Raw genomic sequence first — 142847 nt, 5'->3', positions numbered from 1 at the left:
TTTATTGGATTATTGTACATACATATTATAAAGAGAAGGCCATGCCTTACATATTGCAATATGGGAGGAACTGAATAGTGTAAGTGGTTAGATGTCTACATCGTTTTAAAGAGATCACACAGAGAGGACTTGTGATATGAGTCCCATGGACAGACAACAAAGCACAAAAATGAACTCAGTTACAGAGAGAAACAATAAAATTATAGAGAAATAATAAAGCTATAACTTGTAGCCTAAATAACTGTACACTCAGGCTCACCAGAGTTGTAACATGTATGACAGAGTCAGAAAGAATATATCTGCATTTATTGTGTTGTGCCCTTAATTTCATGTTCGCCTTAACATAGTGTTCTCATGGTCATAACTGCTGTTGAATCATATTTTTAATCTTTTGATAAACTGAATGTTTTTGATTTTAAAGGTTTGTGAAGGGGTAGATCATACAGTATATTTTTAATCTAGCAACTTGATTTTGAAATAAACATAATTCTGATTTATCCTCAGAGGTATTTTTTGTTTTTTTAAGGATATCATGACCGTTTTGACTAATAGATGCTTATTCATTCTATAACATCTGCAAGGGGTTTATCTCTGTCTGCAAAACTCCCTGGGTACCAAGAGGGGGCAGTATTTCACTGTTTTATCCCAGGGAGCCGACCAGTGGGGTCACCAGCAAGCAGTGTTTAAGCTGTTGTGTATAGGAATTTATCCTCAGTGGCCTGAGATAGACAGGTGCAACAGAGGTGAATGATTAAAATCTTTAGATTATACATTCTTGCAAACACTGGTCATCTTGTTTTTTTTTTATAAGCAAATTTCATTGGATTTGAAACAATAAATGTTTCAGCACATCAATTCATATTGATAACTTTGAAAGGTTTATTTGGAAAGATAAATATTCCCTGGTGGTAAGCATTATAGAGAGTTTTCATGTGACAGCAGGATCTCAGATATGTAAGAGTGACTAAACTATTGAGGTCATATTCAGGTAAAGACACACATAAGACCATTTTGTAGCTTTATAGCTGTAAGTGTCAGAGGAGGTTGTCTCTACTGCTCAAGACATTTTTAAAAACTTAAGGTTAAAAACACTAAAATAATTTGTGAAGAATGCAGGAGCACGAGAATGACAGTTTTGCAGTGTAGACTTTATTTCATAGCTGATGTTTCGGGAGCGATGACCCTTCAGAGCTAAGGCCTCTTGCAGAGTTTGTACTTGTTTTTGCATTTGCGTGTTTGTTAATGTGCACATGCGCACACATTAGCATGTGTTTGCATGCATGCATGCGTGCGTGTATTTGTGTGTGTGTGTGTGTGAATACGTTCTATGTGCATGTCTATGGGCCAAGTTAGTGATCTGTTGATGGATATAAAGAGGTCATGGCCTGCTCCCCATCAAAACCCCTCCCTTGAACCCCCACCCTTCTCACACACACACACACTGCTTTGTGCCGTGTGAGAGAATGTGACCTGGTTCCCATCCATGAGGAGGGGTGAACCCTAATGACGGCCTCCTCAGACACATTGCGCAGCCCTGAGCCTCCCTCTCCAGCTGGCCCCCTCAGCCCATCGGGCCGGGACCCCCTGGTCCACACAGGGAGAGGACTGTGGTTTGGCCTGGATAGCCTAGCCAGAGTTTGTCCTGTCTGCACACACCCTGTGCCATCCCATCCCACCCATCCCATCCCACCCTGCCATGCCCTACAGTGTCCAGACTGCTTTCACTCACCCAGTCCAACTGCATGGAGCTTATCATCAGTGGACAGTGCAACTGGTTGCAGACCTGTAGTTTTGGTGCAGTGTACAATGAGCACAGCTCCTCAGCTCTGTGTATGTGTCTTCATCAGAGGCGACAGCTCCGCACAATGGAACAAAGACGCTGTCAATCACAATCAAATGGGTGTGTGTGCAGGGGGTGGAGGGGAGGGGGGAGTAGGGGATCCAAGTTGGTTGGGGGAGGAGTCTGTGTGTCCTGAATGTTCAGGGGGATGCCAAGACCCAATGTGGGACGCTGAAGGCTAAGGGCAGCGGGTGGGGGGGGGGTATTGGGGCAGTGAGGGGTGGGGGTGTGTCGGATTTGGGAAAATGAGAATTGGGGTGCCCAGGCCTGAATGGAAGACCTGTTTACTAATTGAATGAACACAGGAGTTACAGAAAAGTCTCATTAAACAAGAGGTCTTATCAAACCATTGTTGTGTACCTTTGTTTCACAATCAAGAACGTAATTGCAGTATAATGAGGGCAGCGTGACATGGTTAGGTCTTCCCTTAATTGTAACCCTGTCACAATTACTGAGCCACTAAACATACATTCGCTTTGCCTGCGTGCAACCTTACTGTGTGCTAACAGACCACTTGCATTTTTGGATATGGAACATATGAGTAGAGAGAAGGAAAAAAGGGGGAACCCCAGTAGTTATCTTTGGCATGTTAGCAGGATACATTCTTCGCAAGCTGTCTACTTTCTCTGTTGCTGGGTTATTGCTGGCTCAGTCATTTTACTGCATCCTCAATTCACTGTTGTCATCACCAGACCACCACACCTAAGCCTGACTCCAAGAGTGATGAGATAGACTGGGGAGTCAGAGAACAAAAACAAAAGGGAGCTGCAGTGAGAAATGAGTTGTGAAAATGGGAGATAGAAAGTGTGAAAGGAACAGAGGAAGCAAAAGAAAGGGGGAGATGTCTGCATGCTTTGGGTTGCTGGCATTAAGTGGAGCTGGTGTCTAGACAGGGTGCTTCAGCCTGATCTCAGGTCAGGATGGATCAACACCAGGCTGCACTTATCTGTTTCAGTTGTTATATCCCTTGCTATCATGGATTCATTCTGAATAATTGTAAAGTGTCACAGAATGGCAAACAGAACAACCACATGGTGTCATGTGTGGATCCAAAATATATTCAAGGCGTAACAAGACAAAACTGAAAAAAGGTGCAGGTCAACCATCATTTAACATAGAGATGTGGTCACATAGGACATATAAGTATCCATAGGGCTGATCTGGGGTCTGAGGGGAGCTATCAATCTTTATAAAGTCAAAACAGGAGAAGCCCAAGTTGCCCTGTGACTGGCCTGTGGCGGCTGGGTCCATTAGGGCAGCAGAGGCCATGGGGAGAAACAAACACACAGCGTCTTTCTGTCCTTCTCCCTCCCTTTTCTGTTCATTCCTTTTCTCTTTCCTTCTCACTCACTCTCTGTCTGTCTGAGGCCCACTGTCTGTCTGCCCTCTCCTCCGTCCATCTCCATCTCCGCTGTGCAATGACCTCTCACAGACCCAACGTGGTCACTTGTTTATTCACACATGGAGAGGGGGTGGGTGGGGGGGGTCATCATCTCTGATTCTGAGTAGAGGTGCTTGTTTGCAAGCCCATTCAGGACGGTTTGGAGGTCGGAACATAAATCAAGAGAATGTTGGCTCTCACTGGCCAGTCATACACATTGTTTTACAGACACAGAACCGCCATTGTCACTATCATTACAACATTAGCATTGTCCCCTTTCCCTACTGCTCTACAAGAACATAAACAATCTGGCAGGAATTTCCAGACTAGGAATCAGTTTGCCCACTACTGTATCGTTTTGTTCCGCTCTGTTCACTCTCTCAAAACTACCAGTTCCAGTGACTGTGAAACTCTGTGATTAGAGGGTTCAGTCTGTGTACCAGCATTATAATTCTCAAACAAGGGGATGATGGGTGATTGTGCCGGGCTTAGAGACGATGTAATCTGAGCTGTGGTAACATGATCTTCTTGTTGTTATTATGGGCAATGAGGTAAGATTGGTGTAATATTCCACAATAGGAGTTTTACGGTAAAGTTGGTGGTGTCTATCCACAGATTTTGTGCAAAACCTGAAAGTCTTGTTTTTGGGCAAGACAAGCTGGGAGAGTCCAAAAAGAAAAAAGAAAAGAAAACAAACCCCCCCTCCTCCCCCCAGATATACAGATAAGGAAAAAAAAACAACACGATCATGTAATGTAAAGTGTGCTTTCACACAAACAAATCACACTTCCTTTCTCACCATTCTGTGCGCTCACTTTCTTCTAACATATCATCTTTCTTTGGGTTTCTAACCTCTTCCACCATGGATCAGATTTTCTCTCTTTCCATGTTGTAATTAGACGTCTGGGAATCCAGTGTGCATTTATATTTGTAATTTACAGAAAAATAACGATACGCTTTGCTTTCTGGTTTGACCAACACTAAGGAGGGAATATTTTCAACCAAGGGATGATTATACTTTTAATTTGCTTCCCAAGGATGCCTGTGTTTTCCTCTTATGCCTCCGCCAACATGCAAGTGAGCATAGTGAGTGTTTATGAGCCGGGGAGAGAGAGAGAGAGAGAGAGAGAGAGAGAGGGGGGAACTTAAAGACAGATACAGAGAACAGCAGATAGATAGATAGATAGATAGATAGATAGATAGATAGATAGATAGATAGATAGATAGATAGATAGATAGATAGATAGATAGATGGATAGATAAATAAATAGATAGATAGATAGATAGGTAGTATGCAAAGTGATAGAGACAGTTAGCCTTTGTGTAATAGACAGTGAGCTCATCAGAGAGTCTATCGGTATTGAAGTTTGTCCTTGCCTAGCAACCCTGGCTGTATCCCAGCCTCATCTCCCTGCCAGAGAGAAAACCTCACTCTGGACCCCATCAGCACTGCCATAGATCTGATCTATTCACTGTCGCCAACCGTAGAGATGAAAAACCGAACAGGGTGCGGGCACACCCATGCCAGAAAGCCTGTCGTAGCCCAAAGAGTCCACATCATTGTTTATTCAGCTTGAATGCATCACATCTTGGCAGCCAGGGTGAGAGTGAATAGACATTCAAAATGTCAGTTCATGAGAACATAATCATAACATCGCTTCAAGTAGCAGTTCACTTTAGCGTGAGGAGTATTAAAAATGGCTCTTGTGCGCACTTTCATGCCCTTAGACAACAAAATCAGTTGGCACATTTCCGTCATCTGCTTCATTCAAGAGCAGATGAACGGTAAACTTTGCGCTGTATTCATGCATCCACTAAGGCTGATTTTTTTTTTTTTTTTTTACTTCATCAAAACAAAAGAATGCCTCTGTCTATCGACCGTGAAAAGATGTTCGTAGATTTGTCCCCAGTGAAGAGATGTCTTTGTTGGTTATCTCCATTGGTGAGCCGCCTCCATTTGGCTCAGCCTAATCAGAACACAAACACTCCTCTGTCATTTGGCTGCTCTCCCTCTCACCCTGTATCTCTCCCTCTCTCAGTCAGTCTCTTATTATCTAACCCTGCATATTAAATTCTATTTTCTCCCTCCTTCATTCATTTTTACAATTTTTTTTTCCATCTCCTGTCCTCCTCCTGTTTGTTTATCTCTGTGTGTGCAACAGGAAGAAATCACACCATATTGTTGTCATCTCCACCACTAGTCTGCCCACCTCGGCCCCTGATTTTTTTTTTTTCTCCCTTTCATCTCCCTTCTATCTAATCTACTCATCTAGATAGTGTTTGTCTCTCCCTCAGGCACAGACTCTGAGGCATGGCATACATTAACTTTACTTGTCTGTGCACAGCCTGGTTTCGGTTGCCTGAGAGGAAATGTTGCAATGTAAAGAAGATCCCTGAGGGAGAAGACATCTGCTGAATTCTTGATGAATACGAGGTGGTCACATCCTAAAGATGTTCAGGATTACGGTTCTCTCACACAAAAAACACATATACACAATACTACTTGCCTCCGGATCTAAACTATTATAATGTGCAGCCAAACATAGATACAAAATCAAGATACGCTACAGAGACAAGAGGGAAAATGATTAAGTGAGCAGAGAAAACATGAGGGACAGGCAGCATATGGCAGTCTTTGAGGGTCCTTAACCATAGCAAATTTAGTTTGATCTCCAGTTCACCAAAAGCTTTTTATTAGAAGTTAAAGATTATATCCACTGATATTTTAAAGATTTTACAGTTACAAATGTTTACACGCTAAATTTAGAGAGCAAATCACTGAAACCCAAAACCCATGTACCACAAATTGTGCAAAACTTGCTTTGTTCTCAGTTTATCATTCTAAATGTTACTGTACACAGTAGAAGTAGTAGTTAAAAAAATAAATTTTTCTTTTTTTTATTTTTCATTTGGAAAGCAGTGTCTTTGAGAATACTATACTTACAGTACAATATGTGCCACTGGGTACACTTTATTTTAAGCAGTATACAGACATTTAACACATGGTTCAATATGTCTTAAAATGTCTTCATGGAGAAGCAATAATTGCTGACAAATACCTCAGAGTGATAAATACTTAAAATGTCACACATTATATTGTGTTAGAAACCAGGCAATGGAGTGATGTGGTCATATCGATGTGAATGCTATCCAGAGCTTGATGCCACTCCAGGTCCTGTGTGCTGATGCTGGATCTCATAGGGTGCAAGATTTTTTCTCTGTACAGTATACACAAACCTCAGCCTGTTCTCTATGAACTGTAACGTGCATGTGTCCCTTTGTTTTACACATTTTATCATAAAGTTTTACAATTGCTTTTGTTTCAGGATTGTGTTTGTGTGTTTAGTGTTTATTTTCAGCAGACTATAACAATCTTTTCCAACAGATAATCTTACCAAACAGTGTAGTTTAACACTACACATTTGAGTTGTAATAATACATATTTGAAGTTAGGCTACTGTCTCATATTACAAGAGATAGAGCATGTAATCTTTTACATTTTTATGTTTTGTGTGTTTTATTACTATAGAAGGTATTTTTAGGAAGAAGAAAGAAATAAATAAGAGATGGAAAGTTTATGATTGTCGTCACAAAATCAAACGCCCCTCCTGGAATCATTGAATGCCTGAAAATTTGCATAAGATTGGCAGGGAGGGATCAGCGTGGAAAAAGAATGTGTGTAAAAGAGGATTTGGGTGTAATGTGGAAGGGAACTTGTGGCCAAATGTGGAAGAGAGCACTGATTAGCCTTCCATATCTTGTAGTCTACTGTTCCTGTGTTCTCCCGGGTTTCTCGACGGGTGCTCACCCTAAAACACATACATATTAGGTAAAAGGAAAACCTTACATTGCCCTGAAATACCACTGGCCACAGAACTGGCAATGGTCCCCATGAACTTTACTGTGGCTGACCACTGCTCCTAAAATAAGTTAGATTTAATGCAGAGGACAAATTTGGCCACAGGTATTAATAAAGAACTTAATATACAGATTTGTTTTATTACAGCCTTTAATACTGCAATGTTGGAAACATACAAAATGATACTGTAGTATCATTTGTTTGTTTTGGAATGACTGTACAAAAATGGCAATAAAAAAGAGGCCAATTCAAATGTAGGAACAGACTCTAAGATAAGAAAACAGTCCAGGAACATATTTCCCTCTATATTGGTGTCAGAGAACAATATTATGTGCCTTAGATTTCTGTACAGATGTCGAACAATTTACTTTATTCTATTTAAAAACAGGATTTTAACATGATATAATGAACACCTTTCACTCGATTATGCCAATGCTGTTCTGAAATGTTTGGGTGAAACAAATGTGTAACAAATGCTAATTTACAGTACTTACATCCCTATCCATCAGATTTAAATTACAAGATTGTTTTAATAATAGAAGGTAAAACTAAAATCTTTACAGAGTAGTCATACGTCTGTCATTATTCAGAGTAACTTGCATTCTCACACCGCATGTAACTGTCACAAAACAGTGTGAGTACTTGAGGGAATCAGACCCAAATGTTTCTTTATTATATTAGAGAGACCAGACCTTTCTCTAAGATTCAGGCCCTCTTCATTTTTCCCCTGACCTGTGGAGAATGGCCTAACTGTGGCATGTGCTGGAGGTCAGGTCTGCCATGAGTACTGGGCAGGACCCCACTCATGTGATCACCCACTTTTGTGGATTTACGCCAGGAAAGAACAGAGTGATGTTTGGTCCATGGTGGGAAAAGCATCCCTTGGAATGTGACTTTGAGAGGACCGTGTGGGACCAGCAAGAGGGTCTTCCCTTTTCAGCAAAAAGGCCTCTCCTCCTGAGGCTGTGGGAAGGTCAGAGGTCAGATGTACCCAGTGCCCACTCTCTGCAGCACACAAAACCCACAGCTGATGTTGCAACTCTGTCCAAGAGCCCTCAGGGAAACAGTGGAAACAACTGGCTACACAGCTAGCTGCACAATTCTTCTTGTGCTCAGTCTGACAAAACACAAATTTTGAGACTGACACAAGGAGACTTATTAACAATGCTTGAGTCTTACACATTCATCTTGACTGGAAGTATGATGCAAATTATAGATGAGTAATGGCTTCTCAGTCATGTGAAACTAGGAGTTCAAATCTATAGCCAAAATGTGCTAGTATTCAAGGAGGACATGAGGTAAGCTGGGATATCCTTGCATGCCTATTATGCACAGTGTGAATGTACTTTTTTTTGGGCTTCTCTTTTATAACTTTGTTTTCTGTGTCTTGTTGCCTGGGGTTAGTGTCCCCAATGTTTTGTTCCTGGCATAAAGCAAAACAACTAGTGGAGCAGTTCGGGCACCTCACATGACCACTTGCCTCCAAATCCAAGCCAAGTAAACTAAAGGGTTTATTATTACATGAGTATTGCAGGATCTTAACCAAAATCTGCTACAGAGGACGTATGTTTCTCAGTTCCCTTCAGATATATTTACGACTCTGTTCAAAAACCTATCATTGTCAATGAAACATGGGAGAATATTCCCCCCTTCTTGACCTATCCCCTCCTTTCTCTTACAACACAAGCCCTCACAGGAAAATAATAAACAGATGAGTAGGATGGGAACGGCTCCCAGCAAGAGCAGCCAGGCACTTAGGAAAGCAGGCATCACTGCTCTGGTTCCCAGGCTGGAGGGAAGAGGGCAGGCCTCAGCTTGACTGTCCCAGTCATTGAGTAGAACCAGAAAAACCTGACAGAAATTACCGTTACCTGTCACTTCATTCACTCCATTTACCGGTTCTGCACACACCCTTGCACAAGTCTGGACATACAAATCGAGGAACTGAGAGTAAAACAACGTTTCTACATTGAAACCATCAGTGAAGATTATTTGTTTTATGTGTGTGTGTGTGTGTGTTCTTTTACAAGCAGCTCTCCATGATTGGGTAGTATAACTGTTTGTGATGTGTTGCACTCACAGTTGGGTAATCTTGAAGAGCAGTGTATTCTCACAAGCTTGTGGGCCCGTGCCCATGCCAGAGTAATCTGCAGACAAACACAGACTATTAACTACTCGGTTTCGCAGTAACTCCCCCTCTTTCCTGCACCGTCGCACACACCCACATATTGAAACATACAACCATTTGCACAACTCTTTCCACACCAGACACACAGAACCTCTAGAAGGATCAAAATGGCTCTCTCTGTCCCATACACATATCTCAGAAATGTCCAGCCCCAACCTTATCATGTACGGCAGAGTATAGATATGCATCCCCGCTCAGCACTCCAACACAGACAAAAGTACTGGCTTAATTTCCCCCACTCCCTCTCTCTCCTTCATTCTCTCTCTGTATTCTGGCAAAGTCCCCTTTTGCAAATTAAACACAGATCTCCCATAGATGCTGGGCTGACAGCTCCAGCTACGTGCCAACACTACTAAACGTCTGGAGGTCAGAGGGTCTAGGAACACAGGATTATGACTCTCTTGAGCCAGACAAGTATTTCTGTTGGCTCTAACTGTATGTGCTTTTGTATTGGATTTGTTTTTGGATCCATCTGCTGGGTAGTGATAAACACAGCAATCGATGATATTTGCAACAAGGATGATATCATAGAAATATTAAATGAATGACCCACACAATGCTGTATAGACATGCGCACGCGCAGACAAAAAGAAACTGTATGAACACAAAAACAAAGTGGTGAATAAAAGCCACAGAAGTGTGTAAAGAGACATAATGTAGAAAGGTGCAGTGACACCACAGCAAGATTAAAGTGACGAAAGTGAAGGTGTCTGGACTTGATCAGTGTGTGTTGTGTGTCTATGAGTCATTCTATTGTCTGAAAGGTCTTGACTGTGGGAGTCTCTGGCTACAAATGTTAAGTACTGTTTCACTTCTGCTTCTGCAGTGTCAAATGACTCAAATGACAGGTTACTTCTTAAAAATGTATTCCAGCTATAAAGAAACTGATGCCGTGTGGAACCTGCTGATATTTGTCTTTTTTTCCCCTAACTGTACCTCTCTCTATCTTTTTCTTTGTGAGTGTGTGTGTGAATGGATGTTTGTTCCACAGCGTGTGCATGTGTGAACAGGGACATACTTCATCACAATCAGCCTACCATGCAGGAGCCACTTCAGCCAGAGGACCATATGTACTGCATACAGACGCATACAAAAAACCCGTCCTCTCAAATGTGGCTGCGTGTGCATTTCAGTGTTTGCGTACTCAAATGTAAGAGAATGGTACAAAACAAAAGCAAAAAGAAAACGCGCGGAAGACCCAGCAGACTGGTCGGTGTGGTGGAGGGTTTCGGCAGGGAACTGGGTACAGAGAACAGGCCCTTGTATGGTGAAATGATGCAGACCCTCATTCCTTTCGCCTTACGAAAGACTATTTTGGGGCATTTTGAACTCTCCCACGCACGCACAACAATTTTGGGGTTAGTTCATTTATTTATCTTTTAAGTTTTTTAAATTATTGAAGCCCAAGAGAGGGACGTGTATAGTTGTTTTTGGCCTTTAAGTCAGGGAGAACAGGAGGAGGGGTATGAGTGTGTCTGCATGTCTGAGTGTGTGACTGCCTGAACAATCATTGCATTTGGCACTTTTTAGCCTTATCCCAAAGCACCACTGCTGCTATGACTCAACTTTCATATCTGTAGCCTATTGCAAAAGGTGTGTCTGTTCTGCAACACCACTGTGCCTTTCACACCCTATTAATGTAACAGAGTGAGTTTCTTGCTGTGTACTGGTTGAAGCTGGATGTGGCTGTGATTTATGGTGATTCTCATATACAGAGAGGGAGAAGGGGGAATGGGGGAGATGGCGTGGGAGAGTCCCGGGGGAAAGAAACTTCTCTCTCACAACCCCACTGCAGAGGGCCAAGAGTGGGGTTATAACCTGAATTTCAGTTTTTTTTTTTTTTCCCCTGATTGCGGGTTAACATAAAAACGTATACACACACACGCACACACATACAAGTATAGCATGAAAGGATAAAGAGCAGCTCATAGTCGTAGCAAAAGCTAACATTAACAGGATTCAAGGACATGGAAATGCTATGGGGTCCCACATTTTTGAGATGATGACTGTTTTTCTACCACTATTGTAGTGACAGCTATAAAGAGCGCTCTGTTATTCTTTCCAACAAGGTCATATAACTCTTCTTGGCATATTTATTTGCTGTCCTTAGATTCTTTGGTGATCATTGACGGTTTCAACAAGGCACTTGGGCATTAATTCTCTGCGCACCAATAAAAAAATATATCCTTAAAATATAAATCATAATAGATAAAAATAAAAAGAAAGGAAATGCTTTATAGCTCATCATCAGCTCTGTCATCCTGATGCTCTGTGTCAATGTAGCAGTGCATTTATGTCTTGAGGTAGATAGATGAAAGGGTCGGTCACTGTTTCTTATATATTTCTGTTGGACTAAGACCCTCATAAAGTTTTTTAAGCAGTCAGCCAGATGAGACAAGGGGCTTTCAGGAGCAGTAGTGTGTGACAGACTGTCACTGATGCTGGTGACAGTTCTGCTGTAGCTATGAGCCCTAACAAAATATTTCCAGTGGGACTATAGAAACATAAATGTCCATCAAAGCATTCACTTTCTCACCCCATAGAGTTGATGATTAAGTTTGTGAGTCCCAGAAGTAGCAACACTGTCGTAACTTTGTAATGCTTTTCAAGGGGAAATAAGGCTGGACTAATTGTGTTTGTTTATTTCAACCAGATATGTCAGCAACACTAGCAAACACCATTTAAAAGGAAACGTAATGTGAGACAGTTTTGTTAATCTGAAACTGTTTACCACCAGGGCTTATCCAGCTGCAGTTTGCGCTTGCTTTTGACCATGAAATCTTCCTCCTCCTCCTCTTCCTCCTCCGCTCTGTGTTGTCTACCAGGGATGTGTATTCGGCTTCCTCGTCTGACCCTGGCCCTTTTTTGCATGAAAACTTGTACACACCTTCATGAACCCTGATGTGGGCCTACTACATGGTACGAGAGATAAGATTGTGGTTATAGTGTAGTCTTTCTGATGTCAGCTTTATCAGAGAGGCCCCATGAATGAGCCAGCATAGTTTTGCCGAAAATGCAACAATAATACACCTATCACACTCCATTCCCTCTCTCTCTGCTGGGATGAGTGTGAAGGATAAACTGTCAGACTATCTCACAGAGATCAAGTTCCATACCGCACCAAGCCTAAAAAAAACTCCCGAGCAAGATAAAGCTTGCACTGTGGATATATTTACAGTGAACAAGAATATCACTCTATCTGTACAAAGTACATTTTCATAGTAAGAGTAATGTTTGTACACTAACAGGCAAACTTTGTCAAATGTTTATTCAAGCTCTGTATCACAACCCACACACATAAAGTCCAGTTTCTTCTCTCCTGCTGTGCCACACTGTTGCCCAAGTTCTTACCATCCTGTAAACACTGACAGGAAGTGATTTCACTAAGTGGATCAATTTCTAAGTGGAGGAGTCAAACTCAAATCCTTAGGGAACAGATCTATGACCCCTTTGTGAAGCCAGCCAGGAGGCTCCATGTCCATGCTCTCATTTTCTTTCTCTTTCCTCATCTCTCTCCAGTTCACTTGTTTTCTCACTGGAAGATCCAATTCAGTATGCATCCTATACAGTGACATAACTGGCTTTTCCCAGAACGTTCCTGTGTTGTTTATGGAGCGAATGATAAGTAAAATGTGAAATACAGCTACATTTTTCACTGGAGAATTGCATGTTCCCAGTGTTTAGGACCCCCATTAGGATGGTAAGAGTGTATGCGTGTGGGAGGAGGAAAAGAGAGACAACTTATGGTTGCAATTTGAAGATGCTTTTTTTAGGTACTCTTAAATGTGGGAAGTCAAAGTCATTGAGCCCGGGGCGTCTGTGGGAAGACAAGCTTGAGATCTGGGAGAGAGGGAAGTTTGGATCTCCTGGTGGAATTCTCTCACTTTCAACTAAGGGGGGCTTTTGGTTTTCAGGGGCCATAGGTTTGTTGAAAGTTAGGAATGCTTATTTACATTAGATTGATTCAGTCTGTCACAGTAAAGAGGGAGGCATACAGAGTTAATCTGCAGGAAACGGAACATGCAGCCCACACCACATGCAGTTCTCTGTAATGTGGGAATCCTGAACCACATGACGCTGTAAATGCTGGAAGAAGGCCTGGAACAGAACCACAGATTATAGTTTAACCAGGGGGTAAAAGTCAAAAACTTGGTCCAATTTGGTGTGATCTCGCTGTGTTTTTGTGTGTGTGAAAAAGAAATTGAGAGAGAGAAGACCGAGCGAGAAAGAACATAAGAGAGAGAGACAGGGACCATGCATAGGCTTGTAATGGTGTAAAGTGCATCTTAGCTTTTCTCACTGGTTCCCAGAGTCTGAGCCAGCTGGATGGTAACTGTCGAGTCTTTGCTACACAGCTGCCCTCCAAACTGATTAGAGGGAGCTGGCTCCCTTCACCAGCAACCATTGTGCCCTTCTATCCAATCTGAATCCTCAAGAAAATGTGAACACAAGAGACATTACTTTGGGGCAGTTTTTCACTGTCTGTACATTGAGGATATTCAATGTGGCCAGAAAAACCGTTCTTGACATACTTGAGTGATTTCTGTCTGTGAAGTTAGAGTACCATGAGCTTGTAAACAGAGGGGGTTAGTGTGAAATATGATGCAGAGAGATTAGGGCTTTTTGAACATACATATTGTTAAAATCCAACTTCAAAAGAATATAGTTGACAGATGTGACAGTTGACCAATGACATTGCTGAAATGTATCTGTTGTGCGCATGGCTTTTTAAAAAGTGGCTGAAATGCAATCTGCCCATCTGTACATGGTCTGGGCAGTCGGATCTCTCCGGAACACAGCACGACAAAAAAGAGCATCAAGTCAGCGTGTTAAATCACAGTAAATCCTCTTAAAAGACTCCGTTCCTTCCTGTCATTCACTCACATACAGGGGTCACAACCTCCAGAGTGTATGGCCACAGAAGTTTTAAAAACCAGAACGAAAACGTCACAGGTCCCAAGCCGCAGCATAAGAAATCAGATACCCACAAAATGGACCTGCTGCAGGAAAAAAAAGCACAAAGAGGGTTTCAAAGACACAGGCATACAGATGAAGGGTCAGAGAGGACTCATGTTGAGTAAGGAACGTGAGCTGGACTGATGTGGAGGTCACACAGGCTTCGTTGTAGAGAGCAAACCTAGGCACAACTGGGTGATAGCAGGTGGTGAGCAGATTTAGTTACCTGGAGCAGAAAGTGGTCATGATTTCATAGTGCAGTTGGGTGAAATTGTCATTGCTTAACCATACAATAAAAAGGAACTGGACTAGTTGGAAACCTTAGAATAAAAAAACAGAATATAATAAAATCCAATAAAATATAGACTATAAAATCTATAAGGCTTGTACTTTAATGATCTTTATGCGTGTTTGATTGATTTGGTAAACTATTATCCCCAAGTTCAAAGTTCAAAGTGGGCAAAATGCAAGTCAGAGACTACACATGATAAATACCTATATTGGAAATTTTCCTATCTTACTTTTCACATTGCCCACAGAGTAAACACAGATGCATTCACGACTATTCTGTTGGGAATCAAATTTTCCATGAGTCTGTCCAGCTCTGCCGCTATCAGCGAGCATGACTGGTTTCAAGTTGGCTAATCAGATTCAGTGTTGGTCAAGTTGTGTTATCTGGGCTGCCATGGTCCACCAGTCCGCCCATTCTGTGAGCTCCTAGTGGGAGTGCAGTTTCCATGCAGTCATGAACTATAAAGGAGAAGTCGTGTTGGCCTCCTACAGTACTGTGGGAAAGTGCGGCTCTTGCTTCCTATTATTTTGACCAATCTGGTTATAAATGGACATTCACAGGCAGGCAGCCCTGCAAGAACAGCCCAGAGCCCTCTAGTCACATTAGCCTCTTTAATATTCCGTATCTCAAGAGGCCAGAGTTTTGAGAGAGAGAGTTGCTGGGGGTCATGCATTTTTCCATTCAAGAGAGTAGAAAAAAATCTGCGGGTATGTTTTGAGTGGAGTGAAGTTTAACTCAAGATGTGTACAACAGTAATTTAGACTGATTGTCTGAGACATTAGTCCCCAGAGGCTTTATCAGATTTCAGATTTACTGTATGTTTTTTTGCAATTCTGCTCTCTGCTTTCTTTTTATTCTCCCATTTTTATTGTGTCTTTTTTTTTTGTCCAGTGTATATTGTAACAGAGATAAACAGAAAAAAAGGCTATGATAGAAAGATAACAAGCAAGAGAATCAGATACAGTTTATAGTTTAAATGTTTTGACACATGTTCTGACTGTTGCACACTTACACTGTCTCAAGCTGCAACCCCATAAGATTGTTTTGAAATCAAGCATTCTTGTGCAAGTTGCATTCCTGGACCCACTAGATCATCACAGACGTATTCCATATCATTAGATTACAGGCCTGCTGAGGTCAGAGCACCCACAGAGGAGCTTCATTGTTGTGTGTGGTGTCAGATCAGAGGCCAGTGGGAGGGGATAGAGTGGGTCCTGGCCTCTGTTCCTGGCCGAGGTTCAGATTGGACCCACAGCTGCACAGGCAAGGTCCTGCAGAATCCTGGGCCTGAGCTGAGCCCTGACAGGTGCTGCATTAAAACTGCCCTGAAACAGCTCCCTTTGGCTTAACATTGATCCCCTCTTGCAGACGCTTGTGGAATGGCACTTTCTTTGGCATGCCCTCAACTCAAAGTTGATCTGTGACCAAAGCACAGGCTAGCATAACATCAGGCCTACAGAAGGCCACTGAAGGAAAGAAGAACAAGATTTGGTAATGCTTTAGATTACAGCCAGCAAAGTACAGCGTAATTTCTCCAGAGTTAGGGTGTAATCTTTTGTACAAATGGTGTACCAGTAAAGTACGTACCAATACATATATGTAGGTACACGGGGACAAGATATGAAGTTATTGAATAAGGGGATAACAACTTGGGAACTTACAAAGAACTTTTACTGTAATTATTTTTTTTTTAACTATGGGCTATCTATTCTATTATTACAGGGTATGACCATAAAACTGAGCAAAAATCTGGACATTTCAGGGAAGATGGAGTGATGACTTCTGCAGCATTTAACCTGGTTCCTGTATAATTTTGGGATACTTAAAATATGGGGTACATCTGTGCGTTTACTTCAGAACAAAGGTCCAGGGGACAGTGTGTTGTCATGGATGCTGTTGGCCTCTGAAGACTGTCTCAGCTGTCGTTCACCTCACCAGCACACCTCATTTCTGGATGCTCATTTATGGCCTTGTGGCTCTGTCTGTCAGGATTTGCCCACCCTAGATATCATTCACTTGTGTTTCGGTGTAGACACAAGTTGACAATTTTGAAGTCATTGAAATGTTGAAAGTCTTCTCACTGGCAATTGTGTTCGACCAGCTCCTCACGGTGCAAGCTTACCTTCAGCTCTGTATGGCCTCCTTTCATCTCAGGAAATAAATACAAATATAGCAATATAGCACATAGCATATACCATATATGTGGTTAATATGCTCTTCTGACAGCAAACTGTGCTGTTAATTTAGTTTGTTCTTCCATGTTCTTACATTGTTCTCTGTAAGTAAGTTATATATATGCGGTGGTGGTTCCCCCCTTGTTACATGTAGTTACAGGGTAATTGCAGGATACGCCGGCTGTAATCTTAAGTGTATACTGCATGCCTTGTATCATATTAAAAACTAAATCTTACATCCTTAACTTAAAACCTTTATTTAACGTACTTCTTATTTCAAAATAAATGATAAACCTTCAAAGAACAAGTAGCTTTGAATTCTTTATTTCTTTGTTTTTCTTGCATTGTTTCCTCATTTTGTTTTTCTTTTTCATCTTCTTTTCCACTTCTGGTAAAGATGACAGGGTTGAGGTTGAGACGTGGGGAGAGAAGCTGGTGCAATTTGGCCATATGTTGACCTTATAGAGAAAAACTGTTAGTGTCAGTCTCTTGACCGTAATTTATAGTCTGAAATATCTGGATTTCCGACAGCTATGATGTCTCCCACTTGGTGAGAAGCCATAAGAATCAAACTGTTGGCCACACAGCCACAAAGCCATCATCACCGGCATTCTAGATTTGAATAAATACAATATTAAAGGTGCAGTGTGAAGGATCTAGTGGCTTGCAACCAACCAAGTGAATACCCTTTCCCCGCTCCACTCTGCCTTGTTTCTAGTATGTCAACAAACCATTACAAATATGTGGAACAATAATAATGGAAAAGTTGAGGGTAATTTCAAATTATCTGGTGGGACAAGCTTGCAACAACAGTAGTCATCTAGCAATAAGACATGAAGTCATAGGTGTGGGCGATTTTCCTTTTTATTTTATTTTACTGACAAAGCCTAGATGCAGCATAGGACATGTTTGATATGTTGCTAATTGCCAGCAAAGTAATCACAAGTTAATATAAATTCCAATGAGGATGTGTTGAAAGTTTAGCCAGTGCAGTAGCAGGTTAGCTTAGTGTAAGATTGCTATGTGAATAAAATCTCCTGAACATGTTTCAGCTTCTGTAAGACACAAACCCATGAACGTGATACTGTATTACATTGAATGTAATGACATAGTAAATTCTATTAGAGCAATCATTAGTGTTAGCTTGGAAAAACTGCAGAGTAATGCTTTGCTCTTTCAGCTGAGTGCACAACATTAGCTAGGAAGTGAATGTTCAGTAGCTAACAAATGATTATCAAGCTAACACTCCAACAGCAACTTTCATTTTATCAGTTGCAACAGTGCATACTTTGTTAGGGCAGCTGCAGTACATACTAAAAGTAATATGTAGAAGTATGCGATTTGGAATGCAGCATAGAGAAAACACTCCGTCACCCCCTGCTGTGATCTAATATGAATGAGGCATACCCATTCAATTCATGACAAACTTTGATGACGCTGATGTGAAAGGTTATAGGTCACAACTGTAATCATCATCACTGTGGCTGTTTCTGCTTGTACTATTCTTCCTTGCATTATTTCTGAATGGTCTGCTAATTCATTGAGGAACATGTTTCATTTCCTGTATATTCTTCACAATAAAAATCTCGCATTATTTAGCCATTCAAAAGCTTTTAATTTGAAGTAGTAAAGCAAGAAATTGGGGGTTTGCATCAGTGGTAACTTAACACGACTTTGATACGTGCTGCCCCTTGACAAGCTCCTGGAAAGCTGGCCAATCAGAACAGAGTGGGCTCATCGGTAGAGGGCCTTAAAGAGACAGGAGCTAAGACTGCCTGTTAGAGACAGAGGCTAAACTGAGGGGCTGCATAAAGGGTCAGTATAAGATAAATAAGGAGTTTTTGAACTGGGAATCATGTAAACCTACTCTAGTGGAGTCCAAAAATAAAAATATGCTGGAATTTAGCATATTTTAGGTGTAATAACTACAGTATATATCTCTTATGTTCCTCCCAAATGTCCAGATAATTGCTCAGTATGTCGTATATACCCTGTAATAATAGAATAGGTAACCAGTGGTTAAAAATAACTACAGTAAAAGTTCTTTGTAAGTTCTTGAATTGTCACCCCCTTATTGCATAACTTCACAGTTCCTCTGTACCTACATATATGTATTAGTACATACTGTACCGGTACACCAGTAGTACAAAAGATTACACTCTAACTCCACAGTAATTACGCTTTACATTGATGGTTGTAATCTGAAACGTTATCCAAGATTCCTCCGAGGGACAGAAGTGACAGAAATACTGAGAAGGAGACTGACCCTGAAGAGAAGACAGGGATAAATTTTCTTACTTATTCCTTTTTCCTGTTTCATTGTTTGACAGACTGGCAGTGCACACTTCCTCATATGATTTATTTTATACAAATATCAATGCCACACTCTTTTTTCTCTGTTCTCTCACATTTCACTATTAGATAGTGGTCTCACTGTTCACTATCTAATTTACTCTAACTCTGATCTGAAACAACAAAGCAACACTACAACTTTGAAAAAGAAAACAGCAAGTACAATTCTCCAGTCTTCTAGAGAAATTTTGAATGTGTTCCTAGAATCCCGCAGTTGGACGTAGTAGCAGCAGCTGTCACTGTCACTCTCTTTAGCCTGGTGCAGAACAGAACACTTATAATGGGTGATTAGTGTCAGATATCTGGCTGTTGCCACCTGGGTCCCAACTGTGGGAAATAGCCGTGTTGGTTGCACCTGATCCAGGGCTCAGTTTAGAGTTTCCTCCTGTCTAAAGAGGAACACAGGGATCTAGCACACACAAAACCCGACTTTAGAAGATTGACTCAACAAAATGGTATTTCATTAAGATAAGCACAGCTCTGCCACTCAACTGGAGCTTCTCCAACCATCACAGGGCCAAGAGGCATAGAACACAATTGTAACTGAGCATTTTTCAGCCTAAAAACCCCATTTTCAGAATACAATATGACAGTTTGGCTAGTTTCTGTGAAACTGTAGAGGCATGCTGACAGGCATGCAATAGGGTCAGGTGAGGTGAACTCCAAGGCCTGTTGGTATGAATTCATAGCTGATGTTCTTGCTGTAGAAAAAACATAGAACTCCAAAAAATAAAACTGAATACCCTCCTTTGTTAATAATAAGGAAATGGAAAGAAATATGGTGCACAGTCCCTCTTTGTCAGATTTTATTTTGTCTAATAAAACATCAGGAACATCAGGAAAACTATCATTACACTAACTAGCATTGTTAAAATTAGTCTGTTTCCTTTAAAAGTTTACACCCCATTGCAGATAAAACAATAGGATCATATTGTTTTTTAAAACATTCAATATTTTGAAGTGGATCTCTGTCTAAAAGAACAATGGCACAAATAGTCTGGTTCCACTTATCTACAATATCAAATTAAGTGTATTTGGCATTCTCCCTTTTCTTATTTCGCAAGGATTGGTAAACTCAGTCCTCCTGTGTCTCTTGAGCTGCAGTGGGCTGAGTCTACCATGGAGTGATGAGGACCATGTGGAGCAGCTCTGAAGAAGCATCACCACCTCATCACCTGCATCTTGCACAACAGCCTCACGCAGCTGTTTAGAGAACATGGGGTGATGGGAAACAAACTGAAATGCAGGCATTAACATTTGGTTGTGCAGTGAAGCAATGCACATGCAAATTGTTTTATGTGCTGCTTCATCTCTCCCCTTTTTCAAGCTATGTCTTTGTCTCTCTCTCTCTTTCTCTCTTTCTAACTCTACTGGCACGGCAGCATGTGAATGATTCCCCTCACCACAGCTAAGTGCAACGGGTAGACGGCAGTCTGTGTGACGGCTGTGGTGTCCTCTCTAAGACAAAGAGAACTTGGCAGGCTGCTGGGCTGCGGCTGGATCAAACAGGCCTTGTTTATTGGACCTCTCTCTCTTTGCTCTGTGCTCATCAGAGGCTGTGTGTGAGACTGCAGTCTGAAGTGTCTGAGAGATCTGCTCACTCCTCGAAGACGGGAACCACTCAGACCACACACAGGGCCGCTTCAACCACCACAAAGGAAGACCAGAGCAGAGGCTGACACACTAATTGTTCATACGCTCTTCAAGTCACTCAGTTTGTATGTGTATTGATTAACAGAAATTCAAGAAATAATTTCTCTCTCTCACTCATTCCCCCCCCCCCCCCCCCCCCCCCTTGTTACTCAGCTTCCGTCATCAAATCCCTTGCATTTATTTATTTCTGTCCTTATAATCACTCTGAGAGCAATGTCCTGCTCCTGCTCTGTTTCCCCATGGCGCTAGCTCTGGAATGTGTGCCTGTTAAAGGTGATATATATACGCTAACAGCAGAGAGAGAAAGCCTTCATTACTGCTTGATACAGATAGAAGGGAAAAGCCATGGTTGAATACCAGTTCCCAGAGGCATTATTCAACAGCTTTCACTCTGAGCCCATGGATGATATCTCAGATTTGTACAGTTAAGACTGCTGGTGGTAAATCTTATAACAACGTGACAACAGCAGGCAGTGGGTATGCGAGAAAGTGTGTAGGTACTTTTAAGAGAGGTGCGTGTGATAAGTGAGAGATTATGATCAGCTTGATACATCTGAGTGGAAGATGTGGATGGAAGATCACGTATGGACAGGTTGCTGTCTTATCCTTACATCTACCGTTGGGTTCCCAGAGACTCTTTGGCACTTACAGTACAGAAGATTTACAAAATTATGACTTCAGGCAAGAATAGAAGAGGATGTTAGGGTGTCTTCCCTTTCTGAGCCCCTTTCCTCTAAATGTTATGTGTTTGACTGACAGATAGCTCTTGTTCTCCCACATCCTCCTATCTATGCCCTTGATTCCCACGCTAAGCACCAGCGCTGATGGGAAAAATGCAAAAACACAGGGACAGTCTAAAATTTCAGGATTCTTGTGATGTGTACAAATCTGTCATACAGCTCAAATAAGGAAAATAAGAGGGAGAAATGGAACACTCTAAAAAAAATGTCAATTTTTACATGGAGAGTAAAAAAAAATACTTGAGTTTATTAAAAGGGAAAAATCTGACACATGACTCCCTATTTTTTCCTGATACTGTTTCCATTGTTTTAAGGAAGTACTTTGTGTTGATTTCGGCCAAACAATGAAATTGCAAATGAGCATATGAGCCTTAAAGGGCTGGAAATTGTGTCATGACTGTAAAGCAACACCTTTGTTTCAGCCTTGTCCAGAAAACAGAACAGGCTGATGAATGTAATCAGAAAAAATAAACCCCAAGTGTTTGTGGTAGGGACAACACAGTCAACCCATAAAACTATTTTCAAGAATCTTTCACTGACACGCGTTTCGCCATGCAATGAGCCAGAGGCTTAAATATGCACTGCTTGTGAAATGAACATGTTTTTAGAGTTTCAAGGAGGGTAAAAAAATGAGACTGTTCTGAAGCCAAGTGCTTGTATTTTGGAACAAATAAGTGCATCATATTTACTTTATCCTAGATTTTGCTTACTTTTCCAGAGTATTGGTTTAAAGCTGAAAACTTTCCTCCTTGGTTGAAGACCATGTAAAGGAATTGAGACTCTTCTACCAGAATGCTGTAACATAACTAGAACATTTTAAGAGTGGGGATATCCAAATGATTGATATCGGACTTGTATTGCACTTTTGGAACCACAGTACAAATGTTTGGCTTCAGAAGACCATGATTACACCACATGAGCTGTTTGTAGTAATTTTATGATATTTTTGGACCTCTGCTGACCACATCTATTGTTTGGGATAGGGCTGCAGTAGATTAAGCAATGTATGTTACAGTGACAAACTTCAGCACTGCTTTGATAAGAAGGTGTCTATCCAACAAGAGAATTGCAATTTGAATGTATCTGTTTCTTTAACCCTCAGTGTTGGCCTATTTTTGCAGCACAGAGAGCAGTTCTCAGGTTGACCTTGTTGCTGTTCATATTATGGAGAAAATGAGGGGGAAGTTCTCACACGAGAAAAGGATTTTCATTCATGCTCAACCAAGGCTACTGAGAACTCTTATCTCTCCCCCATCGATCTCAACCGTGGAGAGCAGCTTTTCCCACATAGTCACCTCATCCAGCAGCATAAACAAATACACACAGCCCTCCATCTGCATGTGGAGCAGCAGAGCTAAGATGGGACACACTGAGAGCTTATTCACTGAAAAAGTCAGAGCTTCTGAAACATAATGGCCTGTCCGTGATATGTGAGTGTCTGGTGAGGAAAGGAGAATTAAGAGAAAGTCTCATCAGGGTAAAAGAGGAGTAGAGAGAGGGGATGTGAAGGGCTGGATGTGACTGAACAGTGGAAAACGTTAGAATGTAGGATGCCAGGTTGAGTCACTTAGGGCCATAAAGCCAACCACTGGCCTGCACAGAGCATGTGTTTCTGTCATCAGGAGGATTGTATGCCCTGGTGCCTGTCACTTTAGGATTTCTTGTTGCTTTGAACAAGTCAGCGTTCAACACATACAGCCCATCAGGACAGAGAGATGAAACAGGTTTTAGGCTTGTTAAAGCAGGGGTATAGACTTGTTTAGGGGTATAGACTTGCCACACGTGTGTAGAGAAGACCAAACATCCAAATAACTCAAAATCCAGACTATGTAACAATGGGAACCCCACCTGTTCATAGGTTTCACTCAACTCATTCAATGTCAAACCTCTCCTTTGCAAATATCCCAGTAATTATAATCTAAAACCTAGATTTGGCATTATTTCAACCAGTTTTAACTTCAGGTTATATATTACAGTACCATTTCCCAAATGGAAAACATTATTTGTAATTAGTTACGCTTGTAGAACTACAAACACCAGGTCTGGTATTATTCATCCTGCACATTTACCATCACTCACTAACTTCAGCTATCCAGTCAACCCTCCTTTGTCCAAGACATGACACGATGGAAAATATATTTTGCGAGGGCTGTGCTGAAAAGGAAATCCAGGCATTAGTCACTCGGGCCCCTTCAGTGCTGTCAAATGAGGGACTTTCTGACTTTAAGTAAATGAAAGAATTCTTAAGGACTTGCCACATTTTGCTCTGCTTTGACGTCTTTTTCCTACGGAAGAGGATTAAGGCCACATGAAAAATGTATTTGAGTTCTGAGTTTAAAGTCAGAATTCTGACTTTAAACTCAGAACTCAATTACATTTTTTACATGTGGCCTTAATCCTCCTCCGTACTTTCCTGCGTGTCAGATCTGATCACTATTTAAACAGTGCCCTGCATTGATTCATTAAGCCTTGATTTCAGTAACCACAGGGGTGGCGATGCCTAATTGCGGTTTTCGTGAAATGTGGTTTCTTTTGTAAAGGAATTAAAAGTGATCTGGAAATTCAGTTTGGTGTTTCTCTACAATTTTTTTCATCGTCTTCTGTGTTTGAAAATTATTTCTCACTGCTTTATCCAGATCACTCCTACACACTGTTGCTGGATGCACACTACACATGGAAACATTAATGTTGAGGGTAGAACCAGCAAGCTCTGAGGAATGAGCTCTTAACCAAGGACTCACATTTCAGAAAAACTTCAAACAGTCTGGGACTGGAGGCCAGTTTGCGTAAAACCACAAAAAGAGTAGACCCCATGTGAAGGAGAGAAATTCCCTAATATATGAGGGCGTGGGCTACACACTTCCCTTATTTGCGACCCCCTCACTCTGGTGCCTCAAGTCCCACTGTGATTGCATTGACCCTCTTCCTCCTTCTGCCCCTGAGGCTGCTCTTATTGTAGCGATGTGGGGCTTCAGTGCTTCCTCTTCCCTGTTTGTCCTACAGGAGCTTGGAGAGACTGGGGAATTAGAACAAGCTGTTGAAACAGCACTTCCATGGGAGCGCAGGTCAAGGAGACCCCCAAGATGGCCTTTCTCATATATGTGGGAAATCCACATCCAAAGCCCACTACTAAGAAGAAAGCAGTCTCTGTGCCATATATTCACAAATATTATAAAAAAGACTTAAGCCACCACAGCTCAATGCAGACTAAGGGAGAATTCTAGGTTACTGCACTGACAACAGCAAAGAATTTGATGGTGTTGATTGTGAAATTTTGTGTTGTGTGAGTGACACAATCTGTGTTGTTTACTGTGTATTCAAAATGTTATCGCAGTAGCATGTTGTCTGAGTGCATGTGTGTGTGGGAGTACATGCATGTGCAGTGCAGACAGGAGAAGGAAAATAAATCAGTTGGCATCCACTAGTTTGAAATCACAGAACTAGTCCTAGTAATTATGTCCCATAATGGAGCCAATAGTGTAATTAGGGGTTAGTACAGAGCAGAGTGTGGACCACATCTGGGATCCTCCAGGGACTCCCTGTCTCAACATGTTCACCAGAGTGTGAGAACCTCAGCCCATAAGCACACCTAAACACACAGGGCTGCTCCAAATACAGCACTACATCATGATCTTACATGACAAGTTTTATGTCAAATGATGATTTTGGTTTTTGTTTTGTTTTTTTTTAAAAAAAGCTTAAATCTGTAATCCTATTTTCTCACATATTTACCAACAAAAATTTCATTGGCACCCCAGATGAACACTTTTATTTTCTCTCAAGTTTGATCATGTCGTGAGGAAGTGGCGGCACTGTGAGAAGCCTCCGAGATATTGGATCTCATGACACACAGTACAATCATCATACTTTGCTTTGCCTAAAGGAATATGAATGAATGAAGCAACAGGTGATTCCAGGCCTGTTTTTTCCCTCAAAGCAGCAGGTGCCTACCTCAGTCCAAACAACACAGCAGGGGCCTTTACTTTCCAGTGAGAACCACAAAGAAGGTCCAAGTATACAGGAAGAGCTGCGCCGCCACCTGAGGTTTCCAACACTCTGAACTTGATAAAGTTTGGCCATGTCTGCTATAATGTTGATAGATTTGGAAACATAGTTTTTCAAGTCAAAGGTTCCACATACAAATGCCGAAATAAACGAAAACAGCCTAGATTTCTATTTATGTTCTTTCCACCAATCATTCCCATAGTATTTTGTTGTTCCTACAGCAAGTCTGAACAACTGACTGCACCTGCACAAGATCTTGGATTATAAGACAATAGTTCAGCAATTTGGATACGTTTTTGTTCTTTCAAGTTATACACATTAGTGTGGACCAAGTCTTAGTGGTTGATGGCACCCAAAGTGTGCATTTCTCATGAGGACCATCAGTTACATGACTTCTGTTTTTACTGATGGGGCCTGTAGTGACTGTCACCTATCCTGTAATCTAGCCTCTGTCCTATCTGTCACAGCTGTTCTGTTGATGGTCAATGCCACAACCTAAGAAAGTGTGATAGGGGGCATCAGTGCTCCTCACACACCTTGCCCCCACCTCCTAACTCAGCTTTGATGGTTGAGGGTTTGCGGGGCCTGACAGCTGCTCTTAAATTAGAGAGTATGAGAGAACACAACAGGACCCAGGAATGTCTGGATTGTCTGGATTGCCTTTCTCTTCCGCAGAGTCCTGGGAAGATGGCTGCAGCTAAATCAAAGTTTTGTCAGGATGCTGGATAATCCAGTACATCGTATCCGCGCATAATGCATTCCTGGCCTCATATTCTAAACATTCCTTTGGAAATGCCAGCTGGCTTAGAAACATTGGAAGGGGGTGCACATATGCTGGAAATGAATATTGGGAGATTAATAACTGAACAGCAGGGACAGAGGAATTGAACATGTCAGTTATTTGTGACAGGCTGATGGTGTCTGCCCTGGGCCCAATAGTCAAGCCATCCTGAGGTGAGACCTCCTCTCCCATGCATTATCACACTTCCTTCATTAGTTGCTGGGGAGACAGTGACCAGGTCACTGAGGTCAGTGTGGCCAGAGGCATGGTTGTAAAATTACCCAGACAATAAAGTCAGCCTCAATAATGGTGTAGTGGCCATTCAGGAGAGATTAGCACTACATAGCCTTTATGGATCCACCCAGGAACACAAACTCTACCTAAAGCCAAAAGACACCACACAAAACACAGGACAAATTAGGCAGTGAGGGAGGAGCATCAAAGACTTTCCAGACAGCAAAATCTGTGGGCCATGCAGTTGTGAGGGGCTCACATGAGGTGGATGAACATACAGTAGATAGCAAAGCCATGAGAGAGGAAATGGAGGAACAAGAGATTGATAGAGTGGGGGTGAGAGGATGGGCGGGATAGAACAAACGGAGGAAGCAAGATTAAAGGAGTGGGATGAGTAGCGATGACTGGACAGCTGTCCGATCAACAGTAGATGGGGGAAGAGAGGGAATATGGGAAGAAAAATAAGAATGAACTGAGGGGAGAGGATGAAACATTCATGGAAGCTTAGAGACACAAACTTCTAGATAGTGAGAGGGAGGGTGGATCCAGCCGTCATGCTGATTTTCTCCTCCTGCTGCCATAGACCAGCTTGTTATTTTTCTTCAACGTGTTTTAATAAAAGTGGAATTACTGCAAGCCCTCCTCTCTCCTCGACCCCTGGGTGGTGTGGTGTGGAATGTCTGCTGCTGTCAGCCACCCCTTCCACCCCCTCTGCACCATGACCAAGCCTTTCTGCAGAGGACTACTACCTGCTTCAAACATACACTCAACTTATGTGACCCAGATCTGAAGAGCAAAATGATAACAGAGACAGGATAACAGTGAGCTGGACTTAAAATTCCTTCTGTCCATGTTTCATCTCAATATGTGAAAAAAACAAAAGCAATGAAATGAGAATTATCCACATATAAACATGAACTCAGTAGTCTTTCCCACTGTAAGAGAGTAAGGAGGCCCTGTCACAACAGATAATCTATCAGAGCGGTTTCTGCATGAGTGTGCACAGGTGATGTGATTGGAATAGAGCAAACTACAAAGAGTCGTCAACAATCCTTTAAGAGTTTTTCCTTTTCAAAGCAGGATAGTCAGCTCTCAGGCACAGAGCACTTAAAGCATATTGACCCTAAACACTTCCTCCTTGTCCCACCCTGTCTTACCCCATTACTGCTTTCCTTATCACTCAAGTGTGCCTCGAGGCCAACCACAGCTTGAGGGAGGAATGCGGCTTGCACCTTTCAAACCTACCATTTCCCAAATTCACCTCTTTTTCTTGATTTGATCTTTGCTTTCATTCCCTAAGTTGACCACAGAGCATCATCAACCACTTTCTAATGAAGTCCAACAGCTGCTGTGACGTGTCTGTGTGCGATAATATCTTTGACTGAATCAAGTTCTGCTCCTGCCTTCCACAACTGATCTACTCTACTCTGATGAACAGGAGGATGGTGGGGGTGATAACCACAAATGTAATCTCACACCGCTTCAGTGGGCTCGGACAAAAGGGCTGGTGCTTCCATGATGGATTTTGCGATCAGAGACTGCTTGGCCGACAAAGCAAGCAGGCCTGTTGATTTTGGCAGGGAGACAGTCACACATTGGACACTGTTGGCAAGATTCATGCCAGACATTCACAAATAGCCACAGTCCATCTACAAAACCAAAATATCATAGACGCGAACAACAAAAACCAGATGGGTCAACCTGGCAAAAAAAATAATAAAAAAGATATGCACATCGCATTACCAAATAGAATGGGTGCTGGAACAAAAAATACCTTGCAGAGTTGAAAAAGAGAGAGATCCAAACACCAAATAACTCCCATTTACAGGACTTTTATTTTCTGCTGACTGTTATTTTCTACTGCATGACATTTTGAGCTATTTGGTGTGTGGACCTCTCTTTTTTTCAACTCAACCTGACAAAAACACACCAATAACAAATATATCCATTGCTTGCCTTCTTTTGACCTTGAAAGACTGAGTTTGCTGTGTATGACATCCCACATGGAGGCTTCCTTATTTCAAACTCACCATGTGTACAGGTATGTGCGCATGGTGGTGGGTTTGGGGGGTAGAGAGGCACATGCTAATTATCCCATTCTTGGTTGCTTTAGTAGTAATTATACCTTAGTGGTGCACTAGCATTGTTACTCACTGGCTGTTGTTTTGATTGCGCACTGGTCTGGTTTAGTTTTTTTTTCCTGCTCCTTTCTTAAGGAGAATCGTGGCTCAGGAGGACTCTGCTGGGACACGTAGAGGCACAGGTGGGGCTGTGGGTGCAGCCTCTCTCACCTCAGTGTTTAAGTGTGGGAACCACTCTGCCGCCAGTAGCGCATGAGTAACAAGGACCCTGAGGGAGTGTGGCGTAATCTCCTCTAACGCTCTAGTCTCTTCTCTTTCTCTCATTTCGTGGAACACACACATTCACTCAGAAGACTGAGTACACTCATGCATTTATGTCAATCAGTGTGCATTTGCAAACACCAATCTTCAAATAAAAGCTCACTGTATAAATCACATTGACACAGATGTATTTGTAGTGTAAACATAGTCACAGCCAGGTAAATAATAGCTTGCGTTGGTTTGCTGAAGGAACTTGCATGAAAAATTACACCAAAAATGTTATCATTTGGAAAAATATGTGATGTAACGTTTGAGCTTAGTTTTTGTGGGGCATTTTTTTTTTTTTATCTCTGATGGATATAAAACTAACAGAGACTAATATGCATTTTACCAAGTTTAACATTTTTCAAAAGCAGCTGACAATACAAACAATACAAATCCACAAGGTCTCTGTAATATCAGATTAAATCACTTGATAATTGTGTAACAAATAAACAAATAAATGTGTGTTGTGCACAAATTATGAGCCAGTGATTTTTGTCATGATTCCCCCAACATGTCCTTTGGGATATAGCAAATATTTTTTTACAAAGTGCTGTGCTATAAAAGAATATTGTAATTTATATAAATTAGCAGGTCATTAGGCCTTGTTTTCATTTTGTGAGATTACACTGTCATCTAAAACTCTGGGAAGAGTACTGAATTATAGCATCAAAACAATTAAAACAGAGCCACCCACTGAGAGCAAAATTAATTGCTGGTGAAGTGCTCAGGCAAAAATGGATGCTTCCTTGTATGAATAACATTTGCAAAACCACGTGCCACAGAAAATTACATACACGTATTTTACACATATTCACAGTATACTGTGTTCAAGTGAAAAGAATTGATTATGATGTGTAATGTGGACATCTTTGTGAAGGAATGCAAAGGGATGACAATAAATTGCTGTTCTAATACAGATTTTATTGAGCTGTGTTGGTGGGGTTGTTGGGGGCAGTGGGCTGGCAGCTGTTGCTGCTGTGCGGGGGCCCTCGGGTCTCGGCCTACCCCTAATGGCCAGACCAGCTGTCGGAGTTCTGTCTGTAGGGGCGCGGGGCTTCAGGAGGCGGGGAGGGCATGAGAACTTCCACCCCCCTGTCCTGAGGGGCGGGTCCCCGCCTTGTCTGCCCTCCTCTGAAAGGGGGTGATTGATGGCGCAGGGTTGACACCATGCTTCCCCAACAATTGACTCAGGAGGGACAGAAGATGAACAGAGAGCTTGGGACCCCTCCACGTCTTTCTCCTCTGGTTTTCAGAGGCAAATGTGGGATCAGTCGCAGTTATAATTCAGTCATTTTTCTCAATATGTCTTTTATTTGACATTTTTAGTGGAGCATATGCCACTCGAAACACTTTTCAAGGCTGTCAGTGCAATATCTGCCGACAAACTCAAGTTATTTTCTGCTTTATTTGTCAGATTACATGGATTTAACATGGTTTTGTCAAATGACTTAAATGACCCCTCTGCCTTTCGTTAAGATAAGCCCTCTTGTTGCAGCAGGCCTTCAGTGCCCTCTTCCTTATACCAGTTCAATTAATCCAGACAACAGAGAGGAAATCCATGGTGCCTCCAGGGTGGACAGCGCCCTAGCCTCAAGCGTGTGTTGGGTCATCAGTGGGTATCAGTCCAGAGTCTCGGCACCAGGTCCTGCTAACACAGACCTGACCTTTTGCACTAAACCCCAGGATCCTCCCTGGATCCCTTTCAGCAAGTCGCCAGCACCTCCGTTCTCCTTCGAGATTTACAGCCCCACGGAGGGAGAGAGGAGGCAGAAGAGGGGGGGGGGGGACAGGGGGCACTGTCCGGCAGCTGTTCACAGTGGTCTTAAGTAGCTATTTCACACGGAAACAGAATCATGGCTTTCTGAATTCCTCCAGCTGGCCAGTCTCCAGCTCTGTCTGAAATACATTCCTGCACAGAGATGTCTATTGCACTCTCTGCCCTCCATTCTCACTGTTCTGGTAATGCAAATGCCTCCAGACCTTCCACTGAATTTCAGTCCACTGTCCACCCCTCTGTAGATTTATATCTCGAAGGGAAGGGACAAAAATCTCGACTAGTGACTGAGGATCCTGATACTGGAGAGAAGGATAACATTCCTGCAACTTCCACAAAATCTCTGTGTGCCCCACTGTCTTCTGGGACAACAATTTAGCAAAAAACACAGCACAGTGAGACGGGGCTCAGAAAACAAAAGATTCCCATAGATAAGAATTCTATTTCCTTCCTTTTCTCTGTGTACCTGTCCTCTGCAGAAACAAGACGTGTGTACACATAGAGGATTTAATAGCCGTTTAGAGAGCTTGTGTGAAAGTCAAACACTTTTTCCCACAATCCAACGAAAGATCCATCATTCACACGTGTTTACTTTAGGCAAAAAGCCCCAGTCTCTAAGTCACTGTGTGTGTGCATGTGTGTGTCAAAGAGAGTGGGTGGGAGGAAACGAAGAAAAGAAGCACGGTGAAAGAGGATACAGAAAGTATGAATACACACACAACTCCAGCAGCAACCTCTGTTCTTCATTGTGCAGGATGACAAATTCATTAATCAGGGACTGGGGAAGCACAATGTGAGAAAGCAAGATGTCCAATGTATGAGGCAAAGAGAACAAGAAAATTACATTGATGTAAAAGTAATTAAAATACTTTATATTATGAGAGAGATCATGTTAAAAAATTCTCGATTTTGACTTCTTCATTTGAAAACTCGATGACAATCAGGACAAAACAAAACTTGATATCACATGAATGTAATTACATAAATACACTTCCCACAATGGCATGAAAAATAGGCATAAATCTAAATATGCCCTCTCTACAACTACAGTAATGAGTAAGTAAAACTACATGAGCACAGACACCACAGGAAAGACTGTTGTTTCTTTGCTGTGTATTTTCCTGAAAAACTGACACAAGTATGGAAAGGGGGTTGAACAAACAAACATTCAGGATCCTGGGAAAATCAGAGGTGTTCCTTTCCTAATTGAAAATCCCAGCTTCCCATAACAGAGCAGAAACAAAGAGCAGTTATCTTATCACTGTGGGATACGGTTGAGTGTATGTTGTGTGTATATGTGCATGGGGGCTGCTTATGCCTTTGTCACATACAGAGACAAAATCAGGAGTGTGCCCTCTATCTCTTCAAATCTCAATATCCCTCTACACTTGAAGCTGAAGTACTTACCCGGAAACCCTGAACAATAAAGAGATAATATGAAGATCATATAAGATCATATGAAGCAGCAATAAAGAAGACACTCCAAATCATCAAACTAAATGCTGCGCTGCAATTGGCCCTGACGTCTGTCTGTAGGGGGTCTCAGCTGCTGATTGGCCGTGACCGGTTTTGTTGAGGGGCTTCTAATCCTCTCCACACTCTCGGTGGGTGCTCTTAGGGCTTTTCCCACATAAATCAGTCTGGCCTGGGTGGTAAAGTCATCACATCCACTGTGTCCACACACACTGCCTGTTAGCACCCCTATCACATGGAGCGTGCTAGTTCTGAAAGGCCACTGAGCATGAAAGGAGGGCACTGGCTGACCACACTATATGTAGGCTCCAACTGGTAACCCCCACTCGGCACTGTATTTCTGTTATGAAGGACATTCCATTGTTAAATGTGCACATCCACGGCTACAGTACCACAAACTCTTATGAATATGGTATGCAAACTCAAATTGTTAGAAAAATATTATATTATGTTGGTCTAAGTGACCCCTGCTGTGTATGAAACACACTCCCCTGCTGTGTGAGTGCAAAGCGAGGCTAGGTTAAGGACAGTGATAGCATAAATATACCATTTTGCCATTTACCCATGGGTGGTCTTCACTTAACTGCCTTTGGTCAGCTTTTATTTTTTACTCTTGACACTGCAAACGTACAGTTTCATTCACATGTAGTTCTGGATAAAAGCCTTTCTGTTTGCAATGTGCATCACAATAGAGCGTGTTATCCCAAGGTATCAAATGCTCAACAGGAGGAATTACAGAGAACTTTGTCCAGCTGGGTACATAAAAGCAGAAAGGTAGTGCTAGAAAGGCAGGCTCTACATTAAATATGTACACTAAAGTCACAATTACATGTAGGCCTGCTATTTCTTCAGATTTACTTCAATGAGCAATGGTGACAACTGTTCAGATTAGAGAGCTGCTGTCTTTCCAACACAGAAGAGAGTTATAAATCCTGACCTGTGACATCTTTGTTTGTGTGTTTGGAGATTACCCCTGAGTCCTGCGCGAGAACTTTGTCACCAGCTCTTCCACTCTCACACTTTCGCTCCAGTACAAACAAAACACTGATTTATTTCTTCTGTTTGTGTGTGTGTGTGTGTGTGTGTGTGTGTGTGTGTGTGTCGAGAGAGAGAAAGAGGGTGAGAGACAGAAGAGATAACGAGACAAATGATTAAGAATTCTCTGAAACGACAATTTGCAGACTACAGTAATGAAAATGTCCCAGAAAGAAACCAGAGGCTGTCCTACTGCTGTTGTTCACACAAGATTTAGTTCACAGTTCTCTTTCATTTCTGAAACAATCAAGGCGAGGTCATATTTCCAGAGGGAAGGACTGGAGCAGCCACTTCCACTAATGAGATCAGGGAGAAAGAAGACAAACTGGAATTTTCTGATTGGCTATTCTCTGGAGTCAAGCAGTGTAGATTATAATCCTCCCAAACAAAGCATTTTAGCTTGGGAGTGAAGAAAATTGGAAGTCATGTGGATAAAAGATAATACAGCAAAGTCTGGTTACACAGGAGGATTTGAGAATTCAGTGACAAGAAAATGCAGCTTTGCTGAAATACCTGGCACCACTCAAAGAAGAAAGAACAACATATTCAAATTACAGTCTGAAGAAAGTTTAAACATTCTATCTTATACTGGACGCATGTTTCCTTGGACTGTAATTGCATTTGTAAGGGACAATTATAATGATTATTCCCACAGTTTTGATCATTTTATAATATTTAGTACATTCTTCTTTGAGTAGTTTTGATACACTATCTTGATTGATAACAGCCTTGACTTGTACTGATATTTTTGTTGTAAAAACATTGTTAGACATGAAGAAGCTTTCATGGAATGATCAAGGCCTTACGTTTTTCAAAAGAATGACGCACATGAGGCATTTGTACACTTCGAGAGCCCAGATAGCAACATACTGTAAATGCATACTGTTTGTTCCTGAGAACATTGAAAAAATCTTTCCCTGGGACCTTCTCCAACTGGAAGCAAGTCAAAATATTGCCGGCACTTGCCAGAGTGAGCGTCAGAGTGTGTCTGCTGCATCTCTGGGAGGTGAAAGACATATTTCACACCCAGATGAAAACACAAAAACACATCTTATTACACCTACTTGTAATAAATATAAACTGTATTGCACCTTCTGACATGTCTCTGTCTAGTTTTCACTTGCAGCTGGAGACACACATGCGCACATATCTTCTTAGATACAAGCCTACGTTAAGATGGCATGACAGGGTGAGATTTTAAAGAGGATTTTCAATCAGTTGCAGTAATATCCAAGTGTTAATGAAGTATACAGAACTAAGTAATCATGTCATTGTGCACAAAAAGCTGAATCCAGCTATTGAAAACTTTGCATTGCCCAACTTTCATCACACGGTGGGTGCCAAATGAAGCAGGTGTCTGTGAGGCCTAACAAGCTCTTTTCACTGACCCCTATAGATGACGTCACAAGTACTAACGAACTTCACTCTAAACCAGCCTGCCACATTCATGGCCCTACCCATGCTTGTAATTTATTCAAGGCCAGGACCAGGAATAGTGTGATGGAAAGGGGGAGATGGTGGTGTAGGGGCAGTGTGCTTGAATATTAGTGTGCTGCCCTCCCCTGCAGAGAGAAACTGTGTCATAATGCCGGACTCCTTTTATGATTCAAATCAAGGCTTTTGTCTCTGTAAGCGACCGGCTCCGCTCTGTGCCGCAGAACAACCGAGGCACTATACGCCGGCTGCAGAAAATGAGTCCACTGCCATAGACTGAGGAGGTGCAGTCTGAGAGAGCAGGACAGCAACTCAGTACATGAGCTGTGGGGATGACAGGAATGCCTGAACTCTCCGCTACCATGTAAACACAATTCACTCTCTTATCTGCAACTCATAAACTGTAAACACGCAAACAAACAAGTAAGCTCGCACAGAATTGGATACCTTCCGGTCTATCTGCAATTCAGAAACTACGTCTTTGTAGACATGTTATTTTTTCTCAGATCAAGATAACTCTCAGTCTTTTTTTTACTCATAGATTAAAAACTAACACACATATTTGATTTGAAGTCATTATGTTTATCTCAATGTTATTTCACAGTGCAAGATAAGATTTAAATGTCTTACACCACAATAATTAACATCAACATCATCAACATAGTTAATGAGTGAGGACATAGAATAAGCTACAGATTCCTCCAGAATCCTTGTTTTCATATTAAAACAAGTAAACTGTGGTTCATGATTTGCAGAAAAATCACCAAATCATGAGATACCAGTGGTTTTCCTGTTTTTCCGAGCTGTTGTAGGGGATTCCTGAAATTTTGGCCCTTTGTAAGATTGTAGCCAGTTTGCAGTTGTGCAAGGTATATAGGTATTTCAAATCACAGTAACTTTCTTTTTTTAATCAGCAAATACTTTTCACACTGCCAACATTCACTTTTCTAAAGTGTGTAATTTGTAGCTCTATGGCTCCAGAATAACTCAGATAAATCAGCTGTTGCTTCAGGGCAGATTCTTCTCTACCAACTGTTTTTACAGACTGAATTTTAGCCTTACTAGGCTTTCCATTTTGGTTTAATACTGGTGAAGAGAGAAAGAGAGAGACTGTCAAATCTGCTATGGCAGTTGTGTTATGGTAAAGGCATTTTTTCGATTACTATATCAGCAAAGTGTCCAATTTTAGTGTTAGATTTGACTTGACTGCTTCTACTGTTGTGGAAACTCTCATCAATATAATGTCCTACCTCCATTCTCTCAAATTAAACTATTCCGTTGTTTGTGTGTGTGTGTGGGTGGGTGTGGGGGGCTAGTGGTGGCGGTGCGTTAAAGTCCCTGAAGGGGATGTTGGGAGGCTCTGCGCACGTACTATCTAGTGTAGGAGTGTGTGTGTGTGTGTGTGTGTGTGTGTGTGTGTGTGTGTGTGTGTGTGTGTGTCTGTGTGTGAGACAGAGACAGAGACAGAAACAGAGATAGAGGGGGGGGGGGGGGGGGGGGGGGCAAGAGGGAGAGAGAGCGAGAGAGAGATAGAGACAGGGAGAGAGAGAGAGAGAGAGAGAGAGAGAGAGAGGAGGCGGAGTAATACCAGACGCTGGGACAGATCGGGAAAAGAAAAGTTTTTCAAAAGTTTCAGGAGGTTAACCGAGAATCACAGCAGCCGTGGCCGAGCTGCGGAGGATAATACGCGTATTGGGGCCTAACGCAACTCTTTCCGGCTGACTTTATGAAAAATCCCCCATCGACTTTGGAGCCTTTATTTTTAATCGACTTTGGAACCTTTATTTTTATGTGAACTTATCAAAGGATGTATTTCTACTAAAAGCCCAACTTGAAGTGCTGGAAACTTTTCCACCGAAATGGAAGGGAATATTCCATGGATTATTTTGTCATTTTTATTGTTTATGCATATTTGTGAAGGTAAGTCTAATTGTTTAATTAACTTTAGTGGTGCACAAGTTTCTTATACATCCATATGTATGTGGGTGATACACCGTATCACCCATTCTGTGACCTGTGGTGTTGGTTAGGTTTAGACATGAGGACTGAGATGGTCAGGGTAAGAATATCAGGGCAGGTCACAGAATGGGTCACCAAATACGGTGTAACACCGGACTTGTCTGGACAGACACTGCCCCGTTTTCAAAGAAAATTGGGTCTATCTTTGACCATATGATCACTGGCATCTTTATGTATAAAACAGATTTTTAAAATGTACTTTTTATTTGTTAGAAGTTTGTATTACAGATAACAGCGGGTAATCTGCAAAGTTTTCTAAACTCATTAAAATAGCCTAATTGAACCGCAACCGATACTGAAGACGTTTAACGTAGCAAAAATAAAACAGAATTGTTGTGAAGAAATAGCTGTTTTACGGATTACATTAGATTTTAATGCAAAGGATGGTTTTCATCTTTGGGAAAACTTGATGACACCGTGAGCGCTGCTGATCCACCGAGTTAACCAAACCCGAAATGTTGAAATTACTTTTGTATCAGCAACACTTAAAAAGTTTGGCTATTGCACAATCATGGGCTTGTGTAATGATGTTTAACCTAAAAATTTTCCAAAAAAATTTAACTATTGCATATAAATGGCAGGGTGAGCATTTGTTTAAAGCAGAGTGATGAGCTTAAGTTTCCCCCCTCCCCTTCTGAACAAAGACCTTTTAAACAACTGAATATTTTACCCTCGGAGCGGATGAGCAGTGATTGTTGGATAGTCTGTGCCAAAGTAATGTCTCCAAGACTAACTCGTTTCCATACAAAAACAATCTCATTATGCACATATCAGCATGTATCTCTATCAAGGAAATATGACAAAGTAAACAACAAACATGCGGGTGTGTCTGCAAGATGCCACAAGTGGCAAAGGCTTGCCATCCAGTAAAGACATAGGCTACTTGAAATATCAATTAGTTTAGAGAGGTCACATCAATTTGAGTCTCCATATGATATTTTACAGAGTTCATTAAGATCTCCTGTACTATTCCAATGAGACATCGTTTATAGTTTTGCTTTGAATTATTGTCTGTAGGATTGAATGTTCCGGTAAAGGTTAAAGTGGATGACATCAAGTAATTTATCAGTTGTGTGGTTCTCTCTAACTGCTTTCTCAAATTTCCGCAGGGTTCCGATGCACGGATAAATACAGACCTTGTGAAAATGGAGGGACATGCTTAGATACACCCTCTCGATGCATGTAAGTGGAACATATAAGATATATCAGTAGTATCAGTAGATACCAGTTTACAGATTTGTGGGCCTTCCTTGCAGCGAAGCCTCCATTCTGAGTTTTCTCCTGCCTCAATTCTTCATAAACTCAGCCTTTGAATTGAAAGGCATTCAAACCTCAAAGTGTAGGCCTTGTGTGTAAATTGATTTACACAGGCTATTTGTTGTCACTTGTTTCTTCAAAGGTTCAGAGGAAAGGTTGATTTTCATAGTGATACTTCAACAATAAAAGGAAACATGCTTTCTTTATATCCTATTGGCTTTTAATTTACAACATTCACATACAAAGTGAAAGATATGACCAGTTGATAAGGCCTACGCAGATGAGCATCATCAAGCCTCAACATGTTTGACTGCCACACTCATCTCTTGCACCTGTTAAAGAGCTTTGTCAGACATTAATCACAGCATTGTGCTGCACATTGCATGATTACATTATTCCTTCTGTTTCTTCACAGTTTTTAATCTCATTGTTATTTTTAATGTGTGATATTTTTCTTTGTTGTATAGTTTACTTTTTACAAGGAAAAACAGTTCATTTAAAAAAAAAAAAAAAAAAAAAAAAAACCTTAAACAAAATCTTTTTGGATGAATTGTCCCCATTTCCCGCCTGCTTTGGGCATTTTCAAGCTCTCTCATCTTTTGACAGTGATAAGGCTTTTGTTTTTCAAATTGGTGAGGGGGGTTGTGTGGGAACCTATTACAATAGTCAAGTTAAATAGCCTACAGTGTCTTGCCTGGGGGTCATTTGTCCTTTTTAAAAACCCTGTAGCTTAGGGAACATGCCTAAGTGTTTCAGATGGAGGAGATACAGTCATTGATAGAACAAAAACTCCTTGATTGCCAGCTGCTTCCCTCCAAAATAGTAAATTAATTATTTTTTTGGAGTGAGATTGCAGTTTCATCTACTTCAGTGGTGAAAGTTGAGCCAATACTACAAAGGCGTTCTTCACAGACAATTAATAAAGAAAATATTTTTCAAATATATATATATATTTGTTAAATCTAAAAGTAATTATGTTGTGTTAAGTCTCAGTGGTTATACTGGCAACACTAGACACTAGACACTAGACCCTAGCCAATGTGTAACTTGACTGCATGTGGAACAAGGAACTACCACCCACATTTTTTCAATCATTTGCTGGAGCCAGTATGGATGAGTGTTATTAAGTGAGTAAATGTATAATTTTATGCAGACAGATCTTTTTTTCAGCATACCTAACAGCATTTTTCTCAGCAAACCTCCAGATTCATCACATTATGAGGAAAGTGGTTTCTTTTGGAAGAGACCGCTCATTTATCCTTTGTGTTCCCCTGGTCCTTTGTGCTGTGTGCATGTATGTGTACATATATTAAAGGTGTAGGAGCTGGACATGTGCATTCACTATGCTGGTTCAGTGCCAAGAAAAACGAAGCACTTAAATTGCAAAGGAAAAGGATTTCTATTGCAAGGGGACATCAAATGTCATACATTGTAGAAAGAGTCCCATAGCAGGGCAGAGCAGTGGAGCGAAGCATGGCCACATCAGAGTGGTCAGACCAGTCCTAGACAGAGGTGAGTGCTGGAGCCACCCCACCCCTACCCCTGGGAGCTTACAGAAACAGGAGATCCAAAACAGCAGAAAAGATCCTTTCTTCCACCAGATACCTGGCTGTAACCTGGCACCATCAGAACAGGGTGTAGAGAGGGGGAGAAGAAAGGCCACAGCAAAGTTAAGCCAATACGGAGTAGAAAAACAATATGCAGATACAGATGCATGTTTTGGCATTTGAAAGGAATTTGGAGAAATAGTACCTAAAACTTTGCTCAAAATCCCAACTGGCATTGTTCTGTGTAGAGAATGTTGATCTTTTCCTGCTTTAAAGTTGTCCAGCTACTGTGTTATTTAATTTTTCTTGTGGCAACTAGCCTCTCAAGTGACAGTAATACTGTGTATGGTAGCTGCCATTGTTACTGTCCCAGATACCAATGTATCCCCTGTCGTGTTGGAAAATGCAACTATGATACCAAACTATAGCTTTAACATACAAGAAATTACAAAGTTCTCCCTTGTTCACAAATCTTGTTTCTTTATGTGTCTCTGAGTGTGCTTCCTCCTCAGGTGACTTGGGAAAGGTCGCAGGCTAGACTTGCTGATAGGGGATTACAGGAGTAATCCTTAATAACCTGTTGAAGTGAACAAACTTTCTGATGTCACCCGTTTCAATGACCCTGTCAAAGTCTGTGTATACCTTTTAGTCTGAATGGGTTTACCATTCCAATCTGGCTCCATGACCCTGCTCTCAACCTATACTGTAGGTATTAAATTATGATAGATATTGGATGCAATTTATTGCTCCATCAGCCGTGTATTTCTCTCTCCATGATTGCAAATATGGTTGCTGAATATGATATGATGTAGAACAAGTGGTTGCATCCAATATTCCTAAAGTGATCAAATAAAAAAAAAAAAGCTGAAGCTTGAATCTCCAGTGTACAAACACTGCAGTGACCATTTTCAATGACATTAAAGTGTGACATAAGTGAATCTACATTTGTAAACCAAGATCTTGTGTGGATAGGGAAATCCAGTATTTACCTGTTGTCAGCTATAACTCAACCTGCGTTGACCTCAGAATCCATGTCATACATTGGATTTGTGTGAGAAGCTGTAAAATTAAGGCAGATCCAAAAACTTTGATGAGGATGATTCCCATTGACATTAAAACACTTAATAACCATTTGGCATCTGCACTGAAACATGCATCTCTGTCTGAATCTGCAAATGGTGTGTTGACACATGCACTGATGGGAGTGTGGCTTTTTACCAAACCAGAATTTAAAAGATGCATATAATAAAAGTCAGACAACACTAAAGGCCAATTCATACTTTCTGCATCTGTGTGGCCACGAGGGTCTATGTTGGTCTGTGTCACGTACATGTTGTTATCTGTCCATGTCCGCGAGGGTCAGCGTGGACCCTCTGCGGACATCCGCGTGCAGCCCAAAATTTGTGACCACGCGCACTATACGCATAGCAAGCGTGTCAACTGCGAATGTGCTAGAAAAGCAAATAGGAATGCCTATCAGGTCTACTCTATGTATGCATGTACTGTATTCCTATTCTCATTAAGTTGTTGATTTTCTTTTTTCAACTTTTTCTTGCTGTTCATCAACATACAGGAACTCTTCAGCTGCATTCAGAGTGAAAACAGTCCCTATGTAAAACAATACATGGGCCTGTGTTGGTGTGGGCGTGTTGTTTAAAGTGCTGGTGAAACAATGAAATACAATCCAGCAAGTCCAGTTAGAGTAACAGATTATTGCATTTAAAGGCTGATCAGAGAAACACTGTACAGCAGTTTGTAATACTCACACAGTGGATTTTACTACTCTGGAAAGTTATCATGCTGCAACCCTGTTTACTAGTGGGCACATGTGGAACGTGTCTGTCCGCGGACCTCTGAAAAAAGTATGAATGGAACCACATGAGCGTCTGCAAGACCACAGCTGTCTGCGGACGCGGGACGTGGAAAACATGAATTGGCCATAACAGTTTTAGAGATTTTGGAGTTCTGCATGTCTGCTCCAGAGCTAAAGTTACTCTTAAACACCAGCTCTGCAAATCTAAGGGTTACTGTGATGATAAAGATTTTACAAGCAAGTTCTAAATATCACTACTCAACATGGCATAGATTTACAATATAAACCTAATGCAAGGTTCAGTCTACATTTTCAGACCCACCCTTGACACACAGTGAATGTTTTTGAAGTTTTGTTTCCATGATCTTACTGTGGCCCAGAGTTTTGAACTTGAACTGAAGGGCTGATAGTGTCACAGAGAGTGTGGCCTTCTAGGTGAGCAGTCAGGAAGTCCAGTTGAAGAGCCATTGGCCCCTTGGCTTCGCCTGCCAGCAGAATGTGCTGCCTAGAGAGGGCCACAGCGGCATGGCCAGAGGAGAGATAATTAGGCAGATTGAGAGGGTGTCATTCAGAGAGGATCCAGCTGGAGGAATTGGAATGGGGGTAGGGTAGGGGTAGAGGGAGACTGGGTAGGAGGGAGGGAGTAGGGGGCTGCATAGAGGACAGCTGGTGGATGTTGTGATGGTAATCCAGTGAAGTCAGATCTTGACAAAGGGGAAGCATAGGGCCAGGTGCTGCCATTGAGCAGTCTGCCGCCCCCATACTGTGAGAGACAAGCTCGTGGAGGAATGAAGCCAGTAGCTTGCAGTCCCTCTAACACATGTTGCCTCTCTCACAGTGCAGCAGCAACCACGTCCACTCTTTCTCTCTCTGCGTGTTGTCCCGGCTCCGGCGGCTCATCCTCTCCCTCTGTCTCTCAACACAGTGGCAGATCGCAGATTACGAGCAACTCTTCCTCCCAGATCCTCTGAGATGAATGGAAATAAATGTTGGTCTTCTCCGCTGTGTGAGGCCCTTGGATGGATACAGTGGTCCTCTGTATGTTATTAATGCTTTGCCCTTGGCCTCAGTAGCAGAGTTAGCATATAAATTGTGAGTCTGGTGTTATGACCCTATGGTAACTCCCAGCCCCTTAGGACATGATGAAAGACTATATCTATATCTAGGGAGCAAACTGTGCAAACAATATGGAGTGTTTTTTGTCTAGTAGAAAGTTTGTAACTGCCTACTTTGTTTCACTTTTGGAAAATAAGAGATGTAAGTGTATTTCAGTGGAAAGAAAACAATCTCCTTTTTTCAATAAGGAAGAATCAAAATTTCTCAGGGGAGGGCACAACCTTTCCAAATGGGAAATGTGGCACCTCAGAGTGAATTTACTCTTTTATCAAAGACAGAAGAAAAATGCCTTTTTTGAGGAACATAATTCACTAAGAAGTGGAAATATATACACATGCCAAGGCACATATTTACTGACAGACCGTAGCAAAGAGACAGATTATATTGTTGGCTTAGTTCAGAGCACCTCAGGGCTAGTGTTTTCTTTGGCATCTTTATGGTGGATTAGAAAGGAATGCTTAGTAAGATTCCTCCTGTCCCTCTGGTGCTTTCAGGTTATTGTCCATACCTCCCATCCATTCACCCTGGTAGCCTCTTCAGGAATGCCTTTAACAATACCATCAGCCTAGTCTCATTGAAAATTGGATGTTTGGAGTGACTTGTTTGATTTAGTTACTTTTTGTGTGTGTGTGAGGCAACATATAGCTCATATCACTCATGCTGTCCTAACAGGCAGATGGAGCCATTGTCATGTCATGATACATTACAGACCCAGTAGTTTCAACTGACTTAATAGGAGGACTGTTGTCATATCCGTAAGGAGATGTGTACTATCTGACCAAGAGGTTACACCGTCATAAGTAGGAAGATTCGGGTTTGTTGTCCCTTCTTCTCTCTGGGTCATGACTAAAGACTAGGAGCTGTGGTTCCCAGGCCCTGTCACAGGAAGTGGTGCCTTCTGACCTCCCTGCTACACACATCCTGTCTTATCAGAGCAGCTTAAGCAGCTTACTTCATATGCCCGGGGCTCCATGCTCCTCAACTTTCTCATCTTTTCCTTATTTTATTTCATCCTCTCTTTCACACCACATGGCTACAATGTGCTAAAATTGCTTAATCATGTATCACTTAGAACATATTCCCATGTATTTGGAAATGAAAAATTGTGTGTTTACTTGCATGTTACACATATCCAGAAAACTAACCCTGTGTGCTAATTAATGTCAGTTTTAGCATTATTGTGGGCTGGCACAGGAACTAACATCAAGTCAGGATTTGTGTATTATTATTATTATTGTTCTTTCTGCAGTCGATATATGTCTGAACCACATACTTATGTAGGGATAAGCCTGCCTCTGAAGTCTCATCCCCTGGCTGTTTGTACTTATCCAGGAGACAACGACTTCTGAAGAGACATTCAGGCAGGGCTGATTGGAATAGCTGAGGTCTGCCAGCAGAATGTGCCCCCCTCTCCCTCGCTTTTAGAAAAGGAAGGGATGGGTCCATCATTAAATGATTCAGGAAAGGCATTCACTTTTCCACTAAGAACAATTTCCACAGACATCTTAATTTTAACCAAGCAACATTTTGCCAATGTTTACCTTTTTCTAATTTAAGATTTATCAGATGTTTTGAGATTGAAGTGCCTTGCCACATGGAAATTTAAAAAAATACCACATTATTGGCAATCATCTGGGCCACAACCTTCTTAAAACATCTTAAGTACTTCTTCGGGTGACAGCAGTTGAGATAATAGACATTCTCTGGCTGTTTTCTGAGCGTTCTCCTGCGCTTATCACTAAGGAACTTTGCCAGTGCCCTAAAAACAAATCTCATTCTTTCACAAATATAGCTGCGTGAGAGTCAGTGCTGGTCTCAGTCAATCAGTGCGACAGTTTATGTCAACATTATTAAACTGGAGTGTGGTTTATCAGATGTTGGTGTAGTTCTATTTAATCCACATTCATTGTGCAGCAGATGTTTGCTGTGAAATGAGTTGCAATACAGGCCATTAGAAGGTCTAAGATATCTTTTGTCACATTATTTTTTTATTGAAAGACAAAATTCTGGACAAGGCATTGTAGTTGATCTTTCATACTAGGTTGCAGATGGGGTCTTTTAGACTCTAATTTCACAGTTTTACAGAAATCTGGTTCAGTTTAGGTGGCTGGGTGGGGTTTTGTGGTTGAGTCCAGTGGAGAATGCTTTGAAAGACTTCAACCCTGGGATTCATGCAATGTGGTTATGGGCAAATGCGCTACTATTTGAAAAATGTCAGGGAGTATTCTTCCAAAAATCTGTTGACACTTGAGGCAGATTTGTTCAGATAGCATACGAACTGAAATTGTAAAACTGCCCGGCATCTTTCATAGCAGCACTACCGAACACTTAGCAAGAGGAGTCCATTTTTTTCTCTTGGTGCAACAGATTTATACAGTCACCACTGCCAAGGCAATGCCAACATTTACATTCTGGATTTATTTTGTACATGTTGATCCAAATGTTAGTGGCTATCAGAGGTGAGAATGGTGTACTGACAGCCTTTTCTGGCTTTTTAGCCAGATTCATTACTGTTTTTTCCCCAAGAGAAAGTTAATTGTCTTTATATTCACATGTTTAATATTCATGCTCTGGGGGTGCTCTGGAAACCTCCTTCTAGAGATTTCAATACCTCCATTGTGTGTCTAAGCACAATTGTTGAAACAAACTTTGCACTTTAAACTGTGAAACACGCATCCTTTTTAGACATGATCGTACTTAATTACCAGACTGAATTGGTCCCGCACGGCACTCAGCGCTACCTGCATATGTTGGGGATCTGTCCTCTGAAGTGCTCCAACTGTCCTTATGAAACCTTGTCTCCCAACACCCCCTTTTTCTCACTCTGGCTCCCTCTCACCATGGGTTACTGTTGCCAGGTTACAGCACAGGCCTGTTGGTCCGTGTAAGCCCAGGCCTGAAAGACTAGCTGTTTGGGTCACTGCTCCCCCCCAACACTTTCATACAAAGGAGTTCTGACTACTTTAGCTCTTTTATTTGGGCCACAAAACACTCCCCAACCCCCAATCTGGCTCTTTGCTGAGAAAGGGAGAGCCAAGCTGAGGAGAGCAGAGCAGAGCAGAAGAGGCTGTTGGAAGGAGGGGGGATGTGGATGGTCTCCTGTTGGCAGTGTGGTGTCAGTATGGACTCTCATAAAGGAGTAGAGCTGGTTCTTGCTTGCTTGTGGAAGGAGGGGGTGAGGGACAGAGGGCTGTATTGAGATAAAGAGTCACTGTTGGAAGAGTTTTCCCAAAGATTTTCTTTCTAGCAACCATGGGTTTAAAAGAGTATGTAAAACTTTAGTTATTTTCTTGCAATATAGAAGTTTAAATCTTGTCCCGAACCAAACGATGGTAGTTCCATTGTTGTTGCTCTTCCTCTTCATGTGTCTTAGGAAATGCCCTCAGAGACAGGAAGAGTCCTTTATACTTGTTGCTTTGTGGAGCATGACTGCGTGTATGAACCATGTCAGAGATTACAGCCTCTTTGTTCACAGGTGAGCCACCCTCTGACCTCTAGCAGAGTAGCTGCTATTGTATAGAAGAGGATGAGCTCAGGTTACCCTGCTTCAGTGACCCAGAGAGCAGGAAAACTGGCATTGTGTTGCACAAGTATAGGTGACAGAACTTACTCACATAAATCAAATTTTAGTCAGCAAATCCTTGTACTTGATGCAGAACTACTGAGAAATCACAGTACACTACTGGAATCTCCTATTTCAAAACAAAAAGTTTTATAAGATCATTTTCTCTTTAAACACCTTCTTCATTTAATGTTTGACAAATTACCATATCTTTCTTCCTTCTTTTGTAATTTCCTCAGTGGATCTTCTCTTTTATGGGTTCACTATACTACCTTTCCTCAGAGGATGAGGCTGGTTGTAAGTTTCTTTTCTTTGTGTTTGGGTGTGTAGTGATTATTGCATGTGTTTGCTCTGTTGCAGTGGCGCCTTTGCATAATAGTTTTGAAAGTATGTTAAGCAGACCTATTAATGCATGTGTTTTTGAAGGATAACCACATATCTTGAATGGTGTGATACGGTTTATGTGTCTTAGTGTGTTTTGGTTACTGGACCAGCCCCATGAACAAAACAGCACAGTTGTGTTGGCTTAAAGTCTGGTAGGAGAGTTAAATGCCAGACACCCAGAGGTGCACTGACAGATGTGGACAGATGCATGGTGCCGGGGCTGCAGCTGGCAAAAGCCCTCATATGTTGACACGGAGAGATTACCCACTCTGGCCATGCCTCCACTGCACTTGAAGACCTCCTCCTCATCTGCTGCACTCTCTTCCTCAAAGGTCAGAAGTCGACACTAACTAAATGTGACCCAGGGGCCTATTGCACAACAGCACCCTGCACCTGCCCTTCACATCCGCCACAAATAAGGCTGGGCCCAGGCAAAGGCACAGTTCCTGGCCTTGTGTTCCCAGAGGCTGTGTAATCCACAAGGTTGTAAAGGGCCTGATAAGGAGACTCTCAGGTGCACCAGGACAATATTGCGCGTCTCTCACAGTCTCTCAACTGATAGCGCTCAGATTTGTGTGTTATGGGAGTAGCATGTTGGCAATGAGTCAGGTCTAGACAAAAGAATGTGTGTTTGGGCTAGTCAGCTCAGTGTTAATTTCTAACGGAGGACAAATAATTTATCAGGAATTACTACTATCGGCATTCTTACACATCCACCTACACATGGACATTCACACGCGTACACACAAACATAAGGAAAGACCAATGCACTTCATTCTCATAGCTGAACACGCCTTTATTCCAAATACTTGTATAGTCTCTGTAGTGTTAAATCAACATGCACTCAGACAAACAATACTTCCTGGAATGAAGTAAGTTAAGTTATTCTCTGTCCATAGAGAGTCACGATGGTCTTCGGAGAACAACAGTCTTTTAAGACTGTAGATCTTTGGCTTTCCTCAGCAGTCAAATGCCCAAAGTACAGAGCAGCCCCAGAAGAATTTGACTGTCAGTCTGCATTGTATTTTTCAGCTTTATAAGCAACATTCTTCCTCAGTTCCCCCAAAGCCCTCTTTGTGCTACATTTGTGTTTCATTTTTAGTGACACCCTAGATTCCAGACATAGTTAATTTGCCTCTAAATAAACCCAGCCAAGCCATGACAAATAGCCATGGGGTACCGAGGGAGGGTGGGGGGCGGGTGGGTGATTGGTTGAGTGTCGGGCTTGCTTGTTCGTCTGTGAGGTTGCTAGGGCAACAGGGATCGTGCATTCGGAGTGAGTGCTGTGTTTTCAGAGCAGTGGACGAGGGATTACAGGAAATATGACATGGCATTCTCGCTGGACCAGACCACTCCCTCCTCCTCCTCTTCGTTGTCCTCTCCACCAGTTCCACCTTCCAAAGACATTCTCTCCTACAGAGTAACCCCACCCCACTCCCTGCAGCCTGAGTGACATTATCATCACAATCAGACGGGGGACCTCTGACATCTGACCTTTCAGCGTGTGAGAGGAGGGGGTTGTTGGGGGGAAAGCCAAGCTGGCGTTCAGGGGGGCTTTAGGAGATGGAAGAGTAGCTGTAGTAACAGCCAACTCTCATGGGTGCCCCAGTGCTGTTTTAACTTCCAGACCAAGTCTCAGGGCCTTAGTGCTCAGCTTTTACTGCAGACTTTGTCATGGGAAAATCTTCATTTCTTATGGGATTGTTACACTTAGATACCTGATTCATTTTTAAATACCCACAAACTATTACTTTGGACACATTTTACTTCTCTGCACTGTTTCTTTGTATGTGCACATTCTTGTGGATACGTCTGTGTGCCTGGCTGCTTCATGCTGAGGACTGTGGCTCCTCAATTTCACTATTGTCTTTGTAAAGCTGGAAAAAAAGCCAAACAAAACTGAAGAGTCTTCAGTTTTTTTCTGAACCAGAGCAGAACATTTAAAAAGCAGACTGGCTGGCCCACCCCCAGCTAGTGGCAGCACCTACAAAACCATTTTAGTTTGGGGATTTTTCATTTGTTTGTTTTGTTATTTTTAGAGGAGGAGGGCACATGCAAAAATGTAAAAGATGAACTAACAGCAGTGTAATGGTGATGCTCGTGTAAAAGAGAACAGAGGAAAATCCATTGTTGATTCTGCCCAGGGGTTCCTCTCCAATGAAAGAGAAGACAGAGCCTGAGGGCGGGCCAAAACCCAGCCATCACTACCCTGTCATCAGCATCAAACAGCCTGTTTGAAGAGGGGGCTTGTCCCTAGCCAGGGGCTCCACTGTGGGTGTAGAGTTACCAGCTCATACTAGCCTCCTTAGTGAGTCCAAACCTTGTCTGAACTCTCATAGGACCTCTGGAGAGATCTATAGGAAACGTGGTTTATATATGTGTCTCTTAGAGGAACAGGTTTAGGTCAGGCTTAGTGTTTCATCATAACTGTTCTATCAGGATACAGTCACAGAGAGGAGGATGTGTTGTCTCTTTCAAATACCACAGTTGCCTCTCCTTTTTGGTTAATGTGTGCTGTGTGTAGTCCTATGTCAATTTTTCCCATGTCAGTATTTGTTGGTAATTTCTAACTTTCCAGGCTGCTGTTTCTGGGTGTGTTCTTTTTCATATATGAGAACAGAAATGAGAGCTGAGGTGCGGAAAAACTGTAAGAGTGGAGGAATGTTAACTGACATGGAGAAATTAAGCTCTCCAGCTGGAAATGACACAAAGTGTGTGCCTTATGAATTCTGAAAGACAAAGAGAGGTGGCCTCCATCTTTGTATTTTAAAATTACTTTGAGTGTGTGCATGCCTCATTCCATAAACAATGTATTGCATTATTAGTGCTTATGGGGGAACTTATATTAATTTAAATTAATTCCAGGGCCTAGAAACGTTACTCATGCCAGAGTATGACTCAGGAGTCAGCAAGCTTTGCCATGGTGCCATGGGACCCAGATTTCCAAACCAAGTACATTGATGAACATGATGGCAATTGTTCTACACTGGATTTGGAATGTCACAGCTCTGTCTTAAATGCCTTAGCTTGTCAACTTGCAATCTGTTTTGACCTGCAAGCTAAAGACATACTAATGCTTTCTGTGTGAATTATTTTGTCCAGATGTCGTCCGGGATTCATTGGTCCTCTCTGTCAGCACCTGGATCCCTGTCATCGATCGCCATGTCTGAATGGAGCAGCTTGCAAGAGCCAGGTGGTCAATAGTATCCCACAATACACTTGTGTGTGCCAGAGAGGGTTCAGAGGTACAGCTATTAGAATTTGTCTTCATTTGAAAGATCAGTTTTGACAAGGGAGGTTGAAAGTTCCTATTTTAACTGAATACAATTCATCTTTAATCTTCAGGCCAAGACTGCTCCCTCATTGATGCCTGTGCCACAAGTCCCTGTGCCAATGGGGCCCGCTGTGCCAATTGGAATAACCACTACAACTGCTCCTGCCCACCTGGCTACCAGGGAAAGAACTGCCGCAATGACATTGATGAGTGCCGCAAGCCTGGCGTGTGCCTCAATGGTGGCCTCTGCATCAACACCCATGGGTCCTTCCGCTGCCAGTGCCAACCTGGATACAGTGGGCGCACATGTGAAGTGTCCACCCTGCCCTGCGCTCCATCTCAGTGCCTTAATGGGGGCACCTGTCGTCAGACCAGCGACCATTCCTACGAGTGTGCTTGCTTACCAGGTAGAGTAGTTCTCTGTCAGCGTAATAGAGCACATGCACACACACACACAAACACAAACATGAGTCAGTGTCAGGACCCTGCTGTTTTCCCAGTTCCTCAGCACAGTACTACAGATTTTTCCCAGGCCGATGACGTAGTTGTTACTGCTGTTGCTGGGATTTACTCCTGTGGCCCAGGTCAGCTTCCTGTCTGCTATTAATAGCTACTGATGGGAGATGGGATGGTGGGAGAGTTGAAGAGGCAGCCCGCCTGCACTCTACACCGCTCTGCTCTGTTCACAACAGAAGGAATTTACTTTATGGGCCTTCTGGTTTCCCACTGGGGAGCTGACAGGAAATGTCTCTTGCCAGAGAGGAAGTCATTGAAACTGTGAGAGATTATAAAACAAGCAAACACTGCAGGGAGTGCAGATCTCTGAAGCAGACAGGAGTCACGGCTGTTGATGGCATCGTGTGGGAACCGTCATGAGAAGATGTAAACAATCAGACACCTTTTGAACCTTTTTACTGCCCACATTGCCCCAGACCTCCTGTAGTGTGGGAAGTATGACTTTAGGTTATGAGAGAGTGTTAGAAATGCTTTGTGTATGGAACAGGGTTCACTGAATATTTAATACACTCTAGGTGTGTGTTAGTGTGTCTGTGTATCATAACTCTTTTCTCTCTTCATCTGTCTCAGGGTTTGAGGGACACAACTGTGAGAATAATGTGGATGACTGTCCAGGCCACAAATGTATGAATGGAGGGATATGTGTGGATGGAGTCAACACTTACAATTGCCAGTGCCCACCAGAATGGACAGGTACAGCACTATTTATATCATATTTGAAATAAACTTATATATATGTATCACTGTGAATATATGTGAGCCAATGTGTCACCTAACCTCACAGGGCAATACTGTGCTGAGGATGTCAACGAGTGTCTCATGCAACCAAACGCCTGCCATAATGGAGGCACTTGCTTCAACACCATCGGGGGTCATACCTGTGTCTGTGTAAATGGTTGGACGGGAGACGACTGCAGTGAGAACATCGATGACTGCGCCATAGCCGTTTGCTTCAATGGTGCCACCTGCCATGACCGAGTAGCATCCTTCTTCTGCGAGTGCCCGGTTGGAAAGACAGGTAAGTGGGTTTGTCAGATGGCCTTTGTGCCTCTTTTGTACTCCCATGTGGCTGCTAAATTGTTGATAACTGGCATGTGTTCTGCATCTCCATAGGTTTGCTGTGCCACCTTGAAGATGCCTGTGTGAGTAACCCCTGCAATGAAGGGGCAGTGTGTGACACCAACCCTCTTAACGGCCGTGCCATTTGCACCTGTCCTGCTGGCTTTGTAGGAGGTGCCTGTAACCAGGATATGGATGAATGTTCAATTGGTAAGGCTGCTGTTTTTGTAACATTTGTCAATGCTGGGTTCATATGTCTTCTACGTTCTCTTTTCTTTGAGTGTGTTTCATATACTGATCCCCTTTCCTCTACCTGCAGGGGCCAACCCATGTGAGCATTTTGGGAAATGTGTGAACACAGAGGGTTCCTTCCAATGTCAGTGCGGTCGGGGATATGCTGGCCCACGTTGTGAGATTGACATCAATGAATGCGTTTCCATGCCCTGCCAGAATGATGCCACTTGCCTGGACCGCATCGGAGAGTTCACCTGCATCTGCATGCCAGGTATTCAGACCTATTAAGTTGTATTTCAGCACTGCCAATAAAATACAGAACACTTCAATTCAGCCTGATGTCATGAGGGACAGCCCAAAACCAAGAGCAGAGTGGAACAACTAATTATTCAAACTTGACCTTCTAAAGAAGCATTATCTACAATGCTGCCATACTGACTGCCAGGGTAGCCTGTTATGTAATACATTCCCATTCATGTTGGGGGTATGGAGGCACTTCTCTGCTCTCAGCCCACTGTACAGCCAGACAGGGTATTAGTGTGGACTAAGTGATGGTTTGGACACTCAGTGACAAAAACACAGTGAAACTCTCACGCACAGTCCTACATGCATCCTGGGGTTTTGGGAACTATACAAATTAGAGCTGGGAGTCGGGTCTATAGGACTGGATGTGAGAGAGGGCGAGCAGTTAGGGGGAGGAGTGTGCTGTGAATACTAATGAGTTATAGAGTGGTGGGAATGGAGCGGAACAATAGGGCCCCTCTGTGCTCCACTTTGCACCCCTCATACACACAGAGAGGGAAAGAGGCCTTTTCCCAGAGCCTCTCCCCCTCCCCCTTCCTCTTCACCCTCCTCATCATCAGCCAGCCTGGCAAAGCTCATGTGGAGCTGCTGATTATTTCTGATTCCACGCTAGCCTCTCCCCAGGGGCAGCACTCTGCTCCACACTCTGTTTCCCCTCAATGGAGGAGCCCTTCATAGTTTGCTAACGCAGAATGTATAACATGCATCTGGTGAATGGGACACTGACCCAGAGAATGGTAATGCTCCATGGACAGTAGGGTGTGGGGATTTCAGGTCAGTAGAGTGGGAACACTGCGGATGCTCTAGGGATTTTTTTTTTCATCCTGTGGTTCAGTACAGACCAGTGTCAAAAAATGAGGCCTCCCATGAGAGAAACTCAGAAACTCTTTCCCCATTGCAAAGAGTAGCTTGAACTGACAAACCTATACATAAAAACTAAACGTAGTGAATCTGCTTCAGCTGCAAAATCGTTTGTGAATTCACTTTGAATTTCTGTCTTCCAGGCTTCATGGGGACTTACTGTGAGATTGACGTAGATGACTGTGAGAGCAACCCATGTGTGAATGATGGCATCTGTCGGGATGTGGTCAATGGCTTCACATGCACCTGCCAGCCAGGTAAGACTCTTTTCTGAATGGCCTTTCATTGTATTCCCTGTGTTTATTTCTATCTCTATAAACAACTTCAACTCAGTGACAGTAGCAGTAAGAACAGACAGCCAAAGTTTAAATGTCCCCAGAATCAGAGGATTGAGGGCCGGCTGTCCTACACAGTGTTTAGAGCCACCACTCATATAAAGAGACAGGCCCAAAAGGCTGCCTATCCTCTTGCCAGAACAAAGACACCATTGTGACCCCCGCTCCCCTCCTCTGTGGAATGTGGAAGGGACAGCAGTCTATAGCCCCTATTACACAGCCTGTTCAAGGCGGGAATGTTGCGCCGATATTCCGTCTTGCCATTCTGTATAAAAGGTATGAACATGGAATGGGGGGGGGCATTGTTGTTCCACTATTAAGCTAGCAGCAGAGGTAGTCACATTGCTAGGTAGACGTCTGTGTAAAAGGGCCAGCCGGCATGGTGGGACTACATACACTAAATGCCAATGCTGTTGTGTTACACGTCATGCCTCTGATTACGGAACACTGGCATGCTATCTAAAATCACATACAGGGGCAGCATTAGGCTGGCTTTGTTTGGTTTAGTGTAAAAAAGCAAAGCTGGTATAATGACAGGTCTTCTTTACGGCAATGTTGCGGGATCTCTGTATAAAACGGGCTTCCCTCATCCTGCCCTGGTTGTGGGGGGGGAACAGCAGCCCTGCTAATGAGATTCTTTTCCAGGTCCGCAATTTACATCTGGGACAGACGTCCCCCCTTCACCCCCCATCTAGCTATTGAGCCGGTGGAGCTGATGCAGGAAGGGGAGGGGGGGTTCCCCAAAAGAGAAAACAATCCCACCGTCTCCTCTAACCCCCCCCCCCTCTAGCAGCCCATGCACCACCACACAGCCCATCCTCACACTGTTAATCAAATGAGCAGTGTGCTACCAATGCACTAATTCACCCAATCTGGGCACTTTGCCCACTGATGTCAAGCCTGCTCAGTTTCTCAAGCTTTGCAAGCTAAAATATATTATTGTTATTATTATTATTATCAGTGTTGTTGCTGTTGTCGTTACAAAAGAGCTGTTTCTCCGCACATTTCCACAAATTCCAGTCTTGACATTCCAGTGCAGAGAGTAGTGCAGACAATCTAAAATGTAGTGAGCTGAAGCTGCATAAAATGAATCGTGCTGCCTAGATATTCCATACCACCTGATAGCAACATTAATTAAACTTAGATCCACCTTGCTCACACGAGATTGTAAGACCCTCCTCAAAACATCAAGTTCACAGGCTTTCCATTGCATTTTGTACTGCACATGTCCTTAACCAGTCCAGACACTCTCAAACCCAGTCTTAGCCAGACGTCACTAACCTAGCCAGAGACCTCTGCCCTTCCTAGAAGAGACAGAATTGCCCTCTGACCTGAGCATGGACCCTTCCACTGGACCCTCCTTCTGACCCCTCACCTCTGTGTTTGTATGTCCCAGGGTTTACTGGCACCATGTGTCAGATCGACATAGATGAGTGCGCCAGCACACCCTGCCAGAACGGAGCAAAATGCTACGACAGGCCCAATGGGTTCGAGTGCCGCTGTGCTGAAGGTAAGGGCTTCTGCATCTAATAGTTGTCAGTGGATAGTTGTTAGACTGTACACAGCTCAAGATAGCTTCCCAGGCAGAAGAGCAGATGAGCCTTAACCACTTGTTGGGGTGTGTTTGGTCTCTGTGTTTTTGGGGGTCAGCTATTTCTCTGGATGTCTGCTGGCCAAGCAGACTGACTTGAGGCCCCTAATCCCCCTCTTTCCCTCATCGGCTCTCAGGATCATGGGGTCACTGAGGACCAGCAGTTGCCAAGAAAAGACCTTGGTCATCACCCCGACATCTGTTCATCTGTTCAACCCCCACACACCACCTTATGCTGCATCTTAACTTTCATTCCTTCACATTCAGTACCCTCCACTTTTGAAAACGGGCCCAGATACAGTGAGCTACAGTAAAGTTTGCTGTAAAGGTTGCATGTTTGAACTAACTGTGTATTGATATTTAACATGTTTGTTTGGACCGATGCCTATGGAGGAGCCTGCTTCATTGTTTCAGTTGCCAGCTGCTTGGTATTCCCTGTGTTTGTGGGCCCCTTCTGTTGAGTGAAGTGGCCCTGTTTGACGTGGTGCAGTCTATTGTTCCCTCCGCCACAGAGAACAAAAGCAGGACTGGGAGGCCTGTGTAGGGACGTTCTTTACTGCTTTGCCCAACTCAGCACTGCACTACACACATACCACACAAACCAACACTTACTTGCCTAACACACAGACACCGTTGGCATGGAAACCACAGTGATCAGAACCCAAAACTATAGAAGCTTTTATAAAGAAAAAGTGGGAAACAGAGGAAGTTTAACATAGTTACAAATTAACTGGGAAAAAGAGGAAAACTAGATTGAAATGGCCATTTAAGGAGAAACTGAAACTGAGAACCTTAACTAGATAAGAATGAAAACACAAAGCAATTTGTTTCTACCAGACAATTTGTTCCTACAAGATGTTTTATGATGGAAAAGGGCAGGCCAACATCAAAGGTTGTCATGCTCCAAAAGATTGAAGCTTTGTTGCATTAAATGATCATCCTTATAAATGGTATAACATCAATCTCCATTTATGCTCTATAGGTTATGAAGGCACACTCTGTGAGAGTAATATCAACAACTGTCAGCCTGACCCATGCCACCATGGTACCTGCATAGATGGCATTGCCAGCTACACCTGTAACTGTGATGCTGGCTACACAGGCTATCGCTGTGAGAACCAGCTCAATGAGTGCCACAGCAACCCTTGCCAAAATGGAGGCAAGTGTGTGGACCTGGTCAACAAGTACATCTGCCAGTGCCAACATGGAACCTCAGGTAAGAGAAAAAACTCCATGAACACATAATCCTTCAACTAAATTTTATTTAATTATTTATACAGCAATATTACTGCAACTTTAGGCTAAATGTATGCTCATATGTCTGCAAATGTTGTTTCTTAATTGTTTATTAAGATACTTTTACCTATATATACACACACACACACACACACACACACACACACACACATATATATATATATAATGTGTGTGTGTGTGTGTGTGTATATATATATGTATATTGATAAGTACAGGGGGTGATAACACTAATATATAAACACTATCATGTAATACCATATAATTTTCACTTACATTTTCTTTACTGAAGCATGTTTTCTGCTATTGTTAAAATGTTTGGAATATAATGTGAAAACTATTAACTCCTCTTTGTCGACACAGGCACAAATTGTGAGATAAACTTCGATGATTGTGCCAGTAACCCATGTGACTATGGCATCTGCAAAGATGGCATCAACCGCTATGACTGTGTTTGCAAACCTGGCTTCACTGGTAAGGCCTCCTGAAAGTGAAAACACACATATTTCCATTTTGGTGGAAATATTAGCAGACACACTAATTATGTACATCTCTCCTGCCAGGTCCCAAGTGTAATGTGGAGATAGATGAGTGTGCATCTAGCCCCTGTCGGAATGGCGGGACATGTGTGGATGAAGAGAATGGATTTCACTGCCAATGTCCTGAAGGCTTTAAGCCACCTTACTGTTACTCTCAGGTGGATGAGTGCGGCAGCAGCCCTTGTGTCCATGGCTCATGCAGGGATGACATCAATGGGTATGAACTGATACCGTTTTAAATGACTCACATGGTAATGCAATATCAAGGAGAAACTTGGCATGACCACCTTGCAAGCTTGTTTCTTATCCTACAGGTTTCAACTTGTACATCAGTTCATTGTTATTTCAACTTGATGTCTTTTGGATGATTGACTGTACTCCTGTCTTTTCAGCTACCGCTGTGACTGTGAGCCTGGTTGGGTGGGAAAGAACTGTGACCTGGACAGGAACGACTGTTTGCCGAGTCCCTGCCAGAATGCTGGCACATGCATCGACCAACTCAATGGCTTCACCTGCAAGTGTCGCCAGGGCTTCAGAGGTGAGAGGGTGGTATAGTACCTCAACACACATCAATATCAAAAATTACAGTATGAGGAGAGGAATACACATTAATTGAAGTCATAACTGAATATCTTATAGCCTTTTTTTTTTAGAAATATTTTAGTCTTGGACGATTCCTTCTACATCTTCCATCATTTTCCTCCTTGTGAATTGCGTTCTTCTACCTCCCCCTAGTGGTGTATAAAAAATGTGCAGATACATTCTCTAGTGTCATGCCAGGCCTCAGGTTCATCAAAGTTGGCTTCTGAAAAAATGTTTCAGTGTCTCTTCTATCTTTTCTGACAGGTAACCTCTGCCAGGTCAACATCAACGAGTGTGCATCCAGTCCCTGTCTGAACAAGGGCAATTGTGTGGACGGTGTGGCAAGTTTCACCTGTCTGTGTGAGCTTCCGTACAGTGGACCCACTTGTGCTGAAGTCCTCACCCCTTGTTCCCCTAATCCCTGTGCCAATCAGGCCATCTGCACACACACACCAGACTACTTGGGCTATCAATGTAACTGCCAGCAAGGGTGGCATGGTTAGTAAATTTCTTACTTATCATCTCTATGTCAGCTCATCTAATGTAAGATAATCTGTCTGAAAGCTCACAGAAAGTCTTATGATGTTGAGTTATACCTTACTGTATCTTCTTTTTCATTCTTCAGGTCAATTGTGTAACATAGATGTGAATGAATGCATCTCCAACCCCTGCAAGAACCGTGGGACCTGCACTAACACTCTTGGAGGCTTTGAGTGCTCCTGCAGAGCTGGATATAGTGGGCCGACCTGTGAAACAGACATCAATGACTGTGCTCCTAGTGAGTGGCCACATGAACTTGGCATGCTGAATTACTATGATTGTCTGTTACTGTCAAACACAATACCTGGTCCATATACATTTACTGTATTTGACTAAGGTTGTCCTTTCCTTTTGTGTCATCAGATCCGTGCCTAAGCGGAGGTTCCTGTACAGATGATGTGAACTCCTTCCACTGTACTTGCCTGCCAGGCTTCACTGGTCCACGCTGTGCTTTAGAGATCAATGAATGCCAGAGTTCACCCTGCAAAAATGGAGGCACATGCACAGATTACGTTAACTCCTACACCTGCACCTGTAGGCCTGGCTTTACTGGCATTCACTGTGAAACCAACATCCCCGATTGCACTGAAAGGTGTGTGTGTGTGTGTGTGTTTGAGTCATGTCTCATGTTGTACTCTATCAACCTGCTTATACGCACATGTCTATAACAACTGTATATGACAATAAAACTTAAGAATTTAAATTTTATGTATGCCCACAGCTCTTGCTTCAATGGAGGGACATGCACAGATAAAATCAATGGCTATTCCTGCACCTGCCGTTCAGGCTTCACTGGCTCCCACTGCCAATATGAGGTCAACGAGTGTGACTCCCAGCCCTGCCTCAATGGAGGCATCTGTCAAGACGCCCTGGAGTCCTTCCGTTGCTCCTGCCCCAAGGGCTACACTGGCCTCCGCTGCCAGGTACAAACACACACACACTCTTAGAAGTTCTTGTTAAAGCCTTGACTCTTCATACCTTATATTTTTAGACTAATAAATGCTGACAATTTTTCCATCTGTCTCTTGCCTACCCAGACACCAGTCGACTGGTGCAGACGTTCCTCCCCCTGCCAAAATGGAGGGCGCTGTCGTCAAAAGGATGCTTCCTTCATTTGTGAATGTACTAATGGCTGGTCTGGACGTTACTGTGACATCCCTAGGGTGTCCTGTGAGACAGCTGCTCGCCAGAGAGGTATTTTTATATTCTTGACATGATGACATTTGAAATCTCAGTCTGTGTTTGTGTTGTAACTGAGTAATTAAGGCTAAATCTCCTCCCAAATCTTTCTAACCAGGGCTCCAGACAGATGAGCTATGCCACCACGGTGGTCACTGTGTCAACACCGGGAATACCCACTATTGTAAATGTCCTGCTGACTACACTGGCAGCTATTGTGAAAGTCAAGTGGATCATTGTGAAGACAAGCCCTGCCGCAATGGCGCCACCTGCAGGGGATATGTGGGAGGGTACCAGTGTGATGTGAGTCCATTGTCAATATTATGTGCTTCTCTGTCAGATTTCAGCGAAGTCACTGTTTGCACAGTGTTTCGTCACAATTGTGGAGATTAACTAATTGACATCTGCATGTCATTACAGTGTATGCCAGGTTATACTGGACCCAACTGCGAGATAGAGATTAACGAGTGCCAGTCTCATCCTTGCCAAAATGGAGGCTCCTGCATTGATCTGGTGGGACATTACATCTGCTCATGCCCCCCTGGCACACTGGGTATGCAAGCACATATTCAACTGAAAGCTATTTTTATTATTAAAGAGATTACACTATGATATAGTAATGTTCAATAATCATCTCCCTTAAAGGTGTTCTCTGTGAGATCAATGAAGATGACTGTGCTCAACCACTGAGGCTGCGCAGTTCTCCTCCCAAGTGCCTCAACAATGGTACCTGTGTGGACAGAGTGGGTGGATACCGCTGCAATTGTCCCCCTGGATTCACAGGAGAGAGATGTGAGGGAGACATAAACGAATGTCTCTCTAACCCCTGCAATCCCTCCAACAGTCTCGACTGCATCCAGTTGCCCAATGACTACCAATGTGTCTGCAAGCCAGGCTTCACAGGTCAGACAACTGGAGATTCCCTTTGGCCTCTCAATGTGCATTTTTTTTGTGAAAAAACACTGACTTCAGATTGTATATCTTTACCATGAATGATTTTGTTTCTAGGTCGGAGGTGTCAGAGCAGGTTTAGTGTGTGTGAGTCTCAGCCTTGTCAGAATGGAGGAGCCTGTTCTGTGTCCAGCTCTCCACTGGGATACACCTGCACATGTCAGCTTGTAAGTGCACATTTACATTAAGGGTTTTAACACTTATTCATTTTTATAATTTGTGCATTACAGATATTCTTGTTTTTCTTATTGAATGTTCACAACATAAATACATAAATTATGTCCATCATCAGGGTTATACTGGGCCCAACTGTGAAAGAAGCATGTCCTGTCGGGAGCTGTCCTGCTACAATGGAGGTAGCTGTGCACTTACCACACGGGGGGCACGTTGCTCCTGCCTACCAGGTTATGGTGGGACCCAGTGTCAGCATCGCAGTAATGAAGGCTGCTCCTCCCAGCCCTGCCGAAATGGAGGGTTGTGCACTGAAGAGACCAGTTTCCCGTTCTTCCACTGCCAGTGTCCCGGTGGCTGGAAAGGTAAACGCTGCGAGCAGAGCAGCAGTCTCACCGAGCTCCCATTACCTTCATGTCCTTTAGCAGACTGTCATGGCAAAGCCAATGATGGTTTTTGTGACAAGGAATGCAACACATTCCCTTGCCGCTGGGACGGCGGCGACTGCTCTCTGGCAGTCAACCCATGGGCTGGTTGCACAGACCCTCACTGCTGGCGTGTCTTCAACAACAGTCAGTGTGATGAGTCCTGCAACAATGCTGACTGTCTGTATGACAACTTTGACTGCAAAAACAAAGAGAAAGTTTGCAAGTGAGTTTACTTTTACTGTTCACAGAATTCCCCTTAGTTTTATTTCTGTACTGGTCTGAGAATTTGAACTGATCTTGAACCTCTGTTTGTGTCTTTTTTAGTCCAATATATGAAACCTACTGTATCGACCACTATGCTGATGAAAAGTGTGACCAGGGCTGCAACACAGAGGAGTGTGGCTGGGATGGCTTGGACTGCGCAAAGAAGGTTCCAGAAGCCCTTGCTGATGGTGTCTTGGTTCTTGTAGTCCTACTGCCTCCAGAGGAGCTTCTCCGCACTAGCACGGCTTTTTTGCAGAAGTTAAGTGCAATCCTACACACTACGCTGCGCTTCCGGCTGGACGACAATGGAGAAGCCATGATACATCCCTACACACGCCGTGAGGCACGACTGAAGCGGGAGCTGCAGCCTCAACACGAAGTCATCGGGTCAGTCAGACATACTGTTAACATAAAAGCCGAGGTTTTGTCATGTAGATTAGGCATTACACTATAAACACTTGCTTCTCCTCTATTCCTGTAGCTCCAAAGTGTACCTGGAAATAGACAACCGTCTGTGCTCTGAGGACTGTTTCCCTACAGCAGACAGTGCTGCAGAGTACCTGGGAGCCCTGTCAGCTGTAGAAATGCTTCGCTTCCCATACCCCATCAAAGAAGTCCGTGGTGAGTAGAGATACTTAAAGAACACAAAAAGGACTGGCAAGACTAATGAGGCACAAATGAGTAATCACTTCTTTGTCTTCTCACCACAGGTGAAAAGATTACAGTTCCTGAAACTATACCTCAATGGGCCAAACTGATGCTGGTGGGGATAGCTTCTCTTTTCCTTTTGGTCATCCTTGTGATAGGCATGTTGATTGCCCGTAGAAAGAGAGAACACAGCACTCTTTGGTTCCCTGAGGGCTTCTTCCTCAAGAAGGAACCTAGTAGCAACAAAAATCGCAGGGAACCCGTGGGCCAGGATGCTCTGGGAATGAAGTAAGTTTTTTTTGTTCAAATTTTAACGCTAATGTTGTTAAGACTGGATTGTTGTAGCAATATGCTCAGGAATTTAAAGTTGAATTTGATTTCTTGTGCTTACATTGTTTATTGTGTTCATCTGTAAACAGACACATGCCAAAAACTGTGGAGGAATCTCTCCTTGGCGATCACAGTGACCAGTGGATGGACTCAGACTGCCCAGAAGCAAAAAGGCTCAAGGTCAGTTGCACTACTTCTTCATGTTTACAATTTTTTTTACAACAGCATTTTAGCCTGCATTTGAAGTAAGCAATGAAATTGACCTTTCTTGTTCTGTGAGTTCAGGTTGAGGAACCAAGTATGCTCTCAGACAGTGAAGATGCAGTGGACAGCAGGCAGTGGACACAGCATCACCTGGCAGCAGCAGACATTCGTGTGCCTCCCACCATGGCCCTCACCCCACCTCAAGGAGAGTTTGAAAGCGACTGCATGGATGTTAATGTCCGAGGCCCAGGTTAGGAGTGAGATCATCTAAGTTTTAAGATTGAAACTGTGATTTGTACATTTGTACTTCTTAATTATTTTTTTGTGTGATCTATAATGTTGTGAACTTGAATAGACATAAACTCACCCATGTCTGATTTCATCTCCTACCAGATGGTTTTACACCTCTGATGCTGGCATCATTCTGTGGAGGTGGCTTAGAGCCTGAAATCGCAGAGGAGGAGGAGAGTGAGGAATGTTCGGCCAACATCATCTCTGACCTCATCTACCAGGGCGCATCTCTTGCTGCCCAAACAGACCGCACTGGTGAGACAGCACTCCACCTGGCAGCTCGCTACGCCCGTGCTGATGCTGCTAAGAGGCTTCTGGATGCTGGGGCAGATGCCAACGCTCAGGACAACACAGGACGTACCCCGCTACATGCTGCGGTGGCTGCAGATGCACAGGGTGTCTTCCAGGTAAACAAACATCAGCATATACTGTTTGTTGGCCACCAGAGGCATCAGTAGTAGAAGTTTCTATAACTTATTTTAGCACATAGATTGTATAAATTGCAATGTTTAACCCAATCTTTCCATCCTCCTAGATTCTGATCCGAAACCGGGCTACGGATCTTGACTCCCGTATGTATGATGGCTCCACTGCACTGATCCTGGCTGCACGGCTGGCAGTAGAGGGAATGGTAGAGGAACTCATCACTTGTCATGCTGATGTCAATGCAGTGGATGAATTGGGTAAGTGTGTGTAATTTTTCAGTAAAGTGTGTATCCTGATGTAGATGTCCATGTTTTGTGGTAATATAAACTGAAACCATAGATGTGTAATCTCAGTGTTTGTAATCTCTTTCAGGTAAATCTGCACTGCACTGGGCTGCTGCCGTTAACAATGTGGATGCCACTGTTGCCCTGCTGAAGAATGGTGCAAACAAAGATATGCAAGATCTCAAGGTATGGCATCCACTTATCCTGTTTTAACCACACTTTTGCATCATCATGGCTTACATAGAGATATATTTGTATCTAACAAAGCCTATGTTTCTTTTTGTTGCCCTGTTTTTCTTTTCAGGAGGAGACCCCTCTGTTTCTTGCAGCCCGTGAGGGTAGCTGTGAAGCTGTGAAGGTGCTGCTGGCTCACTTTGCAAACCGAGAGATTACAGACCATATGGACAGATTGCCAAGGGACATTGCTCAGGAGCGTATGCACCATGACATTGTGCAGCTTCTTGATGAGTACAACACAGTAAGGAGTCCCCAGGGCCATGGAGGGGCTGGACTTCACCTCACTGGGGGACACACTCCGTCTCCTCTTATGTGCCCTCCCAGCGCTTTCCTGCCTAGTCTGAAGAACACCCCACAGGGCAAGAAGAACCGTCGGCCTGGGGTCAAGGGTTCTAGTCTGGGAGGCCAACATGCTACGAGTCTGAAGGAGTCAGTCAAGGCCCGCAATAAGAAGCTGACCTTGGACATGCAGAGTGCCTTACTGGAGAGCTCAGTTACCCTGTCCCCAGTCGACTCACTGGACTCACCCCATGGAGGAGCAAGCAATGCTGGCTATATCACCAACCCCACTTCTCCTGTGACAATGCAGTCACCAGGGCTCTTCCACTCCTCCATGTCGGTTCCAAACACCCCGATGGTACATAGTAGCATGTTGGAGGGAGGTGGCCCATTTGCTGTATCTCTAGCCCAGCTCAATGACCTGGGAGCTGGAGGAATGTCCTTGCAAGGACGTGTCTCCATGGCTTCAGATGTCAACCACGGCTATGTGCTGAGTCCAGGCCAGATGGGGCTCAACATGGGCCTGGTCAGTCCTGTCAGTGTGCCCTTTGACTGGCACAGCCGGATGCCCCCCTCCTCCCAGTGTGGTCAACAGGTGGTGAATCTGGTGCAGAGTAGCCAGGCAGGCATGCACCCCCAGAGCCCAGCCATGCAGCAGCAGCAGAACATGCTGATGCACCAACAGCAGCTCTACCGTAATCCCATGCTGCAGCCCACACCTGTTACCTCCACACCCACTATCAGCCCAGTCAAGCTGCCCTCCATTGCTGAGCAGCAGCAGCAGCAACAACATCAACAGCAGCAGCAGCAGCAGCTCATCAACCACACCATCACCAGCCAGCAGAGCATGGCCCGCATGGGCACCTCCACCCCACCAACACCCCAGACCTCACAGCCACCACCATCATTCTTCCAGCAGCAGCAGATGCCTCAGCAACCCTCACAGTCCCAGCCTCCAACTCAGCCCCCACAGGCAGCCACGCCAGCAGCCCAGCCCACTCAGGCTCTTCCCTCCCAGCCTAGTGGCAGCACTACAGGAACGGAGGATTATCCTACACCTCCCTCCCAGCACAGCTACTCATCCGCACTAGATGCCACACCCAAACATTACCTCCATTTGCCCAGTGAGCACCCCTACCTGACCCCCTCCCCAGAGTCACCTGAGCCGTGGTCCAGCCCCTCTCCTCACTGTGTCTCTGATTGGTCAGATTCCACACCCAGCCCAGCAGTTGCTGGCTCTGCCCAGACCCAAATTACTCAAATCCCAGAGGCCAATGGCAAGATGCAGGTGTTTGCGTGAAGATCCCATGGCCCCTGCTTGAAAAGGGACCTGGGGTAAAAGAATTTGTGGACTGGCTCTTGGGCCTGTCTGCGTTTATGTGTCAGCCTGTTTCCAAGATTTTCATTGGATTTGGATTGACTATGTTTATCACGAGGACCGTCTGCTAGTGATTTTTGCAGAGAAAAAAAGTAAAGGGAAATGTGTGTTGTCTGAAAAAACAGCAGACAATTTAATGAAGTAATTCTGTCACAGATGGACTTGTTTTTTATTATAAAAAAAAGTATATGAAGAAAACCAAGTCTTTCATTTCAAAGACTTTGGGATGCTCTCCTGAAAACTAACAAACATTTAAAAGTAGATAAGAGAAAAAGTAAAATGTTGAAGGGAATTCATTTATTTTTATTTATTGTTTTTGTCTCTCTGAATTGCTTTTTTTTAGGTGTTTTCACCCTCTTTCTGTCCTAGTTTCTTTGCCAACCCCTCCCATTTTATACGGACCACCTATATTTCTATTTAGCCAGTGTGGCAAGTGATGGTAAAGTAATATAATTTATCATTCAGACCAGTTAGCAGACAGAAAGAGGAATTTTCACCTCTCTTGACTGATATTTATTTAGGCCAACAACAGCTGGTAAAGAATTTGTTACTTTCCATATGAGTATTATGAATAAGAATGTAGATGAGTGTCTCTGAAGCACTTCAAGTGACTAGCGTCATAGGGCAAGTATGGGTCAAATACAACAATTAACTACAATGGTTATTTATAAAAAAAAAAAATGAGTGGCATTTAATCCATGGTAATTTTCCTTATTGCCTTTCAAAAAAAATGAGCAAAGTTTTAGGTGTAATGCTCACAATTCAACTGTAGCTTCTCATTGTCTCTACAGCCCTGATGACTTCAGTCTTGTAGCTTGTTTTCATTCACTTTAAGGAACAGATTTAAACAGAGAATTGTTTTGCCTATAAAATCAGCCTGTCACTGCCCTTTTTAGTCTATGTTTAATTTTTTGTTTTTTTGTTTGTTCCATTGTTTGTTTTATACTCTGTATATTTTTGGAAAACATTGATACTTTTTTTAACATCACTTCAGATGTACTAAGCTATGCTTATCAGCTGCTATTTTATATCACTCTTCCCTACAAACATTCCTCCATTTTGCCTGTCTTCTTTTTAGCCTGGACGCTGTGCTTTTCAGCAGCATCCAGCACAGAGTAGAACCACATTACAGACAGGTAGAAGTTTAATTTGTTGTGCCCGTGTCATGTCCTTGACTGGACTAAATGGAAACATTCCTGTACTATCCATGGCAGTTGAGGTTGATGCTCTCACTTCATCTCTGGTAGTGTCTGTGGTGGAGTAGTGGTCAGTGTGAAGGTGTGGCTGCTGGGCTGTAACTGCTTGTGCCCTGTCACTCCTCAGGGAGGTGTTTAATGGCATGCAGTGGGACAGATCCCCTGCATATACAGTAGCTTTCAGTCCAGGAGCCGCGGGGTTGCATCTTAAGATGATTGTTAGACCGAAGGAAAGAACACTACTATGTAGTGCTGCACCCTTTAACTTTTTACAAAAGTCTGAGATGACACTCCCAGGGATTCAGCCAACACCTTGTATAATGTTTGACAAACCTTTATCCCCACAGGACCTGAGACTGTAGGATAGAGATCATCTTCCCCTTAACGTACTATGGACATTTCAGCATAAAGTAAATTGGTAATAGTAGAATTTTGAGAAAGTAACCTTTGCATTTTCATCTTGTCATGAACAGAAAAGAGTAGGCCATCACTCCTAGCTACTACTTTTGTGGTGACCCAACACTGCCCGTAGTTGTATCATAGACTGAGTCTTTCATTCATTGTTTTATCCTGATCACTATAGAATCAGCTACTGTTCTGTCAGACCTGGGAAACATGTTGTTTTTCACAACCCAGTTAAGATTATACTCACAAGGAAAACTGCTTTTTGTTTGTTTTTTGTTTTTTTTATATATATATACTGTATATGTAACTGGTCTTTCAATTTCCTTACCAGGTCGCACTAAGTGTTTTGTACATTTCAACCTCCCAACTTTTGTTTGTAAATATGTTTGTTCTGGGTAGATCTTTGCTTGAGAAGTCTTATGTTTCTAAAATGATTGTTATGTACTAAAAAGGACAAAAATAAAATGTACTTCATTTAGCATTATTTGAAGCCGAGGCTGTGACTGGTATTTTATTGGTCTTGTGTTATTAGGGCAGTCATAGGTATTTTCTATCATTATTAATTTCTATACTTGTTTAAAAGTAGTTCAAAATCAATGAACATAAAACTTTTCCACAGTTTTCTTTCTACAGTCAAAAGTTGTAAAATAAGTTACTTTTAATAAAAACAGAAGGGAACAACATTTTTGTGTCCTCATGTTTAGTGGTTGTTTTATATTTTAAAGGAGGATTTTAAGTCCTCATATTCATAAACATGTATACTGAAAACAAAGTTATTCGAGATTAATAACTCAATAGTTTTCTAATTTAAAATGTTAATTTATGTGACTCTAATTTTTAATAATTGTTTTTTGAAGTCAGAGTTTGTGGAAATATTGTATTGAAAAGTATTATATTCAAGGTTGCCTATTACTTTGCAATAGTAAACATTTCACACTAGTAAACATAAGCTCAAAAAGGAGATTGTTAAAATAGCCTACTCCTCATTCTAGTACACACCCCTCCCTCAGAGTAAGGACACACTGAAATCTCTCATCTTATTTTTAGCTGCATCCAGCAGCTGCCATAAGCCACTACACAGTCCCAAGAAAATCAACAAGTTGCTCTGTAAATTTGCCACACAGGAGATCAAACCTAGTCAGTCTCAGTCAATTATTGCTAGCAGATATACCTATAAAGATTTACTTCAATAGAGCTACGTCACCAGAGCAACAATGGTGAGTGTGGTGTGACTGATGCAAGTATTTTTAATTAAAATAATATTATAATAAAATATTTCAAATGCTCAGAGTAGTTTTTGTGGTTTGATTACAGGGTTTTATTGTTTTTCTCCTGCTGATCCCAGTGGCAGTCTGCTCCCATGTGTTTCTTCCAGTTGATTGCAATGATTTGTATAACAGAGGTTTTGGTCATAGTGGAGTGTACAGCATTTACCCAGCAGGACCAGTCTCCCCAGTCCAGGTCTACTGTGACATGGGCTGTGAGGATGAACCTGATGGTGGTAAATGGACGGTATGTATATTTAAATATTATCTATCAAATATTTGAATGCACTAAAACTCAGTTTTATCACACAGCCATTGCCACTGAATGTTCTGTAGACTACTAATATATCCCATTGCCTTGTGTTGGATCTTCAAAATGTTTTATAATTCTATTCTCAGTGCCAAAAACTGAGAAAAAAAGCTGTTTAAAAAAAAAGGAATGAAATGTCCATTAACCAAACATGCATCCGAAGGAAAAACAGAGCAGCATTAGAAGTAAAGAATATAGATGTTAAGGCTAATGAACCCACGAGCAGGACACCAAGGCAGAAGGCAGCAAGTAGAGTTGGAAAAGGATTTTATTTGCAAGGCAGTAAACTGGGAGGCTGGGGCCAAGGTCTGGGCTGGTAGCTGGGGAACCTGGGGGCTTGGGCTGGGCGTGAGACTGGGTATAGGGGATGGAGCGGGGAGCCAGGTAGAGGGATAGGCTGGGCAGAGGGAATGGAGCGGGGAGCCAGGCAGAGGGATGGGCTGTGCAGGTGAGGCAGGAGGACTGGAGACAGGGCCGGGGTCAGGCTGAGGTCTTCTACAGGCACAGAGAGACAAGAGTTAGGCAAATGCTGGATACTGACAGAACAGTAACAAGTTAGGCTGGAAGCGTGACTGACTGTATGAACAGAGTCTACGATCTGGCAGTGAGTAGGAGGTTGCACCCAATATTTAAGCAGACCTCCTGATGGATGGCAGCTGTTCGCCCGACTCCCACACACCTGTCTCCACTCCTGCAATTTAGACACAGACACGAGAGAGAGAGAGACACACACACCCACACCCACACACACACTCGGAGGAGGCAGAAGTGGAGGGCATGACAATAGAACCATTAATAAGGTAAACAATGAACCGGTGTTTGGCCACAAGACATTTTCATCATGATGATTAAGCAAAGTGGGAAAATTTTGGAGCTAAAGATCGCTCATTAAACATTTAATGAAGTATTTCTTTGAAGCTGGTTGTTTGGAATACCAATATAAGAAAACACAGCTGCTGACTGACTTTATTTGAGCAATGGCCCTAATAATAGATTCCACTCCAGGTCATTCAGAGAAGAAAAGATGGCAACATTAACTTTTACCGTGGATGGGACCAGTACAGGACTGGTTTTGGACAGGCATCTGGAGAATACTGGTTGGGTAAGACTTCATTCAGATTGGTGAATTAGATTTTCTTATGTGATTCCATCAATCCACAGGTCTGAAGCATGTTGTAGAGACATTGTGTTAGTTTTTGCTCCACAGCACTGCTGAAGGCAAACCCATTGATGCTGAAGATAAACTTGGAATCACCTTTTTTGTCTATACCACTTTCCTCAAAAGTGCCTTTTCCATCCTTGTATATATGTTGTCTCTGCAAGGTCTGGAGAATATTCATCTCCTCACTCAAAGGAAAAGCTATGAACTGAGGATAGAAATGGAAGACTTTGAGGGGGCAAAGGCGTACGTTCACTACTCTTCATTTTCTGTTGGTCCGGAGCAGGACGGCTACAAGCTTAGTTTTAGCGGCTTCAAAGATGGAGGAGCCGGTGAGTCTAAGAAATTGTGAAATGGTAGCTTCAATGCTTGTGTCATCAGAAATGCAAGTGTAATTCATGAGCGCAAGGCTCTATTGCCATTACAACATCCCAAGACATTAGAACAATTGATTTTCTGTTGTTTTCAGGAAATTCACTAAGTGAACATAACGGTCAGAAGTTCTCGACATTTGACAAAGACCAGGACACTCATTCCTCAAACTGTGCTAAAACCTACCTGGGAGGATGGTGGTATGGTGAATGCCACAGTGTCAACGCCAACGGGATGTACTTATGGGGCAGCTCAACCTATGGGATTGGAATTAACTGGGTGTCTTGGAAAGGATATGATTATTCCTTGAAAGCTATTACAATGAAAATAAGACCCAAAAGTTAATGAGTTTATTATGGTTAAATATTGTATGTATTATTTATTTTGGTTTTTTTAATTTTATTTCATTATATAGTTGTCTTTATCATCTTTATAGTATTTATTTCTTTGTGCTAGTCTGTCTGACAATAGGGTAAATCATATACAGAGTGGTACTTACTATGCAAATGACATCAAAAGTGTAATGAAGTATATGACTTTTGTATTCTTTTTATTGCTTTACTCTTGTATTCCTTAAAATTGTAAAACATAATATCCTTGACACTTAATGAGGACAGTACATGGAAGAGTGCTTGGATGTAACATTTGTGTTATTATACAGTATTAATACATACAAATCTATAGTTAGAAAAATTGATTGCACGGCAAGAAATATTACATAAATATAAAGTACAAGTATTTATCATTATGTTTACAGTTACTATACGGATAATATCCTATGGCCTGTGCTGTGTTCATTGCTGCTCAGGAAAAAAACTTGTCACCTTCCTGTTGGATATTATACTTAAAAAACACAGTGACAACACATTGTAACAACTTCATTCAATCACTATCTGTTGTACCTTCTCCGTAAGATTAAAATGTATAGTCTGTGTGACTTGTCAGTCAAATCTTTATTTCTTCCCTACCCTCTTCTGCAGCATTCGCAGCACCCCAAGAGTAGCATTGAACACATTGTCATGCTTAAAGATCATCTTATAGAAAGTGTCCAGAGGGAGACGCCCCGTTGGATCTGCATGCTTCAGTGCAGTCATGGGCATGTACAGACGGTTGGTCTGGTGGCGCAGAGGGGGCTCCGTGGCTGTGATCACTTTAAGTGTTTGCTGAATAATAAAAACAACAATATTTCAACCCTGGATGGTGCTTCCTCATTATGCATTTTCACTGTCAAAACAAATATTTTTGGTGATCTGTTAAACCTGAATAAAATCATAGTAGTTATCACTTGCCTCTGCCACTTCCTCTGGTGTCTGTCCTAATGAGGCGAAGACCTTTCTAGAGTACGGCAGATAAATTTCACGGAAGATTCTGGCAGTCTCCTCGTCTGCCCCTGATAGATCCATGTTCTCAGCATCCTCGTACACTTTCCTTTCAAACTCTGTTATCACTGGGCCAGGTTCCACTAGAGTTGTCCTTGTGACAGAAACATAAAAGAGATAACATATAGGTTGTACTGTTCCATTACAATCAACAAGTTTTAAACATCTTACCATTATGGGCTTACTGATAACTCAAGATTTAGTTTGATCATGGGCACTTGTGGGGTGGCTGCATTAAGTTGTTTAAGTTGATGTATTTTTCAGGACATGTAATCACTTGATGTTAAACTTCAGTGCTTGCACTGCCAGACTTTCACAAAATCCTTCCACAGCAAATTTGGAGGCAGAGTAGACATCATTGAACAGAAGCCCTGTGAAGAAATATGAGGAACCCTTTTAGCAACCTCTTAACTCTTTTAATTAACTTCTTCTTTAATTTCACAGAGACAAACATACACACCCTGTATTCCCATAACGCTGCTCATCACCACAATATGGCCGCTCTGCCGCCGCTTCATGTCAGGCAACACCTCTTTCACCAGCCGTGCCAGGCCAAAGACATTTGTGTCAAAGAGCTCCTTCATGGCAGCGATACTTTGGCACTCCAGCGGCCCAATCATGCCGATCCCTGCATTGTTCACTGCAACAGCAGAGCATTCTACGTCATTATATGTTTGTGGAGAAATCCAAAATTAACTTCAGATGTGTTCATGGAAGAATGTAAAAGAGAGATGCCAGACCAAGAACATCCACCCGTCTGTCTGGCAGGCTGTTGACACACTCTCTGATGGAGGCTTCACAGCAGGCATCTAATTGTTTGATTTCCAGGGTTTTGTTTAAGGAGTCACCAGCTGCTTTCTCCAATGGTCCCCGTTTCCCAAGATCCCTCATTGTGGCAACCACTGCCCCAAATAAAAAATGAATACACTGGCTGTCAGTGGTTATTTCTGTGTGTCATATGATGATTGAGGAGAGTGAATGGCTGACCTTTGAACCGTTTGAGCTCATCTTTGGCCAGCCGTGCAGCCACAGCCAAGCCGATGCCAGAGGAGCACCCGGTCACCAGCACCCTCCTGGTCCCCATGGCTCTCTGACCTTTGACCTCAGGGCTTAGGGAGATCCAGGCTGATCAAACAACACTGTAAACAGGGAAATTGAACTAAAGGAATATTCCTCTAACATTATGTCTTCATCATCACCAATCTGCAAAGTTCAGGTTATTCTGTGATGAACAACTTTTTGTTGAACCCATTTTTCTTAAACATGATGTGTGTACATCTATTTGGGTCACTGATTTCTCACTTTGCCTTGAATGCTATTTGAATATCCCAAGAAAACATCCATGAAAACTGTTGCATGGTCAAAATGGAACGTCTTGCAGCTGCATTGGATTATGGTTTATTGACACAACTGTAAGTGAAGGAATTAGTGTCTCTGCTTTTTTATTTAAGGGTTTCAATCTGAATGATCACTGAATGCAAATTAGTGAGTCCTCTAAAATGCCTGGATTATATGTGCTCTAATCTGATTTACGTATCCTGGAATGTTTATCTGCCTACAACAGCAAGCTTAGTGCTTCGTATGAGAGCTCCATTATTCACACTTGAACTCTGTCATAGGTATAATTATGTATGTGAGATATTTATTTCTCAAGACACACAACATGATAGCATATGGATGCCTCAGAGTAGCTAATGGATAACTGCTGTTTGACATTAACACTGAAAAAAAGTACTTTGTCATCTCTACAACACAAGAGACAGAAGAAAAAGAAAAAGCTATTACAGCATATGATTTAGAGCTTCTGCCTTAAGACTCTTGAGGTGAATTTAAGTTACATCCTTGAGTTATAGTCCACGACACGTCAAACTATCAATGTTACAGATGCAAAAGCTTAAATGTAGTGTGAATTGTTCAATGATACTATGAATACTATGAAAAAAAAGTATAAATACCATGCAAAGAGGAAAAAACTCAAATTAAAGTCCTGCATTCAAAAGCGCTCATCAGACTGAATGGCCCCTTCACATTGTTATATCAATGTGTATTAAAATCATGTCTTGTTATTAGGGATGACTTAGAGTAAGCAGCTTGGTCGAGGTAGGTAATTAAATCCAGTGGTGGAAAGTATCTAAGTACATTTACTCAAGTACTGTACTGTACTTCCACTCCACTATATTTCAGAGGGAGATATTCTTCTCCACTACATTGATTTGACATCTTTAGTCACTTTTCAGATGTAGATTTGACACAATGGATCATATAACAAGCTTTTAAAATACAACACATTATTTAAGATGAAACCAGTGGTTTCCTAACTTTTTGGCTTTTGACGTCTTACAAAAAGCAGTGTGTAGTTGGGGTCACATTTCAGATGTCTCTGAGTTGTTAACAGCTCCACCAAATGGTGACTTTTCCCTCTAAACATCTCACATGGTTTCATTTCAATAGCCTAAATGTTAAAATGATCAAATATTTCACAAAAAATCAAAGATTAGAGAAAAAGTCCAAAAACTGAAAACAGATTTGTGTATCAGAACTTTGGTTTTTCCTCTTTTCTCTCCCATTAATCGTCTCATGACCCCTCAGGTTTATCTGGTGACCCTTTGCAGGGACCCGACCCCTAGGTTGGGAACCACTGGAATAAACCAGTTTAATGTATATAAAGTAGTTCAAACTAGCTCCACCTCCAGCAGCTACAAAAGTAACATGCTGCTTACACACTGATGCTTTAGTATTAATAATCGAATGATGTCATATATGATAATATATCAGTCAGAGTGACCAAGCCACTACTTTTACTGCAATACTTTAACTGCATTTTTCATTTTTCATGCAGGACTTTTACTTGTAATGGAGTATTTCTACATTGCTGTACTAGAACGTGTAATTAAGTAAAGAATCTGAATACTTCTTCCACCATCAGAGTGAAAAGTAAAATATTTCCATCTCAAATGTAGTGGCATAGAAGTATAGAGTAGCATGGTTACTCTCAATATAGTATGAGTACCTCAAAATTATAGTTAGGTACAGTACTTGATTGATGTAATGTCCTGTATATCACCCAAAGTGTGACACCGCAGGGGATAAAATGCAGTCGACTCTGAATAATACAGGCACTAAATCCCTCCTGGACTAGTTAACCACATCAAAGTCCAGACTTGGGTTTCTGTAGGTCTAGTTGTAGGTGGTGTTGTGGTTTACCAACCTGCAGAGCGAGCAGCGCGTCTTCCACAGAGGCAGATGTGGGAAGCAGAGACTGTGAACTATGAAGTACTCATGGAGCAGGACACGACCTAGTCACAGCGTGACAGGCGGCTACATAAGCCTAGCGATTACCTAAAATGGGTCACATAAACAGACTCAGTATGTGGGAGTTGTAGTTCCTATGCTGACCACAAGAACTCCCTTAACTACAAAACCAATAATCATAAAGTGCATTTTGAGGAGACGTCGGAACATTTGCAGCCGTTTTTTCTGGCTACAAAACCGGGTATTTTAACCCAAACCATGATCTTTTCCTAACCCTAACCAAATGTTAAACCGTTAAATGACACGAGAAAAGCTTAAAATGCGACCAATATTGAAACGTGGTCCGTGGTTTGGAGAAACGTTCAATGACGTTCAACGTTTTATGCTGGCGATTTGGTTGGGAAAAGGCTATTTCATCAGGCCATTACTATCACAAATAATTTCCCTTTGAAAAATACATGTTAATAAAGTAATCGTCTATCGGGTGAAATTCTGAACAGTCTTATGATCTCAATTATTTGCAAAAATATTTTAAAATTGCTTCACCCATCCATATCCATATCCCAAAACTGTAAATCATCCTCACACCTAGTGATGCTATAATGTCTGCTTTGACGTTAATTAGAACATTTTTAGCAGGTAGAGACAGTTGTTACCAATACATTTATTACTGCTGTTATTTCTAATAATCACAGTAATAATGAGTAGCCTAGTACATAATATGATCAACAATATTACACTGTTGCAGTCACTTTTTTGTAATACTGCATTTCCTCTCTGTGACCACTGAAGGGCAGTAAACACTCATGATTGTAAATACTCTCAGGTCAGTTCCACCCAGCTTCAACCCAGATAGACTATGGCAAAATAAAATGGAAAAGACAGTTTTTTTGTGTGTTTCTAATATTCTGTCCACCAGCGAGTATGTTAATGAAGGTGGAAAAGACATTCACAAAGCTGGTCATTATGGTTGTTTATTGGGTTGCATTACATTGTGCAGGGCTTCATATTTTATGATATGTGTACATAAGCAATACAGATACCATTAACCATAATCAGTACTAACATGATTATGAATAACTGATAGCCTAGACAGATGTTGCAAAGTCACCTTAAAAAAGAAAGAATATTATAAGATTTTAAATAACTAAGCTATCATTTATAAGCATACAGAGCAATAGTTTGTTTGTTTAAAAAATATAGAAAGGACATTACACTACATTGTCAGTTACTATTTTAAACATGTGACACAGAAACACATAATACGATACATGTAAAGCAATGAAAAGGGAATATTTCTGTTAATAGAATAAGACAGCACTGCGCTGCAGTTATTTTACTGCGCTATCATGTCTGCACTGACGCTGATTTGAAGAATTTACTGGTTGCAGTTCCTCGCTGTCACCACTAGAGGTCAGAAATCACTCCTGACTCTAAATACAAGCAGCGCAATAGACTAATAAAAAATAATGGACTTAGTCACCGTGACGTCACCCATTGGTTTGTATTGGTTTTTATTGATAAAGTAGTGCGAACATGTGTCTTTTTTTTTAAAGTATGTTACTGTTGTTATTTGTAATAATAATACTAACACTGAGCTGATTGATATTAATACATCCATGATGTATACTGATGAATTTACATACATTCAGGTCCGCAGTCACCTCCACTTATCATCAAGGCAGACACAATACCATAATAAAACAATCAAAGCTATTTGTAAGTATCACAGTAATAAGCTGACCATGTAGTTGCCGTTAGTGGACAAGACTGATCTCATTTTAATTTCTTTCATTCAGTCCAGGATGTAACAATTAAGGTCTTAATTAATTTTTAATTGTTGACAGAACTGATACCATAATTACAAACATTATTCAGCACGTTGCTGTTAACCATTAGTTTATCAAAAGAAGATGCATTATTTTTTTGTTAATTGAGTGTTGTTCCCCTATTGTAACAAGACTCATAACAACAATATGGTGATATAACTAATACAATATATGTTTCTGAATAATTTTATAAGCAAGTTTATTTACAGACAACATTATTATGAAAGGAGTTGAAAGACATGTTTATGTCATAACACTTGAGAATGTGTGAGAGCTGGACAAAGACCTGAGGGAGTGTTTCCTTTGTCCCAGACAAAAAGAGGAAAAGCTGCTGCTCCACTCCAATTGCATTACGAGTACTCAGTGTTTATTCACAAAAGTGATAATAAAAGCCTTTATTGGGCTTGAAGAGATGAAGGAAGCAGGGAGGTTCTTTCCATTGTTACATTATGTGCAGTGGTTAAGACTGGCATTATAATCAAGGTGCAGAAATTACATACTGGTGATGTAGTAGAATTTCAAGCACAATATCTGAAACAATAAAAGGCTTATATAAGACTGTACAGAAAGTTTTATAGAAATTCACACCAAATGTCTAGACCTTTCCTTCTGTTACATGCCATATGTTACAACTTGTAATCTAACTATCACAAATTAGAAAGCTGGAGTGTGTTTTAATTATACTTTGTGCATATTAATATTTACTGTCTAAAAACTAAAAATGAAATATAAATCAAAACAATTTATCTTGAGAGGCTAACCCAAAGTTGTGTAGTGAGCAGGATGTCTGCAGGTCTTAAAATGCCTTAAATTCCGATTTTAAATTTATTTGGACCATGAGTCATTACTGTGAATCTTAAATTTAACATAAGAATTTAATCTGATTTAAGTTTAGAAAGAAAGATAGTCTGCACACTCGCTCATGCATTTAAAACAATCATCAATTTCAAAATTCTTTTTCAAACACCAGAGCACAAATACTTAGATTACTTATCTTCATTAAAGAGATGGAGTTTTGTTTTTCATTGATAAGCAGAACTGAAATGTGCCAAAATATCTATGGGCACACAAAGAAAATGAGCACCTAATATTTTGTAATTTTATAAGTTTGTTTAAGAGTGTTTCATATTTTTTAACATCTTTGTTTACAATGTTTCAGTTATGGTGATCAGTTCAAATTAAATTCATACTGACTCACCGTCTTCAACAAAACCAATTATAACATGTCTGGATTTTATAACATACACATGAACAAATCACATGAATTTTCCATGGAGCCTGATTGTGCACCAAAGCTCTCCTGTCTATTGTACATATGGGTGTGATCGTTGGACCTTTTGTTCTACGGTTGAATATCAGGGACACAACTGTGATTAGAATGGGATGAAACTCCAGGGATTTGGTGTTATGCAGGTACAAAAGAGGTATCATGTGGACTGTGCTAACAAAAGGTACAATATAAGTAATTCTCTTGTGACATAAATGTTAACATACTAAGTCCATCATTTCTGTCTGAGCTTCTTGTTTATCTCGGTTTGACTGTGTATACCCAAGCCAGGGTAGTCATTTAGGACATTCAATACAATGTGGTGGTAAATAATATTGCCTGGGAACTAGGCGTTTCACTCTGAGAGTAATAACATGAACCACCGCCTCACGTGATGTTCTGCAACAGCACAAACTAAGCTGTTTATTTATTATTTAACTTAAAAATATATGAATCCTAATTTGTTGTTCTTGTAATTATTAGAATAGGGGGCCAGAGAGGGTTATCAGGTTATCATAGTTGCAAGTAAACCCTGGCCAGGAATTGAGAGCGGGAGAGAGAAGTAACAATCAAAAGGTACTCTTTTTTTTCTTTCATATGTATTTGTCTGTTGGTATGACACATGACAGACTGTGAAAATGAGCAACATCTAATATAGTGGTCAACATCAACAAATAGGTCAGAAAGTGTATTTATGCATTTCGCTTAAGGTTTAAGGATTTCACTTTAAGGATTACCATGATTCAAAATAAACAATTTTCCAGAGGAAGTTTGGCACACAGTAGCAAAATACAAAAATAGCATGTGCTCCCAGTATTTAGGAAAGTCCCAGAAAGATGCCAGAGGACATTTTTTTTGTCAATGAAAATAATTCTTGTTCTACATTTTCTCATAGTGATTTCAGATATATGCATAAATAGAGAACCCGCAGTACAATGCAGCCTGCCAGAGAGGATTACCTGGCTCAACACTCACCTGTATGTTTCTTCTTACATGCACACAAAATAGCACTGGTAGTTTATAGCAGAATGCAATATACATCAACACTACTCTGGCAGTCTCAATCAAAACTTAACATTTAACATTGCTTCATATGGTTAACATTTGTTGCAGTAGATTGTGTTAAACTGTCGAGGTGTTCCTGACATTGCATCAGCTCCCGGCACAGAGTAGTCCAAACCAGATCTTCCTTGATTTCCTTGCGATCATTTTAATGACAGGCTGTGGTTGCAGAGGTTATAAAACATGTTATTGACACATACACTTAAACGTGTCTTTCCGGTTTTTGTTATAATTCTGCCCAGTTTCCCTTGCTTTTGCTTTGGGTTCCCATTGGTCATGACAGTGTATTGTCTGGTTTGTGTTATGGGCTCAGGGAGTGGCCAGCTTTTCTTTCATAACTTGAGTTGGCATAAATAGTTGCTTTGCACCAGACTGTGCAGATCCAAATTTCAAAAACACGGAACCCAACACTCTCTCAGGATGTAAGTACATTTTTACTTTCCAGATTGTCTTAGATGAAACACACTGAATTGAAATCTTTATAATTTTCTTGGTGCCTATATGTTGTATGAAAACCACCCTCTTTTCACTGGATGAACAAAAATGGCTATGTAATGCTGAGTGAAAACATAATACATGTGTGTTTCTCAGGATTTATATTTCAGGGCTTGTTGGCTTTCTGCTGTTGCTAACAGCTGAGGCCAGAGTTGGGTAAGAAACCTTAATTTAATTCCCCCTTATAGTATATTGCTGTATTTGACCAAAATTACAGAGTAAAAATGTGTTGAAGAAAATGAAAATCACTAGTCAGTTCATGAAGTAGATCGATGCATATATGAATAAATAAAGATATTAACACAATATACAATGCATATACCTCTTAATTCATGTATCTGTGTCTTTTTTAATAGCCTCCTCTCTAATTTCACAGAAACTCCTCTCAGTTGCAGTTCTGTACTGAGACACAACAGTGTTTGTTGTTTGATCTCGTTTGTGAGACTGCAGACTATGAGGTGAGTGTGTCTGAACAAGAGAGAAACCTTATCACATTTCAGGTGCAAGAAACTTTTTCTAAAACCCCACTCTACCATCTTTGTTCAGGTCCGTCACTATGACTCCGTGAAATGGGTTTCAACTGACGAGACATCCTTCTTCATGGAGATAGCAGCAATGAGAGCCTTCAAAAGACTGTATCGTTACATCACTGGTGCCAACGACAATGGTGTGTGTGTGTTTATATTCACTTAATATCCTATACTTACGTTTTCTTATGCTTTTTATATGGATTTAATGTTTGTTATGTACTTTCTACTTGCTGACATTATCTGGGAATTTTGTGACATTTTTAAACAAAAATATTTTCTATCTCTTTTGTTTACCTTCAGCAAAAACGATTGAAATGACAGCTCCTGTTGTTGTGAAAATGACTGACAAGAAATTCTGGGAAATGGGTGTCTACACGATGAGTTTCTTGTTGCCAGTTGAACATCAGATGAATCCCCCCCAACCTACTGATGATAAGGCAAGCTTCCCTGACAAAAAATGTCAGAAAAAGAATGCATCAAGCTTCATTTAGTTAGTATGATTTTTTTTTCTGTGATGTCCACCTTAAAGTCTGGCTGATAATGAAAATTTGCTAACTTACAGGTGTATATCCAGAAGACGCCAGATGTGAAGATGTATGTGCGGAGCTACGGAGGATGGATGACATCCATGGCTGACAGTAAAAAAGCTAGTAGTCTCTCCTCTGCCCTCAACTCAGTTGGTGCAGAATACAAAAGAGGCTTCCACTATGCTGTTGGATATAACAGGTGTTTTTCTTAGTGATAATCAGATTGTATCCCAAAAAACAACTTCAGTGTTTGCTGATGATTTTATATTTTGCAATAACTTATTGAGTGTTTGTGTTTGTGTGTGTGTGCATTTATTTCTTGCAGTCCAATGACGATGTTCAACAGGCATAATGAGGTCTGGTTTGTCGCAGAGGATGACCCAGTGTGTTACAGCAGCGAGGAATTGGAGTCTTCTATTTTCTCTTGAATACTGTGAGCCCTGTGGATTGACAGCTCACAGCTGACAATATATATGAAGAGCTGTATATGTTGTAGTTGGACATTGCTTCAAGTCATAATTTGGTATATATATAACCGGCCAGTGAGGGCACCAATTTTAAAAATGTATATTTGAATTGAAAACACAATGTACTAGCTACTTGTAAAGATGTGCCTACTGGCTTGTCTGATGGTTTGATTTTTTTTTTTTTTTTGTTAATATTCAATAAAGTTTCCTATTTGCAGTGATTTCTTTTCGTTGTTCTTAACCAATCAAAGACCTCTTTGGACCTACCCTAAAAATGTGTCTAAAGCTGGTTTAACATTAGATGTAACCTGCAAAGGGTGATCCAGTCCCACTTCAGTTTTATTCTGTGGCACCACCAGATGGCATTACAAAGCTCAGCAAGCGCATTACTTCCAGGACTACACAACTGTACATCTACATCCCAGCACCCACAGCTTTTTAGTGACGTGCATTAAGATTTATTGAATATTTTTCACTTCATGAACATTCACCTTCTGAAAGTAGGAGAGTATAGAGACTGTGTCAAGTGTCAGATACTAAACAGACTGGTGAATAGTAGGTAGATTGTTTTATTGATGAATGCCATAATCCATTTACAAGCTAATGTGCAGGTGTCATAACCATCCACCCTTGAACTGCCCTATCACTTTGACGTCACCGTGAGCTTCATCAAAGCAACCTGTGCCATTCGGAACTGCTGAATGGCACCTTATCATATCAAGCACAGGCTGGCAATGTGGAACAATATAATCACAGTCTCTAACTTCTCTGATTGACTAATTTTGCATTACACTGAATAAAGAAAAAATTTCAAATTTCTTTTCCTTTTCCTTGGATTATTAAGGTAAATAAATTATGTTTTACTAAAGAAGAACAACTGATGTTTACCTGAAGAGACTACACATGAATTATTTGGTTGAAAGTAACTAAATACATTTACATATGCACTGTACTTAAGTACAATATTAAAGTATTTGTACTTTACTTGAGTACTTCCATTTTCTGCTTTATTATACTTCTACTACACCACATTTGAGAGGGAAATACTTTTTACTCCACTAGATTTATTTGACAGCTACAGTTACTAATTACTTTGCGGGTTAAGATTTTACCAAAAAAAATGATGATCTGTTATATCTGTTATAAAACACAATATATTACTAAAGATGAACTGTTTGGCCTGTGATTCTGATTGGAGCCTTTGGTCATGAGTTGTTAGTTACTTCTCAGATGGTTTCATTTAAATAAGGCCCAAAGAGATTATCCAATATTTCACAAAAAACAAAGATTATATAAAAGTTTTTTTCAAATGACTACACATCTGTAGAGCAGATTTTTTTTCTTTTATGCTCTATTAATCACATCACAACCCCTCAGAGGGGTCTGACCAATAGGTATGATTGTTAAAATGAGCTCCACTTCAACCAGCTACAACAAGAAAATGCTACTTACACATTGATGCATAAGTATTAACAATCTAATCTAATAATCACTCACAGGTATCACTTTTCTGCAGCACAAGAACTTTTACTTTTGATACTTAAAGTAAATTTTGCTGATAATGCTGTGCCTTCACTTAAATAGGATTTTGAATAAAGGGCCATTATTCGTGATTAAATATTTCTACATCATTGTACTGGTATCTATGTACTTCTTCCACCACTGCATACATTGCAATGCTACAATACAGAATACTAATGAAGAAACTAATTTATTAAATCTGAATGGCTGCAGTTCAACGGCACTCTTTAGTAGAGTCTTATCTTATCAGCTGAGTACCAGGATGGCTCAATAATACTCGAGCGATTTCACTACAGTAACATTCCAGCAGGTGGCTATCTGACTGTCTACCATGGAGGGGTTGCTGACTGACTGACTGACTTACTGACTGACTGGGTAGGAGTGCCAGTCAGGAGAGGTTTTATGACACTCACTACAGATCGAAGTCCATTTGTGGGCCTTAAACAACCATCAGTCCACCGGGGCTTTCGGGGCTGCCTGTTGGCCTTTCTCTGGCTCTCCTGCGGTGTCCGTCTGGTCTCCTGATCTCTGTGACAATGAAGATCAGATTGGACTAACTGTGGAGTTCATGTCCCACCAGCCAGAATGGACCAACCCGATTATCACCCACAGCAGCCCCAGGCTCTTGCCCACCAACCGGGCAACTACCCTGAGGATCTATTAACTTGGGAAGGATCATCAACATGTGAGTACAAGCTGGAAGTGCACCGTGGGTAGATAATAACCTTGTAGGCAGGTTACAGAAAATATTGTACAGTTTTATAAAAGTGTAAAAAGTCATGTTCTGAAAGTTGGAGTGTGAGGAAATGTGTAGGCTATGATTCAATATTAATGGCATTCATTAGCTTGATTATTTGATTGATAATCCACATTTACAGAAGAATAAGGTATAAAAGTGGTTCACCGTTATGTTTGGGTTTTTCATTTGGGAGACTGGTTTCCATAGAAGTAACCAGTCATCTCTGGGAATTATGTAAGGGTCATATCTGTGATCAAGCGAATCAAGCCGAGTGATAAGGTAGTGTCTGCAACAGAGGGATGGTCCTGTACTGATCGCTGCTCTCTCAACAGCTGACCAATAAACCTCAGTGTGACACACTTACAGCATAGTACTCCAGTTTTTCCAACCACTGAAATATGACATTATGTTGCCGGAGATATTATCAATTCAAGTCTATTTTCTGGCTGACTCAAGATATGACCTGGATTGGTGCAAAACTGGAATATTATGACATAGTATTATTGTTTGTATTAACACTCAACAATCATTCCCAACAAAACAAATACAACAGAGGGGGACATCTGCTTACCTTTGGCATCTCTGTATTTTATTCTAGAGGAGAAAAATGGAGGACAGAAAATGGGAACAGGAAAGAGTGCTGGAGCGTGATTTGCTCCTAAGCCAGTAGGAGCGTGTACTGTAGGCTATATGCTTTGAGCAGCTTGGCACATCACCATGACAATCTCCATTTAACAAACAGCACTTGTTTTCTCGCCTTGTGCCACATAGGTCAACTTCATCAGCTCAAGTTTGTGTCATACTGTGCATTTCACTTAACTTTAAATGTTGTGTCGTTCCTCAGCTCAGGAGCTAAAGACAGAGCCGGACACTAGACTGGAGTCAGATGAGAGCTGCCCAGTGTGTGGAGACAAAGTGTCAGGATACCACTATGGGCTGCTCACCTGTGAGAGCTGCAAGGTAAACTTGGTGAAGCAGGACAGGGTTTGGAAAGTCAATGTCATAAAAACTATTCTCTCATGGCACTGTGGTGCTATGGTTTTATAGTACACACCATAAAGCCATAGTTATGACCTACTATAGAACTAAGGTATATATTTATTTTCATTTAATTTGCAGAGAAGGAAAGCAAGGCTCATGGTCTTTTTATCTTGCTCTCTTCTCTGCAGGGCTTCTTTAAACGCTCAGTGCAGAATAACAAGCATTACACCTGTGCAGAACAACAGAGCTGCCCTGTGAACCTTTCTCAGAGGAAACGTTGTCCTTCCTGTCGCTTCCAGAAGTGTTTGGCAGTGGGCATGAAGAGAGAAGGTACAGTAAAAAGTCCCCATTCCCCACATAGAAAAATACATGCCAATGGACACTTATTCTGCTCCATTGCAACATGCATTGTGTTCCACTGACATGCATGTTCTTTTCTTCCATATGACTCATCTAAGAAGTCATAAACCAGTACAAGTAATGCCTGTAATGACCCAGTTTATGTATGATGACTTTGTATAGCAGAGTTCATCTGAGCTCTAAAAGTGTGGTGGGCACATTTTCAGTTTTCTAACAATAACCTCTAGCAATAACCAAAACCATTAACATTTGTTTCATGTTCTATCAACAGCGGTTAGAGCAGATCGTATGAGAGGTGGCAGGAATAAATTTGGCCCTCTGTACCGACGGGACAGGCAGATGAAACAGCAAAAGGTGTATCACCAGGCAAATACTGCTCCCCACAGGATTAAGATGGAAACTACACAAACACACCGGCCCACAGCTCCAAATGACCCTCACCTTATGGACAGTCACTCAAGTGCTCCATCGTCTTCTGATGCTTTTCATCAGTCCCACATGTATCCCTTTGGCATGGGGCAGTCGTGTGCGCCCATGCCTCTGGATTGCACAGTGAACGCAGACAGGGTGATCACTCCTCCGCCCCTACCCTACCCTGGACTGTACCACCACCCTGTCCCTGTATACCTCCAGGAGAAAGGAGAAATGCCGTTTAGCTACAGCCCGGCTCCCGCAGACTATTCAGTGCATCCAACCCCTAACAATTCATTCAGACCAAGAAGCACACCAGCATCATCCCCCTGCTCAACACCAAGCTCAACCACCCCTCTCACCCAGGCTCCTGCCCAAACCCTCATCACCCCCTCATCAGCCATGCTAACACCCAACTTCCTTAGCCAACTCTTGGCAGGAGAGCAGGATGAGAGCCAGTTATGTGCCAAGGTTGTGGCCAGCCTGCAGAGAGAACAGGCCAACCGAGGCAAACATGACCGCTTAAATACTTTCAGCATCATGTGTAAAATGGCTGATCAGACTCTGTTTGGGCTTGTGGAGTGGGCCAGGAACAGTGCACTCTTCAAAGAGCTCAAGGTGATGAATCATGAAATCATGGGACATAATGTTAAATAAAACTTTTCACAGCAAGTGAAATCTCTAATTAGCTGTGTAAGCAGGTGTATGGCATTTACACTACATTTACACTATGCAATGGGTGCTGACTGAGGTTCATAGGCCACCATCTTTAATTAGCCACTACATTTAGATCATACTTTTTATGTTCCACAGGTGGAGGACCAGATGGTGCTGCTGCAGAGCTGTTGGAGTGAGCTGCTGGTCCTGGACCACCTCTGTAGACAGGTGACCTACGGCAAAGAGGGCTGCATATATCTGGTCACAGGACAACAGGTGAAGTTTACCACTAACTGCACCAAATGCTGAATTGTTATGGTCATCAAAAATGTGTTTGTATTGGACGTGTACAGTATTTAATTTGGTTGCACATATACATTAATTTTAGTTCTCTCATTCTCATGCAGATTGAGGTGTCGACTGTTATCTCTCAGGCAGGAGTGACATTGAGTAGCCTGGTATCAAGGACCCAGGACCTGGTGTCCAAACTAAAGGCACTCCAGTTTGACAGACATGAGTTTGTCTGTCTCAAATACTTGGTGCTATTCAACCCTGGTGAGCTTTTCCTTTTAAAAGTCTCATGATTAGACCCTTTATATATATAAATCAGATATAGCATTTTAGTCAACTTTGTGACTTTGTGGTTGTGCATTTTTCTTATGTTACATTTTACTTATGTATTGTGTGTTGATGATGAATGTCCATGCATCTTCTCTGTAGATGTGAAATCAGTGCAGAGTCGCAGGCAGGTGGAGCACACTCAAGAGAGGGTGAACAGAGCCCTGATGGAGCACACTCAGCGGAGTCATCCAGGACATTCAGACAAGTTTGGCCAGCTGCTGCTCAGGCTGCCTGAAGTGCGTAGCATTAGCTTGCAAGTTGAGGAGTATTTGTACCAGCGCCATCTTCTGGGAGATTTGCCCTGCAACTCTTTACTCACCGAGATGCTGCACACCAAGCACAGCTGAAACGACAATGCTGTATCTTCAAGCGCTAGTGGAACAAGAGTTTGTTGCTGTGAATTTTTGTACCTCTTTTTCACCCTTTCAGATGCAACTGTCCTCTTTACTTTTGATTGTAAACATGTGTACCCTCTTTTAACAGCCCCTAAGGCTTCAATCACAGAAGTGAGGGTGACAATTTGTGATCCCAGATCAACATTGAAGGGGGATAAGTACTTAACCTGTGCCAAGCTTTGCCCAAATGCCTATTATTAACAGTATTACCACAACCATACAGCTCATAGAAGCAGTAGGAGCTGAACTGTTTAAAGAAATGCATCATTGAATAAAGAAATGTTTTTTGGATATGCCCATGTGTACTCAAAACCCATAAATGCATTTAACTAAGAGTGTCTCAACATTATAACATAATAATTTTACCTTTTCACTGTTTACCAGAAGAGCTCTTTTCTGTAGATTCACTGTTTCTGCAGGAAGATTTTGCCTACACTGACAGGCTAATGGCATGAACTCATATCAACTTCACCCATTCAAAATTCAAAAAACAAACAAACAAACAAACAAAACAAAACCAAATGTAAATGGGAAAAAATAACATGGGAATGAAAAAAAACCATAGATGACAATGATTTAAAAAGGATTTTTATTTGTCTGGTCCAGTTGCCAAGGATAGTCAATTTATGAAATGAACATACATAATGTGCTGGCACAGATTTGATGACAGAAGAAAAAGAAAAACATAAATGTTATGACAACTTCTATGAAATGAATGAGCGACTTACCACCTTAACCAAAATGACATAAGTAGAACCTGAAACTAAACATCAAATGCACAATCTAATGCAAACCAAATAAATACACCTCTGGGTGAGACAGGGATTTCTAGGGGAGAATTGCACAGAATCAAAATATAGTGTTCAACTACCACATACTACTCTTGACAAACACATAAATACAAACATTCACTAATTCCATATGCACTCCTCCACACACACACACACACACACACACACACACACACACACACACACACACACTCAATCAATCATCTTAACATTTTTTTTTCTGAATGCTCCTCATTTTTTTCACATCTGTATTTGAATCTCATTCAATCAACACATTTGTTGGAGGCAGTCAGTGAATCGAAAGAAGACATCTGCACTGTGGCAGCTGCTGTAGTGCTTAAGACTGCAAAGGAAGATAAGAGGGCCAATTTCCCACAGATTTTGTGGCAACATTGACCTAATCACTAGCAACTGCAGGGTCAAGTGTTTTTTCCTAATAGCATGGACACACAGGCAAAAAACAGTTTGGCGATTTACATTCCCCCAGTTTTACACAAAGGAGTCTAGAGACTGTGTGGGGTAGGTGAGGGCTGTTACAGTCCGGAATGATCCTTCATCAAGAAACCTACTGTGTATATGTCTGGACACACAACAGGGAATCATATAATAGGAAACAGACTCCTTGTGACTTCAAGGATTTTTTAATCCCTAGACAAAAGGTTTCAGTACTTTTCAGCTGTTTGACAGTTTCTATTCATTCTCATTCACTCGTTCTCATCTCAAACATACATCTCACTAATGCTTAAGCAGCAGGCTAGCTTATTCGTAGCTTACAAAGGTCAACTTACTTTTTACAAATCATTGTCAAAAAATCAAAGTAATCAGCATTCAGTATATATTAAATCAGCATTGATTATCTTTTTCACACAGAGCTGTATCCAAGTAATGATGAATATGATAAAGCCCTCCTTCATGTTTCCAGTACTGTTTTTCAAGATAAGCTCAGATAACATTTCAATTCATCACATATTGAAAATGAAAAAGCAAGTTAAGAGGAACAAGTCACATGAATTTCATTCTTCTTTTAGCTCTCAAAGGCTGAAGCGATTTGTCCAGCAAAAAAATGTCAAAATAGTATAAAAAAACATCCAGATGTCTACAGCTGAAGGAGAGTTGGAGCTGAGCGGAGTGCACTAACTGTGGGGACACAGGCAGTTTCTAGGTGTGCAAGTTCACTGACAACCACAGTAGACACTACCAGTTCAGCCCACAGAGGAACCACCCACTACTGTGTTTTCTGGTCCTGACAAACCAGAGAAAACACCCCTGAATGGGATGAGTGGTTAGTGTGCCCTACATTCATATGAGAGCAGAGCTACCTGCAATTAATTTTCAGCTGAGATATCCTATCTGAACTGAGAGCTGAGCCACTCGTCTCAGCAGACTGGAGAGAGAGAGCCCTGGAAGAAGAAGAAAAGGCAGCAAAGGAAAAGTAAGCAGAATTGAGAGGGGTGGGAACTACTCTGGCCCACAATACTGTTGTGCGGACAAAGGCAGTGTGGTTGTCCCCTCTTTTTCTTACCTAAGAGTCAGTGAAAATGACTCCAGGGGCAGGGTAAGGCAAGGCAGGAGGAGGCAGGGTGCAAGGGAAAGAGAATTCTTCATCCCGACAGAATCAGTTCACATCACATTTTACAATCTAGGTAGACCTGGCGGAGCCAATCAGAAGCTCTCAAGAGAGAAACTATTGTAACTACGTCAGTTGAAGGAGAGAGTGGTTGGCCCTTTCTCTTGGTATGTAGAGTTGACTGGATTGTTCTCATGGTCCAGGTTGATAGCTGGTCAAAAATCTCATCAGTCATGCTGTCCACTGCTAGTCTAAGTTGGTAATGAACAATCTGAAGTGCCACATTGGCCAAAACAGAAGACGATAGGAGTCAAGCTGGGAGTTGGTTCCCTGAAATTGCAACATCTCTACCCATCTGGAGTAGAGATGTTTATTTGTTTATTTGGGGGTGCCAAGCTTCTTGGGAGTTCCTGGGCGCTTTTGCCAAAAGTGACCGGGGATGGTGAAGGCGTCAACACTCATGGACATGGTTTTGGACGGGATGACAGTGAACTGCTTGCGGTCAGAGGTGTACTTGTAAATGGACTCAACCATCTCAGGTGTGATGATGCGGGGGCCGATGCCTGTGAGCCGTACCATCTCCTCAGTTTCAGGGTTCATGGTGTAAACTGCTCTGAACTGACAACTGGTATCTCTGAAGAGGATGAGGAAGTGGTTGGCCGAGCTCTTCTCCATTTCCTGAAGAGGAAAGAAACGAGAAAGACAAAATAATTCAAGGTAAGTGCAGCTGACAACAGAAATCACAGTCACTTATAGCCTAGTTAGGGTGGAACTATCTGTTGGACTCTGACACAGCAGGATGGCTCACCTCTACAATCTTGTTTTTCTGTGGTTCATTGACCTTGCCAGCTAGGCAGCAGCGAGTGATAGCATTATGGATGATGAACTTGTTGGACTTAAAGCTAGGCTCCTTGTACAGCTTTGGTCCTGGAAGACACAACATTTCCAAATGTCATATACCCAACAAAATCATGCTTATTGGATTAGTTTTTTTAAACTCTTAGTTTGGAACATATCACTGACCTGTGTATTCTGGGATTGAGGCAGGGGAGGAAACAGTGGAGCCATTCTCCCAGTCCTTCTCTCCATTCTGAGCACTCCTTCGTCCTGGTGACACTAGCCGGGAGGGGGAGTGTGAGCGGCTGGAGGGAAGCAAAGAGGAGTTTAGTGACGAAAGTCAGTCATAGACCCTGAAGTTGTGTGTACATGTTGTATGTTACATGCACCTTTGCCCCTGGTAACACTGATAACAGCTACCACAGGTTGTAGCAGTGACTCAATGAAAACATGTAGTTTGTATAACATTACACATAAACACACTCACATGTGTAATACCTTAACATCAGTATTCTGGCAATATTTTGGGTAAGGCATTTGGTGTTGGGAGAAAATATGTAAACACAAGAAATAATTAAAAAAAAAAAGATCAACAATAATGAACATTAATTCTTCATTGTACTCTACTAAATCACTCAGATAAATCTTTAAGTAACACCACACATAATTTAGTACCATATGGTGATATCAACATTATCATGATATATTGCCCAGCTCTATTTGATTATAGAAGATTGACTAAAATTATTGTGTAAAATAAATGTTTATTTCTCTGGGACTTAAAACAATCATTACTCTGTTTCAAGCTTAAGAATTTTGTGCCTCTCCAACATTCATTGAAGCATTTATAAAGAAAATACCAGCCAAAGTCACTGTGCAGGTTACCTGGGAGACTTCCTGACAGTCAAGCCTCCAGAGTCATTAGCCATGGAAGACAGGTTCATGGTGGAGTGAGAGTACACCTTGTTCAGCCTGGTACCTAGTACGAGGAAGAAATATGGAAAAAGAAATTAAATTGAGAAAACAAATGCATGTGTGTGTATGAAGGGAGCATATAAAGACAAAAACCAGTGTCTGAAACATAATAGAACTATTTACCCATGAAACCTTTGACAGGGCTATGAGAGAGGGCTGAGTCATCTCTGAACACAGTCTTGGGTCTCTGTTTCTTGACACCACGAACTGTGGTGGGTTTCTGTCTCAGCACCTTGTCCAAATCTTCCATGATCTTCAGTTGCTGTCTGCGTTCATACTCCTGCCTAGTGAAGTCTCCTCTGCGCTGGGGTGTCCCCTCTACTGGTGGGGTGCGTGATGCTGGAGGACTGCCTGGGGTCTGGGGTCTGTCCTCACTCTTGTTCCCCCAGCCCTCGATGATCATCCACTGGGGCTTGCTAAAGATATAAAGAAAAGCAAAAGCAGTGATGAAAACCTTGATGTATCAGCTAAGTAATGGCAACCTTTTTTTTTGTATTCAATTACAATCAGCAATAAATGAATAAATCTAAATCATCATCAGTTACTTAAAAAAACCTGACTGCAGTAATATACAAGCTTTACAAATCTGACTGGTTTTAAAGTAAGTAATCCAATTTCAAAGTCTCCATTAAATGCAGGTAATTGAATTTAAAAAAGGGTCTCACTTGGATTCTTTTTCTTTTTCCTGCTCAAGTTTGCGTCTTTTCATCTCTTCTGCTCTCTTCTGTTGTTTCTCCAGCAAGGCTGCTCTTCGCTGAGCCATCTCATCCTCTGTTCGCTCCTTGTCATCCTAATAATAAAGACAGATTTTAATAAGGCAAGACTTAATTGACCTTTCTAAATACTAACATTTTTTTAGAATAGCACACAATAATAATCAGTCACCTACCTTGAAAAAGAAACCAACCCCTCCTTTCATCTCTGGCTCTGTCTTGTCACTCATTGAGTCAGAGAAAGCATCAGCTACTTGGTCATCCTCCTCTACGTCTCCTTGCAGAGAGGACAGTGAGATCTCTATCAAGCTACTGCGTTTGCCATTCATCACCACTGCAGGAGCATCACTCTCAAAGGAGCACTCTGATGGGGCACCAGAGCTGCAGCCTCCACCTGTAGGCCCTTCCTTCTTAGCCAGAGGACCTTGCGAGGGCCCTGGTTCCAGGTCCATGCTAAATATACTTTGATAGTCATTGGAGCCTACCTCTGACAGGGTGTCATCTGCTGCAGGACGGGGAGTTTGGGTAGGAGTTGGTATTGGGGTCAGTGTAGGTGTGGGGATAGGAGTTGGTCCAGATGAGCGCAGTTCGTCAAAACGATCAGAGTCACCAATGGAGAATGAAGATGAAGTCTGGACCTGGGATTGCCAAGGATTTACACGACGAAGGTGGGGAATGCGGTCAACATTTTGTGGTGGGTTGAGAACCCTTGACAGGGTTGGTACCTTAACGTCCATGGGACGACTGTGTTGGTGGTGTTTGGGGCTTTTAGGGGGCACAGATTGGGCTCTACGATGGACCAAAGGAGATTTTGGAGGAGTGGTGTGGTTTGAGAATTTGCGGGATGGAGACGGAGAGGACGAGGCTGAATTTAAATCTCTGGTGGATTCTCGTGACAGGCGTGCAGAAGGAGCAGTCGGGGTGGAGGTTTTAGGGCTGGCTGGAATAACCCAAGATTTGTTGCTGGAAGCTACACCTTTCTTCGTAATTAGTTGGTTCTGCTGCTCAGTGAGTCGCTGCATGTCACTTTGCAGGGAGCTAAGAGCTGCAGTCAGTTTGGACACAGCATTATTATAGTCCCCTAGTGGAGCTACCATTTTCTCACCAGGTGTCCCAGAGCCCTTCTCTCCTGGTGTACCTGCCTTCTCTTTGGGTTGACTGACCTGTTTGTTGAGCTTAAGTCCTCCTTTGATATTACCCTCATCCTCCACAGAGGGGCGCTGTTCATCTTGCTCCTGCTGCTCTTCCTCCTCCATTCGAGCTAGCCTTTCTTCTAGTGTCAAACGAGAGAGGTCTTCTTCTGTGGATGAGGTGCTGAACTGGCCATCTGCTCGGTCCCCCTCGCCTTCCTCCTCACGCTGCTCCCTCTTCAACTGCAGAAAGGCACTCTTGCCCAGTCTTTGCCGGTGCTTTGCAAAAATGGCCTCAATGCGTTTTTTCTGAGCTTCGATAGCTCTGCGCTTTTCTTCAAGCCGAACCCCTAGCTCAGACATTTCATTGTTTAGTTGTGGGCTCTTGCTTGGGCTTTCTTCAGACTTCTGTGCCCACGTGGTCATCTGAGGAGCAGAGGGGTCAATGGCTTTGGGAGAATCCATATTCTGTTTCTTTTTGCGTTCAGCAAAGCTGGTCATCTTCACACCACTGTCAGACACCTCTTTACCATGGTCTCTAACAGAGTGCGCACCAGAAGCAGGTGTGGTTGGAGTTGACTGGGCCTTAGGCATGTCTTCTGATGCATCCGAGTCCACACTGCCATCTCTCAAGACAGAGTCATCATCTCGTGAACATTCAGAAGCGTTTCTGGTGCGAGTGGGCTCCTTGGACTCTCCTGTGGGCCGGTACATCATTCCTGAGCGTGGTGGGGCAGAGCAGCTGATGGGTGCTAAGTTGCTGTTATGTCTAGAACTAGCAGGATCATCAGGAGAGTGGAGGTAGAAGCCATCAGGAGCACCGTCAGGGTGTAAACGTGGCTCCATCTTGCTCTCATTGTGGATGATTTGAAGGGCCTCTTCAATGGTTGGCAACTCTCCTGTTTCATTCACCCCAAGGCCATTCTCCTCTGCCAACCTTGGAATACTGGGAGTCTGGGTGGCCCAGGAAGCTCTCTGGGGACCGTTGGGCCCGGAGGGTTTGCCAAGCAAATGGCTGAGGTCTTCAGGAGGGGTATAGTGCACCCGAGTCATATTTTGGCCTGTTGGGTTGAGTTGGTCTGAGCTCACAGAGCGGGTTATCACAGGGTTGCCCATCACAATGTCCACATCACTGTCCAGGCCAAAAGGAATGCTGAAGGATACTGCCGACAAGGGGCGGCTAAGTAGAAAAGAAAGAGCGTAAGTACAAAAAATATCCAAAGATATACACATTGTTTAAATGGTAGTTAATATTTGGGCCATACCTGAGAGGTTTCTTGCTCCATGTCTTTCCAACTCCTTCTATATGAGACATTGAGGTAGACTGAGTCAAAGATCCTGAGTACAATGGGACACACACAGACATTTAAAAGGCATGCACACCACACAGGGATGCACATATCAACCACAACAGTAAATGGAAAAGTATGAACAAAAAGTTTACAAGTATCCATTAAAATAACAAAACCACACCGCAATACAACACAATACACAACTAAAAGGCAAACAAGAACTGAGGGAAATAGGTGAACCACATTGTGAAATGATAGAAACACACCATCTTCAGCTTACCTGACGCAGGGGAGGAGATGGGGAGAAAGGGCTTTTTGAAGATAGAAGGAGAGGTACTGTAAAGCAAAGAAACAATCTTTCAGTTCAAACAACTGCTTTATCTGAAGAATGTGCCAGACTACAAAAGTAAAATCATATTCAGATGTCCTGTACCTGTTACCACTCAAGCTACTTGGTGTTGCAGGTGTGGATCCATCTAATGAAAAAGAAAACAACCAATAAGACTTTGTAACAAACATTGAATTCATATTCTTACTGGTGGGATTGTATTTACACACAACCACAAAATTGGTGGCACTTACCTAACGTATCTATTGGCTGAACAAAATCTGGCCTTCGTACTTCAAACCAGCAAAGCAATTCTGCTAGGAAGCTCAGCAAATTGAGCTAAACAAATCACACAGAATAAATCAGGCATTAAGAAGACAATACAGTAAGTAAGTATTTTTGTTAATGTGCCCATCAGTCGACTAATGATTGGGAGTGTGAATGTCAGTACCTGAAGCTCCTGAGATGTGTATAGCATGTCCTCCAGTGCCAAGTTACAGCAACTCTTCAGACAGCTGTCACAGAATTCACGGATGAACTGCAGGTTGTACAAGCTGTCAGCTACAGACATGGACTCCTTCATACAAACATCTTACAGAGACAGGAGAACAAGGTGTTAAACTGACATAAACATATTGAGTACTAAAAGCCTGTGGGTATCCTTCTTACAGGACATTGCTACAATATTGGTTGGTACCTTCAAGTCTTAGCAGGCCAGGGCAATAATAATGTATGACAGCAGCAACAGCACAACCGTTGGACAGGTCTTTGACTTCATTGACTGCCGGAAAGATGGGCTTTTGTTTGGACTGAATTTTATCCTTTCTATAGCGGAGCTAAAACAAACAAACAAAAAAGACAATCAAATACTGCAGAGTAAGCTCAAGGGTATGCTGTTAATGTTGACATTAAAATATTTGACATATTATTTAATGCTAAAACCACCATCAAAGCCAGGATTTTCCAAACAAGTTTATATGCACAATGATACACAACAAAACCCGTTAAGAAAGAATTACAATATGAATGTTAGAAGGAGGACAAATAAAGGTCATGCTAATGTGTTGGGAGAGAGCACAGGTGAACAAAAGGCAGATGCAAAGGGAGAGATTTAATCAGAGCAGAAAGAAGGAAGGTTTTGTCAGGAGAAAGTGGGACAAGTGAGGGTCTCAGGAGGCATAGAAAATGAGAGAGAGAGTAACAGAAAATGAATAAAATGTTTCAGGTTAAAACACAGTATATAGACAAACAGCCCACTGTGAACAGGGACACGCTGTCAAGAAGCCTGTCTCTGTTAACCCCCATAGCCACTCACAATAAACATACATAAACAAACACCTCTGTCTCACAGAGGACCAGAGGAACAGGTTGTACTTGGCAGTTTCAAGGCTTGCCTGAGTACAGATTGTGATGCATGCACCACTCATGTGTCAATGTGTTTCGCGTCTCTGTCCTACCCCACCCTATGACATTGATACTGACGTGCTATTTAATACAGGGATATAAAGATGTAATGCACACTAGCATTCTCACACCAGCATGGAGGAAAAAAAAACACACCTGACCATCAGATATTTGCTGATAAAACTGATGAAGACACTGGAAGGATGGAGGGACAGGGGGAAGGAGCAGAGGAAAGGAGAGAACTTACAGGAACAAGTTTCCAGTACCAGCGAGTAGGACACTGTCAGAAAGGAAGAAGTACAGGAAATAGAGAAAGACAGGGAAATGGAGAACAGGAGCACAAGGAGAGATATTAAGCCAACAGTGAAAGAACTAGACAAACAAGAGAAAGGGTTGTGGTGATGGTACGCTCTTGGAAAGACAGGACAACCTTGTTGACAAAGCAATGACACCTTTTTTCTTTTTTTATTGTGTGTCAACAAATACCTGTTGTGCTTGTACAGTAAGAATGAGTAGGGGCTTGCAAGTGCAGCAGAACAACAATGAGCTTAATACACTGAACTTCATGTGCTTTTTTAGTTTTTAGTGCATAATCCCAGACAGATTATCATCTGTGTTTGGATATAATGATATGTGGAACGAAACAGAAATACACTGGACATTTAATGCAATACTCACAGAGGGCTGAACAGGTTGGGGCTCTGTGATGGCCTGAGATGTGTCACTATGGGCTCCTTCAGTAAGTTCCCTCAGCTTCTGGTTTAACTGAGAGCATGCCATGAAGACAAAATAGTTAAAAAAACAAAACACATTGATAACAGATCTGAAAGTATAAATGTATGTTGTCACCTCTTGAAGACATAGTGGATTAAAGAATTACAGCATTCTGTTTTGTAGCTAAACAGACACTGGTTCATCTAAAACAGCTACAAAAGCTAAAAATCTGAACAGAACACACTGAGTCATTTCTAACAGGATATAATACAAAAGTCTGCTTTATAGACAATGTTTCTCTCTGGCTTGCTACTTACCCCATTAACCCAATGAAGCAGAGCATCCTCCCAGCTAGACGCTCCGCCCAGTAGGTCAGCAGAACCACATGTCTTCACCGCAGTCACTGTCTCCATGGCTCCCACAGCCATCAGAGCATCTATCACTGCCAGGTGAGCACTCTGCACCAATCACATGGAAGAAAAAAGAGGAACTGTCAGAGGTGGGACCATTCACAGCAAGAGCCCAGACAGCATCAATCAATTACAGCTAACACAATAATACTGGACATTGACATTTCCACTGCTCTGAATGGGCACTGCTTACTGCAGAACAGATCACCACTCACTGCTGCAGTAAAAGCATTATTTACCAGCAGCATCCTCTAGGGGTCACCAGAAGCCAGCTGTGAGTCAGCAGAAACACTGACAGCAGTTCTCAGCAAGCAAACACCCACACCAGTAGAAATGGGTGAACTTTGGACTCTTGTTTGTACAATCATTAAATCATTAAATAGGCAATGGACCTGTAATATGATAACACTTGTGTCCCAGGACTGTCATTCCTCAGCTGCTTTCCCTTTATTTGCCTTCTCTTCAGTGTACTTCCCTTTTGCACAGTGAAATATTCCTTTATGACTCATGTGCACCAGACTGCAGGATAAATGAGGGAATGTAACTAGATCTCCAGGGAGCACAACAAAAACAGCATTCTCTGGAAGAAACAGGTGTTCTGCATCTTTTCTGCAGTTTTGGTGTACGGATGTGTCTTTCTCAGATAACATAATGGATATAAAACCTACTTCAAATATTGTTTTTTTTCCCCATACAAATATAACAATCCAACACTCTTGATCACACATATTTAACATTCCCAAGCATTTGTATCCAACATGCATAAGAGCATTTCCTCATACTTGAGACCCCATTACAGAGGCCTTTCTAACGGCCAGAGCCCATTAAAATGCACCACCAACATTATCAGCTCAGTCAGAGAGAGCGCCTTAACTCTATAAACCTGTTAGCTCATTAGAAGTTGTGCTCCATTCGTGCCATGGGGCTGAAACTAAGAGTCCTTTATATGTCTAACCTCCATATTTCTGTGAATGATTCAGATATTCAAACAAATACGAGTGCATTTGATTTTGTTTTTTTCACAAAGAATCAAGCACTTCTGTCCTTTGTCCAGTTTTCCATCCGGTTTTGTTTCTTTTTGAAATTCTTAAGATCATTATAATAGCAGCCAAATAAAGTACTTTCAGGTTTTATCCGCCTATACTGGGTCATACTCATTAACAAAGTCAGTACTGCAGGGCTAAAAAACAACTTAGAAGAAAAAAAAAAAGAGACTGGAAAAGGAAATGATTAGCCTGTGGGGTTGTTCTATAAACAACTCTTCCTCCTTACCTAGTAAATGTATGATCCTTCTGTCTTTGTCTCCTCTATATGTATCACTTTTACCTGCAATCCAACAAAAGTACTCTTAACTACTGACTAACTGCAACAATCTTGTTGTTATAATTCATTTTGGCCAACAGAGAGGACGGGCAGGTCACAAACAACACATTCCTGTCATGGGGCCATTCCTTCAATCTACCAATCTTCAGTTTTGAGCCTAATCCGTGAAAATCAGTGCCTGCTCCCTTTTACTACTTACTAATTCAACTTTAGAGGCCAGACATTCCTACTCTAACCTCTTACGTTGCCCCAGATGGGGGCTGGTGGCAGTCCAGCTGCGTGCATGAGCCCTGTCTGCATGTCTGCCTACTCAACCCTGATGTAAAGTGCTGACCTGAGCAGGCCCTGTGCTGGGGCGGGCAGGGCGGGCTATGCCAGCAAAGGCTTGTCGGATAGCATTGGGACAAACTCTCTGGATGTGCTGCAGTCGGTCACTGGGAGCTGTGTAGCCCTGGCTGGCCTGCCCTCCTAACATTGTTGCCAAGAGTAGGGCTGCTACTTATATGTCTATGAGAAATGACGTTTCCGTTCAGGGGAAATGTCTGCAATACAGACTGATGAGACAAATGGCGTGACACAGGGACTGAGGCCAAGGCACCTGATGAAAAATAATCCTCTCAGAGCACTATTACATGGGAGTAATAATCAAAACATGAACTTGGCGCAAATTCAATTAAATAGCATATCTACTTTCATACTGTGATTATATTAACATATTATCGCATTATCATTTTACAAAACACTGTAGTCTAAAATAATGATCCTGAGCATTTTTTAAATTTTAAACTAGGCACAACATCATCATATTTTCACATCGTATTCTCATCATATACAATCACATATTTTATATGTGATTCTACATACATTTGTCATATTGTGATATAACAATATTGAAAAAAAACTAAGTTGTGATGTTGATTTGAATCCATTTCTTCTGAGGTCACTTTGAAAAAGAGATCTTGATCTCAATTAGACTGCCTGATTAAAATAAAACATATTGCCCAGCCCTGCAACACAGGCTGATGCTGAGCTAAATTCTGTCGGTAGATGTATTTCAAACACTGTCTCAAAACAAAGTGATTTAAGGTGGGAACGTATTTTTGCATTTACCCACAAAGTGTAATCATAGGATGCAGCTATGGTCACAGTGTGAAAGAAGACAGGATGACGGAGGGAAAAAGAGGAAATGAACAAAAGAGAATGACAGACGTTCAGTGAGAGTGGCCAACCCTGTTGTCATGCTGTACAGTAATTATTCAGAGGAGAGAGTAGAGGGTAATTCATGACAAAAAGTGGAGAATGAAAGGAGAGGAAGGGGGGGGTTGCTGGTGGATTTCCCGTTGCCGACCCAGGAGAGCTCGCTAAGCTAAATCACAAGTCTCCCTAATGAGAGGGGAGAGAGGAGCAACTCTAGAGCACACAGCAAAGAGCCTGCCAGATCACCATAACAACCAACCAGCTGACCCACAATGCATCTCAACACAAGCCTGACCGCAGCACTGCTCTGTGCTCCTGGCTTAGCACCGGCTCTCCACTCTGAAACATTCACCCAAACAGTTAGCATCCCTCAAACCGATGTGACATAGAGAGGAAAAATTAATACCTCATCAATTAACCCCATCGACATGAAGCTCTATTTGGCAAATCTGCTTGCATACTTGTGTCAACAACAGAGCTAAACAAAGAATGCTAAGGCATTTTGTGGATCATTAAGTGAGATTATGATGTGGGAAAAAATCTGATTATGTCTGAAATATGACTTAACCCCATCCCCCTACCCTGCTTACTGCCGACTGTGGGGGAGACAAACAGGGATCAAGCAGGTCTGGGGCCCAGCAGGGGATTTCGGGCAGAAGGCTCTCTTAAAGGACATAGCTATATGAACACTGATATGTACGCTCATCGAGCACTTTATTAGGAACACGTGCAATCAAATGCAATCCAATACAACAGCTCTGCCATAAATTCGACTTTTACAAAGTTTATTCATTTTCAGTTTTTGTTGACACTGTCAGGATGGTGATAATTCTACTTTGTTTATTATTGAGGTCGTGGTACTGTGATGCATTATATTGAAAAGTGTTTGTAATATTTTGCCCCCTTCATGTATGTTAATGAGGTAGACAAAATATTAGGAACACTTTTCAATGTATTGCACTCCAGTAAACCACCACCACCCACTACAACCTCAATAATAAACAAAGTAGAATTGTCAACAAAAACTGAAGATGTATAAGCTTTGTTACAATTTATGGCAAAGCTGTTGTAATGAATTGCATAAGATTGCACAGGTGTTCCAAACAAAGTGCTCGGTGAGCGTATATAAACTACACATTATATATATACATACACACATACATACATACATACATACATACATACATACATACATACATATATATATAATTTATTTTTTTTTTTTTTATACACAGAACCTGTTTAACATGTGGGAGATAAGTTTAATTATTAGCCCACATTAGTTTCCCATCAGCGAAGGCCTGAAGCAGAACAAATGGTGTAAGATGATGGTTAGCGTTTCTGATAGACTGCCACTTCTATTTTCAACTAAGCTCCTGACTGATGCTCACTTGACCAGAAACCTGCCAACACAGCAGTATGATTTAAGTTTCAGTGCCAATCCAAAACCAACAGGGGCTCGGGGAGGGTTAGCTGCATTATGGCTATATGACTTACTTTGTCACTGTGGGAACAAATGCTTAACCTCATCTCTAGTGCAATCAATATCACATATGTATGTTTGAAATGGATAATTATGGTCATATATTACTGTCTCAGCCAGCAATAAATGTAACAAATCAGTCTGATGTTGGTGGGTAGGTGCATGGTGAGTCAGTGGTCATCTCTGGCGTGTCAACCAATCATGGACGATGACGTTCAGTCTGCATGGCAGATTATCTCTAATCTTCACAGATCTTTATCCTCAATCTGAGGAGTTATGGGGGCTGGGCCACCACTAGAAGGACAGTTACCGGTAGAGGACACACACACACACACAGTGCAAGTAGCAGACAGAGGCAGCTGGAGCCTCCATTGCTTAGCCCCACTAGAACGAGGTCTAAGGACTTCCAGTCTACAACGCTCTCCTTTCAGGAGCTTGGGTTGCAGGAGAGTTGCCACTGACTTGGTGTTTTAAAAACTGCACCTCTTGTCATAGGATCAAAACAGGGAAAAACCATCAATACTCACCAAACATATGTCAAACTTGTCCCTATACCATGTATACAAATATGTCCAGCCTGTACGGGTTTACAAGACACCGCAACTTAATATAATCTAGATCCAGAATAGCAAATTTCACATAAATTCTAAAGTTAGACTTTCAGACCTTCCTGTTTCCAGTTAAATTAATTTACTACAACTAAAGCATTTATATAAACACACAAAAAACAAGATGAATATATGGCAAACAGACAAAAATGGGAATCCCTTTTCACTTCTAGATCACACAACACATGCCATCCATTTTACTCTTAAATATTTTTGAATCTCACTACTAACTAAGGAATTTCAAGGTCAAGAGACAGGAACAAACAACAAATAGCTCTTCATTCTGTAGCTTCATCTTACAATTTAATGAAGAGAATGATTACTGTGGTACAGTTTTGTATGTTTTAAGTGAGCAACGGTGTGTCTGTTTTTGCCCTACTTTGTCCATAGCACCAAGTGTGTAGTTTTATAGACAGGAAGTCACTGGTGCTCCGTACTGGCACTGGTGCAACATCCCAAGCCAGTACCAGAATATTTATGGGCTAGGATAAACCTACATCCTTGCTTTTTTACATGAGCCAGACAATGCCACAATGATCAGCAGTGATGTAAAATGTGTGAGGTATCAATAACAAAGCAGAAAGTCACTTAGCAGTTTACCTGACAGTCATGTTTACCTGTCAGCAACAAGCACAACTCTACATACTTTTATGTACATGCACTTAATGTTATCCCCTTGTTTGACATAGATACGTAAAGCATTAATATACAGCAGTGCTGCAGCAGATTGCTGCTGCTCCAAAGCCGTTTACTGGCCAAGACCCACATTGATGCTCCATCCTTTATGCTGCTGCAGCATGACCCACTTTCCTTGCTTGCCACACTGTAGCTACAGTGCCAGTCAGTAGCAGACAAGCTCAGAGAGCAGCCTGGGACCAAGCAGCTCATATACCAAAGCAGTGAACAGCAAATGCAGCATTACAGCCAAATTAAGAGTCACAGCCAAAATAAGAGTTTAGTGATCAGGATTTATAGCTGAGAATCATCACACAGAGATGAGATGCACGCAAGCTGACAAATTTATGCACACACAAGTGACAGCAGCACCATGCATAATAGAGACCTACTGTGTCATTAGGCCGTTATTTCTGGTGCTGTAGTGCTGATGATGATGAAATTGTGGTCATTATCCCTATGAATACAACTTTAACCCTTTTTGCTTGTGTTCTTAAATATTTTTGCCACTGAATGTCTCATTGGTGCCTTGTGGTGTAAGATCTGTCTGTGCAGGTGGTAATTGTCAGAAGTCCTACTGCAGACCTCTGGTACTATACTGAGTACTATACTGAATCAACACACCAAGAGTGATGTAGTGGCACTTAAAGTACCAAAATAGATGGCAGTACTGATGGCAGAATATTGAAATAGACACGGATACCTACATTGTTAGAGTACTGCATATTACTTGTGGAGACAGAAGTAGTACAGAATTAGGCAATAACACCAGGCAATAATAACAGTAACAAAGCAATAACAATTTAAAAAAAAATCATGATTAAAAGGAACCCTCTCCATTCTGTCTTTACCAACTTTCTGTCCTGTGTTATATCCTTCATTTAAATCCGTACAAAAAACAACAACAACAATCTGTCCAAATCCAAATCCAAGTAAAACCTCCTCAGTATTTACATTATTGTGTCATATTAGAAATATAAATAATACCATACATTAACAAAAGATCTAAAATCTCACATCAATCAACTCTACTGTGAATGGTCACACAACATCTAGCCTATGCTATTTGACTTAGAAAATGTCACAGATGCATGCACATCTTTTCAAGCATACAATTAAGCTCATCATCACTATAGCACTAGCAGTGCTGCACCTGCTGCAGTGGCCAGTAGACAGCAGCACTGGAGCAAACAGCTTTCAACTAACAACAACAACACCATCTCTAAAGATCCCTGGAGACGCTCTACTTAGCTTAAAAACACAAAGCCTGCATAAACCACTTGTATGCAGTTGTAATGCAGTTTGTATGTCATTTCGTAAAGAAGACAATAGTCTGTATAAAGGGAGGCATTAGGTACTTTAAAATTCAATTACAGCAAATTGTTGTTGTGCCAGCTGAAACAGAGGAGCAGTAGATGTTCCATCAGACCTAAAATCACCTCTTCACTTGCAGACTATTGTGATTCCTCATTTGGAAACAAACAATCATCTGTAGGTTTTCAGGCTGAAAACCTATACAGACTACATTATGTGTGTGCTGAAGAGAGACAGAGAGACATAGAGAGAGAGGCATAGAGAGAGAGAGAGTGAGAGAGTGAGAGAGAGAGTCAAGGGCTAAGAGGACAAACCAGTTTCTCTTGATTTAACTCACTGAGCCAGCCCAGAGTATTCTCTCAACACAGTATCTTAAGTTTCAACGAGAACTGTTTAACCATTGTCCTGCTACTGATCTGGAGCATCTATTGTATCCAGCCTCTCCCTCCCTCTCACACCCTGGAATTAAAGTAGTTGTCCCTTGTGTCACAATGACTGTCCTAGTCCTAGCAGCTGGATCCACTCATTCTCTGGGATCAGCTGGGGGCAGTATAGAGGGGTGGGGGTGGTGTTGGATGAGTGGGGGTCTTTTTGATATCCTTTAATCCCTTGAATCAAAGCATAAACAAGCCCCTATATCGACAGCCGAGCCCACTCGACCCCTTCTGCCTGAATAGCGGAGTCTCTGCTTCTGCAGGAGGAGACATTCACTCCGTATAGTGATTGTCAAACATGAAGTCATTTCTAGCCCAGCAACAGTTATGACTTCTCCTTGGATCAATTCATGTGGGCCACTGGCCACAAAATGGTCTAGCAGACAGGTGTGGTGTCATCAGTTATGTGTTTACTGTTCCCATAACCATTAAAAACTGTTTCTATATAAACACAATAACTTTACCATTTTGATGGGCTTATGTCGGAGGTCTGTATCAGTCACTGGTGTGTCCTTGTCTTTGGAGACTATGCCTCTTTCAGCGAGAAGCTGCAGCAGGGCAACGTTGTCTTTGGGCTGTGCCTCGACTCCGCTGCCCCCCATTAATAGGGTGTAGGTGCGGCAGTAAAGCTCTGAGGACTGCAGGAGGCGCGTGACTGGTGGTTTAAGGTGCTCCTGTTCATACTGGTCACAGTAGAAGGGGTCACGCAGCTCCACAGGGACATTCTCTAAAAAAAAAAAAAAAAGAGTCAAAACATACAAACACAGTTAGATAAGGTCCTGGAACAGTGGTGCTACTATATAGCTGGGTGCAAAATGAACAAACAGTATGTCCAGGGTAATGTATAGATAGGAAGACATTCTGAATGCCCTGGAAATAAGAGAAAGTTCTTTCAAAAGATCATCATGAGCTGTTCTGTTGTTGCTAGCACTGAAACCTGCTTTCTGCCAGGTTCGGTAGCAGATTAATACAACTGGTGTATACCCTAGAGTGAGTAAAGCAGAGCAAGTATCAAGGTCAGTGGGGCATGATGAGCTCAGAGGTTGGCATCTGGAGATTACAAGATGCTCTGCCACTTGTTTCTTCCTTCTTTTTAAACCTCTGGATCATGTCAGTAAAGCCTTTGAGAAAATTGCTCTTTCAGATCTTCACAGAGATGATGCAGTAGCAGTAATCAAAGAATCTAAACTTACAGCGTCCAAACTATCAAAAGCAAATGAGAAAACTCTGTTTCTCTGATTCTGTTCCAACTCAGAGAAAGTGTAGCAAAGCAATATGTAGCACTCTTAGTGGCTAGCTGAAGATAGCTAAATAATCTGTTCGGACAGGTCTTTCTGTAATTACGATCACAGCAAACATTGTCCCAAAAACACACACTTGACACACCCTCTGAGAAACTGGTTTCTCCACGTCTAGACCAACAGAGCAGCAAACTCAATAGACTGTGTCTCTGTACAAACATACTGGAATAAGCACCTCACTGTTTTAAAAAGGGCCTTCAGGGAAAAAAGTTGACGAGCTGAAATACCAGCAGTCTACCTGAAAAGAGAATGTCTAAACTAAAAGTGATGTATGTTGTGTTTGAGTGCCTATGATTGTGCCTAACAGAGAAACAAAGGGGGTTATTACAAGGGAGGTGTCACTATGTTGTTGTGTCATTATAAAGTCATGTAATGGATCCACTGACATCAGACAACAAAACGCCCAGCTTTAGAGGTCAGACAATGCCCTGTTCTCCGTCTCTCACTCTCACTCCATGAGGACTATAGTTGTCAAACAATATTGTGAGAGTCACGCCACATGGTCCTGTTAGTCGTGAATATGCTCCTGTGTGCCAAAACTACAATGTCCACTTTACTGCTGTAAACACTGTGACACACCAACCAAATTCACATCTTCTATGTAGTTACATACTACTGTACATGTAAAATAAAATAAAAAGTCTTCCCATGATGACATGTAAAGAAAAAGAAAACTTCCCCAGAAGGCAAAGCAGGATGCAAATGTCACAACTCAGTGAGATGAGAAAGATAGACATTAGCATAATTTCCCTAAGAGACAGTCTGGCCATGAATGATGACATTGTGTGTCCCATATATCACAGAAACAAGCTAGGTACAAATGTTAGGTTGCAAATCCATAAATCATTTTCCAAAACAATGCACCTGCACAGCAAAACATAGGCAAAATCCTTCAACAGGCACACACCTTATGTAAAAAGAAGTAACAAATAACAAGCTGGTAGCCACAGGCATAACTAAGCCCAAGCAAAAAGGAATGCGATACCTCCATAATGTTGACATCAATAGACATCCATTGAAGTATTCAGCTTAAAAACACAAGCTTCGGTGTGTTTGAATAAATTTCACAGGCCATGAGGGTCAGGCCATATCTACTGGTTTTGGTCAGAAGGTACATATCAAATGTATGCAAAGTTTATTAACACATAACCACATTATCATAGTGGGTGAGCAGTGAGATCACACTTTAAGTGAGTGTTTCAAGCAAGCATTTGTCATTTACAGAAGAGATTTTGACCAACTTAACCCGTACCCCCCTCAAAGAGCTCTGTGAGGTAGCTGACCCTGACCCTGTTGCAGCTTGCCTGTGGTCGGTTCAGCTGTGTCGGGCTCCTATCTGTACTGACCTGCATTGCTTGATAGCCTGCTGATAACAGGAGCCATGTGTCCTTCTACCTCATTGACTGATTGAGCTAGCCTGCTGGTCATGTCACAGACATTACCACACGTGTCTGACAGTAATCAACAGACACAAAGCAACACAAACACATCCAAACAAAGATTGGTTCAAATCTTCCACAGTTTAAACCAAGCTGGCTCCTTTGGGAGAAAAAGGTTAGACATGACCCTTACATTTAAGTGGAACAATCAGCATTGGATTGTTTCAAGAAGGTTGTCACAGTAACAGTGAACATTAAGTACCTCTCTCTATTAATAACATGGCACAGCAGTCTGCAAAACCTGCTGGATTTGACAATCTAAACTCTCAAGCTGCTTACTGGAACTCTTCAGGTACCCTGGCAAGGAATAAATAATTTGAAAGAGCTCAGATATGCAGAAGTGTGCAACGTACAAGCAGGAAGTTCAAATAACAAGATTAGTTATCTCAATTTCCATCCTAAGTGATGTTTAGCCTATGTGAAGCATCTGTGCATACCTGCCAAATCAAAAATCCTGTTTGGTGACAATATTTTATTACAATCCCATTTCTGGAAAATATTATAAAAATGAATAACTGCACATTATGTGTGTTTTGATAAGGCTGTTGGTTGAACCTTAAAAACCCTCTGTGGAAAACTGAGCTATAAACATTTTCATCATGTGGTGCAAAAGTTCAAACACAGATGATTATCTGCTCTCATTTTTAGAACAAAGCAGGTACTGTTTTGTTGCCCCAAAATCCAGCAGTGGTAAGAAAGGCTGTGTTAACACCCTTCCCTACCCATGTGACCACTAGTTCTGAGTGATATGCTAATGCCAACACAAATGTTAAAATGCAACTTCTTAAACAATACTGCAAGAGTCATTAGACTTGTTTACATTTTTAAGACATTTGCAACTATAAGGGATGATACATTTACCAGATGATGCATATATTATCCTCCAGCTGGAATAAATATCTCAAATCGAGAAAAAAAAACAAAAACCAACAAGAACTTCAACTGCACTTACTATTTAACTATAGTTAGCATTGAAACTAAGAGATACACATGCACGCCCTTAATAATGCTCATGTATTTGATCAATGCACCGACCCCTGACAGATCATGCTCAGGAAAAAGTACACTTCAAGCACTACACAATGAGTGACCCAATACATTCACAAGGTTCACTCACCATTAATATGACATCCCTAACAGCCCTGTGTATCCTGTAACACATCACTACAGACAGCGCACTAGTATGACATCAGCACAGTAGCCTTAAATTGCATTAAAGGGCCAGTGGGCACAGGAGCACATCCTATAGACAGGGAGTGTGATTACATTACGGGTGCTTGAGAGACTAACAGGACAAGGTTGGATGACAGGGTGACGAAATATGCAGGAAGCATCTTGGCAGGTACCCACCCTGAAAATGTGTCCTCAAGTTACACACCACCTCAAAACCAGATCTTTGTGCACTGTTCTGTAGCTTACTTTGACCTTTGACCTCTCTGTGTAGTGTGGCAATTGAATACAGGCAAAAGTATCATATTATCTTGAAACACACTGTACAACTCAACAACTGTAGGAAGGAGTTTATTCCAGTCTGGAAGAGTTTCATTTAGCATATGATAGGACTTCCTCCTACCTCTTGAGTAAACACTAATAGCAAGCTAACATCCTCCTCAGGTCCTTGTCCCCTGTTTACTCACCACAGTTACAATGACTAGGAGATGATGAGTAATCATTCCAATAGGATTTCAGTATTATCCGAGCAGCTTTATAGCTAGGTGGAGCTGACATGCAAAAGAAAGACAGGTTTTGAAACATGCGGGTACAAAGGTGGCATGGTTACACTAATACAAAAACAAATCATATCAGGATACCAAAGAGACTGACGACCAAAACTGGGACTGGATAAGCTGGGCTATATGCTGTTTTGTAAGTGCTAATTAAGTTGTTTACATATGGTTTACAAACTAGCACAAATTACATAAGTAGTAAGTACTCAAAAGGAAAACTGAAAAACAGACTACTCATATATCATCCCTATGACTGTGTCAGTTAATATGAGTAAGTTTCTCCCCTGCCTTCAAACTGGTGAATCAAGAGTTTCTGGTCTCATTCCAATGAAAAGGCAAGAACTTGTTTGAGTCACCCTCAAATGATACATCATATGTGACAGCAACTTCAAGGGTAGATCATAAATTACATCCCCGCCTGACCACTTTTCCTTCACTTTGATTAAAAACATTCTAGATAAATTATAAATCAAGGCAAATGATAAGAAGACACTGTCTGTCAAATATCTGCCATGCAACACTTAAAAATACATATAGCCTAATAAAAGATATACAGGCCTATATATTGCGCATCAAAAAATAGCCACATAGAGTTTAAAATGTACATTTTGTAATCCAACATATATAATCCAGCATTGACTCTTACTCATTCCAGTATAAAATGTAATAATGAGATTTTTTGGTGGCTCCTAATAGTATTATTATGAAAACTCCAAATTTAATGTTACTGGGCAGATAAAACAGTGTCTATCGGGAACACCCGCATTGTGTGCTGTCAATTGCTAGAGCACAGAATTGTGGCATTATTGCCTCCCTCTCATACGGATGGCTGCGTGCTTCCTTGTCTGAAGGAGACAGGAAAAGTAAGTGCTGCAGCTCTTTTTTTTGGCCTTTAGAGAATTTGACAAGGTTTAAGTGCTATGTTTCAAACTGGTATGGTTAGGCAGTGTTTTAACATTATTAGGCCCTTGCCAACTCCCATTAAAAGCTACTTTCCAGCTCTTAACGGTCCCCCATCTAAATAAAGACTTGAGATGTAGTTGATGTGAAAGTCCCTTTTGTATTGCAAAAACTCAGAGATTAAAAATGTCATCTATTAGGTTAATTGACCTGGAAGAGCTGAGAACCAGATGACCCGGTCTGGTTCCTGCTGTTGTTTTACACAGCTTTCTCGAAAGGGACTTGATGATGTCATCTTGACTTTGCAAAAAAACATCAGGCTGTCTCAGTGAGGCCATTAGGTAGATTAAGACAAAAGCTACACATAAATGCAGTACTCATATTCCTGTAGCTTGGCAAGCAGAGTGACTTTGACCAGAGGGCGTGGTTGAGGAGCACACAGAGGCTGCAGCAGCCTGGAGTGGTGGACCCAGGGCCTGCCTGGGATTGTGTAACACGCAAGTCATGTTGTTAAAGTAAAACAGAGTTCACCTCGCACCCTTTCCAGCCCAAACTGAGGGAAGTCTGATTAAAACCTTGAACATTAACCTTCAACTGAGTTTTGTATTTACATGCACATCTCAGGAATGTGAACTTCCTGAGATGTGTGTACTTATTTTATTTTTTTGTCTGAGTTGCTTAAGTAAATGTACCCAAGATTACTTGAAAACAGCTGCCCTATCATTAGACTGGTGGTAAAATACAGTAGAAATTAAATTAAAGGGGGGATGTCATCAAGCCTCTCTGAAACAGGACTGTTTCAGTGTCTTCCTTGTGAAATCTAATCTTTCCCAGATTGGACTCTAAAACAGAGAGACTTGTTATCACCTCAGGGTCAAAGCTGACGTTGTTTTTAAGACTTGGCTCATGAAACCTAAGGCAAGACAATGTCTTATGATACGTATGCTCTATGCAAGAAAATTATTTTCTTTAGGTGGGTGTGTTTTTGCTACATAGAGGCTGGGTGTTTCTCAGAGACGCCTTCAGAGGTTTGATGACCAAGGATACTAGGAAAAAAAACCTTGATAAATTGTGATAGTATAACAGTCTGTATTCACTTTACATTAGTGCAGAATGAATTATGAACTGCAGAGGAAACTACTGTTCAAATTGGCTACTGTAGGGGCTGTCATCCCTGAGAGTGAAGAATGGTACTGAAAATTATCTACGCCCCATGTGCCATGTCAACAGGATTAAAAACATACCCAGCAGTCTGCAATTTCTGACTGAAGCCTGGCGGCTACAAATACGACAAAATGGGTTAGCGTGATAAGGCCTAGGGAGGAGGCCCGTTTCTCTGACACACACACATACACACACCTATAAAATGTGACCACCCATTGACTGAGAACAAATGACATGTGTCAGACTCAAAAAAATGCATACAGTGCATGGTCTCCCTTTCATATGCTGCTCTTTGTGCTGAAAATCGCTGAGCGTTACACACACTGCAGTTCACCTACATGCATATGCTTTCCGCTGCACCGCCGAACAGAATATAAACATATTGCTGGAAAACAAAAGGATGGTGGTCTTCAAACGACCTCTCTGAGTATTTCTATAACTCACCAGGCCTGCAGCCAAAACTAAAAACCTACCTGCATTGCCGTAGGACTTTGCCAATAGCCATCCGACACTTGCGCATATTTTTGCTCTAGTACAGTCATACAAATCCAATGGCTTTATGTCGGGGACCACAAAAGTCTTCCTCACGGAGTCCACCATGTCGAGTCAGTAAAAAATATGAAGCGGTGCTGGCAAAAAAAAGAGGCTACAAGACAAGTATAAATTATTCAAGCAATCATTCTTTCAGTGGACTATCCCACACGACCAGGGCTGGGAATACGGATGTGGGTAAGGGTTTTGTCGGGAAAATATCCGCCCCGGAGCTGCTTCCAAGCCAGATAATGTCCTTTTCTCTGCAGTTATGGAGACGAAATCCCTCTCGAATTACGCCTTACGACCAAACGATGCCCCGACCCGCCGGGATACTACAGCAAACCGGACTATTCCCCTCGTTTTTACCCTTCTTCGTCCGCATTGCTGTGTAGTACGCAGCTCCACTGAGAGCCTGGCCGATTGACTACCAGGTGCTCCTCACTGGCATCACTCACTCATGCCGTCATCCAATAGGAATTGAGCTTGGGCGATGAGGGGCGGGACCTGCCTGTGTGAATGCACACAGCAGGTAGAGATGAGGTGTGCCTTGCTACAGGTGCCTCTACTGGAGGGACACGTTTTGACTGGGAATGCCAAGTATGGACAAGCGCTCTTATAATAGGAATATTTGCCGTGACAACAATTTTATACATGTATTGTATGTATGTATTTTATACATAAATGCTGACCAGAGGAGGAAGCACTTAGATCATTTTATTAGGGCCCCAAGTAAAAGTAGCAATGCCATGATGTAAAAATACTCCATTACAAGTTCGATTTTACTTGAGCTAAAGTAACCTAAAGTTGCCCCCTTCAAGCTGTTAGTGTTGAATATATTACATTTGGTCATTATTATAAGTGAAAATTTAAGCCACATTGTAACAGCTGGTTAAGGTTAAACTAATCAATACAATTTTATTATTTGGGTGGTTCAACCTGCATAGCATGGTCCACCCCTACATATATATTTTCGTTGATTCATCTTGATAAGACATCTCCTCAGGAATGGGTTGGCATGCTCAAACTTGGCTTGATTGATATCACTCCTTTGTTTGTTTGTTGCAGGACAAGTTACACCTTTATCATACTCATTATAGTTTGGTGATCTCATGTAAATCGCAGCATAGCTTTGCACAACTCCAACCTGAGCAGGTTTTTATCAGCCAAAAAAAACTGTAAACACTTGTATGGGGTATGCTGGGCCTTTAATCTACTGTGTAATAATGCACTATACTTTATAAGTTGATTTTATGTTTTGTGTGTAAAATACAAATAACTAGTGACTACAGCTGTCAGATAAACGTAGTGGAGTAAAAAGTACAATATTTTTCTATGGAATGAAGGCGTATAAGTATAAAGCAGCATAAATTGAAACACTCAAGTAAATAACAATTACCTCAATTGTATACAAGTATACTTAGTCTAAGTTTCTTTCAGCAACTGATGCTGACTTATCCGCATTGTCTGTAATGTCATGATATTGGTAATGAACATTCATGGCTGTTAAAACACATAGATGGAGAATACATTTAAAAAACACAATCTCTCATTATAGTTTCTCTCAGTGTGATGGGCTATGAAAATTAGGATTTACCTTCTTGGTTACAGACTTTGTCAGGTTGATGACCCTGGTTCAACAGCATAAAACATCAGACCTGATGCAGTGACCTGTTCAAACTCTGATCAGATCCAGAGGTGCTGCTCTGTAGCTGATGCTGACCACTAACCTTTTGCAGCTGGAAGACAAAAGTTCAGAATTTTATTTATTGTTGAGATGGTAGACATGGAGGTGACACCCTGAGAATGCTTGTTTTAGTAACTACGTTAAAGAGCCCCTCCAGACATGTTTTAAGACATAAAATACTCCATACTATCTAATGATTTGTGTTTTTTCCACAAATTTAAAATTGCATCTACTCCTTCTCCTTTGGTGAAACAAACAAACAAACAATCCATGAATATGCAATTATTTTTCATTTCAAAGTTGAACTGCTGGATGCAAGATGATGTCTCCCACTCCACTGAAAAGTCCATTCTTACTGCATGTTCACTAGAGGCTTCACGTTTCCACATCACTTGTGTAAATTGCATACTGGACCATGATCAGCTTCTGAATTAGTTGTGATGTCACAAATCATACTGGTAGGTAGTGAATTCAAGTACAAGATGAAGAGCAGCATTAATTTCTTTTCAATAGCATGATAAAAGTAAGGCATATGTTGATCATACAGTACTATGAAGGAAGGATGTAATCAAAGCAGACCTATTCATATCAGCTTAAAGATTAAATAATTATTAAGTTACTTTCCAATATTAATCAGCAGCTATGGTCAATTGTATTAATCAGCAGCTATGGTCAATTGCTTATATAACTCTCTGTACCTTTAAGCACCCTGCAATATACAGAATAAAAACTGCAATGACTGGACTGGAGTAAACATTATTGTATTCTATATACATCTACACAGAAAGAAAAAGGGAAATTAAATTAGGAAATTTATTTACTTATTATTGTGACCTGAGATGGTGTCTCTCCAGTTGTTTTTGAAGTCTTGTTTCCAGGAGCATCATCCACATTGGAAAACAAATCTCAAGAGTGACTCATCACATGATGTTGCTCAAAGAGTTCTCCAAGCATCCATCTGTAGTAACTTTGTAAGAGGATTACCTCTCAGCTATTTTAATCTAATTATGAAACAATTTCTCTCCAGTCAGTACTTTTCCCAGTCTTTTGTCAATATTACCCTTATGATGAGGTGGCAACAATGGAAAAGCACAAGACCTTTCCATCAAACACTGAAGTAGATCTGAAGAATACAGTATTTATTCATTCCTCTTGTGCACTTGAATCATTGGAGCACAATTGTTAGTGTGCTGAGTGAAGTCTGAATTAAAGGTTAGGAGTTTTGCAAGATATTCAGTATACAAGAGACATCACACCACCAATGTGAGACTTGAATGCTTTGCTCCCAGATCAATGAAATCCTCCTTTTAAATTAAACCAACTCCTACCCACCTACACTGTTTTCTAGGGCAGAGCTTCCTGTTAGATTAAAGTCACAGCATTTTACAAGTGTAAATACATTTTTATTATACCACCTTTTCAAGACAATGTTAAGCAACTTGCAGAGGTTCAAAAGCCCAGCTTGTTACTGTGGGAAATACTGGTGCACGAGTTGCAAACACATGCACAGACTGTATTGGTCACAAGATGACTCTCACCGACACTGTCTCAAAGACACATTTCCACTGCACTGTAACCGACCACCTTAAAAATGACCAGCAAACTGAGGGAGCACCTGCAAGTTTTTTTTTTTAATAAAAGGTTAGTTATTTTAATAAAAAGGCTCATACAGCCCCCGTTTATTATATTCAATCTACAGTTCACCCACTGTATTTGAAAATCTCAAAACAACAAAAAAAAAAATAATCAAAAAATGAAACCTCAAAAACAAAGGTTCTTCAAGAAACCCAAGTTAGTGATCCTCAAGTCAACAATGTGAGGCCCGAATACTCCACTTTCAGATGAATGCTTCCCGTTGAAGAATATATGCTCCTCCCCCGTTTTCTCAGACAGAGCTTCCTGTTAGAGAAAGATCTCTGTGTTTATAAGGTGTACAAAAGTGTTTTCCCTGTTAACCCCTTGCTTTTAGAAAAATGAAATGAAGTCAAACTACACCTGGCTTAAACTATAGTTATCATGTAACCAAATATCACTTTTTCATAACAGAAGACTGCCAAATTACTCTTACCTTCGACTTTGTATTTGAGAAAGACTGACACCATGTGGCCAATAATGACAAGTTCATATCTTTATATACTGTTCTACAAAAAAATACACAGAAGGTACAAATATTTCCATTCTGACCGTTTTCACTTAAGTACGTATGTCACATTCTATTAATGTAAAAGGGGATACATTTAAACATTTGTCCAAATGTTTTTAGTCTTTTTTATGACTACAAGAGAAATCCAAGGACTGCCTCTTTGAAAAAGTCAGTAAGTGGTCTTGCTAGGTATCTTTCAGTCATCTTTAAGCCCTCCATAGACAGCTGTGGGGACGCTCTTCTGTTCAAGCTGCACCTCTGTAAAGGCCGAGAGGAGACAGCAATTAGCACATGCTTTTTCATGAATAAAATATGCCTGCATTAATGTTTAAACAAACATCACATTTTCTGTTTTACTGCTGAGGCGAGGTATGTTGCATCACTCACCATCTGGTCCTTGGTCTTCATCATCTTCATCCTCATCATCAATGTCAATCTCATCAGGATTGGCTTGTTTGGAAAGTTCAGCCAACTCACTGCGAGAAGTGTCACTCCTGCATAAGCACATGCAGGTAAGACACACACACGCACACATGATTGCCACAACCACAATTTTATTAGTTGAATTTTCCACAGCTACTTTTCTCTAGAGTAAAAAAAAAAAAAAAAAGGACAACAAACCTGACAAAGAGAATCTTTTCTTTTGGCTTGGGTTTATCATGCTCTGCCTCTGCAGCAAGCTGCTGTGCTTTCTGCTCCAGCATCTTCATGTCATCAATCCCCAACTGGCCTGGAGCAAGATCTGACACTGGACACAAACACACAATGGTTGGACATACATGGAAACATTAGTAAACCATATTTGTGCATTAGTTCTTGTGCTGTGCGGTGTTACCTCAGGATTTTAGGCAATAGGTTATTGGTGGCATGTGTAGCTATCATATCAATGTAATTTCATATATCCCACCAAAGACACCATATAGTCCATTTGGTGCATTTTTGTTACTGATTATGGAAAATACTTGCCAGAAGCTAATGAGTTACTGAAAGCTCTCTCACCAGTGCCTGTGGAGCTTGTTGTGGCCTTCAGCATCTGAGAGGACATGAAATTGACCTGGGTGTTGTATGTAGCCTGGACACTGCGTTTGATCCTCAGCATTTCTCTAATAGTGTCCTCATTTCCGTGGCGGATCTCAAATTCTTTCCAGGTCTGCCAGAACTCAGCTGTCACCTGAGAAAGAAAATTCATAAATATATCAGAGAAATTCATGTGTGAAATATGTGCACATTAATAAAAAGTCTGACAATTTATTGAGACAAAGGTAATGGCAGGAGGTGGTTTATCTCACCCTGGGGTCACAGATCTGGGAGCAGTAGGAGTAGATTGCTCTGCCCCGATCAATCTCACCCAATTTACTCTCCATGTCAGCAAATCGCAGGCACATGTCCCTCGCATGCTCATCAGGAAGGACCTTGATAAATACGAAAAGGTACATTTCAGATTTTAGTTATTTCAATACTGAATTGAACAAATTATCATAATGCATACATTATTTAGAATATCCCAGGTAAGTCTTCAAACAGTTTTTAGGGGATTTTCATCTGGATGTATGAAATGCTACATATAATCAGCTTTCATTGTTGCGGCGTAATATGCACTGGTGTTGTGCTATGATAATACTACCATGTACCTCAATAGCCTTCTGGTATATCGCTCTGGTATATGTGACTCCATATATTTCAGCTGCTCTCTTGATGTAGATATTGAACATGTGATGTCTCTCTTGAGTTTCTACTGCCTCCGTTGCTCTTTCATATACAGCCATGGCATGTCGTGCCAATCCATACTCCTCCTCCAATTTGGCATACAACAGGTAAATGGCTGGAAAGCAAAGCACAATGGGCTTCAGATCATTTAATCTTAAAAGATTAGTGGAAACAATGTGGAATATATAAAAGTTGTCAATGAAATTCTAACAAAGCTACTTACTCTTGGCAAACTTGGCAGGACAGCCATCCAGGGCTTGTTCAAACAAATCTCTGGCTCTCTCCAGCTTCTTACCCCCATAACGATCAATGAACTTGGTGAGGTAAGTGTTCCATATGTCGTAAACATTTGGCCACCTGAAGAGAGCGATGCCACGCTCATATGCCTAGAAAGATTTGAAAGGTATTGACAGAGAGGTTAAAGAATTGTTTAAATGGGTGCTACGTTGAGCAAGACAAGAATACATACTGACATTATATGTTTAGTTATTTAAGTGGAATATTATTACTTTGAAGCTTTCCTCGAAGTAGTTGTGCTCTTCAAGGAACATGGCATAATTGATGATGATCTGTGGTGTGGCAATGCGGAGGTCAATGATGCGGTCATACACTGCTTTTGTCGACTGAGGAGGAAAAAAAAGAAAATGGAGAAAGAATCATCTATTACCTGTAAAGAGGGTTGACAATTCTGATTTTAAAGACATGCACATGGTGGAACAAGACTACATATCTGAGCATTTATTTGCCATGTGATTTATACCTACTGCATATCTTTGGCTCATGTGCACTAACAAAGAAAACCCACAAACATACGATGAACATACCTGGAAGGTACCAAGACTCTCCTCCAAGTCTGCCAGCATAGACCAGACCTTCAAGGACTTGTAGACTCTGTTTTGAACTGGCTCAGATGCATCGAAGTACTCCGCTTTCTTGGATGGGATGGCTGTAGCTTTCTATGTTCAAATTATTAAAAGAAATGTTTGTCTTTCAACATCCATAAACAAGTAAATAAGTGTTCTTATATATTATATATGTCTTACACCTTGCTAAAAAAAAATCACCATAATTCATGAACAGGGACTTGCAATTGTTGCTGATCGATTCCTGTCATTTCTCTGTTTTACGGAGATTTCAAGATTTCTTAACAGGCAGTTCTGCTGAGAATGTGTTTTGTCATGAATGTAAATCTCCATGGCCCCCATATTACCCAGCATGCTCTCAGCACTTGGTTCTTTCCCCAAGACCCAAGTGAAAATCAGTGCAACATTTGAACAGTGGAGGGAGCTTCAGACAAAGCAACCAACAGTATGTCCTGTTTTTGTTAGCCACATAAGCTAGTGTCTTTGTTTAACACCAAATGTCTATATAAGCATTATTATGACATGTGCTTTAGGCCTTACTGTACCTATGGAGTACCCTATAAACTACCTAACACCTGAAGTTTGAAAATTGTGAAAAAAAATCTCAATAGTGAATATGCTTTGTACAAAAAAATACCAATGCTGTATTTTCCCACAGTTCATTACACCTGTAATAATGAATGCAGATGTGATGCAAGCATCTCACCCTGAGTATGCGCAGGGCCTGTTCATAGTTTTCGTGGCGCAGCTCCATCTCTCCATATTCACACCACACTGTGGCAAGGTCATCCACCTGCTTGTAGTTCACCTTGGTAGCCTTCTCAAAGATGGTCCTGGCCTGAGTGACAGGCAGCAATTGTAAGACATATCAAAAACAAAAAACACGTTTATGAAATGGATGTATTCAGTACTCTTAAAGTAAGATCTCAGTGACTTACGTCATCCAGCTGCTCATTTTCTTCATAGAATTTAGCAAAAGAAACCCAGAGAGAGTGAGGCTTTCCCGTGGCCTTCATTGGATCCACAGTCTGTACTGCTTCTGTGTATGTGTTGATGATCTGTAGAGGATACAGTGACCATGAATCTATTAGTAATGTAAAAAAAACTAAAAAAAAAACAACAAAAAACATAAACAAACAAACAAAGGACCTAAAACTCACCTGCCGTGGAATGCCCTCATACAGTTTTACCCTCTTGTGCCACTCATGGACATTATGAGGGTTCTGCCGCAGCAGTACACTGTTCAACAGGAGAGGCCGCCGTGCTATCAGCTGCTCAAAGCGAGCCAGTCTAAGCTCCAGGTCGATGTCATCTGAGAAGTGAAGGACAAACAGTAAGGCATGCGTGACAATGACAATTGAAAACAGAATTGAAAACATTCCTTTTTATTGAATCTGTACAAACCATCTTCATCCTGCCCTATCTCAGCAGTGGTCTCCATCTTGGCAGCAATCATGCTCTCTTCAAACTGGGCATAACTATCAAACACTTGTGTGAAATCCCTTACTGTTACCACAGTAAGGATGGCCTCCTCATATACATCACGGGCCTAAGACAAGACACATTAAAGAGTTAGTAAGTAAATCCTCAAATACTTATGCTAGAAACCTCTCTATCAGCATTTACCACGCCAAAAATCACATAACAAGGCCTTGTTACATCACACTTGTATCAGAGAGGTATCGCACTGGTTTTGGATACAGGATGTGCTATCTGTTTAAAAACAGAGCTGTTGACTCTGTTTAAAAGTGATCAGTTTTAATAGTAGAGACTTTATTGAACAAAATAATAATGAAAGCAATAAGACCACTTACATCCTGACTAACTGTTTCATCTCAGTTTAATCCATCCATACAAATGCAATACCAATAGTTGCTCAGCAGATGTCATCATTTTGACTGTATCAAATGCTTTGAAACTGTGAACCATTTTCAATACAACTGCTTCACATTGATTCAGTGCTTCAGAAATTTTTTTTGCCCCATCACAACATGAAATAAGTATTCAGTGTGGCGTTTCTCTTTAATATAGTCAGTCAAACTGGCATACAGTAAGTAGATGGTAATGTCGTTGAGCCAAACTAACTACTTAAGTTAAGTGATTTATGATGTGTATAGACATGGAAGCTATTCAGAGAAAGAGCACCTTTTCAAAGTGGCCACTCCTGATGTAATAGTCAGCCAAGGAGCACCAAAGTTTGCCAAGCTGGTCTGTAAAGCGTGTGAGGCCTCCCCGGATGATGGCTCCTACATTCAGAGAGGTCACCTTATCAGGGTTCTGCGAGATCAGGTCGCATAGCTCATGCCACAGCTGTCACAAGAAATAAATGTAGCAAAAAGATTTATTTTATGTTGCAGCTTGGAAAACAAATTACTTGTTAGGGAATGAGAAGAAAATCTTACTTGGTAGTTAGACTTGCCCTCTTTGGACACAAAGCTTTCATCATTGACAACTGCTGCAAGCCGCACAGCTGCTTCATCCAAGCGGCCAACAGACCGTAAGTAGTCGATGTATTCCTCTGCATTCTCTGGAGAAAGCTACATGGTATAAAGAGCATATGACACATTTCAAGGACTTTTTCATATATGTAGGAAAAAATTTCACTTAGAAATAACAGAACATACTGACAGCAATCCTGTTAAATAGTATTTTCATTAATGAATAGTTATCTTATCCAGTTGTATGACTATGATTTTTAAGAAGTATGCTTTGCTTGCTGTTCATCATTAGATGAATTGGATGACTGGTGAAATATCTTTAAGAGTAAAACACCAAATCCAGTGGCCTTTGACTTAGTGCTCCTGTATGGCTGAGAATCTTCAGACATTTACAGAAATTATTGACAACAAATAATCAGACCTATCACACTATACAGGGACATCGTACCACACCACATCCACTTTAATAAGTTATATACTGCAGTCATCAATGTAATCAGAAACATTCTTATGTGACATCCTAAATGACAGCTGCTGTATGGAACTAAGTTGTGTACTATGTCCTCACCTTAAGGTACCTGCGGTACACCCGGATGGCTGTCTCGGGCAGGGGCAGGTTACGGACAAAGCGAAGATACAAAGGCCAGATACGTGGATGCTGAGTGACAGGTAGAGCTCTGAGTGCCCGGTCAAATGTTCGCCGACTTCTTGTGATCTTGCATTGGGATACCAGGAACTGGCAGTAATCAAGCCATATTCTGGGCATCTAGTTTGGAGAAAGATAGATTGTTAATTTCAAGCACAACTTACACAAACAACGTCACGTTATTTTCTATCATCAAGAGGTACAGTATGGACTTCTAACATTAGCCTCACCTTGTGCATGAACACCAGTGCCCTTTCATGGCAATTATTGACCTCTTCATAGACTGGTTCAGTGATACATTTCCCTTTGGCTTGTTTCCTTCTCTCTCTCAGGTAATTGTACCATAGCTTATAGCTGTAGGAAGGGGGAAATACAGGTTAAAAAATAGTGAGCCATGAGCAAATATGTGTTCCACAAAATCCATCTTAACACTTCCACAGACATGACCTAAATAAAAGTCAGGGTATTTATCCAACAAGGCACAACGCTGCTAGTAAGATATTTTGACCAGTGATGAATGATGCTTTTCATCACAGCAGCAGTACAATGTCAATAATCTCTGTGTGATATTAGTTACCTTCCAGGCAGCTCTTTCAGAGCTCGCTCATATATCATATTGAGGGTAGATCTGGATCCATTCTGTTTGAATTCGATGTAACGCATCCAGCACTTGACTGAGTATGGGTTCCTGATAATCTCTTCCTCATAAGGCAGATCATCGTTCTCCTAACAGAGCCAGAAATCACAGCATGTAACACTTCAAGCTTAACTGTAATAATAACGTTAAAGGATAGGTTCACAATTTTACAGGTATGTCTTAGAACAGTCAGATGCCCATATAAACACTGAAAGAGGTTTTCCTCACTGTAATCATTCTTCCTGTTCATACTGGCCATTAAAAGATCCCTTTCAAATGCGCTTTCAATGTAAGTGATAGGGGCCAAAATCCACAATGTGTCCACGCAATTATTTTGTGCAAAAATACATTTAAAAGTTTATCTTAAGCTTATATGAGGCTTCAGCAGTCTGAGTTAGTCATATCATGTGGATATCTGCCACATGTACAGTCTTTTTAGCAGAAATTCCCTCTTTGTATTTCCTTGGACAGTTTTTCCCTGTTGAGCTGCGGTGGAAGTATAGCAACAAAAAGAGGGACTTTGGCATTAAATAGACTAACATTAAAAGATATCCACATGATTTGACTAATTTGGATGGCTGAATCTTCATATTGGCTTCAGATAAACCAGTTCTTCAAGGAAATTGCAATTTAGCAATCGCAATTACCGCAACTTTTCTGCATGAAATGGCCAAATCAACAGGCTGCTTGTGATTTGGTCCAATTATCACATTTCGTGTTGTGGTCATTTACATAATCGCAGTTAATGAAACTATATTTTTATGTTTAATGAATTTTAATGGTATAATTGACATTTTATTTGGTGCTAATTTTGAGGTGGAAGTTTATTTATAAATGGAACAAGTACAGTATTTTCTTTTTTATATAACTTTGAGTCCATGGCTCTCATGTTCAGAAAATAAAAAAATAGCTATAAAAGTGCTAAAAATTAGCACTGAAATACAGTTGTTTCTGTGATATGCAGTATGCTTTTATCAAAGGAAGCAATTACTTATAACTCTTCATTGGTAGTAGTTCAGAAATTCGCATTATTTTCCTTCGCTTGCAGTTTTTCTCAATTCCCGCAATTTTACCTTACCGCAAATAGAGCACATGAAACAACGCAAAATCTATCGCAATTGATGAGAAAAGACGCTGCAGAATCAGGCATTTTTTGCCGCAATAATCACAAAAAACTCCTGGAGAGACGCAAAACGTTTACATACATTTTTGCACAAGAGCAGGATTTTGGATTTTGTCACTTACATTGTATATGCAGTATGAATGAATATTCTAATGGTCAGTGTGAACAGGAGGAATGATTACAGCAAGTCTAATTCAAATGTTCATTTAGGTACCTGATTATTATCTTAAGACAGACTTGAAAAATTTTGAACCCGTCCTTTAACTTTTACGCAACCGCTACGTTTGCTAAAACTAACATTAAAGCCACAACACAACATTACATTAACGTTAACACATTTTCTTCCGTACATTGCAAACGCTACTAAGTTTATTAACCGTGACTATTGTGAATTCAGAATTTAAGTACTTCTACCAAAATTTAGGAACCAAGCATGGCTGACAGCAAGTCTCTGGATTCCTTGCTTTTAAATCACAACAAGCTAACTTCAACGATGTTAACTTACACCAAGCTAGCATTCCAGCAAACGTTAACGTTAGCTTAACTTACATTCGTTACATTAGCTAGATAACAAATTAGATAACATTATAATATATAATTATATAGAGGTAAGCTTACAAATATAACATCCGTTTTTCCGTTGAGCGTAGGCATTTCTTCCCCGAGAAATTGACTGATCCAGGATAAAATAGTAATATAACTTAAGCTAACGCTAGCTTGCAGACCTCCCAATGCGTGTAGTTCACAATGGTATTTCCGCCTTCTTCTTATTTTGTTGTTTAATGGCGGTTGGCAAACAGCGTCCGGGTGTTTCCAGGTGGCATTACCGCCACCCTCTGGATTGGAGTGTGGATCAGAACAATTACTATACTAATGCATTAAATTCTCCTATTAAGTCCTGTGTTTTCTAAAATCTCAAAATAGCCATGTACCCTACATCACCTGAACTGCTCTGCAACAATTTTCTAATACCTAGTGTTGTGTGATTCCTTTGGAGTGTAATTTTAAGTGTCTGTCTCTCTTGTTTACTTCCATGGAAACTTTCAACTTACTGCCGTAAGTTCTTCTTCTTCTTTGAGGTTTATTGGCTGTCAGAAAACAACGAATTGGTGCATTACCGCAACCAACTGGTATGGATAATGGATCAGAATATTTAGTATTTACAATATTTATAACAAAACTCATATATTCTCAATCAAATTAGTTAGTCTAAGATACTGAAATAGGATTTGATAACACTCATTTCTTGAGTTCTTTTGTAGCATGTCTATTGGATCAAAGTGTACTTTTATCCTTCTGAGGTTTTGAATCAGATGTTGCATGTATGTAAGGGAGTGACACTAGTTTGTAGTTCTGAAGTGATACTTTTCCTTTTTTGTAATGCTTTATTGAACAATACATTTACAAATAACAAGGCAAGTCAACCATGGTATTAAAAACTTGTATGTGTCTGAGTAAGAGAAAACAAACATAAAAACAAGAAACCAGTTTAATTAAAAATATGCAAAAAAATAAACATCTAAATCTATAAATAATACAACATAAATAATACAATAAATAAAGTTAAAAAAGATAAATTAATATAAATTGGTCTTCAATTTAACTCAAAGGTTAGTACATTGAATTGGTAGAGAGAATACAGGGCTGTGCACAAATGCCCGTGTTGGGTTTTGGTTTCAAGCACAGATTTCCTCTCTTTTCCACAAGAGTACCTTGTAGGTTTAAATTGCTGGGGTCAAACATAAAAAAAATGTGTGTGTGTGCATGTTATTTATATATTTAGCCCCTTACATTAGTTTAGTTTGAACTATTCTATTTTTAATTGTTGTTTATGTGAGAATGCACCGTCAGGATCTCAATTTCGTTGTACTCTTTGCAATGACAATAAAATGATTTTGTTATATTCTATGGTATGCCTACGGCTATGGCTGTTAGTTTACACCTGTGTACAGTCCATGGAAGCATAGGACTGTGTAGGACTGTGAATTTCGTTGCGCCTATAGTAGTGTAAATATAGTAAGGACGGCCTCTAAGCGAGGCGAAAGTCCTTGAAGATACATATACGCGTTTTCTATCGTGTTCTTTCTGTGCTCTTTTTTGAAATTACAAAAATACAATTTGCATTGTACTTTTCCCTCATAATTGATCTGTTGTAAGTTTTATTTTGTCAATAGGTTATCAGGTAAATCCTAAAGATTATTGTTCCTGATGTCCTCTCTGACAGTATTTAAGTTGAGTCAACCCACTGTACCTGTTTGTGGAAATTGCAAAATAAAATAACCTCTTGGCTCTGTAGGCAGTCTGGTGTGTTTGTTTCTTCTATTTTGGGGCTTTGATGAAGCGTTTTTGCATTGTTTGACACTTCCACTGCACTACACTTCATGGTGTCTTATTAAACTGTGATCACATCTTAGAGAAAACAAAGCCAGTCCATTCACATGACTGGCTCAGCATCATCTTTTGTCAATCATTTTATTGGATAAGAGCAAATTAATATATTGTGGTTAGATGATAGATAACAGAGTGTTCAACAATTTCACAATGCTATGAGAATTATTATATCTGTAAATCATAAAATTTATGAGTAATGTGACCCGACCAAGTATGCTTAATGTAATGGTCATCTTTCTTCTGTTGACTCAGTTTCAAGTGTGACATCAGCAAATTTTTTAGTAGCTTTCATAGTTGTGGTTGCTAACTCCTAATCTCCTATTCAATCATTGCATGACATTTTGAAATATTTTACTTAATCTCTAAGTAAAATAACCTTCATCTTTGAGGAATCTCAGTTCAAATTGACCTCCAAGACCAAAAAAGCACAGATACATTTCACAGAACTTTGACCTTTCACCAAACAAATTTCTCAATAGGTTAGTTCATGGTTGCCATGGCATCTGCTCCCTAATGTCGTATTCTATCACTGGTACAAATTTGGTTACATTTCAATGAACCAACTGGAAGAAATCCCACTTCAAAATTCCCTCCAAGACCAAAACTTACACAAACGCATATATTTCTTTTAACTTCCTCAATAGGTTAGGTAACCACTGTCATGGTATCTGCTTCCTAATGTCTTATTCTATCACTGGTACAAATTTAGTAACATTTCACTGCAGCAACATTGAGAAATACAAATTCAATTTGTCCACCAAGAGTTGGTGAGTTACAACACTGTTACAAATTTATGTGGCTGACGTTGTGTCACATGGTGCGGTTAATTGCTGGGAGTGTTCAGGCTCATTTTGACTAAATTCTACCTTTTTATGTATTTATTTATTTATTGTTACCTGAAAGTGGAGCTTCTCTACCTGGCCAAATTGGATGCCTTAACACCTCAGCGCCCCGAAGAGCGCCCACAGGGATTGTGAGGGAGCCAGGTGCACTTCAGCACTTTCTCACATGATGAATGTGTTTTACTGACAAGGTGTGGGTAGTCACTGGAGAGTGACCATGGAGACTAGAAGAGAGTCAGGTGCTTTTCAAGACCCTGTCCATGGGGCCTGCAGAGGGCGCTTGATCAAGGATTGATCTATAATACACTCTAAATGGATAATATAATAACAAACTGCCCAATACGTTTGAAGCATCAGGAAGTGAGTCATTGGTCATATTGGTAAACCTGAACCCTAAAAAAAGTTTTAAATTAACCCAACTTTAACCACATCACTTTGGGCCTGACACATTTTGGGCCATTTTAAACTGGGTAATGTATATAACCCAACATGTTGGGTTGATAACCCAACATTGTTAATTTCACTCTTGTCTTCAGTTAAATGAGATATTCTGGGTTATATCCTATTAATCACTGAACTAATGCATGTGGGTCAGTTTAAGTCTTCCCCTGGATTAAGAGCTAAAAATTTTTAGGTGATTTTCAGTTCCAGTTACTGTAAATTCCACTGTTACTGTAAATTATTCCCAATCCCAACTCTTATTGCATAAAAAAGATTTCCTGATTTTCATATCATTGCATGTATTTATTTACTTTTATTTTATTTACTGGTTTATTTGACAGGGACAGTGCACAGTAATAAACATTGCTGTAAATGCACCAGAGTTAGCCAAGAGGCTATTTTTCATCTGTAGTCCGCAGACAGATGTTAGAGTCACCCTAAAAACAGAATATGAGATTGAAATTACAAAGTTATTAAGATCATTTATAAGCATGCAGAACAAATAATAAAATGAAGAAAAAAAATATTAATGTTAATAACAAAAACATAATTCAGGACACCCTTTTAGGTATTATTTTATACTTGTCATTTTATACTTTTTAAGACATTTATTGTTGTCAGGTATTATTTAAAACATGCAACACAGACGCTAATAATACAAGATATGCAAGACAATAAATACATTAAGATATTAATGTTAATAGAGACGTAGATTGAATAAGACCACATTGAGCTGCATTGTTAGAAACTAACTGAAACAAGCAATGCATAAGCACAGACATAAAAAAGCATGCACAGTATGTAAAATACATAAATCAGTGTGACACAATAAAAGCAAGACCACAATAAGACATGCATGCAGGTACATGAGGGCAGACTGGCAGTAGCAAGATAGCAAGATAGCGACAGGTGACAGCAGACAGCAAGGGAAGTTCAGCACAGACAGACTGAGGACAGTGAGGTGCAATTACGTTTGAGTGCTGACAGAGCTTAGTGCTAATTAACCAGTAATTAACCATTTCTTCAAATGAGCTCTAAATGAACCGTACCAGTTCTCTAATAGTTGCTGACTGAAAGTGCTTTTTCTGAGTGGGATGATGCAATCCCCTCTTGCTGCACCTCTTATGAACCCATATGCAGTTGTTCTTATGTTGACAAACTGTCTGAGCAGAGGAGAGGCTAAGCCATATATAATCTTGTACGTAAGACAAAAATCTACATATTTAATCATGTTGTCCCAACTCAACAGGTTATATTTTTTTAATATTGGGCGATGAAAATGTACCGGTTTCTTGTCAAGGATTTTGTTACAAAACAATGCGGCACATTTTGATTACAAATATGACACAGTTTTTCTATTTATTTTACACAGAAAATATGCTACATTGTACAGCCAGATGATAAAATACTTAACATTTGACTGTAACAATTAACAATAAATGTCTTAAAAAGTATAAAATGACAAATGCTTCGGAGCAGTGGTATGCTCTCCAAGCCATAACACAGGCAGGTGGACTGGAGCAAATGGACCCAAAAGCAGGAGATAGCAGGCAGTAGGAACTAGAGAATCAATATTTGTTTTTTCAACACAGAAACAAGACTCAGGAGTGCAGGAGAACAGAATAAAACAAATGATCCAACAAGGACTGAACTGAACCACAGGGCTTAAATACAAACTGAACTAACAAGGGAATAGGCAACAGGTGACTAGAAAGGAGAACAGGCGAGGAACTGATTGGCTGGGGAAAACACTTGGAGCAGGGCAAGGCTGATGAGGATGATGCAGGGCCGATGTGGAGGGAAAAGAAGGGTGGGGCACAGGAGGCCAGGGACCACAAGAGACAACACAACAAAGACAGAGAAAACAGGACAGTGACAGGATCATGACAGTATCCCTTCACTGCTACAGCTGCTGCACCAAGTGTGTTGTAAGTTGGTGCAAAGGAAGGGCATAATACTGGTAGAGAAACTTTTACTGCTTTGTGAAATCCATATTTACAGAATGAAGGTCAGTGAGGGACCTTTTTGCATCATCAACACTTGGCCAGGCTGTAATTTCTCCAAAGGACGAGGGACAGGAGAATCACGTAAAACACACAATGACCCCAAATCCAAACATAAAACAAGTCCTATGTGAAAATGGTTGAAGACTTAAACTAGCCACTGATAATTTTATTTGACTCCTACAAAGGGATTAATTTAATTGTGGCTATATATACATTTTATTTGCGTGTTTGTGTGTTGATACAAACCTTTTGGAAGAAAGAATTTCCTTGACCCAACATAGAAGAAACAACCCAGAAAAAAACACCTGGAGGCTTGACCCCGCAACTGGTTTACAGAAGCAACCTCGCTTTTTTAGTGTACAAAAAAAGCCGAAGATGCATATGCATATACTATTAATCTTGAAAGATCCCATCACAAAAATGTGAATGGAGGGTTCTGAGTTTATCCGAAGTCAGTCAACAAGACTTACATAAGTCCATGCAGGGCTTAGGAGGCCAAATACCTTCTGTAGCAGTCCAGGGGCTACAATACAGCACATAGAAACAATAGTGGAATTAGCGACAGCAATAGTAGTAAAACCACATGCAATAGCTGTAATAGCATGATAACAGATGTAGTGGTAATAGTAGGACAGCTAATAGTAGTAATTGTAATGTGTAATACAAATAATAGTGTTGATAAACGTATTAATAGTAGTTTCCATGGTGTAATATCAGCAACAACAACAGTAGTGGTCATTTAAGTATGTGTATAAGTGATAATAATGATAATAAAAGCAGTAATGGTTGTTGTAACAGCAGAAATTGTGCTAAACAACCTTTAGGTCTGTACACCTCCCCAGTGGACAGACTGCATTCACAGGAATGGGCTTGTTTAAGAAGAACATAAGGGTGTTTAATTTAGATTCCAGCGTTGTCAGTTATTGGATCACACATAATTGTTTGATTCAATGTTCTGATAGAGGGGAGACCACTCAAAACTCTGCCCTTTGCACCCCATTTCTGTCCCCCTTATCATAAACTAGCTTGAGGCCCTTGTTTACAGGCTATAAAGATAATCTACTTGTTTTTGCAGTGTAATGGTAATAACGGTAGCCTATATTTCACCAAATGTTTCGATCACTAAAATAGTTAAACTAACATGTTTGCTAATGGCTAACTTATTGCGCTACTCCATTAAATAAGTTTTACTTTAGCTCTCTCTCTGTGTAATGGCAGGGATCTTCTCAAAGTTGGTACAGTGAAATGTACACAAATTTGTACCAGCAATAGACTAAGACATTAGGAAACAGATACCATGACAGTGGTGAAGTAACCTATTGAGGAAGTTAAAAGAAAGGCATGTGTTTGTGTAAGTTTTGGTCTTAGAGGGGATTTTGAAGTGGGATTTCTCTATGTTGGTGCGGTAAAATGTTACCAAATCATTATCAGTGATAGAATAAGACATTAGGAAGCGAATGCCATGACAATGGAAAATTAACCTATTGTGAAATTTGTTATGTGAAAGGAAATTGTTCAGAAAAATGTATCTGCTTTTTTGGTCTTGGAAGTTAATTTGAAAAGAGATTCCTCAAAGATTTTAATTAAAATATTTCAAAATGTCATGCAATGATAGACGAGGAGATTAGGAGTTAACAACCACGACAGCTGTTAACTAAGCTACTAAAAAAAATTTGCAGATGTCATACTTGAAACTGAGTCAACAGAAGAGAGACGGCCAAGTGCAAATCTACATTAAGCAGACTTGGTCGTGTCACATTACTTATAAATTTTATATCTCATAGCATTGTGAAAATGTACCATTTAGAAAACTGTGCTATACAAGTAGTTTCCACAGCTTGAACACCCTGTTATTCATCATCTATTACATTACTTATAAATTTTATCATTGTCAGATATAATAATTCTCATAACGTTGTGAAATTGTTGAACACCCTGTTATCCATCATCTAACCACAATATATTAATTTGCTCTTATCCAATAAAATGATTGACAAAGATGATGCTGAGCCAGTCATGTTAATGGACTGACTTTATTTTCTCATTAATAAAACACCATGAAATGTAGTGCAGTAGAAGTGTCTGTGAAAATGCAAAAACGTTTTATCAAAGCCCCAAAATAGAAGAAAGAAACACACCAGACTGCCTACAGAGCCAAGAGATCATTTTATTTTGCAGTTTCCACAAACAGATATAACAGGTTGACTTTTACTTTAATACTGTCAGAGAGGACATTGGGAACAGCAATCTTTAGGATTTATCTGATAACCTATTGACAAAATAAAACTTGCAACAGATCACTTATGAGGAAAAAGTACAATGCATTATGATCATACAAGAGCACAGAAAGAACATGAAAGAAAACGCGTTTATGTATCTTTCAGGACCTACGCCTTACCCATAAAATGCCATATGGGTAAGCACACGAGCGGGCTGTCCTTACCATATTTACACTACAGTAGGCGCAACGACATTCAGACAACGGCTCATTTTAGCACGGTTTCGCACTCGGTGGCTCACGTTATCGCAGTCCAATTTCGTTGTACTCTGTGCAATATAATAAATAAATAAATAAATAAATGTTATATCCTATTGTGTGCCTGTGGCTATGGCTGTTAGTTTGCGCCTTAGCATATAATGCAAAAGGATATGTGCAGTCCATGGAAGTGTAAGTCACAGTGGACATTACTGTAATACAACTGGCTTATAACATAACATTTTATGTTGGCCTTGCTATCGAGCTATATCTTGCTGTTGGATTATTATTACGAAGACATAACATTTCTAGAGAATGTTGTAGCTTTCTAAACAAAATTACTATTACTGAGCAACCAAATATGTTAGTTGTAGGCTTACATGTAACCTATAGGTATATGAACAGTACTAAAACAACGTTTAGTTTGTTTCCCCATCGTCATATTAAACTTACCTCAGATAGCCACACATAGATACATTACCTCATAACTATGCATCCTGCAAACAGCTGTGTTTACAAAAGAAAAATAGTCTTTAGTAAATAAGTGGCGTTTTTTTTCACTTGCTTCCAAATCAAATGCACGCGCTAGCCAGATCCAGATCTTAACGACAGGAGGCTTTGGTGCTCATGGGAATTGCAGTCTTCATTCAGGGATACACTACCAATTTTGTCCACAGGGAACGCTAAAATCAACACAAAATGAAAGTTCCTTTTAGTAACTACATCCATGACAGTAGCTAATGCAGTACATCCATGCATGAACCGCCGTGGATGAGTATGGCGCACAGATGTGTAATATTTATATTTAATTAAGATTATAATACAGCCATGGTACGGCACCCCCAAAGTGTCTTCTTCATATTCTGATGAAATTTGACTAGCCACAGCAAAAGGCATATTGCTGGAATCCACAGTTCATTTGCAGAACTCCATTGAATAAGCAAAATCCTTATGTAGAGACCAGTGCGATGGATAAGATAAAATAACCTTTATTGATACCCGGGGGAAAATTCAGGTGTTACAGCAGCAGCAGAATCAGAATACAGGGGGTACATGTACATCAGGAAAGTAATGCGTAATAATAAAGGGTAATAATAAAATAAACAAATAAAAAAAGACAAGAAAATGCCATTATCGGTAAGTACACAAGCAGAGCAGAACAATACAGCCATACAACCTGAATTTTAGTACAAGTGGCATTAAAGTGCAAAGCAAATGAACTAATGGAACACTGTTGATCAGAAAGGAAAAACCTAAAATTGTGAACCTAAAGAAAACTGTACAACCTAATACACAGTAGTGCAAATGCAAAAGAGAGTGTAGTGCAAACCGATGAAGAAACAGGAACAGTTCAAGTGCAACTGGTGGCATATAGTGCAAAACCTTAAGTATGGTACTTGTGAGAGGGATAGTATGCTGCACTACAAGTCACTGTGGGGTCTGCTGAGAGCAGAGGTTGTTGTGAAGCCTTACAGTAGAGGGAGTGAAGGATCACTGGTAGAACTCCTCAGAGCACTGTGGATGGATGAAATAGTCACTGAAGGACCTGTCCAGGGCCTTCAGGGAGAAAATTTATAAAAGTTTTTGTTGTTTCTCAATGTTCCAGATGAGTCAATAATTTAGATTATTGCCACAAGCCCCATATATTTCCCTTTGATTTTAAAATATTTTTTATATTTATTTATTTAATATTTATTTGTATAGGGGCAAGTTTATAGCATGAACTTATGCCACATGCCACAGCATTTATAGTCTGAGCTAGTTTGGAATGCCTGTCCCTAGATGGATTTTTAAAATACAAATGAAATTCCATAAAAATCAGCAATACATATACATACATTTAAGTACAAAACACAAGTCTCAACAATACATATTCACACATTACAACATGAAACTCAACAACAAAGTACATACAAAGCAGCATAAAACATAAACAACTCTGAAACATACAATAAAATTTTCATAAAACAACAAACACCAGATCACTCATGACTATGACTGATCCCTCTTTAAAAAACTGTTTCAGTTTGAGTTTAAAATGTTCCCAGTCATAATCCATTTTGAGTTCTGTTAGTGAAGAGTTCCACATGTTAGTACCCCGAACAGATATGCCGTCTGTCCAAGTGAGGATTTATGAAAGGGCATCTTATAATTCCCAGTAGACCCACGTCTTGTTACTGAGCCAGAAACCCTGAGACATACCCCCAGGTCACTGAGCATCTGAGGAGCCTAGTTATTTAGGCATTTATAGATGAGTTAAAGGTTAGAAAATTTAATAAAATTATCAAAAGTTAAGATATTTAATGATAGTTTAATAGTTCATGTAAATATATATTTTTTAATTCTTTATTTTAGCACAGCAGTACATATTACAAAGCTTACATCGAGACAAAAGCAGTTTCATTTTTCCTCTGCTGTCCAGGGTTTTTTTTTTTACACTTACAAGAATGAGTAAACTAAAATAAATAATTCGAAGTATAAAAATAAGCAAACTTTAAGAACGACTTTATACAATTTAGGAGAGGTGTGTATTTAAGGGTCTATATGGGAGAGAGGTGATGTGAGGGTTCTCAGTCTGTGATAGAGAGAGTGTGAGGGGTCTCTCAGTGTGTAGCAGAAGTAGAGAGTGTGAAGGTTCCCAATGTGTGGTAGGGAAAAGGTGTGTGAGGGTGTGCAGGCTCTCTGACTGTGAAGTGTGTACATGTTAAGTATGCTTTTCTCATTTAAATATTTTAAAAGCAAAGGGAAACATCTGGGGCTTGAGACACAAGACACAAGAATGAATGCCATAATTGAATTGCTCTGATATTCACTTACATTTCATGTGCATGCAATACATGCACACAAAGAGACACACAAGAATGAATGCCAGCAGTGTTTACTGCATGTGGCTGTAAGTAGAGCACAGGGTGGAGGTGCACCCAGACACACCTACCCTCAGTCAACCCACTCAATACCCACCATGGGGTCACAGAAAATATGAAATCCCTCCACCACACACACACCACCAACCAAAATACAGCATATGCAACCAGCACTTCTAAAACAATAATTTCAACCAAAAAATATAACATATATCATCAAACTGAATAAACCAGCTGTGAGCAGTGAAAGTGCACAGCACCAGGGTCGCATGACTTTCAGACAGAGAAACCTACATCTGTGTGAGTAAAAGAGATGTAGAAAACTAAGTTAAAAAGGTTATGAAATCAGTTTTAAAGTTATCAAGTTGTAAAGTTATAAACGTTCAAACAATTTTTTAACTTTATTGTTGTTTAATTCAATATTACGATTTCTAAAAGGCACTTGGACAACTATCAATTATTTTCTTTACTGCGTAAGTCATTTTATTTGAGAGCCAATGTCAGTAATGTCTCAAAATCAGAGTCACATAGTTTTTCAAGGACATTGGCTTTCCATAACAGCAACAACATCTTTAGAATCAAATGTACCACAAGGATAAAGATGTTTGATATCTGAGTGGGACTTATTATAGGTCTTATCTCACTCGGGTTGGCAAATGTTCCTCTAGTCCTTCTAAGGAAAGGTGTAATACCATTTGAACTTTATGGAAAAGGCCTTACATACAATTTTATTAGAGGAATATGAGATGTGCCAGTGTCCTGCAACCATATACCAGCACCACTTGGGTGCTTCTCCAAAATTATGTTCCATTTCTGGCTCGGTATTGCAAGGGTAAGTAGAGACAACCTTGTGATATAAAATGATGAAACCCCTCCCATGTAATTCACAATCTAAACTTATTGAAATAAATTATTTATTGGAGCAAATTAGTGGTTCAAAAATAAGAGTATATATTCCACAGCTCTATTTTGGGACATACTTTGGACATCACAATGAGACAAATTGATTATATATTATGAAACTGCATTTTACTGTATTTCAAATATTTAAAATGTGGGCAGCAAGCTGATACTTTATACCAATGACATTTAGAGTACATCTCACTGAGAGTTTATGGGTTCAAAAATGGATGTCAAGGCACAACCCCTTTAATAGATTACTTAAATATGTATTTGTCATTATTATTTTCTTCCTTTTCTTTTTTAGTTCTACCAAATTCTGATCCTTGTCAGCTTGCTTAATACAGAATTTCTCAGTTTACTTGTTTTAAAGCTATTTACAGTTTAGCAATGGCATATATTAGAAACAAAAAAGCTTACTAAACCTGCAATGTCAACAGATGGGTCTCAAGATGACAGGGATACTTGACCAAATCGAGTGGTAGACTGCTGCTGACCAGGCAATTCCAGCCTCTATATAAGCAGCAGCTTCAACCTCCTCTGAGAACTGAAAGGCATTTCACCCAGGTAAGTGCTTTTTTGCATTGATTTCAAATTACATTAAACATGAATGTCATGTGACACTTTGTCATCATGTTTTTGATGTCATGTAACCTTGAGGGGATAATATCATTAATCAGTGATGTTTCTTTTTAATGTGAAGCAAGAGGCAAAATTAATTTTTCAACTGCTCTTAATAGTTGGTTTGGAAAGGCTCAATAACAAACGTGATTGGGATTAGAGTCTTTTAACATCCAAAATATTTTGAAATAACCTGCGAGGCTATGAAAATAGTCCTAGTGGTGTAGGTACCTTTAACAGAGGTAACTGTAAAAGTTTATGGACCCGTTAAAGTTTCTACAATTGGTTTAAATGTATGTAGTGTGACTATTGTTTACTGATGTAGGCACTAGGCTGTGGGAAATATTTTAATTTTGAGTCCTGTACAATGACAATTTCAATCTTTCTTTAACAGTATCCTCAGACTACATCAGATACTGTGCTGCTCATTTGGGATAAACTGAGGTAGGATGTCAGAAACAACACAAGATCCATGATATCAGATACAGACACTACATGCAAATCATTTAAACAATATCAGAATTAAATATGTTTAACGTAATTCAAACTCTTCCTGTTTTCAGTCCCCACTAGAGTGCCATCATGAGCACAGACGCAGAGATGGAGGCCTATGGGCCTGCAGCCATTTACCTCCGCAAGCCAGAGAAGGAGAGACTTGAGGCTCAGAACACTCCATTTGATGCCAAAACAGCCTACTTTGTGGCCTGTCCTGATGAGATGTATGTCAAGGGTAAACTTGTCAAAAAGGAAGGTGGCAAAGCCACTGTTGAGACACTTGATGGGAAGGTAGGTGAATGAATACTTTATTTGAAATAATTGAAATACAATCCTTCTAAAGCCTTGACAGACTTTTTACACCATTTGTTATGAGACCCTGACAGTGAAAGAGTATGACATACATCCCAAAAAAGATCATTTGAAATACTAATAAAATGTAACTATTCTTTTTTTGTTTTTACTGCATTTCCCATTCAGAGTATCACTGTAAAAGAGGATGATATCCATGCCATGAACCCTCCAAAGTTCGATAAAATTGAGGACATGGCCATGATGACCCACCTCAACGAGCCTGCTGTGTTGTATAACCTCAAAGAGCGTTTTGCATCATGGATGATCTACGTGAGTGTTTAACTTAACACATAGATCAGAGTGAATACACACAGGTCAACAATAAACAAACTTTTACCAGTAATGTTTTCTTTTTTTCTACAGTCATTACTCTAAATGAAGCTTAAATTTAAATGACGTATTTGTCAAATGTAGAGGCAATATGTTTAATGAAGTTTAAAGTGAATTCTCTTCTCTATTCAGACCTACTCTGGCCTGTTCTGCGTCGTCGTGAACCCCTACAAGTGGCTTCCCGTGTACGATTCTCAGGTTGTGGTAGCATACAGAGGCAAGAAGAGGATTGAGGCACCACCCCACATCTTCTCCATCTCTGACAATGCCTATCAGTTCATGCTCACTGGTAATATATTTTATGAGACACAAAATGAGATGCAGCATATATGACATGAAAGATGTGATTTGTACCATGTAAGGTACTTAATGAGCATTTATTCATTTCAGATCGTGAGAACCAGTCTATCCTGATTACGTAAGTATAACAGAAATTGTAATGATAAATCATATATTGAAAATACAGCAGAATCTTGACATGTGTCTCTTATACCCCAGTGGAGAATCCGGTGCAGGAAAGACTGTCAACACCAAGCGTGTCATCCAGTACTTTGCAACAATTGCAGTGACTGGAACTAAAAAGGCAGAGGCAACATCTGGCAAGATGCAGGTAAAATTGGTTATCTTTACTCAAAACATTTGTTGGAGAATTGCCTGTTTATGGTTTATATTATACATATATCTTCTTGTAGGGTTCACTGGAAGATCAAATCATTGCAGCCAACCCTCTGCTGGAGGCCTATGGTAATGCCAAGACTGTGAGGAATGACAACTCCTCTCGTTTTGTAAGTGTTAAAAGGGCCAAAAATAAACCTCACAGAATCTTATTGGGTTACATATGAAGAATCCTACTAACATTAATCTGATATGTCAAGGGTAAATTCATCAGAATTCACTTTGGAACCACGGGCAAACTGTCCTCAGCTGATATTGAAACATGTAAGTCATTTTTACATTTTGTGCAAGGACCTTTGTTTATACTTACACTTGGGTATGACATATGGTTTGAAAAGGTTTAATACACAGTTCTTTTCACTGTATGATGTCATGTATGCAATATACTGTAATCTGACCTTGCTTTGTTTTTCTTAGATCTGCTGGAGAAGTCCCGTGTCACCTTCCAGTTGTCTGCTGAGAGGAGCTACCACATCTTCTATCAGCTGATGACTGGCCACAAGCCTGAGCTCCTGGGTATGTTATGACAATATAACAATTAGGAATTACAATAGTAGAATTAAGACAATAACACCAGAAATGATGCAGGATTTAAAAAGTTTTTTCTTCTAATCTTTTACAGAGGCTCTTCTGATCACCACCAACCCCTATGATTACCATATGATCAGTCAGGGTGAAGTGACAGTCAAGAGCATCGATGATGTAGAAGAGTTCATTGCAACAGATGTAAAGTGTCCATTCATAATTATTTTAAGAACGTAAAATTAAGAATCTTCGATGAAATTGTTGCAACTCATGATTATTTTCTTTCATGTATGACACAGACTGCTATTGACATCTTGGGCTTCACTGCTGAGGAGAAGATGGGCATCTACAAGCTGACTGGTGCTGTGATGCATCATGGCAACATGAATTTCAAGCAGAAGCAGCGTGAGGAGCAGGCTGAACCTGATGGCACAGAGGGTAATTATAGTATCTTGTAACAAATCTACCAAATGTTTCAGTATAATGTATAATGCTAAACATGTCCCAGTTCACAGATAGCTAAAGGTTTGTTTTTCCATCAGAGGCTGATAAAATCGCCTACCTCCTGGGCCTGAACTCAGCTGATATGTTGAAAGCTCTGTGCTACCCCAGGGTCAAGGTCGGAAATGAGATGGTGACCAAAGGTCAGACTGTCCCACAGGTAAGATAAAGAAAATGTAATGTTTGAAAAACAATGGCAATATTTGCATTTTGACATGAAAATATGATTGTGAGACACTCTCATTCTAAAATGTTTATTTCTAGGTCCACAATTCTGTCATGGCTCTGTGCAAGTCTATCTATGAGAAAATGTTCTTGTGGATGGTCATCCGTATCAATGAGATGCTGGACACAAAGCAGCCAAGACAGTTCTTCATTGGAGTGTTGGATATTGCTGGATTTGAGATCTTTGATGTAAGTAGCTGAAAAGTGTCTGAGCAATTCAAAGATCAACAATTTGACATGCAATTGAATACATTCATGTGATTGCAGTTCAACAGCTTGGAGCAACTCTGCATCAACTTCACCAATGAGAAACTGCAACAGTTCTTCAACCACCACATGTTTGTCCTGGAGCAAGAGGAGTACAAGAAAGAAGGCATTGAATGGGAATTCATTGACTTCGGTATGGACTTGGCTGCCTGCATTGAGCTTATTGAGAAGGTAAGTAGTCAATAAGGTCGAAGTGACTTCTTGATTCATGTGCAAATGATTGCTTCCATGGTGTGAATTTTTTTTTTCCTCAGCCAATGGGCATCTTCTCCATCCTTGAAGAGGAGTGCATGTTCCCCAAGGCCTCTGACACAACTTTCAAGAACAAGCTGCATGATCAGCATCTTGGAAAGACCAAGGCCTTTGAGAAGCCAAAACCTGCAAAGGGCAAGGCTGAGGCTCACTTCTCCCTGGTTCACTACGCTGGTACAGTGGACTACAATATCACTGGCTGGTTGGACAAGAACAAGGACCCCCTGAATGACTCAGTTGTCCAGCTCTACCAGAAGTCCTCAAACAAACTTCTGGCCTTCCTGTATGCAAAACACGGCGGAGGTGATGGTAAGAAACTGTGTGTTACTTGGTTCAGGCCTAGTATAAAGCTGATGAGTACTCTGTGGTCATATATTCATGCATGTGACTTAATTAAAAAATACCCTTTCCACAGAGAAGAAAACTTAAGAGAGATTCTACGTAGTTATTTATTTAGTGCCATTAATTCAATTTAATATTTGTGTAAACAGAGCCTGCTGGCGGCAAAAAGGGAAAGAAGAAGGGTGGTTCCTTCCAGACTGTGTCTGCTCTTTTCAGGGTATGAATTGCTTCATATTTTTTTGATACCAATTAAAAACCTCATCTTGAAATACTGTTGACCATTTATCCTGTGTTGTTGATCCACAGGAGAACTTGGGCAAGCTGATGACCAACTTGAGGAGCACTCACCCTCATTTTGTCCGTTGCCTGATTCCTAATGAAACAAAGACCCCAGGTTAGAAGCACATAGCTGAGCTTTGCACACTAAATGTGACATAGTGATATAAAGAAATATTTTAAACAATATGAATTTGCAACTTTCAGGTCTTATGGAGAACTTCTTGGTCATCCATCAGCTAAGGTGTAACGGTGTGCTGGAAGGCATCAGAATCTGCAGAAAGGGCTTCCCCAGCAGAATCCTCTACGGTGACTTCAAGCAGAGGTGATGCAATTTTTAATATAAGCAAGTCAAGTTAAATTTCAGCTGACTTTAAACAGCCGGCCAAGATGTGTTGTTATTGTAAGTAACAACATAATTTTCTCTTATAGATACAAAGTATTGAATGCCAGCGTCATCCCTGAGGGACAGTTCATTGACAACAAGAAAGCTTCAGAGAAGCTGCTAGGCTCCATTGATGTGGATCACACTCAGTACAAGTTTGGGCACACTAAGGTTAATTTTCTATGAACAATGTCAATAGATATGGCATGTACATATATCCTTTTGTGTCAATTTGTGCTGATGACTGAGTTCTTTCAAACAACCACACAGGTGTTCTTCAAAGCTGGTCTGCTGGGTACACTGGAGGAGATGAGAGATGAGAAACTGGCTGAGCTGGTGACCATGACTCAGGCTCTCTGCAGAGGATTCCTCATGAGGACCGAGTTTGTTAAGATGATGGAGAGGAGGTAGAATTATCATACAGTACACTGAACTGTTCTGTCCAATGAAATAGATACAGCTGTTTTTGTTAAATCACATTACAGTCAAAATGACATTTTTTTATATATTCATTTTCTAGAGAGGCTGTCTTCTCTATTCAGTACAATATCCGTTCATTCATGAATGTGAAAAACTGGCCATGGATGAATCTGTACTTCAAGATCAAGCCTCTTCTGAAGAGTGCTGAGACTGAGAAGGAGCTGATGAACATGAAGGAGAACTATGAGAAGATGAAAACAGACCTGGCTACTGCCCTGGCCAAGAAGAAGGAGCTGGAGGAGAAGATGGTTTCCCTGCTGCAGGAAAAGAATGACCTGCAACTGCAAGTGGCTTCTGTAAGTAGGATACAAAAGCAAGTGTCACATCCACACTACACGAATTGAATATTGAATTGCTGACATTTTCAGATATTTAGGTGAAATTTAAAGATGCCAGATACTCTTCTGGTCATCTCATCTTCGATGTGCCTGATCAAACATGTAGATTGACAAATACTAATTAATATATTAAAAATTATATATATATATATTAGTATTAATCCTGAAAATGTTCAGGTAAATTCAGAGAATAGCAAACTTATTAACTTACTGTATATTCATAATAAATTGTAGGAAGTTGAGAATCTCTCAGATGCTGAGGAAAGGTGTGAAGGTCTGATTAAGAGCAAGATCCAACTTGAGGCCAAACTCAAAGAGACAACTGAGAGACTGGAGGATGAAGAGGAAATCAATGCTGAGCTGACTGGCAAGAAGAGGAAGCTGGAGGATGAATGCTCTGAGCTGAAGAAAGATATTGATGACTTGGAGCTCACCTTGGCTAAAGTGGAGAAGGAGAAACATGCAACTGAAAACAAGGTTGGAATAATTTTGAACCTACATTTATAAAAAAATGAGAAAGTATATGAAGTTAGCTTTCAAACATATAGATATAAAGTGATGGAAATAACACACCTTGCCCGAAACTTTCAGGTGAAAAACCTGACAGAGGAGATGGCATCTCAAGATGAGTCTATTGCCAAGTTAACCAAGGAGAAGAAAGCCCTCCAAGAGGCTCACCAGCAAACACTGGATGATCTCCAGGCAGAGGAGGACAAAGTCAACACTCTGACCAAGTCTAAGACAAAGCTGGAACAGCAAGTGGACGATGTGAGAAAACATTGCTTTTAATAACATGTTTATATTGCAAGCTTGTGTGTTAGAATTGACATTCCATGATAAAAATACAAAACATTATTTTATGTCAACATTATAATATTATCTCAAAAGCTTGAGGGATCATTGGAGCAAGAGAAGAAGCTCCGTATGGACCTTGAGAGAGCCAAGAGGAAGCTTGAGGGAGATCTGAAACTGGCCCAGGAAACCATAATGGATCTGGAGAATGACAAGCAGCAATCTGAGGAGAAAATCAAGAAGCAAGTTTTGTTTTTCATCTTTAACCCTTACATTGAACTACTGCCATAATGCAACACAATGATCCTGAGTCAAAACTAAAACTATAACAGCAATAACTGTTTTTTTCCTCTTCCAGGAAGGAGTTTGAGACCAGCCAGCTGCTCAGCAAGATTGAGGATGAACAGTCTCTTGGTGCTCAGCTTCAGAAGAAGATCAAGGAACTCCAGGTTAGTATTTGACATGAATGTTATACTCTGATTTTGTACTGAAAAACCACTTGTTACAGTATGTTCCACTTAATAAGCCTTCTTGATATTACTATCATCAAACTTAGGCTCGTATTGAGGAGCTGGAAGAAGAAATTGAGGCTGAGCGGGCTGCTCGGGCTAAGGTGGAGAAGCAGAGGGCTGACCTCTCCAGGGAACTTGAGGAGATCAGTGAGAGGCTTGAGGAAGCTGGTGGAGCAACAGCCGCTCAGATTGAGATGAACAAGAAGCGTGAGGCTGAGTTCCAGAAGCTGCGCCGTGACCTTGAAGAGTCAACCCTGCAGCATGAAGCTACTGCAGCAGCTCTCCGCAAGAAACAGGCTGACAGTGTTGCAGAGCTGGGAGAGCAGATCGACAACCTCCAGCGTGTCAAACAGAAGCTGGAGAAGGAGAAGAGCGAGTACAAGATGGAGATCGATGACCTCTCCAGCAACATGGAGGCTGTTGCTAAATCCAAAGTGAGTGTTTTATTCATAGGTGGAGGTTTTAGCTCTATATATATGTTTAAAAATATCAACATGTAAACAAACTGTCAACAGATGAGTATGCCAGTTCAAAAAAATCATCTTTTGCGATGCAGTAAATGTTTATGTTGTTTAAATAAATGTTTTTTTTTTTTGTTTTTTTTTTAAATATATATATTTATTGTTAATAGGGCAACTTGGAAAAAATGTGCAGAACTCTTGAAGACCAGCTGAGTGAGCTCAAAGCTAAAAATGATGAGAATGTGCGCCAGCTGAATGACCTAAGTGCACAGAGGGCAAGACTGCAGACAGAGAATGGTGAGTCAATTGTGATAAAAAGTTGTAAAAAAAAAAAGATAATCATTTTGAGAAATAACACATTTACTTTTTATCATTCAGGTGAGTTTTCCCGCCAGATTGAGGAGAAAGACGCTCTTGTTTCCCAGTTGACCAGGGGCAAGCAGGCTTACACTCAGCAAATTGAGGAACTCAAGAGGCATATTGAGGAAGAAGTGAAGGTATAACATGTTTATATCTCCTATTAGTAGATTTTAATACTGGTGGACCTGAGCGCTCCATTTCATTTTAAATAACATATTTACAGAGTATTTCTATGATACATACGTCAATAAAATGTCTCTTGCCATTTCACCAGGCCAAGAATGCCCTGGCCCATGCTGTTCAGTCAGCCCGCCATGACTGTGATCTGCTCAGAGAGCAGTTTGAGGAGGAGCAAGAGGCTAAAGCTGAGCTGCAGCGTGGAATGTCCAAGGCTAACAGCGAAGTGGCTCAGTGGAGAACCAAATATGAGACTGATGCTATCCAGCGCACTGAGGAGCTGGAGGAGGCCAAGTAAGTTACTATCCTTCAAAGTTTCAATTTGTTTCAATTCAATTGCTTGCTTTTCTAGATAACATTCCACATATTTTGCTATCAATATGCAATTAAGGTTAAACAAATACTTGCTCACTACAGGAAAAAGCTTGCCCAGCGTCTGCAGGATGCTGAGGAGTCCATTGAGGCTGTGAACTCAAAGTGTGCCTCTTTGGAGAAGACCAAGCAGAGGCTACAAGGTGAAGTGGAGGACCTCATGATTGATGTAGAGAGAGCTAATGCTCTGGCTGCCAACCTTGACAAGAAGCAGAGGAACTTCGATAAGGTAAGAAGAAATCAAAACCACACTGATACAAGTGAAACACAAATATTTCTTAGTAATTATTCATTGTTATTCATCTATATCATTCTAGGTCCTTGCAGAATGGAAACAGAAACATGAGGAGGGCCAGGCAGAGCTGGAAGGAGCCCAGAAGGAGGCTCGCTCTCTCAGCACTGAACTGTTCAAGATGAAGAACTCTTATGAGGAGGCTCTGGATCAGCTGGAGACCATGAAGAGAGAGAACAAGAACCTGCAGCGTATGTCAATCCCACAATATTTTATGTAACTGTTATAGTGACAGTAAGGCTTTTTCCTTGACCTCTCTAGGCGTAGGTAATGAGGTTTTGTAGTGTTAAAACCTAACTATCTAGGTATAATGTATACAGCATAGTCTATGTTTCTCTAAAGTCGATTTGGGCTTTTGTTGTTCTACAGAGGAGATCTCAGACCTGACTGAACAGATTGGTGAGACCGGAAAGAGCATCCATGAGCTGGAGAAAGCCAAGAAGACTGTGGAGACTGAGAAGATTGAAATTCAGTCAGCACTGGAGGAAGCAGAGGTAAAAAACTAAATTACAATATTAGACCACTTATGTGATAAAATAAAACAGCATGTATGTAAAGACATGTATTCATTTGAATGTTTCTTTATTTTTTCTAAGAAAGACTGGTAACCTTTAGGTGCATGTTCAACTTTTTCCTTTAGGGCACACTGGAGCATGAAGAAGCCAAGATTCTCCGTGTTCAGCTTGAGCTTAACCAGATCAAAGGTGAGGTTGACAGGAAGCTTGCAGAAAAGGACGAGGAGATGGAGCAGATCAAGAGGAACAGCCAGAGGGTGATTGA

The 142847-nt window shown here is 41.0% G+C and overlaps 9 protein-coding genes across 10 annotated transcripts in view; 6 read left to right on the top strand and 3 right to left on the bottom strand.

The window, feature by feature from the left end:
• rdh8a (retinol dehydrogenase 8a) overlaps positions 1–683 on the top strand; it is a 7211-nt gene extending 6528 nt beyond the window's left edge. Inside the window, exon 6 of the mRNA XM_044332459.1 lies at positions 1–683. This exon is cut by the window's left edge and continues 504 nt beyond it. The gene's annotated coding sequence lies outside the window, so the exon portion shown is untranslated.
• Positions 684–36180: 35497 nt separating this feature from the next.
• On the top strand, positions 36181–66499 carry notch3 (notch receptor 3). Its single transcript, XM_044330522.1, has 33 exons — positions 36181–36478; positions 37687–37759; positions 49359–49501; positions 49602–49937; positions 50617–50739; positions 50831–51064; positions 51160–51315; positions 51425–51610; positions 52647–52760; positions 54235–54348; positions 55412–55645; positions 56047–56157; positions 56247–56439; positions 56615–56760; positions 57069–57302; positions 57430–57582; positions 57708–57936; positions 58066–58267; positions 58382–58538; positions 58642–58826; positions 58944–59076; positions 59169–59426; positions 59532–59641; positions 59767–60296; positions 60398–60724; positions 60819–60958; positions 61048–61273; positions 61405–61495; positions 61601–61769; positions 61913–62217; positions 62346–62493; positions 62609–62706; positions 62825–66499. Exons 1-33 carry the CDS (start codon positions 36418–36420, stop codon positions 64334–64336), a joined length of 7431 nt encoding a protein of 2476 aa, XP_044186457.1. The 5' UTR covers positions 36181–36417; the 3' UTR covers positions 64337–66499.
• A 575-nt stretch (positions 66500–67074) lies between these two features.
• Positions 67075–70026, top strand: LOC122967643 (microfibril-associated glycoprotein 4-like). Its single transcript, XM_044332394.1, has 5 exons — positions 67075–67232; positions 67330–67527; positions 68596–68692; positions 68914–69081; positions 69219–70026. Exons 1-5 carry the CDS (start codon positions 67230–67232, stop codon positions 69464–69466), a joined length of 714 nt encoding a protein of 237 aa, XP_044188329.1. The 5' UTR covers positions 67075–67229; the 3' UTR covers positions 69467–70026.
• On the bottom strand, positions 69655–73852 carry zmp:0000001048 (retinol dehydrogenase 8). The gene is made up of 7 exons (XM_044332393.1): positions 73709–73852; positions 71488–71639; positions 71241–71402; positions 70961–71140; positions 70778–70871; positions 70411–70594; positions 69655–70284 (listed from the first exon to the last, which is right to left on the bottom strand). Exons 2-7 carry the CDS (start codon positions 71582–71584, stop codon positions 70075–70077), a joined length of 927 nt encoding a protein of 308 aa, XP_044188328.1. The 5' UTR covers positions 71585–71639; positions 73709–73852; the 3' UTR covers positions 69655–70074.
• A 4338-nt stretch (positions 73853–78190) lies between these two features.
• On the top strand, positions 78191–80150 carry soul5 (heme-binding protein soul5). The gene is made up of 7 exons (XM_044331894.1): positions 78191–78332; positions 78502–78561; positions 78782–78863; positions 78952–79072; positions 79236–79372; positions 79498–79661; positions 79788–80150. Coding segments are annotated over exons 1-7 (669 nt in total). The 5' UTR covers positions 78191–78330; the 3' UTR covers positions 79891–80150.
• Positions 80151–81915: 1765 nt separating this feature from the next.
• Positions 81916–85869, top strand: nr5a5 (nuclear receptor subfamily 5, group A, member 5). Its single transcript, XM_044331521.1, has 7 exons — positions 81916–82135; positions 83034–83149; positions 83359–83500; positions 83802–84559; positions 84755–84874; positions 85006–85153; positions 85319–85869. Exons 1-7 carry the CDS (start codon positions 82036–82038, stop codon positions 85564–85566), a joined length of 1632 nt encoding a protein of 543 aa, XP_044187456.1. The 5' UTR covers positions 81916–82035; the 3' UTR covers positions 85567–85869.
• Positions 85870–86186: 317 nt separating this feature from the next.
• Positions 86187–110299, bottom strand: camsap3 (calmodulin regulated spectrin-associated protein family, member 3). 2 transcript variants are annotated; one of them, XM_044330950.1, is made up of 17 exons: positions 109814–110299; positions 103274–103536; positions 95683–95823; positions 95330–95416; positions 93945–94083; positions 93699–93838; positions 93502–93586; positions 93353–93395; positions 93200–93255; positions 92893–92965; positions 90674–92807; positions 90450–90574; positions 89908–90200; positions 89695–89788; positions 88996–89114; positions 88781–88899; positions 86187–88650 (listed from the first exon to the last, which is right to left on the bottom strand). In XM_044330950.1, exons 1-17 carry the CDS (start codon positions 109938–109940, stop codon positions 88351–88353), a joined length of 4338 nt encoding a protein of 1445 aa, XP_044186885.1. In that variant the 5' UTR covers positions 109941–110299; the 3' UTR covers positions 86187–88350. The 2 variants fall into 2 exon arrangements, with proteins under 2 accessions (XP_044186885.1, XP_044186886.1); XM_044330951.1 differs by having other exon boundaries at positions 92893–92929.
• A 3372-nt stretch (positions 110300–113671) lies between these two features.
• On the bottom strand, positions 113672–121894 carry xab2 (XPA binding protein 2). Its single transcript, XM_044330919.1, has 19 exons — positions 121734–121894; positions 119933–120081; positions 119586–119709; positions 119278–119475; positions 118674–118808; positions 118417–118581; positions 117676–117820; positions 117432–117583; positions 117210–117329; positions 116978–117109; positions 116233–116364; positions 115918–116031; positions 115632–115794; positions 115333–115523; positions 114991–115113; positions 114701–114872; positions 114323–114449; positions 114089–114195; positions 113672–113959 (listed from the first exon to the last, which is right to left on the bottom strand). Exons 1-19 carry the CDS (start codon positions 121767–121769, stop codon positions 113898–113900), a joined length of 2547 nt encoding a protein of 848 aa, XP_044186854.1. The 5' UTR covers positions 121770–121894; the 3' UTR covers positions 113672–113897.
• A 12329-nt stretch (positions 121895–134223) lies between these two features.
• Positions 134224–142847, top strand: part of LOC122966656 (myosin heavy chain, fast skeletal muscle-like) — a 10570-nt gene continuing 1946 nt past the window's right edge. The window contains exons 1-32 of the mRNA XM_044330926.1: positions 134224–134442; positions 134632–134775; positions 134968–135124; positions 135226–135253; positions 135334–135445; positions 135528–135620; positions 135711–135774; positions 135928–136026; positions 136133–136236; positions 136335–136473; positions 136578–136696; positions 136801–136950; positions 137029–137199; positions 137283–137589; positions 137772–137839; positions 137929–138016; positions 138106–138223; positions 138331–138454; positions 138554–138690; positions 138804–139059; positions 139336–139578; positions 139693–139869; positions 139990–140135; positions 140252–140342; positions 140450–140839; positions 141037–141163; positions 141245–141363; positions 141501–141697; positions 141821–142004; positions 142093–142258; positions 142437–142561; positions 142708–142847. The exon at positions 142708–142847 is cut by the window's right edge and continues 169 nt beyond it. Of these exons, the coding sequence (XP_044186861.1) occupies positions 134239–134442; positions 134632–134775; positions 134968–135124; positions 135226–135253; positions 135334–135445; positions 135528–135620; positions 135711–135774; positions 135928–136026; positions 136133–136236; positions 136335–136473; positions 136578–136696; positions 136801–136950; positions 137029–137199; positions 137283–137589; positions 137772–137839; positions 137929–138016; positions 138106–138223; positions 138331–138454; positions 138554–138690; positions 138804–139059; positions 139336–139578; positions 139693–139869; positions 139990–140135; positions 140252–140342; positions 140450–140839; positions 141037–141163; positions 141245–141363; positions 141501–141697; positions 141821–142004; positions 142093–142258; positions 142437–142561; positions 142708–142847 (4787 nt within the window). The 5' untranslated portion in view covers positions 134224–134238. The remainder of the gene's footprint in view (positions 134443–134631; positions 134776–134967; positions 135125–135225; positions 135254–135333; positions 135446–135527; positions 135621–135710; positions 135775–135927; positions 136027–136132; positions 136237–136334; positions 136474–136577; positions 136697–136800; positions 136951–137028; positions 137200–137282; positions 137590–137771; positions 137840–137928; positions 138017–138105; positions 138224–138330; positions 138455–138553; positions 138691–138803; positions 139060–139335; positions 139579–139692; positions 139870–139989; positions 140136–140251; positions 140343–140449; positions 140840–141036; positions 141164–141244; positions 141364–141500; positions 141698–141820; positions 142005–142092; positions 142259–142436; positions 142562–142707) is intronic.

Source organism: Thunnus albacares, chromosome 17 (genome assembly GCF_914725855.1).
Source record: "Thunnus albacares chromosome 17, fThuAlb1.1, whole genome shotgun sequence".
Taxonomy (NCBI): Eukaryota; Metazoa; Chordata; class Actinopteri; order Scombriformes; family Scombridae; genus Thunnus; species Thunnus albacares.
Note: the sequence above shows the minus strand (reverse complement) of the source record. Positions and strands in the feature narration are given on the sequence as shown.

Excerpts from the sequence above, each read along its gene's own strand:
- notch3 (XM_044330522.1), top strand. The coding sequence starts at position 36,418 with ATGGAAGGGAATATTCCATGGATTATTTTGTCATTTTTATTGTTTATG. Across the intron at positions 56,440-56,614 it reads TGCAGGGATGACATCAATGG|CTACCGCTGTGACTGTGAGC; the intron begins GTATGAACTGAT and ends CTGTCTTTTCAG. Across the intron at positions 59,642-59,766 it reads ACACCTGCACATGTCAGCTT|GGTTATACTGGGCCCAACTG; the intron begins GTAAGTGCACAT and ends GTCCATCATCAG.
- camsap3 (XM_044330950.1), bottom strand. The coding sequence starts at position 109,940 with ATGGTGGACTCCGTGAGGAAGACTTTTGTGGTCCCCGACATAAAGCCA. Across the intron at positions 95,417-95,682 it reads TGCTTCATTGGGTTAATGGG|TTAAACCAGAAGCTGAGGGA; the intron begins GTAAGTAGCAAG and ends GCATGCTCTCAG. Across the intron at positions 88,651-88,780 it reads AGAAAAACAAGATTGTAGAG|GAAATGGAGAAGAGCTCGGC; the intron begins GTGAGCCATCCT and ends TTTCCTCTTCAG.
- zmp:0000001048 (XM_044332393.1), bottom strand. The coding sequence starts at position 71,584 with ATGGGGACCAGGAGGGTGCTGGTGACCGGGTGCTCCTCTGGCATCGGC. Across the intron at positions 71,141-71,240 it reads CAGACGGGTGGATGTTCTTG|TGAACAATGCAGGGATCGGC; the intron begins GTCTGGCATCTC and ends CTGCTGTTGCAG. Across the intron at positions 70,285-70,410 it reads CACCAGAGGAAGTGGCAGAG|CAAACACTTAAAGTGATCAC; the intron begins GCAAGTGATAAC and ends TTTATTATTCAG.
- LOC122967643 (XM_044332394.1), top strand. Across the intron at positions 67,528-68,595 it reads CTGATGGTGGTAAATGGACG|GTCATTCAGAGAAGAAAAGA; the intron begins GTATGTATATTT and ends ATTCCACTCCAG. Across the intron at positions 68,693-68,913 it reads ATCTGGAGAATACTGGTTGG|GTCTGGAGAATATTCATCTC; the intron begins GTAAGACTTCAT and ends TGTCTCTGCAAG.
- soul5 (XM_044331894.1), top strand. Across the intron at positions 79,373-79,497 it reads CCCAACCTACTGATGATAAG|GTGTATATCCAGAAGACGCC; the intron begins GCAAGCTTCCCT and ends GCTAACTTACAG. Across the intron at positions 79,662-79,787 it reads TATGCTGTTGGATATAACAG|TCCAATGACGATGTTCAACA; the intron begins GTGTTTTTCTTA and ends TATTTCTTGCAG.
- xab2 (XM_044330919.1), bottom strand. The coding sequence starts at position 121,769 with ATGCCTACGCTCAACGGAAAAACGGATGTTATATTT. Across the intron at positions 115,795-115,917 it reads ACTTCGAGGAAAGCTTCAAA|GCATATGAGCGTGGCATCGC; the intron begins GTAATAATATTC and ends AAATCTTTCTAG. Across the intron at positions 114,196-114,322 it reads GAAAAGATTCTCTTTGTCAG|GAGTGACACTTCTCGCAGTG; the intron begins GTTTGTTGTCCT and ends GTGCTTATGCAG.
- nr5a5 (XM_044331521.1), top strand. The coding sequence starts at position 82,036 with ATGGACCAACCCGATTATCACCCACAGCAGCCCCAGGCTCTTGCCCAC. Across the intron at positions 82,136-83,033 it reads TTGGGAAGGATCATCAACAT|CTCAGGAGCTAAAGACAGAG; the intron begins GTGAGTACAAGC and ends GTCGTTCCTCAG. Across the intron at positions 85,154-85,318 it reads CTTGGTGCTATTCAACCCTG|ATGTGAAATCAGTGCAGAGT; the intron begins GTGAGCTTTTCC and ends TCTTCTCTGTAG.